Source organism: Equus przewalskii, chromosome 26, assembly GCF_037783145.1.
Source record: "Equus przewalskii isolate Varuska chromosome 26, EquPr2, whole genome shotgun sequence".
NCBI lineage: Eukaryota > Metazoa > Chordata > Mammalia > Perissodactyla > Equidae > Equus > Equus przewalskii.
In genome coordinates, this window is record NC_091856.1 from 19,529,261 (window position 1) to 19,673,439 (window position 144,179).

Consider the following 144,179-nt stretch of genomic DNA (forward strand, 5'->3'; position numbering starts at 1 on the left):
TAAATATCCTGGCCCAGGAGGCAGTGAGATTCACCATCAACAGGTCATGGTTAGGGCAGCAGATTCCTTTCTCTGTAAGGAGCTTGCTTCGGAGAAACAAATTAAACCTAGGTTTTTTAGGTTTAGGGTTTTGCCAGCTTCTAAGTATGACTCCTCAACGTGTTGCCTGGACGAAGGGCTCTGCCTGTGCAGTGGAACCGTCAAAATTCTGTTTTTATCCCCTCTCCTGTTTCCTCAAGGGGCCACCTTCTTCTCCCCACTGGGCCACGTGTTTTGTGTTGTCTTAACTCTTTCATGATTGCCCTCTTGTTGCATTTGAGATTCAGGCTGGAGACTGAAAATTTGGAGCAGAAGCATTTTAGACACCTTGTATGAAACAACTAGCTGAATCAGAGGTGCAGAGTAAGTCCATTTTAGGGCTGAAAGACATTACAAACCACTTTATTCAATGTCTGAAGCACCACCAAGACCTACGATGCTTCCACATCAGGTGCTCGCTGCTTCTGTGACAGCCTGTTTGCCCTTCGGATGACTTTGGTCATTAGAAGTTCTTTTCTTGTTGGAGTGCAATTTGTCCTCAAGTAGATTTCATCATCAATTCCTACTTCTTCTCTCTGTCACCCAGCAGAATAAGTCAGCTCTCTCCTTTCCCTGACAGACCTTCAGAGATTGTCAGACAAATTATGTCCCTTTTGGACAGAGATTATTCCAATTTTCTCTCACTAAAGAGGTGAGGTTTTAATCTTCTCAATGATTGTCTGAATATGCTCCATTCTAAGGATCACAAGTATATTAAGACATCTATTAACTGAGTGTAAACCTCTTTTCAAATGGACCTGGTGGTGACCTCAGAACCTTCCCAATAACTTCCAGGTAGTTATCATAAATTAATTTCTTTTCTTTTTTTTTTTTTAAAGAGTTTCCTCCTTTTTTTTTTTTTAAGATTTTATTTTTTCCTTTTTCTCCCCAAAGCCCCCCAGTACATAGTTGTATATTTCTCGTTGTGGGTTCTTCTAGTTGTGGTATGTGGGACGCTGCCTCAGCGTGGTTTGATGAGCAGTGCCATGTCCGCGCCCAGGATTCGAACCAACGAAACACTGGGACGCCTGCAGCGGAGCGCGCGAACTTAACCACTCAGCCACGGGGCCAGCCCCTCATAAATTAATTTCTTAATAAAGAAACCTTTTTTCTTTTTTTGAGGAAAATTAACCCTGAGCTAACTGCTGCCAATCTTCCTCTTTTTGCTGAGGAAGACTGGCCCTGAGCTAACATCCATGCCCATCTTCCTCTACTTATATGTGGGATGTCTACCACAGCATGGTTTTTGCCACGCGGTGCCGTGTCTGCACCCAGGATCTGAACCGGCAAACCCCGGGCCACCGAGAAGTGGAGTGTGCGAACTTAACTGCTGCGCCACCCGGCCAGGCCCTTAATAAGGAAATCTTAATTGTGTAGCTACTGTGTTCAAGTGCTGTGCATCATGGATGCAGCCCTGGGGACACAATGTGAACATAGCAGAACAATCCACGCCGTCATGGAATTTGTAGACTGCTCTGGAACTAACCCTGTGTTGCACTGAGTTGAAAGCTCTTTGCTACCTTGGAACCGGGCTTTTGGGTGGAAATAGATGCTTTTTCAAACCTGACTCTGATGTTCACCTGAAGGGTGTCCAGGTGGAGCATGGTCCTCAGCCTCGCTGAGTTCGGTCTGCAGTGCCTCTTTCACACATCTGGGGCCTGCTCCACTCTCTGCTCTGCTAACTGCTTAGGAAGCCTTGATTGTCGGGAAATAGATGCTCAGAGAAGCTAAATCCTTCTGGGGACGATCCAGGACTCATTTTGCACTGGAAAATGAAGGCGCTTTTTGGAAAAGCTTTTGAAACCACAACCAGTTGACTCCAGTTCAGTGATGTTCCTGCCATACCTGGAAAATTCTCTCTCTCTCTCTCTCCCTATCATTTTAGTAATTTCTTTTAGTTAATTCATGTAAATAAAAGGCTTGAGAGGTTATTAATTTTGTTCACTTCCCATCAGTCCTTGAGAAATAACGGTTCTCAGTCTGCTGGGGCGATAGGGCACTGATCCAAAATCGGGAGATGCTCTCTGAGAGTCGACGTGCATGGAAAGTCCCTGGAGAAGTGATTTTGCTTGGACATGTACCATGCCCTGTCTTTGAAATGACTGATATTTGTGGTGGGTTTTTTTTTCCTATAAATGTCCTGCTGGATTTCTCCCTCCTTGGCTGTGAGACAATCTCAGCTCGTAGCCTGTCTCTCCCTGGGTGAGGCTGCTGCCCCGGGCTCTCGATAGAGCACTTCTTTTGCTGTTTCTTTAAATCACACTTTTAGGCTCTGTCCTGTTGTGGTCACGATGCGTGTGAGCAGGAACTGGGTTTGAATCATATTGGTTGCATGGCAGCTTTGGGAAAATCACTCCTTCTCTGAGTTTGTTTGTTTCCGCTTAAAATGATGATCTGAGAACAGAGCCGACACTCAACGAATTAAATAGAAAGTCCGGAGGCTAAGAAGGACTGCTTGCCTTTCTCCTGGGTCTGATCGTGTATTCAGTTAACAAGCAATGACTGAGAAACAACAGAACAGCTCTGTTTGTGGTACCGGAGATACAGCAGATGGGACACACAGGGGGTCCCTGTTGTCATGGAGCTTGATTTCTAGGAAACATAGACATAAATAAGTAAACCCAGTAGTATGTTCAATGGAAATATATGCCATGGAGAAAAATAAAGAAGGGGCGTGGGAAGGCTTGTGTGAGTATGTGCGTGTGTTTTTACACGTGTGTATTTACGGAAGATGGTGAGGAAAGTCTCATTGAGAAGGTGACATTGGGGGGACACCTGAGGGAAGCAAGAAAGTGAGCCGTGCATGTGTCGCATGGGAAAGAGCATCTCAGGCGAAGGGTGTCCAGTGGGAGGGTATTAGCTTGGGGTCAAGAACAGCAGGGAGGCCGACGTGCCCAGAGCGTCATGAGAGAGGGGCCGAGGTCAGTGGAGTATCCAGGGACAGAGCATTCAGGATTTTGAAGGCCACTGTAACATGTTGGGCTTTGCTCTAAGCCAGAAGGCAAGCTGTGGAGGGTTTGGGGGCAGCAGAATGAGATGACATGACTCAGCATCTCAAAAGGAGCATTCTGCAACTCCTTGGAGTATAGACTGGCTCTAGGAGGCAAGCGCTGAGGACCCAGGGTCCTTGCCTTCATTTTCAATGCTGCCCAGGATAATTAGAAAGATAGCTATCTAAACCAGGCTCTCGAGGCGGAGAGAAAGTAAAACAATAGGAACTGGTCCCCATTTCTAGATGCGCCTCACTCTGTGCTGGAAAGTTCAACAGCAGGGAAGGGGAACAGAAACCTTGTTGCTGAGGGGCCAGTGACAAGCCATAGGAACAAGCATAGGGCGGTAGAAAATGTGTGAGCTTGCCCTTTACAACCAACAATAAAGGATTAGTAAATGAAAGTAAATTAGCGATAGGACACCAATATGGTGGAGCCCTTAACCATGCCAGAGAAGAGTGGTGTTCCCGGCCAGGTGGTCCTTGAAGAATCTGAGTGGGCAGTGGACACGTGAGCCAGAAACCCTCCCTCCCTGTCCCCACATTCCTATCCTGCGACCCCAGTATATAGTTGCAAAAGGTGATAAGCAAGAAGGTTTGTGGTTGTTGACGGGAGGTTTTGCTCAGCAGAGGGGGAGAGGAGAACAGTAGAGGTGGCCTGCCATGACCTGCTGCCTCTGGGCAGCTTGAACCCCTTGTGGAGAGAGGGATTAGAGTGAAGGTGGAAAAGGTGTTTTCCTGTCTCTATGAGCCTGGGAGCCCAGCTGGCATCGCCGGTCCACATCAGCACATCCACCAGGGGCTCCGCCATTCAGTGCCCTCCTAAAGCCAGGAGAGGCTGCCATCTGCTGGTTGTCTTAAGTATTTTACCCAGGTGCTCGGCTTTGGACAAACATCTCTCAACTTTAGAGAGAAACGTGTGTTGGCATTTTCTCCAGGCTGGGTGCTGTCCATTTTCTCTTTTAGATTCTCATAGATTCTTATCAGGGTGGGTCCTCCTCATTCTCACTTATAGGGATACTCAGAAAAATTAAGAGACGAGGCCAAGATCATTCAGTAATTGGAAAAGTTGGGATTCAAGCTCAGCTCTGACTACAAAGGCAATTGCTTGAAAGAAGTTGTTATGATCACACTGGCTTTGCAAACTGTCGAGTGTTATGAGGGAACCTGCAAATGGCCAGTGTTCCATGTGTGCGGAATGGAAGAATGGATAAAGGAATAAGTATGCAGATGGATGCTCCTCCAGACCCTGTGGCCTAAGGGGTCAGAAGACCTGAGTTTTAGTCCCAGCTCTGGCACTTCAAGGCTGGGTGAACTTGGGGGAAGTCATTTCACTGCTCTGAAATGCATTTCTTTCTTTTTTTGGTGGGGGGTGAGGAAGATTGATGCTGGCTAACATCTGTGCCGATCTTCCTCTATTTTGTATGTGTGCCACCACAGTGTGGCGTGATGAGCAGTGTGTAGGTCCACACTCGTGATCCAAACCGCAAACACGGGGCTGCCAAAGGGGAGTGCGTGAATTTAACCACGATGCCATGGGGCCCACCCCTGAAATGCATTCCTTAACCTGTAACTGCAAATGTGCTGGGCTCATGTTGGAGCTACTTATTTTGACTGTGTGTGTGTGTGTTTTTCTGTAACACGTTGAAATCTATTTTCCAGTCTTGGTGGAATTGGAGTGATTTCTCAAGAGGAGAGCTTTTCCTGTTTCCTTTCCAAGCTCTAAATTCATTTGCGGGCTCTCTGGGGGAGGGAGGAGGACGTGGGGAGAGAGCCCTCTGCTGGCCACTAATATAACACACCAGCCCGAATCCTGGCCGGGAGCCTAGGGGAGAAAGCCCTGCACCCCGCTGAGGCTAGAGGACACAGGTGGATTGGGGGGTGAAGGTCTTTCTAGGGTTGGAGTATGCTTTCTAAACTGCAACCCCGATTATGTCACTCCTGCCCTAAATACCTTCAGCAGCTCTCGGCTGTGCTCAGAGGACACACAGCCTTCGAGATGAGGCCCTGCACCACCTTCGCCCTTCGCATCCAGCCACAGCCTCCCCTTGGCATCGCACAGTCCTCAGTCTAACCTCAGTAACCTCGAGGGAGCCCTCTCTGACTCCCCCATCCAACCGACCCAACGCCCTGGTGCTCCAGGACTGGGCAGCCCTCCCCATCTCTGGGGGCCTGAATGACACATCCCTAATTAGGCTGGCCTAGTTGAAGTGACACTCATGTCTAGGGAAGATCTCCTGCAGGAATTCAGGGCAGCTCAGGAACAGAGATGCGAACGTGGAGAAGTCCCCTGGGACCCCAAGTCCCGCAGGTTTTACCTTCTAAACATCTCTCCAAACCATATGCTCCATCTCAGCGACATCACCCTTACACAAACCCCATCGCCTTTCTCCTGGACTCCCGCAGTGGCCTCCTCAAGGACTCTCCCAGATTGCACCTCCAGGTCTCAATTCAAACTGTGACAAAAAGATGGTTTAAAGAAACAGATGTAATCATAATACTTCGCTGCTTAAAATTCCTTAGCAGCTTCTCATTGCATTTAGGAAAAAAGATCAAAATCCTTATTCTGGTCCAGAAGAACCTGCAGGACTGGGCTCCTGCTGCCACTGCAGCCTCCCTTGCCCTGTGCCTCTGGCTTTCTTTCTGCACAGCCTGGCAGCCTCTGGGTCTGCCCTCACCCTCTGCCTCTGCCTCTTTCACTGGTTAACCCCTCCTTAATTGTTTAGATGACTGTTCAAATGCCCTTCCCAGTCAGGTCTGTTCAATGTTCTCATAGTGTCTTGTATTTGTTGCCAAGGCATGCTCTAAGTTTGCAATTATACGTTGGCTTTTCTGTTGCCAGCTTCTCCCTGGCATGGAGGCTGCCTGAATGCACGGCTTGTGGTTATTTTGTTCATTTAGTGCTGGGCGTATGGGGAGGGAGGTGCTGACTTTTAAATGAAAAGTCCTGACTTTTAAATGAAAAGGGAAACAAGCATCTTGGGAGAAGAGAACCAATCAGCACAGCCCACAAGGAGCCCCTCAGATACTTTGGAGCTGGCAAGGCATGGTGGGAAAGAGAATGGCTTGGGAGGGGCAACCGAGAAGGGGTGAAGGTTGGCTCGATTGTAGTCTCAAAGGACGAGGCTGTGTCGTAGCTACCACGATGGTGGTGGCGGGAAAGCCAGCCTCATGGGCTCTTTGGTTTGCATTCCTTGCTCAAGTTTAAAAGTCCCTCCGCGGGTATCCAGTGGACAAAGCCTAAGGTATGCACCCATGTCCTGGCGACCCCGAGGAGGAGGAAAGAGTGTTTTCTACTGTGGCTTCCACCGAGGGAAGCAGTGTCCTCACATAATGGGAAATTCTCCAAACTAGAAAGGAGTTTGGATGTCGAGAAGCCATTAAATGACCAATGTCTACTACATGGTGGGAGGCATGAGCAGAAAAATGGAGTAAGGCAAGCAGGCAGCTATAATGGTGGTACAGAGTGCCGAGGCACCCCCGAGAGTGGGCACGGCTGTCAGGGCCCCGAGAAGAGATAAAGTCGAGGGACTATTTTCAAATGTGTGGGCAGGTGGAGGAGAACCACAAGGGCTAGCACGGATCCCCAGGTCTAGAAGCAGCTAAGGTGCAAAGACCTGAGACCTGAAGTGGCAAGTGGGGGGAGCAGGTATCTGAAAGCCAAAAAGAGAGTTAGGTGGAGACAGCCAATTGCCAGGTGCTGTGACTCTCTTGGGATAGGAGCTGTCAGCCCACCATGATGCTAGAAAGATGGAGTTGGAAAATAAGTACCCTGACTCACCATGCCCCATCCCCACCACCCCACCAGTGTCCTCTCGTCAATGTCCATGGGCTGCCCATTTTGATACCCAACCAGAAGCCTGAGGGCACGGGAGTCCATTGATAGAATTCACACAGGGTGGTCTTGAAGGATGCAGAGCAGGGAGAAGGGAGGAGAGCAGAAGAGGGAGGGGCAAAGAGAAGACCAAGCACCCAGGAAGTTAATTCTCAATGGAGAGCTACTGAGCGCTTCGTGGGGGGTGGAAGTGGGCTTGGACTTTGAGGGTGGAGTAGAATTTCAGAAAAACTTTCAAGATGGAGGAGATTGCATGGACAAAGCCACAGAGTCAGCCACTGATGGATGTGGTTGAGAAATGGCAAGCTCACACTTCTGACCAGAGCTCATGGTGGGTAGGCATCTGAAACCCACTGTGAGGCATTGAATGTCATGGCCCTGGGCCTTTCTCCCTACCTGTCCCTATTTGGGGGCCTCTATTGCTTTCTCAAGGCCAAGATTAAGGACTCCTGTTTGATATGTCTTGTTCCCCAATCAGAATTTGATTCTTGTGTTGCTTCTGGGGAATACCTTACCAGCTTAGTTATATCTGTATTTCTGGGGAGGAAACATGACTGGGGCTCAGAGTCTCCAAAGTCAGCAGCCGGCAGAGGGTTAAGCCTCCCACTTCAGGCTTGGTTGTTACAAGGAGCCCGTTTGTTTGGGTTTACACAGCAAGGCGAGCGTTGCTATGGCTGAATTGCAGGCAACAAGTCTTATGATCTGGAACAGCAAACTGTGTATATAACATGACAGCATTTATTAAAGCAAGATAAACCCAGCAGCAAAAGATCTGGCCAGAGCCATAAATTCCTCTGATCTTCGCTTCTGAGCCATGACATTCCATTTAAATGAGGCTTATCAGCTCCAACATTTTCATGAAATAAGTCAATTTGCTGAAAACACCTCTGAGAATGAACTGGGAATTGCTTCTCCTGCCCACCACCCTTGTTTTAAAAGAGATATGCATAGTGTGTGGTTCTGATTCCCACTTGCTGAGTACAAAGAGATCTGCCTTGCTGGGCAATGAGCTCTTCCCATCACTAGGTGTATTCAGGCCGAGGCTGGGGGACACTGGGCTCTCTTCATTTTTGGGGGCTTAGAGTGGAGGAGAAGAAGATATTCCTGACAGGCATTCTTTATAGTTCTAAGAACTTGGGATTGTAAGAACCTGATGAAGGATCCAGTTGAACTTCCCCCATACCCCTCATTCTGCAACCTGTACTCTGTCACCATGGCACACATTTCCTCAGAGAAGGAAAGATTTTCATCAGGGGGCCTGAGGTTGAGAAGGAATGTTCGGGCCAGAAGGCCAGGGTTTAAATCCTAGTGTTATTATTAATTACCCAATTAAGCAAGTCACTGTATTTCTACGAGCCCCGGTTCATCATATATAAAGTGACAGTAGTGATAGCTAATGCTTATTAACACTTTATCTATGCCAGGCACGATGCTAAGGGCCTCATATGGATGATATTATTTATTTGTCACCGAAACGTTATGAAATTAAGAAGTGCAAATATCCCCACTTTACTGATGAGGAAACTGAGGCACAGAGAAGTTTGGGAACTTGGGAATGGTGGAGCCAAGATTTGAACTCACATGGTCTGCCTCTGGGGATTTTAACCTATGCATGAGAACAATTGTCACCTCATCTATGTCATAGAATTATTAGAAGATTGATACTGGCTCAACACAGAGTTGACATAAGGGAAGCCATACTATAGAAAAGAAACCATATTGTAACTTTGAATGACCTCTGATGAACTCACCCAGACATGCTCTGTAGATTTTATGGCCCCTCTCAGCTGCTGTAAGTTGATAACTTTGTTCTTTTGAGTTCCTTAGGAATGTGATGACCCCCAGGCAGAGAGTCTATGCTGATAGTCAGCATCGTGACAACTGAAAGATCAGGGTATAGGCCATTGTTCCAGTCTCTGACGCATATCCAGTAAAGCAAAAGACTGTCAGGAACTAAGCCCAGATGTCTGCCCCACCTGGAGACCAGATGGAGGCCCCACTGGGATTAGGACTATTTTTCAAGGACTGTTAAAATTTCGGTTTTCTATACTTCTTATCCTTCTGGTCCAATACTTGATTATAAGATGTGACTTTAGATGTCATTCCAAACCTGTTGAACAAGGTACAATATTCTAATAATGCAAAATGCTAACCTGAAGCCAGGAACAAGAGAATATTTCCAAATGAGTGCTAAACAGTTTCATTCCTCTAACCCAGATCTACACCCCAATTCAGCAGGAAGGAGCTGGATCGGTTGCAGCCCTGAATCCCTCAAGAATGAGGAGTGACCAAAGAATAGGAGGGATTGAAACCAGCAAACAGTTAGCTATTGATGGTTAAGCAGCTAGGAACTAAAGTTCTTTTTCCTTTTTGCAATTACGGATTATAGCTTTTAGCTATTTAACCCACCCATTGTTAACTGTGCTGCTTAGGCAATATGCTGTTGTCTGACTCCCACTAGGCTCTTGTAGATAACATCTCCCTGGAGCCTGGGTCACCATGGTAACAGATGTTTGAGCTGTTCTTCAGGGATTAGAACCTCTTGTCCACTTCAGGCTGGTTGAGACCACCAACCCATCAACTGGGACTGTGCAGATGTCTGATAAATGACCTTTTGAAGTCAAGAGGCTAAAACCTCCATCCTCAGATCATACTAATGTTGCCATTTTGTGAGCATGCATCCTATGAACAGGCATGGAGTCTGACTACGCTTGTACAGATTATCAATTACCTCACCTCTCCTCACCTCCAACCACCTCTCTCCACATTTCAGACCACCTTTCCCTCTTATCCCATAAATATCCCTGAGTCCCTCTTTTCTGGAAATCTGATTTGAGACTCATTCTCTTGCTTCCTCACGTGGCTGCCTTGTGAGTAAACCCTCTCTCTGCTGCAATCTCGGCGTCTCGGTGTTTGGCTTTCCGGGCAGTAGGCAAAAACAAACCCGGTGCGGTAACAAGATTACATTAGAAAATGGGTATAAAAACATCTTTTAAACCATAAACGATTAGTCTTGGAAATGTTGAGCAAGAAGCTGAAACTTAAGTTGTAAGCTTTTTCCAACCTTGTTCAACTTTGCTCAAAAAAGTGTTTCCGTCCTCCCAGCCTTTAGTCTGCCTTTCTTTCCCCTCCCACTTGACCACCATCCCTCCCTAACCTTTCATTTCCAACATCCCTCCCTCTGTTCAAATGCATAGGCTTTGGTGGAATTCAGGCTCAACAATGAAAGGCCTGAAACAGCCAAATTTAAAAGTACTTGTGCTTTTATTAAAAAAAAAATACAATCAGGTACTGTCCAGATGTGTTTGGGAAAGGAAGATCTCTTTAAAAACCCTTAGTTTTCATCATCATCATTATTATATTAATAATATTAATCATATCCTTAAAATTCAAACAGTATTGCTTTTCTGGTTTCTGTTGTATGAAATGTAAAAAAAGGGACGGCTTCCAATGACACACATTGACTCATTGCTAACAAAAATAATGATAATTAATTACATAGCTTTGGGTAAAATACAGTCCTAAAACTACCACTGTACAGCCTACCCCTCTCCCATTCCCAGAGCCACCCAAGAGAAGGAAAACCATGGCGATGCTGTCACTGGAAGATTTTTGCTGATTCAAACAACAAAACGGAAACAGGTTGGAGACTGTCGTCTTTGGTGTGAAGGAAGTCACCGCAGAGGGGGGCCAGGACAGTGCTGCTGCCTTTGGCCCTGATGATCCATGGTCAACTTTAACTCCTGCCAAATGTCCAGGTGTGGCTTGGTGGTTAGATTGATTGTATCGATGCTTTGGTAAAATTTTTTTCTTTCTCTGGGCCCTACTTCTCTCTCACCCAGTTGTCCCTGGAATTTATGCTCGTTTGCGCCTGCCTTCAAGATTTCGGAAGTTGCTGGGTCTCAGCTTCATCTCAGCAAACTGGATTGAATATTCGTGGCCCTTCCAGTGGAACCAGTTAACACCCTGTAAAAAAAAAAAGATCTCCAGATTGGTTTCCATTAGGCTAGGGGTTCACTGACCATTGCAGTTTAGTAGACGGAACAAAACGAGTTCTGTTTCAACTTGACCATTTGGTAGTTGACAACTGTCTTTTGCTTATCTGTCTATTGACCTGTGTAGTCAAAACTTTCAAACAGGCTGGCTGAATATGACTCCAATTTTTTACTTTGGTCAGAAGTCACCTGACTGCATTGAGCTTTGATCTTCCATCTTGAAACAAAATGGCGGTTGGTGAAACTTGGCAACATTAGGAATAGGTGCCGAAGGAATTCAGGTCATGATTGGAGGTTACAGAATTGAGTAGCTACACGCAGAGAAGTCTATAATTCACAGGATTTCTATGGAGTGTGTTAATAGAGGTTTGTATGGAACAGCAGAGAGAACACAGGTGGAACACAAGTTTGCAACTTAACATATAGGGTTAAATCTTAGTGCTCTTCCTTGAGAGATAAATGGTCTTGAACAAGTTATCAAAACTTTCTGGGCCTCAGTTTCACTATCTTTTTTGTTTTTCTTAAGGTCTGATAATGTCAACCTTGAAAGTATGTATGAAGATTAAATGAGTTTGTAAAGGAGCCATCACACTGCTCAGCACATAATAGGTGCTCAATAAATATTACTTTACTAATCCCAAACAGGGAGAAATATCCTTGGAATTTTGGCCGAAGATTTTCCTTTAAGAAAAGACTATTTTTTTGTGTGTCTGGATCTCCTGGTCCCACGTTGACTCTTTAGCAGAGTCTACAGATGGTAGAGTCTGCCCATCCAGTTCCACATGGCCCCTTGTCCCACTGGTGAGGGGTTCAGCTTCAGAGGGTGCTCCTAGGAGCCACCACTCCATGCACTCCCTCTTCTCTTTAACCTGCCTTGGGCTGTGAGGGGACAACTGTAATTAGGCAGCTACGGTAAGGTAGTGCAGCCTGACAGCCTGGTCCTGTGCCGCCTTCCTGTGTCCTCATTCTTTCCTCTGATAGAGCTGGGGGCAAGCTCTCCTTGCACTATGGTGCAGACTGAAACCAGAGAGGGGAAGTGACTTCACACAGGCCACACAGCACCGGAGCAGAGCCAGAGCTGGGACCAAACTCCCATAATTGCATTGTGGCCTTTTTTGTCATCTCCTTCTTCTTCCAAAATTGGATGGAAGATGAAACAAGAAGTTTCCTTTAGGCATGTGGCTTTTTTTTTTTTTTCAGAAGCACTTCATACTGCACTAGTGTTAGGAGACAAGGTAATAAAGGCAATCCAATGGTGCTCAGAGCGGAGGTGTAATTGAGGCAACACAATAAGACAGGAAAACACAGAACCGGGGTCAAAACGTGTCCTCCAGCTCTTGGCTCCTCTGTCCAACAGGCATGAATAGCCACGTCCTGGTCCCCTCACAGGGTAAAGGTGACAAGCACCTGGGCTGGAGGAGCTGAGAGTGCCCTGTAGAGCATCAGCAATGGTGCCGTGGGGAGAGCTCCCTATAAAGGCACAATGATGATTTGCTCGCAGCTACCTCAAGCATAAACACTCGTATGAAAATTACTAATAAGGAAGAGCAGCCGGTAAAAAACCAAATGCCAACAACAACAAAAAAACCTCGATAATAAAGTACAAATAAGCAAAACGACAAGATGCTACATCCTACCTGAGACCATGAATCCGAATCCCTGGGCTATAAGGTGGGGTTAGAGCCTGTGGCTTTTGACAAAGCCCCCAGGACCCCTTGGGAGCAGCCTGGGTAGGAATCCCTGAGTTCCAGGGATCAGTCTGGGTGGCCGTGTGTGAGCACCCTCTCTCCTCCCCAGGGTGGGGATGGCCTCTGAGAAGGGACCAGGCAGGGGCTCCACTGTGATTAAGTAGCTGGAAACCACCTGACTTTGTCCACTTCTCGGGCGCATGCTGGTGCACCAGAGTTCAGCCTAAGGGAGATGATTGCACTTGTTCTGCTCACCTATTTCTAAAGGGGACCTCAAAAATCTGTTTCTGTGATTGGGGAAATTAAGCTACAGCATCCTGTGTGGCACAGAGAAACGCCAAGGGCCGGATGTGGGGAGGTCCTGTTTTGCCTCCAATTTCACTCTGTGACCTCAAGGACGTCACCTTTCTCGGGGCCTCGGTCTCATGATTCATAAAAAGACAAGACTTGAAGTCTGCGGTCTTCGTTCCAAGGGGTTCTTGGGGTTCTGGAGGTGCCTCCAGACTGGGGTGAGGAGGCGGTGTCCCGGGCCTTCATCACCCTGGCTTCCCCTAAGTGGCTTCCACGTTTAGCTGCTTTCCTCTGGGGGTTCACACAAAGATTTTGTCTGAGAAAAGCTATCTATGTTTGGAATTCACCTGACCAGTGATCCCTGGGGAGCGTTCATGGGTGAACACGTGCTGTTTCTGTGAATTACCTGCCCTGCAGTGTCATTGAGATTTCTCCTTGCTGTGCTGGGAAAAAAATGTGTGTCGTCTACCTGTGGTTCCTGCCTCCCGGTCTCAGCCAGGGCGGAGGTGCTGACTGGCCTGCCCATCACCTCCAGCCAGCTTCCCTAGCCCTGTCCTGGGTCCTCACCGTCCACTCACCTGACTGTGGTTATTGTCCCCATATCTCCCCATCAGGTTGACACGGTGACAGTTCTTGTACCAGAAAGCCCCCTTGTAGGAGAGGGCACAGTTGGTGATGGCTGAGTCCGTGTCCTTGTCATAGGTGGAGAAGGATCTGCCATTGTGATAGGCCATAGAGTCACCTGGGAGAGAGAGAAAGTATGGACTGAGAAATCCCAGCCAGTGTTTCCTGTGGGCCGTGAAGAGCAGAGCCAGGGGTGACAAATGAAAAGGTCCTCGGGTGGGCTGGCTCTGGACATTGGACCCAGGATTAGAATCAAACACATGCCTGGATGGGACATGAGTGTCACCCCAAAGACTCATTTCTGATACAACCAGCACAACGGGTAGAAAGAGGGCTGCAGGTGGCTTCGGAGGGTCCAACTTCAAGTCCCATCTCCTTCGCCCCCGAGCTGCCACCTTGAACAAGTCAAGCCTCTTGCTGAGCCTGTTTCTCATCTGAAGAATGACCCTAGCACGTGGATTCAGTCTATCTCAGGATACTGCAGGGACCATGGATATGCTAAACAGGCAGAGTAGGATACAAATAGGAGTGTTGTTGTTTTTATGATCTTTTTGCATTCCCTTTCCATAAAGGAGCTCAGAGAGTGAGAAATCTGCATTTAATAATGGTGTGCTTTTTCCCCAAATTCAAGTATTCAGAGCCATACTTAGAAATAAACTCTTCATATATTAGTTGTCACCAAAGAGCCTGCGTATCGTACAGCTATTTTTCAAAGTGTTCATGGGACCAGTGTTCCCTGATTCTCAGACGAGAAGCTCATTTATATAGAGTGCTATTTGAGCATCTAGTTTGTAATTTAATATAGTGAATTTTAGGAGCATTTAAGTGCCGTTTCTTTCCGTGTCCCCTCACTACCAACCCCTGGCCAATGTTGTGCACCAAAGTTTCAAGACACTGAGGCATTCTACCCTGATACTTGGAACAAGTTGTCAGAGGGACCCAGGTGCCTTTTTAACTGAGAATAGCAGGTAGATATTGATGAAACAAGATGTTCTGCTGTGGAGGGCTGGCTGCCAGCAACATACACGGGAGAACACAGCCTTCAGGGCTTATCTTAGCAAAGGGACGTATTATGGCTCATTCACTCCTTAGACAGAGACGGGTGGAGGCCACATGCCTGCTGCCCCTGGCTTTGCTTTCCGTGTAACAATATCCTTCCTGCCTGAAGCCATCTCAACCAGGGAGGTATTTATTGCCAGGTAATAAAATGTCGCAATTCTTTGAAGGATGCAAGAACGAAAACAATTTTTGCCCCTGGGTGTCTCTTTTCCAGACCAGAATGATCTCGAAAGAGCTGGGTGCCTCCTCAGACTGAGCCTGGCTTTTGGCAAACTGGGGAATTTCACCTTTATGAATGGTTTCTTTCATGGCTCAGAGAGGTTGAAAATATCCCATAACATCTCTCTCTTTTGTTTTCAGAAACATAACTAGAAATCATCCCAAAGTGGGCATGGGTTGCATGGGGTGGTCACATTCTTTGGCCTCATCCTTTCTTGTTACCAAGTCCACCTGTCTCAGCCAGGCCTGTAGCCCAGGTCCACCTTCTACAAGCTGTTTCACCTTGGGCAAATTACCAAACTTGTCTGAGCCTCAGTTTCCTCATCTGAATAATAGCAATGTCTTCCTGGAATGCTTTTATGAGAGTTAAAATGGGGGTGATGCACTTGAAATATTTGCAAAAGAAGATGCCTCCTAGTAGGCCTGAATGCATAGTTCCCTTATTTATTTCTCCTCTAAGCTGAAGCCAGAAAACCACACAAAGGTCATTTCAAGCCAAAGGCAACTTTTAAGACCTGAACTACATTATGTACCAGACAAGGAATGACAGTACCAATTGAGAGAGAGTGAGCTTCTGGTCACAGGGTATGCAGGATGAGCTGGGATGACCACATGGTGGTGATGTCTAAGATGAGATTCAAACAGCTGGGTGATGGAGTGGATAGGCTGCTATTCAAAGTGCCACCCACAGACTAGTGACATCACCTACAGTGGCATCTCCAGGGAGCTCGTAGGAAAGGCAGAACCTTGACTCCACCCTAGTCATGCTGCGTCAGCCGCTGCGCGTTCACAGAATCCCAGGGCGGGTCACATGTACGTAATACATTGAGAAGCACTGGGTCAGATGAGTATTAAGACGCCTGAGAGTCTGTTTTTCTCTTAGTCTAAAACTGATATCTAAAAATGGATAAGAGAAAGACCTATTTTTTTGAGTGACAGTAGCTACAAATTGGTCCTGATTTCCAGCCTGCTCTATTTTCACGATGGAGATATCTACCCGATTCCATTCAATGGCAGACCCTCTGGATTAGCACCTAGTGGGGATTCAAGTATCTGTTGATCCAATAAGTGGATGGATTCATGGTGGAAGGAATGATGGCTGGAGGAACTAGCTGAAAGCACAAGAAGGTTTTTGTGGGTTCGGAGGCTAGAAGCGCGGCTGTCCCATACCTGCTGTCCCGCTGTACCCCTCCACCTTCAGCTTGTAGCGCGTCTTGGCATCACCCACGCTGAACCTGTCATAGACAGCATAGGCTGACTTCCCGTGGTCCCGCAGGTCTACTCGCAGCTCGTACTGCCCTTGGGATGTGATTTTGTTCAGGTTGTCCAGCCCTGTGGATGACAGGCAATATTGCCAAAGACGCACAAGTGACTGGGGCCATCATTTCTACTCCACCTGGTAAGAGCAGTGGCTGGGTGTACCCTAGAGAAGTCTGTGTTGCAGAGACCCCGGTTTGCAGCCTGGTCTGCTCTGTGCTGGTGCAACACCAGGCAAGACATGACGTTTCTGAGCGTCAGGTACAATCTGGTTGCCCTGCCCACTTCTTAGTGTATTGTGAAGATCAAAGGAGATAAGGGTGGAGAAAGCCCTTTTTAAGCAATAAACCACCTTACAAGTGAAAGGCAATGGATGATCAGGGGACAGACTCCCTGGCCCAGGCCCTGGGGCATAGGACAGTGCCCTTTGCAGGTAGGTGGTTGGAAAGAGTGAATTGCTTGGATGGATGGATGGATGATGGCATTGTAGAGTTGGCTTGGGAGATTTCAAATTGCAGCTCTATTGCTTATTGGCTAGATGCCAATGAACATGAAACATAGCCTCTCTGAGGCTCTGTTTCCCCGTGTCAAGAGGGGAATTTTGAACTTTGTGGGGATGCTATGAGTCTTAGAGGTTATGGCTCCTAGGGACCTATGTCAGCACAGGATGGAGGCAGTTAACGATATCACTAAGGACAATTCTAGAAATGGTCCAGTGAATGAATTAAAGCTTGGCTTATTCTTAAGGTCTGGCTGTTGGCTCTTCCCTGATTAGATTTTATTTTTAATGACTCAGAGAATTTAAAATCTTCTCTCTCGAGAAATTGAAATTCTGTGTCTACTACCAGTGCCGTTGTTTCTTCCTAATCCATTTCTCTCCCATAGGTTGCTGAAGGTTAGGACAAACAACAAGGAGGGTAGAAATGGGTATTTTCGACACAAACATGCAGGGCTACATTACCAAGCCAGAATTCTTCTCTGCGGTCCCCAAACCCAGTAGCATAGGCCTTCCAGTTTCGATAGAAATCCTCACGTCCATTTTTGCGTCTCAGGAACACCTGTAAACATAATCAATGAATCTGAGCGCACTTAAGCTATTGAAAGAAAGAGAAGGCATCTTTCTGGGAGGATGAAACATTGGACCGTGGGAAAAGCACCGGTCCATAGCTCTCTCTGTCACTATTTGCCATGTGACTCTGAGCAGGTCACCTCCTCTCTCTGAGCCTTGGTGTTCTCTTCTGAAAGATAGGGATTAAAAATACTGCCCAGCTTTGGATGAGAATGATTTTCAATGTAGGTTCATTGCTTGTAACAAATGTACCACTCTGGTGTGGGATGTTGATAGAGGGGGACGCCATGCGTGGGGGCGGGACACAGGGGTTCTATGCGAACTCTGTACTTTCTGCTCAATATTGTTGTGAACCTAAAACTGGCTCTAAAAAATTGTTTGTTGATTAAAAAAAATGCTACCCAGCTCATATGATAATGGGATTGAAATAATTCATGTAAAATTCTTCACATGGTGCCTGGTAGATAGTCAGTGCTAATTAATACACGTAATGAATTCGATGACCACTGTCAATGTTATACATCACAAACTTTTTGAGGACATAAATTACAAGAAAATTATTTTAGCCTGTTTTTTATCTCCAGTTTCTCTCCCATTCCTTTGTTTAAGAGATAATTCCTGAGTGGCTCTGTGTGACAGGCCTTATCTTGCAACACTTCATGCACATGGGGGTCACAGTGCACAAGGAGGACCTCCACCCCTCCCTGCTCCCCCTCGCGCCCTCTACCCCCATCCCCCATGCCTGAGAGCTCTGGAGTCTGTTTTGGTGACACTCACAATCCATCCACCCCCATCAGAGGTCATGTCACAGAAGACTTCCAGCGGCTGGGCCTTATCGCCATTCAGATAAATGGTGTAGAGGCCCGAGGTCGTGTCTCCATTCAGCATCGCTTGGGAGCAGTCCCTGGGGAATGGGTACAGGAGTCCAACTGCGGGATAAGGAGAAGGAATGACTCTCTTGGAGCTGGAAGACTAGGGTAGGAGCTTTCAAATCACAGCTCAACTGTTTATTGGCTAGATGCCTATGGGCAAGCCACTGCACCTCTCTGAAGCTCTGTTCCCTCATCTGCAAGATGCAGATAGTCCCATTTTTGTGGAGATGCAATGAGGCTTAGAGGTTATGGATAAATAGCCCATCTCAGTCTCTTCTATTGATGGAAGCTGCCTATGACATCGGTGGAGGAGAGCTGAGCCCCTGGAGGGGCATGTGTCAGGTCGACCTTGCTCTACCTGGAGCAGCCAGGCAGCACCTGATGAGCACCCAGGTGCTGGCCAGGATGGCTAGGTCTCTAGACCCCAGTGGTGGCTCGCTGTGGATCAGGATGTGCTATCAGCCCTATCAGGTGCATCTCGGTCTCTTTAAGGGATTCTGAAGCCAAAGACAAGGGTGTTCCTCCTGAACTTGCCCCCTCCTTGCCTTGGGACTTTGGAGAAGTCAGTTAACTGCTCTGAGCTTGGGAATCTTAGAGGGAGAAAACAAGAATTCCCAGGGAATTTCCAAGTTCAATAATGTGATGCAAGCAAAACCTTGACAGAAATGGACGTGGGACTGTGCTTAGCAGGTGGGTGGGAGAAGTCATGGTCATAGCAGTTCTTTTTTCTGATTCGACTTCCTCATTGCACTTTATCTTCATCTGAGGTTGCCTCATCAGCTGTTTCCTCGTTTATTTCACGGCCTTCGTCTGAGAGCATCTTTAGGGCACACTCATAGTTTTGTACTCCCAGCACCTGGCATAAGATCTGGCTAAGAGGTCCCTTTGCTTCTGCACCTCCCTCAGCAGGTGTGTGCAGAGTGGCTAAGGGAAGTGTGAAGGGCGGGAGGCAGTGCTGGGATACACTCTGTTACACTCTCAGCCCTCTGGGACACACAGCTGCTTCCTCTTATTCACCAATGGAACAGCGTGCACATTTGCCATCTGCAGAAGACACCTAGTGGCAGGATGCAGGGGGAGCTTCCCTGTTCCTGGGACGCCTGAGCCCGGCTGTGGCCCGGCTGCTCCCTGAGCCCCTTACCTGTGGTGAAGAAAGTCTGGACTAGCTTGCTCCTCAGGGGCCCATTCAATGCCTGGATCTTGACAGTGTAGTGGGTGGATGGGCTCAGCTCTGCCAAACTATAAGAGGTGGTGTCTGGACCCAAAATGACTTCCTAAGGGCAGAAGAAAGAATATCATAGCTTTTGGCCACATAAATCCTCAGGGTACAGATGATGCATACAGATCATTCATCCATTCAACAAGAATCCACTGAGCCCCACTCTGTGCACAGGCTCCATGCTCATTTCCGGGATGTCAGAGATGGGGAGCGTACAGCACAAGCAAAGGTCCTGGGGCCAGAAGGGGCAGAGTAAGTTAAAATAACGTGAGGAGACAATGACCTACCTCAACCATACTTCAGCTGGGGAAGCAGCGGAAGAGATGGACTAAGACCAGATTACAAAGGACCTTAAACGTCAAGCTATGGAATTTGAAGCTTATCATTACAAGGAACAGAGATTCCTGAAAGATTTTTGAAAAAGTGAATGGCATGAACCCAGCTTCATCTGGGGGCAAGATGAATCACACGAAAGACAAAGGTTTAGACTTTGAGACCAGTTGGGCTGGTGGGCCCTAAATATGGCTTTTTGTCATGGCCCTCTGGGAAGCTTTAAAATGATACAATGCCTGAGACCATCCCAGACTGACAGGACTGTGAGAGCCAGAAGGGAGCCTGGCCAGGTGCATATTTGGAAGCTCCCAGATGACTGAGATGCAGTCAGTTTGGGCATCTCTTGAGTCAGGATGCTATTATAATAGCTCAGTAGGCATGGCGTGATGAAGGCTTGAGCTGACCATCGTACCTCTTTTCTAGAACAGAGATCTCCAGGAGAGGTGGCTGTGTGCAGCTGCTGTGAGACCTAACTGCCTATGCTTGTCGTTTGTGACTGGTCACTGTGCTGCTGTCCAGAGGAGGGGATCGGCTTGAGTTTGCTAGAGATCCTCTTTCTTTTCAAACCCTCTTTCCAGCTTCCAATACCCAGGGGATCACTACTTAGCAGATGACCTTGGTTTCTGGGATTGGAATTCAGCCTACATTCCTAGCAAACCAAACATAAGAGTGCTCTCCACATCCTGCAAATGCAGCCGACTGGGTTTAGGCAGAAATGAGTCAGTGTGGAGGCCCCTGGAAGGTTCTCTCACATCCTCAGAATGGGGCAAGTGATGCTATCCTGGTTTTTCGAATGGGAGGCTGGGATTGAGTTTCAGAGAAGCTAAGACACTTGCATTCACTCCATAATTGGTTGGTGGCAGAGGATGGTCTTCCATTCTGCCTCCCAATACCCTGTCCAGGACTCTTTCTTCCTGTACCAAATTGACTTTCTTGAGTGAAACATAGAAAGCTGGGGCTGGGACATGCATGATGTAAGCCGAGGGAAGGTCCCATTTGATACCAGTGACCCAGTGACCTTTGTGAGGCCCCCAGCTCTGGTCTACGTAAGAAGGATCACTTATCAGTTACAAAGCTGTGCTTATTGAATTACTTCAGGATACAATTACCTATCAGCTCTCTAGGCTGCTGTACAAAGTTATTTTCTAGGCGATTAAGGTAACTCAAAATGAGATTTATGACTTCAGGTAAACACTGAATCCTAGAACGCCTGACCGGAAGGGAACTCAGAGATTGGTGAGTCCAGTGCATTTTACAGATGTGAACACTGACAGCCAGAGAAGGCAAAGGGCTTTCCTCCATCCACACGCTGAGTTAGTTCATTGTTCGACCAACTCCAAGAAGGGCCACGATAGTAACTAGCAATGTGTGTTGACTTCTGGTTAAGCATGATGGATTGGAAATGCAGTTTATTTCTGTTCACTTTTGATATCACCAAAATGAGAGTAATGGGCTAGAGAGTGTAAACCCACAAAGATGTGGGAAATGGCAGAGGAGACAGCAATGTGAATGCAATGTCAAGAGAATCTTGATAGATGGAAAGTGCATGGTGGAGTGACAGCTGAGGGGGCTAATTAACTAAGCGAACAGCACCTGTCAGAGGCTGGTTGACGAATGCCACAGAGCCCAGCAAGTTCAGGAATGGAATGTGTACAAAAGCAAACATGCCTTTGAAGGTCAGTGTGGGGTGGGGCCTGGATGAACTAAGGTTTGTTTAAAAGCTTTGTATAAGAAACAGATGCCCAGATCTCCCCATCCCCCAACAGTCTGTTGGACTGTCCTTCCCAGTCCAGAGGGAAGGCTGAGGTTTACTTTCTGGAGAGGCTGAGCCAGAGAGGAGACTCTGGATTCAAACCCACCAGGCCCAGCTATGCAGGAGGCCAAGGTGCTACACTGGAAATGGAAGAAGTGAAGATTTGTACCTTCTCCAGCTGAGCTCCTGGCAGCCTGGTTTGAAGGAGTTGGAGGATCCTCCAGGGAGATTGGTTAGCTTGAGAAAAGGCTTACAGTGCTGATACTTGGGAGTCCCCCCATAAAACTGCTGGGTACCCCCAAATCACTCTACCATGGCCCCCCTAGTCGAGAAGCCCTGTCTACGCAATTGGAACTCCTCACCAGCTATTTCCTTCTTGGCTCAGGTACAAAAGGCCCACTGGATATTGGAAAGAAGTCTTCAACAAGAAAGATAAAGACCCAAATCCAATGAAACCAAACCCAACAGCAGCAGTGAAACAGAAAAGAAAAACTTGAAAAAAAAACCCTATGTAGGTTGTAGAAAAAAAGTACCAATAACATATATTCTTAGAGATAAAGAAAAGATGATACACAAGACAAAAACAAGATGCTAGAAAAAGATGGATGTGCAGAGAATAAGTAAAAGATCTTGGAAATATGAAGTATGAGGCCTGAAATTAAAAATTCAATAACAAGTTTAGAAGATAGAGTTTAGAAAATCTCTTGCACTTGCGTGAAGGGTTAAAGTTATTTCGAATTTAAAAGTAAAAGAAAAAAGTTCATGGGTAACGAATATAAATAGCATTAACAATTCTTATAAACAGTATTAACAGTTGATGTCATAAGGACCTGGTGATATATATTTCAATATATAATGGAATGATGCCATCTGTGAGATAATATATATGGCAAAGATGCAGAAGAAGCTGTTGGCCTTTGTTCAATAAAACATTAAAGGACTGAGAGTTCAGCTCCTAAAATGTCCTCAAGTCTTGTGAGCTGTGTTCTCGACCTTGGCTGGTTATCAAAATTGGAGTCTGGTTAAAATGAGAGACGCTGGAGCATGTGATTCAGAAAGTCTGGCATGGCGTCCTTTCCCTTTTAATTTTTTTTCAGCTCCCCAGATGCACTGGGTAAAGAAACACACCCAGATAATTCTTCCCTACTTTGAGGATCGTGTAAATGTTTCAACCAGCAAGCTTGGCAGTTATTTATATGTTTCCAGATACCTTGACTGTACCATCCACGGATTCATACACCAATAGGTAACCAGTGACAGACGCCCGGGGGGGTCGCCAGGTGAGGAGGGCAGTTTCCGACTGAACCTCAGTAGCAGTCAAATCTCTTGGAGAATCGAGGTCTGGAGAAGATAAGACACTCAATGTCAAATAAGTCAGTGAGTGTAGACAAAAATCCCAGCTGGGTATCTGGAGGCCCGGGTTCAAGTCCTTTCTCTACCATTGACCTATATGACCTTGGGCAGAGAATTTCCCCATCTGTGAATGAGGAGGTTGAGCTATGTGATCCTAAAGACATAAATTCTCTGTGGTTCATCTCATCCTAAGGGCCACATTTTCCCAAGCCCAACATGGTCCTGCCGGGCCTTGGCTGGATTTGGGGAGAAAGACACAGCTGTGAACATAATTACAATCCCCCCTTGTTTCTAAACAAGAGGACAGATGGATACTGGTATTGGCGCTCACCACTGCTCAAAGGACATTTCCTCCATTTCCCTGGTTTGCTGCAGTTTGTAAAAAAGATCTCAATGTATAAAAACCCAGCGGACATCTAGGAAAACTTGACTGAAAAATCTTGCTATTAAAAATATTTCCCTGCCTAGAACATGGATCATTAAACACCGGCTTTAGGGCCAATGGGGACTGGTTTTCCACTTAAAAATCCCTCTCTTAAAATCATTTCCTAGTCCGTGGGGAGAACAAGGTCATTTCAGTTCAAAAGGAAACGGTGTATTTCTGAAGGTCTTGATTGAGTGGGCACTGGTGAGTTTAGCTGATGCTGATGTCATCACATTGCAAGGACCTGACTTGAGAAGGAAGAGTATAGAGGGTTCCTGTTTAAGACCGAGTCTGTGGGTGGGCGCCCTCCAGCTCTGGGTGTCTTGTACCTGTTGTGAACTTGGTAGTGATGGCTGAGCTCTTCTGGGGCCCTTGCTCCGCAAAGATCCTCAGCGTGTATTCCGTGGCAGGCTCGAGACTGGTCAGCGCATACTCCACCGTGTTCCCGGACACCGTGCGTGTAATTTCTGGCACTGAACATGAAACACACACCCCGAGGCCGTTACCTTTCCCTGTCTGAGCCATCAGCGGACTTGGCACACAGCGCACACACCTACTTCTAACACAGAAACTTTCAGTGACCCTGCAGAAAAGCAGATTTGATTTCTGAAGTGGCTCACACCCCTTCCTCTCTCGTGAGCACTCATCTCATATACAAAGGATTTATCCTACGGAGACTGGATTTTTCCAGGCACCAAATCAGAGGGAAGAGGACTTGGGGGTAGGCAGTTTTTCCACATGGTGCCGTCTGGGACGGCGTTGCAGCTGAGGCACAGGGACCAGCCAGAGAGTTGCAGGCAACATCTCCAAGCCTCAGGCCACCCAAATTTAATTAGTCCCATTGCTTGCTCTCTCCTCTTTTTCACTTACCCATCCTTTTATAAATTGCCGAATGTTGTCAAATTATTAGGCTGGGGGTCACAAAAATTGGGTAGCAACAGACACAACAGCATGATCATTGCCTCTCAGCCCTGCTGGGTCAGGTCCAATGGTGGACATCAAACCATGATGTCCAAGGATATGTGTTTATTTCCTAATCATAGGTGCCCTACCATCCTGGCTTGCCCGGGACTGAGGGATTTCCCAGGGCGTGGGACATAGATCGATAAAACTGGGAAAGTCCTGGGCAAACTGGGACTAGTTGGCCGCCTACTCATCATCCCTAACTCCCTCCTCTTGTGGACCAGGCTCTTTTCTAGGCCTGCATCCACGATGTCCACGATTCCCAGGAACTACACTCTAACTTATTTTGGGGGACACACTATCATCTTCCCCGCCTGGGAAGAGGCTGCTTACAGGGAATATGTAAGAATGGAAAGTAAAAAGAATAAACCCAAACATCTCTCCTCCCCACCACCCACCAACTTGCTCTGTCCTCCGAAGAGCTCTCGTAGGTGGTTGTTAGGGCTGAATGAAGATTTTCAGAGGCCCCAGGCACAGATTGCGGTGCCCTCTCATATTAGTACTCAAAGTAAAAAATACTGAAGCCTAAAATATGAAACTTACATATGCTTGGGGGTTAAAACAGTAAAATCTAGCTCATTACAAAAGTATGGATTCATTTGTTGAAAACGAATCTCTCTTTCTACTCTGCTGCATTTGTATTTGACTTTACGTTCTGGTGGCCGTGGTTTGCTGGTGCCCCAAACAAGCATTTGATCTGTGAACTAAGTAAATCAGCACAGACGGTTGCAAAGACAGGGAGAAATGATTTCTGATTTCTCAATCAAATTTGCTAAACTGGCCTCCTCTGTGGCATCTGAGAAGCCTGGGCTCCCCAGAGCCACCTGAAGTAGCCTGTTTAAGGTTTAGATTCTGGAATCCTTTGTAAGAGATAAGAGTGCTGTTTGGAAAGGGTGACTCACACCGACAGGCAGAGAGACTAGCAGGAGAGGAAGAATGAGGAAAAGGCGGGGGAAATGTGGAGGCTGGAGATGGACTCTCTGTTTTTTCTTTAAATGGCCTACAGGACTCCCTTGACAGAACCACACTGTCTGTGCCCTTTCACTTGACAAGAAGCAGAGGAGTATGGATAAGGCCTCCCTTGTCACCCCCTGACAAGGTCCCTCCACACCCATCCACCCAGCCCCAGCCCATGAGTCTATTCTGAGGTTGCAATTGAGAGCCACAGGACATTGCTGGCCTTACAACCTACTCACGCATTTTTGTCATCTTGTACCAAATGTAGCATGGAGAAAGGAAAGCGGGAAGAGTTCATAGCAGGACAGTCACTCCTCAGAGTAGGGAGGATCTTGGACATGACCTTACCTCTCTCCCCTGTGTAGGAGATGACGTAACTGTCCACGGGGGCGATGGCCGGCTGCCATATGGCCAAGGCTTCTGAGTCAGTGATGTTGGCTGTCACCAGGCCAGACGGGCCATCCAGCGCTGCAAAGAAAGATGGCGATGTGTTGGAGAGATAGGCAATCATGGGGTAGGACATCAGAGCGCAGCTGCTCTGCTGTGAACACTGCTCCTGGACTCTTGGTGTTGGGGCACAGTGTCAGCTGCATGCACGGTTCAGAGTCCTGAGCTTGGAGCCAGAATGGGCCTGGGTTTGAGTCATGACCCCTTTCCTTGCTGGCCAGGTTACTCTGGCTCTCTATTTCCCACCTGTAAAAGGGGGACAACAATTCTGTCTGGCTTTATCCTGAGTGTTATTTTGATTTTCACATCATATTATAGACAGAAAAGTGCTATATAAACTGGAAAGAGCTGAACACATAACAACGGTTATCACTGTAGTTCCTATCACTTTCCCCAGGGAAAGAACTTACAAAAACAGAGGAGACTTGCAGAGTGAAGGCTGCCCCAGGCTTTCCTGGGCTTTGAGTGACAGCTCTGGTCCGGTGGCCTGTAGATAACATGGAGCCAGGCTCTGGGGGCTGATGGTCCCAGGTTCTACCTTGGCTTCTCTAGTGTCTAGTGTCTGTGCCCTTGTGTCATTTCCCTTCTCCAAACCTTGCTTCTTCACTTGTCAAAGAGTAGCTGCTGTAAGGATGAACTAGATGATGTGCATGAAATGTGCTAAGGGTGGCGCTCAATAATTGCAGTTGTTATTCATATGACTATTAAAGTTATTTGGAGTCTTAGATCTAATTTCCAAATGATTCATACAGAGAAAGGATGGATATTCACAGGGTCCTGGTCCTTTTAATTGACCACTACTACTACCCAACATCCCTTTCTTAGAAACCAACCTAAATATGACCATTTCCCTCTTGTGTTCACATTTATGACTCAACTTCTCCAAGATGGAAGCCCTGGGAGGATGGAGGGCAGCCATCATCAGCTCATTTTGCACATGGGGCTCCTGAGCATCAAGAGATGAAATGATTGGCCAAGGAGTCAGGAGGTGGCAGAGTAATTTTGGGGGCCCACATCGTCCACTCTGAGTTCCTTCCTGCTTCATCACGCCTGTACAGAATCTCCTTTAATGGAGGAGGGCAACAGGACCTCAGGAGGAAACACATCCAGCTGTTGCAATCCGTTGCCGTGGAGAATCCATGAATGAAAGATCTCTTTGGGGGAAATAAGAGCCTGTGTGGCAGGGTACACAGGACTCTGCGTTCAGATGGGATGTCTTAATTGCATATTATTAACTCTTTTAGTTATTAGGGTATTTTTGAAATTTCCTATGAGGCCCATTCTTTGGATCCCTTAATGGGTTAGGCTAGATAATTGTTCATATATCAAAGGGTAAATTGTTTAGAGACAGGGCTGTCTGAAGAGAAATTTTCCACTTCATTCTCCTTCAATGCAATTCATTATTTCCCCCTCCTTCCAGTGTGCTGTACAAATCAGGTTGTAACAGGAAAATAATCCCTTATTTTAGAAGAACACAGAATTTGGAGTCAGACCAACTTAAGTTCAAACTGGCTTCCTGCATTTACTAGTTTGGCCTTGGCTGAGGTACTTAATTTCCCTGGTCTCACTTGTTTCCTCTGTGAAATGGGAATGATAATAGCTATGGGGATGACAGGGGAGAGTTTAGTAACAGCGCCTGGAAGACAGTAGCTGCCCAATGGAGAGTCGTGCTTTATAGCCGTCACCATTCCATGCCTGGGGCAGCACCAGCCTGGAAGGAGCCTCACCATGGTCCCAGCCCTAGGCAGGGAAGGGAAGGAGGAGGATTAACGTGTAGAGTAGTGTAGAGTCGTTTACACTTACAGATGCTTTATATACATTCTTCCATGTGATTCTTATAGCTCCCTGCACAGAAAGCAGAATTGCACCCATTTTACAGAGAAGGAAACTAGACTCTAGAGAAATTAACTGACAGCTCATGTATCTAGAGAGATAGACTTGGGATTCCAATCCCAGGTCAGCGTGACTCCTAGACTTGGCCTCTAACTTCTGTACCACCCCAGTAAACGGAGCCCCAGGGAGGTTAAGGATGCAGTCAAAGTTACCCAGCTCATAAGAGGCTGGGGATGAGGCTTCTGGTCCATCCAGTCCACTTTCCACTAGAATTTCCTAAATGGAAACTTTTTTCCACTTGCTGAGTCATGAGCAATAAGGCTGAAGATGAGATAAATACCTGTGGTGAATGATCCAGAGACAGGCTCGCTTTCCTCAAAGCCCTTCATGGCGATGATGCTGACAAGGTACTCCGCACCAGGTAAGAGCTTCACCAGCCTGGTCTGAGTCTTGGTTCCATCCACAGTTACCACCGAGGGAGTCCCTGGAACACAGGAAAAGCAAAATCAGGAATGGTGAACCCCACCAAAATTTACCGTTGCCCCAAGAATGGGTGTCTCCGATTTGGAAATGAAACGATATCTTTATCCAACCATTTTCTCGACTTGTTCTCATTTGCTCCTACCCTCTGGCATAAGAGAAAAGGTCTTACTTTTTGCATAATGCTTTTTCCATCCCTGCAGATGCCAAAAACCGGGCCAGAAGAGGAAAAAACACGAAGTCACAATGTGCTAAAAATGACAAGTTTCCGTTCAGTAGAGAGCTAGCATGTTGTGCAAATTTTATTTATTTTTTCCCACAAAGAATATGGGAAGCTCACCATGCAATGCATATCTGATATAGTTAACCCATTGTCTTAGCTTAGGAAAATACGGACTCCCTTTCCAGCAGAGATTCTACCACGTAAGAAAAGAAGATAGTCATAGTCAAGTTTGTGCTCTTATATGTACTAAAAAATCTAAAATTTATATTTCTTTGAATTTCTGGGCTGATGAAGAGCTTGTGCATGTGCTGGTCAAACTCCCCATAGAGATGGTACGCCTTTCCCTGAAGAGGTTATCAACCATCCTCTCTGTACCTTCTTCCTCGAATGGCGAATTTACCACCTGATGGAATGTCTTCACATTTTCCCCGTGGTCTCTGTTATAGCCCGTGTGCTCTGAACCAGAACTCCCAACTCTACTGAGACACAACTCCTCATCTTATACTGAGACAGACGGGTTTTGGGGACCCAAGGGCAAAACCTCACATATATCCAGGTCAAGATCAGCTTTCAGATGCGTGTACTCAAACAGAAAAAGGCCAACGTATTTAGCGTCTTCTGTCAGTATGTGAAAATAATATCGGGGGGTCTAGTTCTCATCGAAGTTTAGAATTTCAAGGCTGGAAAGGGTCTTCATAAAATCACCCTTTGCAAGGTCGTTTCTTCCAAGGATCTCATAGCACTTTACAAATGAAGTTTATCTGGATGGTCTCAAACGTGAGGAAGTAGTTTTCCTTAGTCGTGATGTTTGGGAGGATGGACCTATCAGGTTCTCTTTCCTATTCCCCCCAAACCCTCCAGGTTCCCCACCCTTACCCCCTCCAAGTCCCCTACCTCCTGCAATGGGCACGTAAGTAATCCGGAAGCTCTCCACCTGGGCAGTGGGCGCCATCCAGCTGACAGTGGCGGAGTTTTCAGTGATGTCTGAGAAAATGATTTCCTTTGGGGAGCCCATAGCTGTCAAGGAGAAAGCACAGGAAAAATCCAGAACTAGTTAACTAGATAGTTGACTATTTGCTCATCAACGATTCTTCCTGGATTCCTCATCCAGGAAAACTCAGCCCCTAGAGTTTGCACACAAGCTAAGCCTTTGGGATGGAGAGTGTAGCCATCTGTGGTCAAGTTGTGACATGATAGAAACAACCATTCTTTCGTTCAGGTAGGACAGCCATTTCGTTTCACTCAAGGAGGATGTTAACACCACAGCTGGTTTCTAAGGAAGTGAGGGTCAGTGGTTTCACACCTTGGAATCCATGCTCCTTTTGTTTGAATTTTAGCATTTTTTCAAATCTTTGCTTTCTAGTTCCTTTTATTAAATGACACCAAAACCTGACAACTTACAGTTCTTTGCAATTTATAAGGATTAATCCTCATTTAGAAAGCCCTGAGAAGATGGTGTGGTTGTAGCCATTCTACAGAGGAGTAAACTGAGGCTCAGTTCTCCAATGAGCATTCTCTTGCTGTGACCTTTCTGGGTCCCTGGACTGGGCTGCGGAGCTGACGCAGCTCCAGGATTTGGAAATATTGTGCCTACAGAAAATAACCTCGACAAACCCATTCCCAGAACTGGATAGAGGTCTCAAGCCAGGCGACCCACCTCAGGCCCATCACCAAAGCAAACACCGTGGGGACGTGGGGTCTACCTTCGGGGAAAGCCATGTCCCAGGGGCAGTTTATGTAAATACCTCCCCCGGAACCCACTTTCCTTTGGCTTTTCTCGGTGTATTTTTTGGCTTAGTTTCTGCCCTCTTCAGCTGACCACGCTTAACCAGAGAATGCAGGAAACAATTTTCAGGTCTCCAGGGAGCTCACTTCCTCATCTTTTCCCCTCTCCAACCCACGTTGATCATTAAGTTCTAAAACCCACAGCCCACTGCGGGAAGGATTTTTTTCTCTCCGTTTCTGTCTTTTTCTCTCCTTTATGGCCTTCTCCTGGGACCTGGTAGCCATCCCCAGCCCACCCCTTGGAAAGCTCTGGAAACCACAAGGGCTCTGGAGCCTGAAAGATCTTGTTTGTCCAAATACCACGGAGAGGCTGGGCAACCTTGGGCCGGTCCCTTCACTTTTGGGAGCCTCATCTGGTCAGTGGGAAAAGTGGTACCCACCTTCAGGGATGTTTAGAGGATTATCAGAGATCATGATGTAAAAACCCTAGCCCAGAATCTGGCACGCAGTAAGAACTCAGTAAACAGGATCGCCCTGCCTTTCTTTTCTTTTGCATATGACTCTTTTGTCCATGGGCCACCCTGGATTTTGAGGTGGTCCCCAGCAAAGATCTCGATGAGGCCAGTGGAGCAAAAAACCCCAGTGAGGTGTATAAACTCAGGTATTGAGTCTGTCCTGCTGCCAGCCTGGTCCACTCTGGCTTTCAGCCTGACTGCAGACGTCACTGGTGCAAGTCCCGACACAGGGTAGAAGCTGTATCTTATGGCCACAGCTTTCCCTTCCAGATCCCAGTGTCCTCATCTGCAAACAGAAATATTTTCTGCCATGTCTTAGAAACCATAAGAACTAGTAATGTCAGCCATCATGCACTCCTGAGGGTGTGCGTGATGAGGCGGCAGCATGAAGATAGCCATTCGTAACCCGAAGGAATGGCACAGTGGTGGTGGAATCCAGGCTCAATGAGCATGATATTTTTGGTCAACAGACCTTGCCAGATGTGGAAGACTATTTGCTATTTTAGCATGTCTTCTTCTGCTATAAATAGGGTCCCGAGTCTCCAGCACTATGGCAGAGGAGATGGCCAATGGGAACCTGGAGATAAAGCCTCACAGAGAAACTAAATCATCCTCATTGAAAAGTTGAGACCCAGGCATGGACATACCTCTGTCTCTCTTTCCAAGTGGTACTCTTGATTTTCAATAAAAACTCCATCAGGGAAACACCTGGAATTGATAGAAACTCTCAAGGTGTTCAAAGAGGGCTTCTATCTAACTACTCTCGGCATAAAAAAGTTGCCTCCTCAACTCTGGGGCAAATGTCTTTAGTTATGCGGCCATTGACAATCATTTTAAAAAACCATTTCCCCTTCAACGTATTTTTATTGAACACTTAATATGTGTCAGGTCCTATGCTAAACTAAGGAAACAGTTCTTGTAGCCTGTAGGGTTTAACAGCAAGGATATTAGAGTTAGACTGACCTAGGTTTGAATTCCATTCTGGCCTTACCAGCTAAAAACACCTTAGCCTCTTAGGTCTCAGTTTCCTCGTCTGTGAAATGGGGCTGAAAGTGGCAGTCACTTGGTCTGGCTGAGTCACAGTGATTCAGTAAGGTAGAGTGTGTCAAGCACCCTTCTGCACATGGCATAAGGATGTGCTCTATAACTGGGGATCACGGTCTTCATGCTTTATAGGAGTCAGAGCTGGAGGCAGCCAGCATAAAGAGCCTGCTTCGTACAGAAGGGGGGATTGCCGAGCACGGGTCTCTGCAGACCTGCTGAGCCAGGCCCCCAGACATAATGCCACCGCCACTCTGTGGTGTGTGGTTTCATGGGCATCTAAACTGGAACTGAGCAGAGGAGCCAAGAGGCTGCCTGGCTAGGAAAGGTGGGAAGAGATGGGAGGGGACACGTTCTGGGAGCTGGGAGAAGGAGCACTGACTACCCCCATTGGTCTCGGGGGTGGAAGGGAGTTCAAGAGGTGTATGTCTGGGGGCAGCAATGGGGGTAGGCTATGGAAGCATTTCAGGGGCCTCACTAGTCCCATGAGGTGGCCTATAAGAACCTCTAGAAGAGAATGACAAATTTGTCTTCCCCCATGGCTGGATTTTGAACTATGGGGACCCTCTAGATGGTGCACAGATAAATGTTGGCATTTAACTCCCCAGAGGGAAAGGAAGCGGCTGGCAACTCTGGGCCTCCCAAAAGGGGACCAAGGCTACTGTGAAGCAGTGGCTCAAACCACAGAGGGGAAGAGGAGCCATTGCCAATGCAGGGATTGACTGACAGAAGGAGGAGAAAAGTCATAACCTAAGTGTCCATCAGTAGGGGAACGGTTAAATCAATAACATATATAGAGGAATCTCTGAGATCTAGTAATAAGCAAGAAACACACATACACACACACATACTCCACAACAACAATGTGTAAGAGTGGGTACATTAACTATATGCCCCAAAAAGCATTCCAAAAAAGAACTTAGATTTATATCTAATTTTGTCTGTTTGTATAGAATATTTCCAGAACAATCCAGAAGAAAGTGGTAACATTGGCTGCCTCTAGACAGGGCACCTGGGTGGCAGGGACACAGTAGAATAGAGACTTCACTGTACATCCTTTTTGAACTTTGAATTTTGATCCAAGTAGTTCATTAAAAATAAAATTTACATTAAATAACCAAACACAACAATAGCTAATATCGTTACAGTGAGTAAGGAAACTCTGCTAAATAGTTGGCATTCATGATCTTATTTAAACATCACGGCTGGCCTTTGAGGTAAAACCTATTTGCCAGATGAGGGCTCTGAGGCTCAGAGAGGAAAGGAAACTTGCCCAAGGTCACACAGCTGGTAAGAGGTATGGCCAGGATTAGACCAAGTAACCTGCCCAGAGGCCCAGAGGCTGCAGGCTTAACCACTAGGCTATGCTGCCCCTCACCACCCTCTCTGCTGCCTGGGGCCCTCAGGGCTGGCAGCCTGTGCTCAAGGAGAGGCACTTTGTGAACGAGAGGAGGAGCCACAGCAGGTTTTATAAGGAAAAAGAGGAACGGACCATCACAGACAAGAGTTGACAATTGTGCAAAGGAGGAAAGAGAGAAGTGAGGATGAGAAAGCAGAAGAGATACTTCGTAAAGCTGATGACAGGAAGATGGAAATTAGACATCTGTCTGCTACGCTTGAGGGTCACCTCTCCTGTCCTCCCCAAGTACTGGAGCACAGGCGTGCAGGCACACGTGGGCACACAAACATGCATGCATGCGCGCATGCATAGACACACACACACACACACACACGCACGCATACTTCTTTGGCTGTGAAATACAAAGCCTCAGAGCAAGAAATCAAAGAAAAAGTTTTCTGCAAGAGAAGGATCTGCTTTGTCTTTTCTTTTGTTGTTAAAAAAAAAAGCTCATGATTATTCATTCTCCTTTTTTGCTTTAGAGCTGCAGGGCCTCTAGAAAAAAAGATCAGCAAAACAAAATCAGTGATCAGCAGTAAACTTTGAAAAGCAGTGTTTATACACCAAGGTCAAAATCGGGCTCTGCCTCTGATCTCCATTTGTTTTATGGGAAGCCACAGGGAGGAGGAGACAGGACCCACATCCCGGGGATGGGGTGTCTGAGTTAACTAGAAACAGGGTTTTTCCTCTGACTGAACTGCTGCCTGGACTCAGCAGCCCCTCCACATCTGCAAATACCGATTATGATGATTTCCGTAGGTGGCTTCTTGGAGCTCATTAGGTCCTGAAATTTGACATCATAAAATACCCGTCTCCAGACAAAGAGAAGAAGGTTTTGGCTAGTGTTATGCTATGCCTGTCAGAGAAGGCAGGTAGGTCTGGTGGTTGGTTATCTGTCACCCAGCCTGCTAACATTTAACAGTACTAAAATAAGTCAACATTCGGGTTCTACCCCAAGTCTGGCTGTGTGACCTTAGGCAAGTCGCTTCACCTTTCTGGTCCTCTGATTCTTCATGCACAAACAGAAGAGGCTGGGCTGCATCATTTCTCAGATCCCTTTTACCTCTCCCTGTGATTTTGTGATTCTTTCCTCTGGTTCCTTTTGAAGCAGCCATCTCTAGTGAATGCTGTTTCTCCAGCTCCCTCAGTTTCATGAGAGAATTCACCCCACCTCTTGTAAGTCTTTCCTTTTCCCTCTAAAGAGTCATGTTAGTATTATTATTCTAAAGAGTCATGTTATTCACCATCTTCCTCTTTTTCCTTGAAACAACTCAGTGTGGAAAACGGTTTTCATTTCTCCCTCTAGTGCCTTTTAGAGTTGCTATGAGTATCGGACAAAATTAGTGAGCTTCATGAAGAACAGCCTATTAACCTTGCCAGCTTCCTCTTTTTTCCCTTCCCCATCATGGTACTGATTATTCACACATAGCATTTTATAAATATTGATTTTTATAGGTGGAGGTACCACTTTTCCATTATCCCTGCCTAATATAATTTGAACGTTTGACCAAAGAACAAAGAAGTGTATCTGTGGATAAAAAATGACGAGATAATAGGTAGAAGGAAAGTCTTTGGAAATTACAAAATTCAATGTGTTAACGACAATACTGAAAACGTGGATAGCTCTCATTTGCTGAGTCCTTGCTATGTGCCAGACTCTCCACTACGAGCTTTCTACGAATTCTCTCTTTTAATCCTCACAATGCTATTCAGAAAATGGTATCATACTCTTTTTGCATAAAGACTTAGCCAAATCGTCTGTCGTCTGTCTACAATCAAAAGAGCCAAGATCTGAATGCAAGCCTGTCTGCGTCTGAAGCTCTTGTAATTTCCCAGCCCTGTGAGAAGAAGACCCCAAGCTTGTGACTATTCTCTGGTTTCTCCTGGTTATGTACGGTACCTGTTGTTGCTATAGCACTGACTGGCTGGGACCGCCTTCCATTGCTTATTCCATAGAGTTCAATTTCGTATTCAGTGGCCTCTCTGAGACCTGTTATGTCCCTGGTACGTTCGGGGGCAAGTAGGGTTATTTCCAGTGGCTCAGACTGCTTTTTGGTATCTCTGATTTTGAGAACAAAACTGTCGAAGACCCCTTCATCAGCTGTCCAGGACAGACGGAAACCGTCTGGGGTGGCATCTGAAACCAGAAGGTTGTCAACTTCCGGCTCGGCTTCTAGAGGGGGAGAAAATGGTGGAGGGAGGAAAGAGAACATCGTTTACCAGCCTGTGCAATCTTCTCTCCAGTGGGAGTATCAATACGTGGTGATGTCCTGGCTCTCAGAGACACAAGTGTCCTGAGATACAAAAATAAAATTATTCAACACGAACAAATCTAGTAGGTCAAGGAGAGGGGAAAGGTGGAGTTGACACATTCAACATAAGCCAAGTGGATGCTTGCATATGTGAGTTTTGTCTAAAAGCAATTCTATAAATCCACATCTGGACTCAGCGTTGGCCCCACCCATGCATTATTAAACAAGTTCAAAGCCAGTAACTTGTTTACATTTGCTCTCTGTCTTCCAGTGGCTGAGTGCCCATCCTCTGCGAGACCTTTTTCTTTTCTTTTTGAAAAGACAAATAAACCAGCATTAACGATCTGTAGAGCTGCCCATGATGATACTGCTGATTATATTTCCCTTGATCCTGAGAAAAATGGCTTTTAAACTGCTGTAAATGTTATAGTCTTTTTGCTTTTTTTGGGAGCTGTTTTACTAAAAAAGACTCCTATTCTTGACTTTCTTGTTTGCTTTTTTTAACCGTTAGATGAGTACTCGGATGGCAGAACTGAGGCTTGGAACCTCTTGTGCTACATACTTTGGACTCAAGGTATTATCTTGGATTGCCTTAACTAGACAAAACTCAAAGTCAAGGTAAATTTTGACCTGAGTTTCCCAAAGTGCACTCAGAGTATACTATTCCTGTTTGATCCTCTTCCTTAAAAGGTATCCATTGTCAAATAAGTTTGGGAAATACTGCCAGGGTAATTCACTCTTGAAGAGGCACATGCACATTAGGACGTTCTGCAAAGCCTTGTGGTCCAAGATCTTGTCAAACTATGTGTAACTCAGTATTTCCAAAACTTATTTGAACATGGAACTTCTTCACCAAGTGGGACCTTTGAATATTCTATGGAGCCAGTAATCTCTAGAAAGACTTTGGGAAACACAGATTTTTGACGGTTAAAGTTGTTAATGCTACCTTTCTCTAGGAATTATTAGCCTTTAGAATATTATGGATTTAGTCTGTGTTGGAGAAGCTCTATGATATTAGTGTTTACCAATATAATAAATTCACAGTTGGTTTTCCAAAGACAAGCCCACGCAGCAAGTTTATCAGGTCACAGTTGAGATTTTGAGAGGGCAAAGGTTGTAAATAAGTTTTTGAAATATACTCTTTGGTATATTTCCTTTGAGAAGGCTGAAATTAGCTGAGGACCAGCCAGGATGAACACAGGGGAGGGTGATGTGGAGTAAGCACACAAGAGCAATGGACAAGACATGGTCTAGAAGATTTGGGACACGAAGTGGAAACATTTCGACCTTCTCATTTCTGGAGCGGGAGAAGGGCGTGCTCATTAGAGACATAAGACAAGGGAAAGTGTTGAAGGGAACATAAAAGAATAAGCCACATCGATGGATTAAGTAGAGAACATGGACAGGGATATTAAAACCATGGTGATCTGGTAGATGAATTACATGGAAGGGAACCAGGAAGAGGAGAAAATGGCTCACTTGAATCAAAATACCTGTAACAATCTCAGCCCTCAAGGGCTTGGTTTGGTGCCCTTGGGTGAAGCCAGAGACCATAACCTCATAGCCAATGCCAGTTATGAGGCCTCTGAGCTCCAGCTTCCGCTGGGTTCCTGAAAGTGTGAATTCCTGGGGATCCAGCAGCTTCCCAGAATCCACCACCGTTACTAGGAAGCTGTCAAAGGCATTCTCCGATGCCATCCAGGAAACTGTGAACCCGTAGGGATTAATGTCGGAAATGGTTAGGTTTTCCAGAAGGGGCAGGGCCTCTGAAAGAAGGGAGGGATGAAAATAACTCAGGTTAGCAGCACTGACTCTTCTGGGATAGCACAAGTCTCCACGAACGCTGATAGATACCCAATCAATCATTAAATGTGTGATAGGCTCAGAAATGAATATTTAGTAAGAGCTTACTTGATGCCAAACAACATTATCTTGTGTAAATCTCTTAACAAGCCTATGAGATAGATATTATTCCCATTATACAGGTAAGAAAATTGAGCTTCACAGGATTGGTTGACTTGACCAAAGCCACAGAGCTAGCATGTCATAGAGCAAGGTTTTTAGCTGAGTCTCACTCCAAAGGCCATGAATTTTCCCCTATAAAATTGGATATCTTGTGTTGGGTTTGGACCACTTTCTCTACTTCCCACTGTCTTCTGGTCTTGAAGGGAAACAGCTTTTTTCTTTTTTTTGAAAACATGTTTCTTTTTGCTACACTTCTTATGTTTCTATTTCCTTCTAGTTCACATTTTGAATCCTGTTGATTAGACCAATTAGTGACATACATTCTCGTAAGCTGAGATAAAGGGAAGAGGTAAGACTTTTCATGCATCAAAGTTAACAAGTTAAGGTTATGGCCCAGGAAGAGCCATAAGAATTTACTGATTCTTTTGCTATTTATTTTCCTGGATAAAGTTAGGAGTTAAAGACAGGTCTGAATCTTTAGTAAATTCTGTCGTCATCATTTGTTCATTCATTAACCAAACATCTATATCTCAGGCACTCTTATTTCTTAGGTGCCAAGGGATCTTTCCATGCATCGGGATTCCCCAAAAATGTGAGCTTATATCAGCTAAGTTTCTGTCAATACTTCCCAATTGACAAGGCTTTATGTCCATTATCTTATGGAATCTTCACAACAACACCGTAAAGTACATATAGCTACCTGCTCTCTCACCCCCATGACATCTAAAGAAACAGAGAGATAAATGGCTTACCCAACATCACATAGCTACTAGGTACCTAGCTGGGATACAACCCAGAGCATCTGACTCCAAGTGCAATGTTCTTTCCACACCCTATGCCAACGTCTAATTATTCAACCCCATCAGTGCTGGCAATTTCTGAGACATGAGCAGGATTAGTGGGGAATGTCCAGCATCTCCCCTCAAGTAAGACAAAACACACTAATGGTGAATGTATTTCTTTTTTATCGGAGGGGTATGGGGTTGGGAATTCCACGGCCAAAACTGCTGGAGCTGCATAGACTTTAAAGCCTTCTTTTCCATTGCAGCTAAATGGAAACTTCCAAAGAGATAAACGACCTTACTCAATGCCCAGAGTTTAATCCACAGGATGTAAAGAAAAATATTTTAAAAAGAAGTGTTTGGTGACTGAATGAACAAGTGAACAAATGCCCTCATCCCCTAAGCAGAGATTTAAGTTTTCGTTGTAGCTTGGACTTCCTGTACTTATTTTGAAACACTTGGTGTTTATTTTGAGACTTTTTTTTTTTTTTTACCATGTAAAGACCTTCCCCAAACCATAACTCTATCAAAGGTAAAGAGGAAATCACATACACTGTGCAAACAGGCTTCCTTGTCTGCAAGACAAGAGTCTCAAATGCTGCTGCAGAGTTTTGTTTAGAGAAGTGGAGTTGCTCTTTGATAGCTGGCCTCTTTGCACCTCCATGCCATCAAAGCAAAGGAATTCCGATGAAAAAGAGTGCATTCAGGCTAATTAGTCAATTAAGGGCTTGTTATTTACAGTCTCTCATGTTCAGTTTTTTTTTCTCTTTTTTGAATATGCTTCTTTTAAAACGCAGAAGCTTTTCGCTTCAAGGATTAGCGGAGACAATGCTGTAACCGCATCCAGGATTCCCAAGATCAGCTCTCCCAGCATCCCTTTCTTCTCTTTGTTCTGTGGGGGATCAGGCAAGAGGCTACAAGTAAAGGCCTGATGGGATCTGCGGCTGGCCATTCCTCCCCTTCTGGGCAAAGAGATTCTCGAGTCCTGGCTCCCTCCTCCCTTCCCCCAATGCTCCACTAAGGAATTACCTTGTTCTGCATTTGAAGACTCTCTGAATGATTGAGTTCACATTACATAACTAGACAGGAAATCTAAACACTTTTGATCTCATATTAAAACACGTCCAATGTTCTCTTAAAAATAATCAAAAAGCCATGATTGCATAGGTCTATTGTTTCTATCTAGGCTTGTTCCTTATTTTTAAGAACACCACTTTCCTCATACTGTTGGAAGACCGCAGAAAGGCCCCAGCCTCTGTAAAATGCTTACTGGATGCCAGGCAGTTAAATTTCATCATATCCACTTAATGCCTGTGACAAGGCTGCCAGAGGTACCTGTGGGTATCCTTTCTTCATACATAAGAAAATTGGGGTTCAGAGCAGTTAAGAACCAGACAAGGTTATACAGCTAAAAAGACACGGGAGAGGGTTAGAAACCACTCAGGCTTGATCTCAAAATCTTGGCCTTCTAGGACTCCATGCTGTCTCCAATCAAATATTTAATTGAACTTATTAATATATCTTATTTACAGCAATTTAGACCCTGGGAGAGGCCTGGTTTAATGTGAGAATCAGACAGCAAAGTCAGTCTCCTGAAAATTATCGTTAGTGGGAGGCAAGGGACTTCTAAATATTTTCTGAGGTTTTTCAGGCTAGAGATTTGGTAAATCAACACCATTTGCAGCCTTTGCCACTGATTTAGGATAATCTCAGGAGAGAAAATAGAAAACCATTTCTTTATGTAATTCAAGGAGAAGTTAGAAGTCAAGTGTAATGGATGGGTAAGGTTTTAAACTTGGGACTTCTCTGCTATCCTAGGTTGAAGCTTCATCTGTCGTAGATGTTAATTTTCAGAAGAAGTATTTTTTACAAGAAAAAGATAAATTACTATATTTCTGGGACAGGTCGTTTATGGACTGCCTTACCTAGCATGATTTATGGACAAAATTCCTGCCCTAGGCCTTTGTTAACTTAGAACTCACTCTTTAGCCAGAATCTCCAAACTCTGGCTCAGACAGCCTATATAACTGGGTGTGAAAATCCTAGGAAGCTTTATACAACTGTTGAGTACACTGTCTCCATTTCCTAGGAGTGGCTGTGAAAGACCCCTCTTTTTAGTAGTCTCTGCTCTCTTTTCACTTGGAGGTTTATATAAGGAGTGAATAATGTATTTAGGATTGAATTTCCCTTTAGAATGCCTATCACCTTTTTCCCCTTACCCCGTCTCAGAATTCTAAACAGACAAGTGAGAACCTTTGAATGAGTACCTGTCACGACAAAGGCAGTGAGGGGTCTGCTGGGGTCCCCAGCCCAGGTGGTCCCTGTCACACTAACATCATAGCCAGTGTTCTCCACCAAGCCGGTGACGTGAGCATGCTGTGCATCTCCTGAGACTGTGAATTGCTGTGACTCATGGAGCGACTGAGAATCACTAACATTGATAACAATCTTTGCAAAAGGCCCAGCTCGAGTGGTCCATGACACGTTGAAGCTGTCAGGAGTAATATTGCTAAGGATTAGTATGCCCAACTGTGGCTCTGGCTCTGAAGGAGAAGGAACATGGGCAGAGAGAAAAAGAGAGATATTATTATAAGAAGCTGTGGACTTTTCCAGAATGTAGCCACAGAACATGAAAGTATCAATCCCTCCAAACATTTGCAGAAAGGTAGTATATTAGGCTGTGTCTACACCTGCATTGAGTATATTCCTAGAGATTATACTGCTTTATCTGCAGAGGTGAATTTGTTTTCTTTTTTAACTATAGTCATGACCATTTGCTAGCTAAGTATGAAGAAAAGTGGACAAGCCATTAGAGTGGTAGGTAGGATTAAAGTAAAGAGTATTTAGGCTGTATTTTCGAAGGTTTGTAGTGGAGTGCTGAGTCAGATGTTCCAAGAAAAGACAGCTTCATGGTGAAACACTGAATATTATATCTTACCCTAGAGATTCACAAAGCATGCTAGCAGGCTCTGAAATGCTAGTTCTGTAAAGAAACCTATTTAATTTAGTTTAGCCCAGCATTTCATTGACTTATGGATCAATGGGCACCTTTTCTAAGGAATATCCTTCGAACATCTCAAGGAGCTGGTGTTCCACTGAGCATGCCTTAGAAAATGCTACTTTGCAGTTTCCTTATTTAGTCTTCTTTTGATCTATTTGGATTGTAGACATTAAAGGCTGACATCCATACAAGAGAAATTCTCCATAGTATTTACCCACCATGGGAAAACCTACCTCTCAGCCTAAATACTGTCAAGGTGAAAATGGCTTTCATTAACAAATGCCTGGTGCATGCAAAAGGTAAAGGAAAGCCTGAAGTTAGGCATTGCATTTTCTGATTAGGAAAATTCTCTTATTGGATAATTTGGAAAGATGGATGGTTCCGATGAGGTTAAGTTTCTCTTGTCCCTTAAAGTCTAGACAATTAGTGATAAGAGCAATTCCTTTTTAATGTGGGGGGCCTGTACTATTAGTTTCAATGGGCATGTGCATGGTCTGGCCTCCTAAATGTGCATTTATCAAATAATACGAACATTAAAATAAGTTCAACTCAGACTGTATTTTAGAGAGAGGCAACAGTCCTGGAAGACTGAGGTACTAGGACCGGGATTTAGGGTTGTGAGGAAGCAAACTATTACTTCCAGGGACTTGGGAGTTGTCTTGCTGGAACTCCAGCATTTGGAGGAAAGAAGGATAAACTTTAACTGGACAACCACACAGCATACTCAATGCCATTAAACCTCTAAGGACAAAAAGGATCTGGCTCAGAAGCAGAACATAGCTGTAGGTAATGGCAAAGGAGTTCCTACTTAGCAATTAGTTTGAGAAGCTAATGATGCGATCATTTTCAGCCACAGCATTGGCAAATTACCTCACCAAAGTAATAATGGGACTCTGTTTGCCCTCTATTTTGTTGTGGAAGCAATCTCCTGAATTAAGAATGCATGTTAGGATTTTTCTCATGCTACCAGACAGAGACTGGCAGTGCCAACACCTTCACCAGGCAGAATAAGACCAAGGTCCTCAAGGTCAGCTTTACCTCCAGCTGTCTCCCAAAAGGTTCAACCAAGCTGAAAAGTGAGATGCAAGAAAGAACTCAGAAAGAGAATGGTACTTAGGGGCGGTCAGTGTTCCATGCAAGCTAGGGGCATTTTTCTCTCATCACTTCTAAGCTTTTGACACAATTCCTTGACACGCTGTTCTGCTCCCAGGAAAGATAGACATTTTCAAAAATTTAGTGCTCTGAATGTTCACCACACGCACCAAGATTTGGACAAGATGATGGAGGAAAGGAAGACCCCGACATGTTGTGACAGACATCAGTGGTTGACAAAACATGCTTGATAGAGTCAATGTCAAAAAGAGCAGTCTGTTTGTAGGGAATGCAAGCAAAAAAAAAAAAAAATCTCCAGAACAAGATGAGACCACTGGGTCCTCTCATGTGGTTCTTGGGGTGTGTTTTAGGATCATTTCTCTGCATGCTACTGGCATCACTTTTCAAATCTTGGTGGAGAGAAAGAGAATGTAGAACATCCTGACCAAGGAAGCAAAAATGGCATGCATAGACCTCTTTGAATATGACGCAGGCAAACTTTGATTAGAAAGACCACAGGCAGATGATAATGGGTGGAAATGGAAATGATTACTCAAGATCAAATGAAAGGATGGTTTAGAAATTCAACCAAAGTAAGTCAGGTTAACTCTATACAAACAAGCAGAGCAACTCCAGATGTGAATGGATATTTAGGAAAAGGAGGTTGACATTGAACTTCCTTAATTTGGGGTGAGAGTATTTAAAGTTTTAAAACTCTGATTTGAGTGGCCCTATCAAATTTGAGAAGGATGCAGAGGAACTAGGAGGATGAAAAATGGTAGCGGGTGACCTTTTGGAATGTTCCTCAGAGAAAGATCAATGAAGAGTGAAGAACTCATCATGGGAAATACCTGTGGTTGCTTGGACCATCAGGGTCTGAGCACGCTGCCCGCCAATCAGCCCATGAAGGTGGGCAGTGTAATTAGAAGATGCTTTGAGGTTGGTGATGACTGAGCTGCGAGATGCTGCAGGCACAGAATGTACCACCGTCTCCTGGGGGTGGTCATAATTCCTAACTTCTATAAGAAAGCTATCTAAGGCAGACTCCTGAGCTTCCCACGAGATGGACACACTGCCCCAGGTCACGTTTGTGACAGTGAGGTGGCTAAGGAGAGGTTCGGCTACTAAAGCAAGAAGAAAAAAATATGAAAGCGTGTCAATGTAAAATACTATTATAAGGTCAACATCAAAACACATAAGACTAAATCTGTAAAGTTTTAGACTTTACCCTCTGGTAAAGGAACTTGTCCTTTGTTGAAAACCAATTTGAGCCATGAGAAACAAATATATATGGTGGACTAATTTGGCACACTTTAATATGGCTGAGACGAGAAGGAGCTAATGCTGGCTCTCTGCCTTTTCTGTGGACCACCCTGACAACAATTTGTAGTCTCATGTAGAATGAGGACAGATTATCTCTCAATCATGCATGACTGAAATGATGGGTAATTTTGATACTACCATGTCAACTGTTTTCTTGAATTCTCCAGAATATGAGATGGTGCACTATAAGAAGAAATTCTCCTGTGTTTATTGCACAAGTAACTTTTTTTTCCGTTTGTGATGTCTTACTTTATCTGTCAAAAGAAGGCATTGTCCTAAATGTGCTAAGAATGCTGTTTGGAACAGCGAAGCCTCTCTTTTCTAAATTCACAGAGAGCTCTTTTTTGCTGCAGACCACAGAGCATCTCCCTTAGTATGTATGTCACAGAGACCATGAATTTAAAGTGCGAGTAATTTATGCTTTCACTAACCAAGCTCTTTGTTTAAACACAACTATTTTACTTTTACTTTTGCCATCTACCATTCACTGTTCTGGTCATGTTGTGGTCTTTTCTCCTAGAAGTGGCGTTGGAATTGGGGTGATCCGGATGGCAGGGCTTCCTCCTGTATTCCTCTGATGAGTAATGCCTGCTCTTTCTCATCACTGTCCCAGTTGAAAAAAAAAATAACATCACTAACACAATTTCACTAAATCATTGGGCTATTTGGGTATTAGGAAGCCAAAGGCACTAGGAAGACAAAGACACTAGGATAACACAAAATAAAGTTTTTAAGACCTCTTTGACATCTTTCTAAATCAAGGACAATGCTCAATATGGCTTTTCAGTTACTGAAGGGGAGAATTCTTTCCTGCAGATTCTATATGACAATCTAGACCAAACTATATTTTATGCTGCAAATATGTCCTGGTCAGTGATAAATCAGGCAAAGGGCTTAATGGAAGTCCACCAATTGGGCTGCTGCTGGAAGAGAGTTACGTTAAAGAGGCTCCAGCCTAGCATCACGGAAGAGTTAACGCACTGTGGCTTGCGCTTCAATGGGCGAGGAGTGGCTTCATCCTGTAAAGAAGACTCTGGAGAAAGGGTGTTAGAAGTGGGAGAATGCACATATACCTGTGGTGGCTGTGGCACTGATGGTTTTGGTCCGGATGCTGGGAGCAAGTCCCGAGAGGTAGATAATAAAATCGTTACTAGGGCGGAGCCCTGAGATGTGGGCAGTTCGTTCAGCACCAGAGACGTTATATTCCATCGTCTCCAGGAACCTATTGGAATCAATAATTTCAATGGTAAAGGTCTCGAAGGCCCCATCAGTAGCTGTCCAGGAGAGATTGAAGCTCTCAGGAGTTATGGCGGAAACATTTAAGTTTCCAATTTCAGGTTCTCCGGCTGAAAAAGGAGGGGTAGGAGAGAAGAAACAAAGAAATTTCAGTTAATCGGTTGGCTTGTGTTTTAAGATTGAGGTTATTAATAGGACCATAGCTGAGCAGAAAGATCTAATAGTTCAGGGTTATGGCGAAATGAAGCAGTGTTACCAGTCAGTGCCAATGGGAGAGAAAAAGGGGGTTTGTTAAAAGAAGAATAGAAAAAGGAAGGCAGGGTAGTTAGATTTCCCTGCTCTGGAGCTGCCACACATAGTCAGGCTGGTTGAGATCCTGCGTGTGAGAAGACGTGCTGAAGGATGGCAGCAGGAACTGTGCCTGAGTCCAGATGCTTCCAGGAGCCCCACTTCGGGGATGCTGGCCATCAGTCAAAAGATATGAGTGCTGGCAGCTTCCAGTCTCTTGAATTGTACTCAGGAGACCGACATTACTTGGCTTCCTCCTGCAGTCATCCTTTGCTTTGAGGGAACTCCCATCTATTCAAATGAAGACTAAATAATTCTGACGGAATTATCCTCCCAATGTGGTACCTTGAAGCTTCTGATTTTGTGACTTAAAGGGAAGTGGTGACTTGTCAGTGTCATTCTCGGTATTTTTGTCGTATTTCTGACAAGGGCCAGCCATTTTCATATTCTGCTAAAATAGCTTGTCCTCTCTTAATTGCTTCTATGTGGGCCAAGAAGGCTAGTATTGAGCTGAGCCAAGACAAGGCAGTCAGGGAACCCTATTCAGCCAAGAAATAACCTTTTATCTTGGAGACGGTCCTACAGTGTTTTTCTGAGCAACAGGATGGAAACATGCAGAGAGCAGGCAGAAGCAAGCTGTGAAAAACTAGTGCTGTCTCTCTAGCAAGGAAGAAGGCCTTCCCATCTCAACAGATTTGGTGAAACATAGATTAGATGGAATTAGGGCCCTTCCCCCCACAGACCAACTCATCAGAAGCAAGAATATTGCTATCATTAAAAAGGAAAAAAGCACATAAAAACACTAAAAACACCCAAGCCACAAGATCTACAGAAAAGATCACAAGTGGCAAATGATTTCTCTGCCTACTGGGAAGGGATGGTTTGTGGGTGTCAAGTGAAAAAGCCCTGGGTGCATCGAGCCTCAGCTGCAATTTTTAGGCATTCTGGGGTCACCACTCACGCAGCGGAGTGTATGCTGTACGTTTATCTCAGCAAGAGTTACTGAAATGATTGAGGCTAAAATAGGAAGCTATGCTTTTGCTAGAACCAACCAGGATAGACAGGTTTACATGAATGTTTAGTTGCAATAATTATCTAAAAATGGGGCCAATATATGCAAAAGCAAACAACACAGCCTCTACTGAGCTTCAAACCAATGGAGGCACATAGGAAGATGAGCAATGGAAAACAGCACTGGGGAAGGCTGCTCACTTTAGCTGGCTCAGGGGGAAACACTGGCTGCCTTGGCACTGGGGCAGAATCATGAGCAAACTATAATGTACCCTCCTGGGTCTGGGCTGGGAGTGTGCCATCCAAAGGCCAACACTCCAGGGAGCAACTCTGGATGAAGAGAGCGAAAAGGGCATCAGATCTTCGACATTCGTAGCCTAGGACATTCTTGCTTCAAATGCTGCTGTGTGTACTTCCACTAATGAATGGCTTTTTCTTTGCTCCTGTCTCCATCATAATTGTGTGATTTTTTTTTCATTTCTGGTCTAGCTAATTTGATGTTCTAACAATGACTCAGTATCTGAGAGAATTGCCCGGAGGAGGGTAATTCAATTCTCTTATTATACTCAGTGCCTTTTAAAGAAACATTTAAATTAAAACATTTCTTTTAAATGCAAGAACCACAGTGCCCATGAGGGATTTGGGATAGTGAAGCACCATTTTCCAACTAGCAAAAAAGACTCTCTAAAGTAAATAATCTGTGCTCCACCAGAATGCACACATGGGAAGGGTCAGCTTGTAGTTATATCCAAGCCCTGGAGAAGAGAATTAAAACCATCAGACTGTGTCTTCTGAAACAGAAAGCCATCATTCAAAAGGGATAAAGTTGTAGGATGGGGCCGGTAAAGTCTGGGAGAGGCTGGAGGCTGGAGGTCAGAAAAGGCAACATCTTCATCCTTCATTCTCGAGATGGCAAAGGCATCTGGACCAAGGCACAGCCCATAGGGAGGTGTTTGAGCATGCACAGCCAGCAGCTAAGGGGAGCAAGGAAGGGATTCTGATGTGGAGAGAAGCTGACTCCCCTTACAATCTCTTGGAGAGAAAGCAGGGAACCCTGGGGGAGAGAATTGACAGGGAGAAGAAGGTACCTGTGGAGGCCTCAGCAGACAGCACTGGTGTTTTATAGCCCCGGATCACCCCATAGATGGTAACTCTATAAGGGGTGGCAGCCTTGAGGCCCGGGACTTCCACTGCCCTCAGGCTGCCGGGCACCGTGAGGTTCTGAGCCGCCTCCACCCTGTTGACCTCCTGCACCTGTATGACAAAGAGCTCATAGGCCTGGTCAGCTGCGGTCCAGTTGAGTTTGAGGCCATCCCAGCCAGCCTCGGTCACGACTAAGTCTCCCAGCTCAGGGAGCTCCTCTGAAGAAGGACAGAGAGGTACTGGTCAGTTCTGCAAACCAAAAACGAGGAAACCAAAAGTCCCACAGCCCACCTCTAGGGAAGAAAGAAAGGGGCGAGAGAATTGTGCGTGCGTGTGTGTGTCATTCTTGGTCTCTGGAAATTTCCAGTTTGAACTGCGGTAACCTGGCCACAGCTTTCCCCAAGAATTGAAAATGATCGGAAAGGCAACATCTGCATTGTTCATCCTTGAAATGGCAGTGCCATCAGGATCACTGCACAACCCACCGGGAAGTCTCTGAGCATGCACGGCCAGAACGCAAAGGGCAACTGGAAAACGTGGGATCGTGGGTCAGAGTAAGGGAGTAGGACTGGTTCAAAATGCAGGCTTGGGAAGCAGCTGGGTCTTAGTTAGAATTCCAACCCTGATATTTGCTAGCTGTGTAATCTTGGGCATGTCACCCAGCTCATCTGTGAGCCTCACTCTCCTCCCTTTAAAAGCTGACAGCACCATTTCATTGGATTGCGTGATGATGGAACAATACTATTTATAAACCTCTGAGCATCATACCTGACACATAGTGAGTGCCTGATAAGTGGCAGCCTAACATATATATCCCTGTTGAGATGTTTGCCCTTGTAACTTCTCCATCATATTGGAGAGAATTACCTGCTCCATTTGGTTACTTGACATCGGAGAGGTCATCTCACTGCTGGCTGCATGCTCTCTGACTGCATTTATAAAGCATATGCTGTCTCAGATTGGCACAAGCCCGATGTTTTATCTCTGGACTTTTCTCGGCTTAAAGGTTTTATACCAGATCCTTGGCTTGATTCTTTCCCTCCCCCATCTTCTGCCAGTACTTTGTGTCTGAATGAAGGATGGCTGCATCACGGAGCAAGGCCATTTGCATGAGGCAAGTGCCCACTTTTAATTAAAAGTGATTATGTTTTGCTCAATAAATGGTGCAGAGCAGGGCCCACTATTTATTTTTCTACAACGCAGGAAGGAAATTTAAAGTAGTTATTATTGCTGATTTAGAAAGTTTGGCTTCTAGACATGGAAAAACCCACTGCTTAGAGGAATGCTGCGCAGGGTTAAATGCAGTCTTTCAGACTCTCTTTTTAAGGCTGAAGTGGCCATGGATTTGAAATTAGAGAAGAAAATATCTGCAGAGATTTTAGCCAGAAAAGGTGTGAGGGACTTGTTCTCAGGCATCCCAGGGTTCGGTGCCCTGTGAGAGTCTGGGCAAGCCAGCCTTTCAGAGGAGCTGGATGCAGACCATGTTTCACTTAGTGCTTTCGTGGAAGAACTGGGCTGGGGACGTGGGTGCAGGCAGCCCCCTCCTTCCTCAGCTCACCACGAAATGCTGTTCATTTCTGTCATTTAGTGGAGTTCCCTGTAAGATTTCATGTGCAAAAGGAGTTCTAAAAAGGAGCTGCTAAAAACAGAAGTTCAAAAACTACAGATGTAGACCATTAGCATCTTGCATCCAGATCACATATGTCTCAATGTCCCCATTTGCTCTTGAAGATATTCCAGGAAACACAGGACAACAATAATCTGGCCAATTTAGGTGAACTACAAAGAAACCTTTCCTATTTTTGGAACTATGTGTAGTTTCTAGCAAGGACCAAATTTATTTGGTGTATACAAGGAGCAAAACAATTTGTCTGAATTAGGTTTGTGGGAGGCATTATAAAAATAGAGGATATGTGGAGAAGGTATGGGCTTAGGGCCCAGCATAAAAACCCTATTACCAAAATTCTGGCCCATTTGCTCACAGCCTCCTTTAAAGCTCTTTCTAGAAACCTCATGAACAGCACAGTTTTCTATCACAGATGGAGCAGCATATTTTCAGAGGACAAATTGAGATGAATTGTTTTTCCTCCCCAAATGGAATGCAAAACATTGAAGTCAAATGTGGCTGTCCTTTCTTGGCAGCGTCCTTGCCTTGAGTGTCCGTTAAGGGGAGAGTGACTTGGATACTTTCAGCAGATGACTAATTCATTTCAAAGGTTATTCTGTGGAAATTTGACTACAAGTTGGATGGCGATTAGTGAGGCCACTCATGATAAGATTTCTGTAGAAAGTTCTAACCTGATGCTTGTGCCACAGCCCACCTGTTGATGCTATTTTTGTTACGACGTGTTGCTATCTGATCAATTTAGCTGTCAGCGGTTCAATATGTACTATAGGCTGGGCGATTTGCTAACCACTTGCATTCACCATCTCGTTTACTGCTCATGACAGTGTTCTGAGCTGGGGTATGATCTCTGATTGGAAGATGAGTAAAGAAGGCTCAGAGATGCCAAATGACACACCCAAGAATATTCAGCCAGTGAGGTGGAATTCCAACCCAGACATTCCTCACTTAGAGCCAGTGTTCAAGCTGCGTGCCTGCAACATTGAGATAGAGCGCTGCCATGTAGAGAACTTTCTCTACTCCAAAGACAGACTGGCTCAAGTACTTCCCTGGTGTGGGAGGAGGGTCATATACCTGTCATGACCTCGACAGCAAGGGGTCGAGTGCGGCGGCCCCTGACCTCGCCGTGCAGGGTGACTGTGTAAGGGGTCCCAGCCCTGAGGTCTGGGATTTCCACGGAGCGCAGGCTGCCAGGAACTGTGAGACTGTGAGCTTCTTTGGCCTGGTCAGCCTCTTGGACCTCAATGACAAACTGCTCATAGATCTCATCTGGGGTGGTCCAGTCCAGTCTGAGGGCATCCCAGCTAACCTCGGTCACTGTGAGGTTTCCCAGATCTGGAACCTCCTCTGCATAAGGACACAGAGTTGCTGAGTTACTAAAAAAGGCGATTGCATGCATGCTGGGATTCAGGTGAGGTGGCGTCTTGGCCAAGGATGGGATGAGTTGTCTGGTTAGTGTTGATTACAGATGCGTGATTTATGGCGGGTAGTGAGCACACTCTCATTGTTGGCACTAAAGCCAGGGTTTTTCTATTCAACCTTTGGGAATGAAAGCCTAGTTCTAGGAATTGTTCATAACCTCCATTCTTGACATACAAATGGGGCTTTGGGGAGTCCTTTGGTGTATTCTTAAAATGAGCTCAGACCAATTCTTTTTTCCATTTGCAAATTGTGCTTTCCAACTTCTTAGATATTATGTCTGAAACTTGCTTTGAAAGAAAAGTCACCTCTCACTTTTGTCAAGGAAGAATAGGTGGAATTTTCCATGGAATTGGCTACCATGCCATGTCTAGGACTTGGCCAAATAAGGGATGTGACATTTGGATGGACACAGGGGTGATCTACCGGTATTCTCCCAAGGTGCTAGGGGATGAACCCAGTTTAGAGAGGGAAGAGCTTTGATCCCCCCTGAGTAGTGACAATGGGGGGAAGCAGATTAGTGAACTAGTGCAATATACCTGTCAAGACTTCAACAGACAGAGGGGCTGTGCTGAAGTCTCGAGTGACCCCGCGGATGGTGATGCTATAACGAGTGGATGCTTTGAGCCCAGGCAAGTCCACGGACCTCAGTCCTCCTGGGACTGTGAGGTTCTGGGCTGCCTCTACTCTGTCAGTCTCCTGCACTTGAATGAGAAACTGTTCATAGGCTCCTTCCGGAGCAGTCCAGTTGAGCTTGAGGGCATCCCAGCCCAGCTTGGACACCGTGACCTCTCCCAAATTGGGACTTTCCCCTGGAGAAGGACAAAGAACGAGTTTAATGATCAATTCACGCACCCAGACCCAGGGCATCTTTAACACAAGAACAGGCTTTACATTACTTAAAAAAATGTGACTTTCTTTAGATAAACATGCAGCCTTCCTGAATTTGAGAAATAGAGCAAAGAGGGTGAGATATAGGAAAATATTTATCTTATTTCATTAAGGAATTGCCTTAACCTCCAGTAGAGAAGGAAATTAATTTGGGGGTTGATTTTTTTCCTTTTGAGTATAATGCCAGGGGTGAGCCTGTTGGTGAAGCTAAATGTTGCCGCCATTGGGGCTATGTATACAGTCCCCAGGCTGGGCTCTGCAGAACTCCAAAGGGCCTTGCTCACGTGGGGTGCAGCGTGAAAACTGCCTGTGGAGCTGCGTAGCCTGATGGCTTCCCATTATTACACACCATAGCGGCTATAACTTGGGGCCAAATGAGTCCATTCAAAAGTGAGCTGTGTCTGATTATCTTCGGGCAGTTTCCTGTTAGGAGAAAAAAACAGAAGCTAGAAAGAAAGGTAAGAGGTACCTGTGGAGGCCTCAGCAGACAGCACTGGTGTTCTATGGCCCCGGATCACCCCGTAGATGGTAACTCTATAAGGGGTGGCGGCCTTGAGGCCCGGGACTTCCACTGCCCTCAGGCTGCCGGGCACCGTGAGGTTCTGAGCCGCCTCCACCCTGTTGACCTCCTGCACCTGTATGACAAAGTGCTCATAGGCCTGGTCAGCTGTGGTCCAGTTGAGTTTGAGGCCATCCCAGCCAACCTTGGTCACCGTGAGGTTTTCCAGTTCAGGGGTGTGGTCTGAATAATGACAGAGACGGGGTCAGTTAAACCATTCCTCAAAACACTTTCCTTCTGGGAGCCCAGAAATGGCAAACTGGCTGCCAGTGCTAAAGGACCACGGGGGCCTGAGTGCCATGTTTCACTCACCGCATCCCCCAGTGGTGCTGTTGCCAAAACACACCGACTGAAAAATCAATAGAAGCCTGATTTCGCCATATTGCGTATTTGGATTTGTCTTTTGGAAAAGGTATTTTCCTATTGACCAGTGTCCTGTGGATTTAGAAAACCCCACATGTCTATGTTCGTAATGCTCTGGGCTTCAGTTTCCATTTTGGAAAGTGTCTGTCATCGTAAAGATGAGATCATGAGGAACAGCCTTGGGCTATTCTCCTCATTCTTGGTCTGAGCTGTCGAGCCTTCGGTATTTTGAGAAAATTGGCTTCTCTTAGATCCCCTTCTTTCTCATGCTTTCTCAGTGTCCTCTGGAAGGTCTGTGTTATGGTCTCTTTATGTTGGGATTTTTGTCAGTTTCCGGGGCTCAAATCAGTTTATATAAACCACTTCAGAAGGATCAGGCATAAATTACACAGTACAAGCAAGGCTGAACTAAGGAAGGCGATGGGTCTTTGCAAAACTGTCCCTTATTGGACAAAAAGAAACACTGGCGCTGGGAGAGACAGAGCTTATTGAGCTCAATTAAAATCGAGTGCGCCATCTTCATTCATCTCTTAAATGCGCAAAGTACCGTCAAAACACTTGTCTGAACATGCCTTCAAGGTGATCACTTGGCGAGGGCTGAGCTTAAGTGGACTTTGCATGACCTAGGAAGAAGGGATTTTCTCTGGAAACGGATCTTGTAAACAACAGAGGAAGAACCGTCTTGAGTTTATTTAAAATAACAAATTGTTTTTCTTTTCATGCCTCACATTGGCTGCTAATTTTAAATGAGCCCTATGTGTCCATTAAAGCAGGCTTCTCATTTGAAAATCTTAGCTTATAATTGGACTGAAGATATCTTTCAGAGGGGACAATGTTTCTTTCCAAGAATTTATTTAATTCAGACTTTTCTAAGTTCTGGGGAACGTTCCTTCCTAATTGCTTCATATCGGCAAAGCATACACTCCTTCAAATCCTATTTGTTCTAGAACAGGGTTCAGAAAAATATGATCTGAGGGTCAAATCTGGCCTGCTGCCTATTTTGGTAACGAGCTTAGCTGAGCTAACAACAGCTTTTATAATTTTAAATGCTTGGGGAAAAAATCTAAACAAGAATAATTCATGACATAGGAAAATATCTGAAATTCAAATTTTTGTGTCATAGATAAAGTTTTATAGGAACACAGCCATGCTTGTTCATTTACCTATTATTGATGGCAGCTTTTGGGCTGCTAAGGCACAGTGGAGTAGTTGTGACAGAAACCATATGGCCTGGAAAGTCTAAAATATCTACTGCCTGGCCCTTTACAGAAAACGTTTGTGATAGCTGATCTTGAATACTTTCTGTGTAGTTCATTTAACCCAAATTCACGTCCTAAATCTCACACCCAAAGCCCCATAGCAGTTTTTAACGATACAAACATGGTCTCAATGAGAAAGAGAGGACCCAAAACTCAAAGTGATGTATCTAGTTTTGGGGAAAGAAAGGGAGAATCAGGCATTCTTAAACCCCTGGCCTTTGTGAGGCCAGGAGCAGTGCTCCAGATATAACAATTGTCTCCTTGACTTTGGGATTTAAACACAACTAAACTCAAGAGCGTGTCCTTTTCAAACATTCCAGCAGTCCTCGTGCATCAAGAGATGCAGGACAAAAGCCAATTGAAGAAAATCTGTCAAGTAAAGGAAATTGATCCTAAGGCCCATAGACTCCCTGTCTTATCCCACTTTCCTGTTTTTTTCCTCCTACTGTCAAAACTGCTTGTCAGGAACTTAGCTGACATTGGTGACTTTCCCTTTTATACGAATTAAATTCACTGTCTTTCCTCTCCACGTAACCGCCTTTTAAGTTCTCTCTCTTATTCTGACATAAAACATATTTTTTTTCCATGAAAGAAATTTCAGGTGCCAGGTTGTAAAAGATGCAAGGAGAGTTAACTGGGGCAGAGAGGAGGTGATGACGGATTGTCTATTAAGCTGTTGCAGTAAAGATGGAGAGAGGAGGGGAGGGGATCCACATTGGAACGTCTCTTTCTGTTGAGAACCATCTTTGCTCTTTGAATCAGCTTTTTTTTTTTAATTTGAGGAAGATTAGCCCTGAGCTAACATTTGCCGCCAATCCTCCTCTTTTTGCTGAGGAAGACTGGCGCTGAGTTAACATCCGTGCCCATCTTCCTCTACTTTATATGTAGGACGCCTACCACAGCATGGCTTGACAAGTGATGCCATGTTCTCAGCTGGGATCTGAAACAGCGAACCCCGGGCCATGGAAGCAGAACGTGAGAACTTAACCACTGAGCACCAGGTTGGCCCCTGAATCAGCTTTTTTATATGCCCCTGATAGTATTATACAACATCCCTCACATCCTGTATCATCTGGTCATAGAGTTGACAGAGTAATTTTCATATAATGTTGTGTCGCTCAGTAAATAGTAATAATCATGGTGATGATCCTTCCATCCAAAATTTTGGCTATTTTTCCACTCTTGGGGGGAGGCAAATAAAGAAAAAGCATCAGTTTATACTTAGTGAGCAGTGCTGTGATGGTTTCTGTAGTGGGTGATTGCTGCCCCACCCAAACCGCTTCATTAAACAAATGCTAGTCAGATAAGTAAAAGGTATACCTCCAAGGAAAAAAAATCAGTAGATAAATTAAAGGGGGAAGGATAGGAATTATGAAAAGAGAAGGAATAATAGGAATACAATACAGCAGACGATAGTTGAGGTGAGGACCAAGAGGTTCCACATAAACGCAGACTTTACATCTCAACAGCCAAGGACACGCTTGTGGGCTTCCTGCCCCAGAAGCCCAGCGTTTCCGTTGTATAGTTCCACACTGAATTTCTTGGCATTTCTTTATGAAAAGGCTATTGTCTTTTTCTTACAGCTGTGCACTGGCAGCTACCCTCTGAACAATGTCAGTGGGCCTGGGAAATCAGAATTTCGAAATCCCGTTTCTGTGCTCATGGTGGGTTGACCAGCTGGCCTGGAGGAATTTCTGGCTGTGCCAACTTTAAATCTTTAGATTTCCACCACCTTGTAGACAGGAAGGACCAAGTGCCGGCTCATGAGGAATCCACTTTTAGTGCTCACTGATGAGAGAGAGTGATTTTCCCACAGCAGAGGGATAGTCAAATTCAAGCAAAGGACCCCAAAGCGTAGCTTAAACTGCTTTGATCTCATCTTGTAAAGTTAAGGTAATTGAAATTAAAAGCCTTGCCTGCCTTAAAACTTTTCAATGACTCTAACACTTCCAAGTATGAAGCCCAAGCCCATTAGCATGATAATCACTGCCCTCTGAGGATGGTCGCGATGACGTCTCTAACCTCACAACCTGTTTTTCTCCCGCTCCCTCATACAGCAGAACTGTACAACTTGTATTTCACTAATATAAAGTTTCTCCTGTCTTTGAGCTTCTCACATGCTGTTCCTCCTGCTAAAAATGTCATTACTCCCTCCTGTACTCACCCAGCCACTTTTCCTTTTTCAGGGCTCAGCCAAGCCTCTTCCCCAAGGGCCTCTCTGACACCCTTCATTCTCTTTGCTCAGGTCTGGAATGGCTATTTGCCCCTGTTCTCCTGTAGCTCCCCCCCCAAAACAGGCTAGTTGCATTCTTATAATTTTGGTTCTGGTTCTCTCTTTCTCATCGCAATGTGCATCATTGCTTGAGAGGCAGGATGTATCTTTCTGTTCTGTATACCAGCATAGCCAGACCCATTAGCAGGTATGAAATAAATATTTGTTGGATGGATAAATATTTGAATAAATTTCAGTTTGCTCCTTGAGAAAAAGAAAGGTAAATCAGAGAAGAAGGTTCTTATTACTTGTAGCTGTGGCTAAAAACAAACTTCCACCTTTCTGCTTCCCAAACCCATGAGAATTCCTGGCGGATCACTGTTGAGTCCCATGCTGGTTTGGAAGGATGCTTGGCCTTGTATTTCTACACATCCTCCCTGCTTTGTGTCCATTACTCCCACAGCAAATTCATGGCCTCCACTTTAAGGAAGGTTTCGTTGAGTTCATCAGAGTACAAACACAGGGGGTCGAGAAGGGGGAGATACTGGCACACACTAATTTTGTTCACTGCTAACAGAAATAGTTCCTACTCTCTTTCCTTCCTTTCTCTCTTTCCTTTCTTTATCCTTCCTACGCTTTCTCCCTCCCTCCCTTCCTTCTTTCCTTCTTTTTCTATCCAGAGTAAGCTTAATCGAAGACCCCAAGAGAGTGACTTCCCTTCCCTTAATCCTTAAGGGAGAGAATTTGGGTCATTAATGCAGAGGTGGAAGGAAAAGGCCAGAGGATACAATGGAAATACAGCCTTGGAGTGGCTGGGGTCCCCAAATGCTCATGAAGCACTTGTCATGTGCTTGGCTATGTTCAAAGCACTGGAGATGCACTGTGGATGAGGCCCTGGATAAAGGAGACAGAGTCCTTACATGTTGATGGGTAGTGAGAGGCAGGCCATAGATAAATAAGCCAGCTACTGAATAATATCAGGCCAGAGAAGTGGCAATGAGGAACTCTGGAGCAGCATGAAGGGGTAAATCAGGGTGGGGGCATCATTTTAGATTGGTGGCCAGAGAAGTCTTTTGAGACATCCCTTGGGCTGAGTGAAATGAGGGAGATGTCATGTGAAGTACTTGGAGAAGAGTGGTATCTAGGAAGCAGGAATAGCATGTGCAAAGGTCCCAAGGCAGGACCAGGCCTGGCATACTTGAGAAACAGTGAGGAGGCTAGAGGGATCATGGTGAAATGAGCAAGGGGACAAGTGGTGGGAGCTAGGTCAGAGAGCTGGGAAGGGCCAGATTCTGTAGGGCCGTGTAGTCTGTGTAGGGCCTTGGCTTTTATTTCAGATGTGATGGGCAGCTAGGTCATGCACACTTTTAATTTGATGCCACACCAAGGAAAAGACTTGTACTTTGGCTCAATTCCATGGCTAGATCCCTGGAATTCCATGGGAAAAACGCTTTGGGGCAGCCAATTCTGCATCTTCTCCATAAAACCCACAGACAACGAGTGGCACTTTGCAGACTTCTGCTATTAAGAATCTCGTGATGCAGAACTGGGAGTCCTGTTCTTCTGAGGTTTGAACCTAGAGTCCTTTGACATTTTAGGACTCATAGCCACATGGTGCATTCTCCCAAGAGCGCTCACATTTCCTGTTTCTCTTTTCTTCCCATGTGTTTACCCAGGCCAGGTGCCTGGACTGCCCCCTCTTCACATATTCCATAACACACTCCTGTTTGCCTCTTATGTGTCTGTCCAAAAGCTTTCTCCTGTTTTAAGACTTTCTTGATGCCCAGAGGCATCCTGTGCTCTCATTGCGCCCTCTGCACAGCCAATTATAGCGAGCGGAGACCTGTGTTGGGGTCTGTCAGTCTGTTTACCAGAAAGCGAATTCCTTGGAAGCACAGATCTGTCTTAATTGATCTAGTATCCCCAGAACTTAGCATGAAGCATGGCTGTATATACTATTGACTGAGGAAATGTAGGAGACGTGGAAAGAGAATTCAGGAGAAGGAAAGAAACGTCCACCCCACTTTTAATAAAGTAAAATAGTTCTATGGAGAAAGCCATAGAGAGAAATATTCTGGAGGCAATGGGGAAGAGTCACTGAAAGGGACTTTGCACATTTTTCCTGTAATGAAGAAAGTCTTTAAATATACAACGCGATGTCTTTGAAACAGCTTTAAGGAGGCCTGGCTGGGGCAACAAAACCACTGAGCCATTGAGATGCCAAAACTGGGCTCTCAGTCAGAGACTAAGTAATTCCAGTTTGTGGTTCGCTTTCATCTCCTTGAGCTGCTGAGGCCTGGGGCTTCCTTACTGGAGACAAGAGATAACCGGGCTATAGCCAGAGGGTAAAATGATTGTGTGGAGATGGGGGGCTCTCTGATACAGCATTTGTCAAATTGAAGGGAAAGTGAAAAGGGAGAGAGAGAGAAAAGAAGAAGAAGCTGGAGGAGGAGGAGGGGGAGGGGGAGAAGGGGGGGAGGGGGAGAATAGGGAGGGGCAGGAGGAGGGTGGGGGGAAAAGGGGGAGGAGGAGGGGGAGGGAGAAGGAGACGGGGAAGGGGGACAAATTCCCTCTCTTTTGTTTTTCTCATTCATTTGTTGTCCCTTGATACCTTACAACAAGCTCACGTTTATAAAGCTGAAACATTCAGATCTCTACCATAGATTTATTTCTTCCTGGTCCTCTTCTGCCCTCCCTCACCTATGACTAAGCTACCCCTCCAGAGCATCCTTGATGATCATCTCATAGCTGGGTGGGAAGCAGGCCATGCAGTCAATAGAATTGACCACCTGAGCTCACTTCTGACTCTGAAGAGGCTGCTCTTTGTCTATCAAATATCCTTTCTCTCTCTCTTCCTTTCAAAAAACCACAACTTTATGTGGGCAGCAATGTGCTCAGCCAGAAGACTACCTTTCCTAGACTTACTTATAGCTAGGAGTGGCCATTGAAATGTGAGCAGAAGTCATTAGTGAGGTTTCCAGAAAGACTCATCTAGGAGGTACTCCTTTTTGGTTTCAGTTTTTCCTCCTTCATGCTGCCTAGAACACAGATGTGAAGGCTGTACTGCAGCAGCCATATTGTGACATGGAGGTGACTTTGAGAGTGGAAGTCAAGGACTAAGAATGGTGGGACAAAAAGACAGAAGGAGCCTGAGTCCCTGATAATTTGGAAATGCTGTGCCATCCCTGAACCACCTAACCTCAGATGTATTCGATGAGAGAGGAAACCAACTTCCACCTTGCTTAAGTGACTGTTACTTGAGATTTCTGCTATATGCAGGTGAAGGTATTCATAAATGACAAAGACTCTTCGAGGCATTTCCAAATTTGCCCATCATTACAACTCCTTTTCTGCATATCCAGAGTCAGCTGGAGTAACATTGCTGCCATGACACGTTCTCTGGCTGCTCCTGATTTCCCCAATCATTCTGTTTCCTTGATTAACTTTCATCTAACATTCTGAACATTGAGTCTTTCCCAAGGATTGTGAGCAGGAGCACACGAGTCAAAATAACAGTGCTAAGTACGTGATCGACTTTCCCCTCAAAGGTCAGCACATTACAATGCATTCAGTGGGTTCTCAACAAATACTCATGAGTTAAATTGAAACTAAAGACTATTACTTGTCAAACTGTGAAGCATTAACATTTTCCACCTATATCTCTTGAATATTTGGGGGCCAAAATGAAAATGTGCATATTGTTCATGTAGGAAGAACTGATTTTTTTTCTGATTTTTTTTTTTGATTTAGCTATTGAGGAAACATGGCAGCAGGTATCTAGAACAGAATCATTGGGCTTGAAGGGAGACTCGAGGTCAGGATTAAGCTGTCATGGAAAAACGAAGTCCGCCTCTTAATGACTAAGAGAAAAGAGAAGATGAGAAGGGCTCTGTAGAAGTTCCAAGGACCATATGCAACTTTTCTGACAACCTTAGAGGAAAGCAAAAGACCTGGAATAAAATCATTTAATGGGAAATCACCAAAGCATTACTACCAACTTCTTGGTCATCTTGAAAAGAAATAAAATGCAAAGTAAATTAATTGTTAGGCTCAAGAGGGGGAAAAAGAACAAGAAACAATTTAAAAGGCTCTGTGAAAGGCAGAACATTTAAAAAAAGAAAACAAAGACAAACACAGTCTGATGCTTTGAGTTCTTCTAGGAAGAAATATTTCAAAATCACTATCGATTGCCCAGCAAGAGAAATTCACTGGATCAGTTGACAAGAGGAAAAGAAGAGTGAGTAGCTCTTTCAGAGGAGAATTGAGAGGATTCATGAGTAGAGAAAGTCATATGTCTTTCCAACTGGTTTTCTCAGATGAAGACAACCTGGCTGACGGGTCCGCAGGCCTCAGAGTCAACAAAGGGTCTGCAGGGAGCTCAGAGGCTGGCCTCACCTGTGGATGCCGTTACACGTGCAGGCTTGCTCTTGTGTCTGCCCTTCTCTGAGGTGAGGAGGATGGGGTATTCCTGTCCAGGTTCCAGACCTCTCAGGACGTAGGAGGTGGTGGCTTTGGGAAGCCGCACCTCCACTGGCTGGCCGGAGGGAAGGCTGTAGTTGAGGCGGTAATGGTCAAACTTGGCCGATGGAGTTCTCCACACCAGAGTCAGGCTGGTGTCCGCAGTTTCAGAAACCCGAAGGTCCTTGGGTGCGTCCAGGTCTGGGAGGAAAACAGAGAGATAAGCTTTCCTCTTTAGGCTGCAAGGCAGGGCTGCTTCCGGAGCTGGAAGCTGGCTCTGGGCTACCGTCCTAGCTCCGCTGCACAGGGGATGTGTGGCTCCACGTGATTCAACCACCCGAGTCTCCATTTTCACCTCTGTGAAATGCTGTTGTTGTACATGACCTCCTTGGATTTTTTGAAAGATTAAACATAATATAGTAGTATATCCATACCATGAAATGTTACTCATTCAGAGCATTTAAAAGGAAGTGACTATTGATACAAGAGACAATTTGGATGGACCTCAAGAGAACTATGCCAAGCAAAAAAGCCAATCTCTGATGGTTGCGTACTGTATGATTCCTTGCATATAGCATTCTCAAAATAACAAAATTATAGAGATGAGGAACAGATTAGTGATTGCCAAGAGTTAGAGAAAGGAGGAGGGAGGGAGGGAGGGAGGCGCCTATGGGTACAGAAAAGGGTAATGAGAAGGATCCTAGTGATGGAACTATTCTGTCTTGACTGTAGAGGTGGATTAAAAAATCTACACGTGATAAAATTGCACAGAACTAAATACACTCACACACAGACAAAAGTTAAGTGCAGGTGAAACTGGTAAAATGGGAATGAAGTTGATAGATTGTATCAATGTCCTGGTTGTGATAGTTCTGGTTCTATAGTTACACAGTTGTTACCACTGGGGGAAACTGGGCCAAGGGCTTACAGGATCTCTCTGTATTATTTCTCACAACAGCATGTGAATCTACAATTACTTCAAAATGAAAACATAAAAAAGATTATGTATGTAAGCACTCAGCATCAGATCCTGCATAATGGGGAAGGTTGATGAAGTGTAAGCTGTGTCCTCTTTGCACACCAGCCTCTTTTCTTTACAGTACCTGGGGGAGATATGGAGGAGGCTGGCAGAGAGGTAGAGGGAAGAGCTTTCTTTTATACAAATTTTCCAGAAAAAAACTTGAGGAAAGAATCAATGGCTTCTAATCATATAGCCCCTTATCGTCGTCATCTGGAGACTGGAGGGGCCAGATGCAATGGGATGAGCAACACCTACCTTAAACTGTGCTCCTGCCACTTATAATCTGTATGAGGAGGGTATACAATAAAAATTAGGTGTTTTCTAAGAGAACTCCCCATCAAGGTGTGTTTTGATTAGTCAATGGCTCATAAAAATTGGAATTGGTTACCAACTTTAGAAAGTGTGTAGATGTTTATAGTCTGTTTTTTTCCTAAAAAATCTCCTTTATGCATAGAGAGAGTGGTGTTGGCATCATTTAGATGCAGGATGCTGATGGTATTGTAAATGTAGACATTTGGGCTAGATGATCCTAGAGGCTCCTTTCTCCTCTGGGCGTCTACTGTTTCCTTTTAAGCAGGTTTTCTGCCTCCTGGACCCTGTTGTGTTGGCCAGTGCCAGCCCAGTGGTGGTGGGAATCCAGGTGCGCCTCACCTGTGGCCGCGTTGATGGTGGCCGGATCGCTCTCCTTGTCTCCCTTCACAGCAGACACTCCAATTCCATATTCAGTTCCCGGCCTCAGACCTAGAAGAGAATGTGCAGGTTGAAATTTAGCCAAAAACTGGAACAGAGGACCATAAACATGGCCCTGAGCTTGCTCCTGGACAATTTCTCAGCGTCTGGAACATTCTGTAGACTGACTCACTGAAGTCCAAGTGAAAAAGATTGCTGGGAACTGCACTGTTTTCTCTCTTTGGAGGATCGAGGATGTGGAGCTCACCTGTGAGTGTGGTTTTGGTTGTGGCTTGTGGGCTCCTCGGGACTTCGACCTCAGCGTGGTCCCCTCCAGAGATGGGTGCGTACTTAATTCTGTAGTTGTCGATGGCCGCCTTGCCATTCCTCCACTCCAGGGTGATGCTGTTGTCTGTCTGGGAGACACGACGGAGATTCCTGGGAGCATCCAGACCTGTTTGGGAGAGGAAGCGACATTTGTATTGAAAACACCAGGAACCAAGAGAGTGGGACTCTTCAATGATTCAAACTAAGATATGAAAGGAGCCTGTCACTGGAGAGAAATGACAAAATCGCCCCCACACGCATCGCTGTCAACAGCTGATGCACAAATGTAAACAAATACTACCTTTTTGGCACTTTTCCTATTATTAATGTGTGATACTTTAACCATTCATATTTTCTTCCAATTTTGTGCTTAAAAAAACTACACAGATACTTACAAATAAGCTCCATGAGTGTAAGAACTGGGTTCTTGTGTTCATTACTGTATTTCTACTAACTCATATGGTGCTTACTGAGCTCTGAAAAAATATCTATGGAATGAATGATTGACATTTTGGTACTTCTAAAAGAATGCCATAGGCTAAGAGGTTAGGAGGCATCCTTGTCATTCATGTTTTCCATATACTATATTTTATTATTAAAATATTCATTTGAATTTTATTGGAATCAGAACTTTTACCAAAAATGTCAGTCCAGCATCTTCTATGCACACACACTATATATATATTTTTTGCTTTGAAAGGTTATTTGGGGTTGTTTTTTTCTTTGAAAAATTAATCCATCAATTGCAACAATATTTTAAAATAGCATTTAAAGGAATGAAAATCCCCTTTCTATTTTCCCTACTGGAAAAGGAGCCTAGAAGACACACCAGCATGGCGTGGGATGGAAGTATCATGATCCTTCCTTTCCTGTTAAGTGAGCAGGGGAAGGCCTGTTACCTGTCGTGAAGGTCTCTTTGGACGGGTTGCTGGACATGTCACCCCTGCGTGAAATGAGGGACACTTCGTATTCCGTGTCTGGCTTCAGGTTCCCGATGGAGTACTGGTTCTCATCCTGTGTGAGATCGATGGTGGTGCGGTCACCTGGCACATCTTTGACACCATAGGTGAGCTCGATGCCGTCGATTTCAGCCAGGGGCTTGAACCAGGTGATCAGAGCAGTGGTGTCTGTGACATCTTTCACCTCGATCTGGCTGGGGGCGTCCAAGCCTGTGACGGGTGAAGACAGAGTGGTTTCAGAGACTGAGGCTGGCGCCAGGGGGTGAGCAGAGAGGGAGCTTGCAGCCATCCGGGTCAGTTCATGTACATTTATGTGCATACTGACCACTTGACCTTATTTATCTTTCTGAGCCTCAATTTCCTATTCAATAAGCTACAAGTTGGGATAATAACAGCTACCTTGTCAGATTTGTTGTTTTTTCAAATATTGAAGGAGATAATGCTTGCAAAGCATGTATCGTAGAGCCTAGAACATGGCAGTTACATGATAAATGGTCGTTACTCTGTTTCTATTACCATTACTGTTCTCATAAGTTGAAGAAACACGCTCAGGGACAAGTTCATTTAGAAAACATTGACTTAGTCTCTCTGGTTTTTCAATTAGGCAAGACTCCCTGGATGGCTGATAACTTCTCCATCAGAATTTGAAGCCGAAAAGTGAGGCAAGGACTGTCTTGCAGTGTATGGAAAGTTACTTTTGATAAAAAGAATTCAGGCAAGAAAGTCATGGCTGTCTCCAGCTGTGCACATCTCTGTAACCTCATCTTGGCCTTCCTCTGGCCCTGTCACTCACCTCCTGCCCATCCACTCTTGTGTCTCCTGCTCTGACAGCAGGCTGCTCAGAGCTCAGAGAGCACACCTTACTGTCTCTCACCTCCTGGCCTCTGCACTTGCTGTCCCTTTGTTTCTTCTTCCTCAGATTGCCCCGATCCCCTCTAAAAATCTCCTATCCATCCTTAAAAATCTGACTTAAATGTCACTTCCTAACAAGAAGCCTTTTTGACCCTACTGCAATCAGGTAAACACACACTCTCTCCCCAACCGGTATAAAGTTTCAGTTATGCAAGGTGATTGAATTCTAGAGATCTGCTGTACAACCCTGTGCCTAGAATTATCAACACTGCATTGTAAACTTAAAAATTTAAGAGGGCAACTCTCACACTAAGTGTTCTTACTACAATTAAAAATAGGAGTATCCCAATATTGTACTTTTCTCACTGTTCTTCAACAGATTTCTCTGCAGTTTATTCAAACTCTACTATTCAGTTTGCATGGGGTCATTCATTCATTCATTCAGAGTGGATCTCTCTGATCTTTCTTGATCCTCAGCATAGAGTCAGGCTTCCTCGTGTATGTCTTAACTCTATTTTTTAAAATTATGTAAACAATTTTAATGCAAACATTAAAACACACCAGGCATTCAGTAAATGCCTAAAATGAAGACTTGCCAGCACTCAGTCAATGTCTCATCTTCATTTTTAAAAATAGTTAAGTTTGTGTTCTCAGCATTGGTTGGGGAAATAATATCAAATGAAAGGAGCTTGGTTTTGTACAGAAAATGAGGAGGAGGAGGAATGATTCATAGCTGATTATGAGAAGCCTGCAGAGTTTATTTTTTGAATTCTAGGTGTCCATGAGTGAGTCTTGGCTCACAAATGATGAACCTATAAAATGCACAATGAAAAGGACGCTACAAATCAACAGAGAAGCACCTGTCCTGTGTTCTTGTAGGTACCAGCAAGCATCCAAACCATACCTACTCTCTTTATTAGCACCCTTTCATTAACGAATTTGGGATTCAGTCAAGGACACTGATCTCCCCCTGGATTCAGGACCCTTCAATAGAGGAGACTAACAATGCCTTGTGCCAAGGACGATGCTTTGTTATTTTCATCTTAACTCTCATGACAGCCCACAAGGAGGATACCATTAAACCCATTATTCAGAGGGTAGGTCTGAGGCTTAGAGAAGTGGACCTGCTCCAGGTGATGGTGAGGGGTGAAGCCGGAATTCAGATTCGGGACCGTCTGGGCCCAAAGCCCATGCTCTTCCTCCTTTAAATGAAGATGCTTCTCAAAAACAGTCAAGTGCCACAAATGTTTGGAATAAAACCTTTATATAGAGACTAGAGAGAAGGAGCCAAAATGTTCCGGTACTAGTCCTTTAAAGTCCTTTAAACTTGGAAAGAGTTCAGCTATCAGCAAAATGAACAGGTAAACATCTGCCTCTCAACGTTGGTATTTGTGTGGTTATGGAGCTCCAAATGTTGGGATGTTTGTCCTGCAATAAGAAGAAACTAAGGAGCCGATCCCCAAATTTAGATTAAAATGAAAAGGACAGATGAAAGAAGTACCTTTTGTTTTTTCAGGGTGCCTGCTCTGTAGCAAATAAGCACCTGCTTCATCTTTTCTATGCCTTTCTGGTGATCTAACAATTTTTTTCCTGTTGGTACCTGCCTTCTACCTACCACAGAGAGATGTTGTCAGGATGATGGAAAAACACTTGCTTATAAAGGACACAATCTCACGAATTGGCTCTGAGCTTGGCAAAATGTGCAAACATTTAAATGCAAGATGTTCTTTCTTGCTGTTAGTCAACAGATTTAACTTTTCCAACAACCCTCCACCAAGAAGAATCAATTTCTTAAACAGTTGGCACATATGCTATCTTGAAGAAGATAAAGAGGTTTTCCCAAATGGCAATGCAAAACAATTCTATTTATTTATTTTTGCTTTCTAAAAATTTGCTTTCTGGTAGATCAATGCCAAATTTGGATTTTTTTTCCCCACAAATTGATCTAGTTGTGCTGAATCCTATTCCACCCTCAAGACATTCTGACATGTTTAGTATTGAGTGACATTTTATTTAGGTTCCTGTTGAAGACATGGAATCAACATTCTACATAAACCAGAACCTAGTCAATGCTAGTGGTAATGGGGTTCAAGTAATAAAACCATTCCCTGGCTTCAAATTGTGTCCCAGATGGTATTAACCATGTGGTGTTCCTTAAATTGATTTAGCTTGTCTAAGCCCCACTTTCTACTTTTGAAAAATAGTGACTTTAACATTTGCCGTATCTTTTTCAGAGGACTGGGTGCCAATATTAACTTAGATGATGTGGTAGGTTGTTTGCAACAGTCTCAATTATTTATCTTGCTGTATCCGTGCCCCTTTGAAATGTCACTTTGAAGTGCCTCTCATCAAGAGACAGAGGTGTTTAAGGGGTGCTTCCCCACCCGCCAACCTGGACTGGCCTTGAGATTTGCTTTAACAGAAGTAACATAGTGCCAGTTTTGAGCCTGCTCAGCTGCCATGTGAGCAGGCCCGGGCCAGCATCCTGGAGCCTGAGAGACAGGGAGCAGAAAGTTACCATCCTGGTTGAGGCCATCCTAGGTCAACCAGCCCCCAGCCCACACAGATGCATAAGTGAGCTTAGTCAAGAACAGAAAAATTGCCTACCTGAGCCCTACCCCAGATCATCACTGTGCAGAACTATTGTTTTAAGCCACTATGTTTGGGGCTTGTTTTTTAGGTAGCAAAAGCTAATTGATACAGATGCTCTGTAAGAGGGCATGATTTCCACGAGAGGTGCTGTGAGGGACACTAGCTTTGTCATCGTATCAGTGGCGTTAATGGTGATACTCACGGGTGGTTGTCACCCTCTTCAGGCCTGGCCCCCTCGTATTGTTCTTCACAATGTGCAGAGAGATCTCGTACTCTTGCCCAGGAGCTAGGCCTGTTTGCCGGTACGTGGTCTCTGGCCTCCTTAGACTTTTGGTGATCTCTCCTTCGTCTTCTTTATTCTGAAAGATAGGAGCACCTTGTAAGACCTAAAGGAGGTGCCGACCTCTTCATTTGTGTGACTCATTCATTCCGCATTCATTCATTCCTCTTTTACTCCGTCGTCTATTCACTAGGCATCTACTAGGCATCTGATCAGTATAGGATACAGAGATGATAAAGATCTCTCTCAAGTTCGTATCTCCCTCTTGTAAACCTCTCTACTCACTCCTTGGACACTCAACTCCAGTGACAGGATGTGAGAGCTAAAGCAATTCTGGAGCCACAAGCTCAACGCCTCCTTTGAAAGACTCAGAGGCCAGCATCACAGAAGTCGGGTGAGCATCCCACGGTCACACAGCTAGTGGCAGGGCCTGGGCTGGAACTCGGGAACCCACGTCCTTGCCTCAGGTGTGCTTTTAGGCCCAGAGAGGAGGGATGCTCAATCTCTGATATGCTTGGAGGCATTTCGAGAGAGAGACCATTTCCTTTCTTCTTTGCCTCTGAGTAGAGGTTTGCAGGACTACGAGGGGCAATCTGAACCTAGACATGACTTAACATCTATTCATTTAGGTCTCAGCCTTAAGTGCTATGCTTATTGACTTATTAAAATCACTTATAATATATGTACAAACACACAGGGTGCTAATTAGAGCCTTTTCCCCCACCCAAAGCTAAGGAAATTGAGTTGATATAAGTCTGCAGAAGCTCTGAGCATCTTTTAGATCCTCATGGGCAAATATGCCTGCTCCTCTGTGCTCCTTACCATATTCCGGAAGATGATCTCCCACGTTTCGAAAGCGATGTCCAGAGGATCCCACTCCACTTCCACAGATGTCTCCTTGATGGACTTGAACTTTAGGCCTTCAGGTGCAGGTAAGTCTGTCAGGAAGAGCACAGAGAGGAGGTAAAGATGGCTACATGCGTGTTGGGGCAGCACGGCCAGAATTCCACTAAGCCCTGTGGGTCCACTGCCATAGTCAGGGCCTGATCAGCAGAGCATCTATTTAAAGGTTCTTCCGGGATGCTGGCAACTGTGAGGCAGCATGAAAATTAATATAAGGACCAACCCTATGATTAAATATTGGCAACTGCATATAACCCAATATCAGCACAGGCTTTGACATTGACAGACGTGGGCTACCGTCTAAGCTCCACCATTGCAACATTTCTGTGCTTGAGCAAGTTGTACAAAAAATGCCCTGAGCCTCAGTTTCTTCACACGGGAGAAGGAGGTAAGGATGTCTGACCCTTGGGAATGTTTTGAGGACTGAGTGATGTATTCCATGTAGACTGTTGGCCATGGTTCCTGGCACCAAGCACAAGTTTAAAACATGGCAGCCAATGATACTGTTACTAAGTGAAAAATGACCAATTTCTAGACAGAATTTCCTTCGCAGATATGGGAGTGATGGTACCGATGTTGGACTCTTAAAGGAATAACTCGAACCCTAATGTTTCTACTTAAAAAAATATGTATATATATTTTCATACAATTATGTTATATATAATATATATTAATATTAGCTATAATATGTTAAGTATATATAGACAGTGAGCACCACAGAAAGGTAGGTGTACAGTAGAGTGTTAAGAGCATCAATTTGCAACCAGACTTCCAGAGTTTAAATCCCATCTACACCCCTTATTAACCACGTGGTTTGGGATGAGACGCCCAGCCATTCAGAGTCTCAGTTTTCTCATCTGTAAAATGGGTTAACGATAGCTCCTGTCTCATAGGGTTCTCGCCAGTTACGTGACTTAATGATACACAGAGTGGTTCAAACCAAATCTGGCGCAGAGTAAACACTTGTTAAGTGTTACCTGTAATGATTCTCTGTGGCAGCAAAGAGACAGGAGAGCAAGGAGGGGTATTTTGTAGAAAATGAAGAGTTTCTTTTGAAAAGTACTCGATGGGCTTAACTGGATTCCAGGTTAATTGGTGTAACTATAGAAAGACAGCCGTAGAGGTATGGGGGCAAAGGGGAGGCAGTAACTCATGGGGCGGGTTGTACGCTGGGTGAGTGGAGGGCAGTTGGGGCTGCCCAGGGGCTTCTGTTCACTCACAAGTGGCCACCCTGGCACTGACGGGGATGCTCTTCTTGTTCTCCAGGATGGCAAACACACGGATGAAATACTCCACGCCAGGCTCTAACTCCTGGATGATGGTGGATGTCTGGTTTCCGGGCACACGGAACTGCATTTCCAGGCCGCCCTCGTGGGTGGGAGTGTACGTGACGAGGTACTCCGTGACCCGCATCTCATTGTCCCAGGCCAGGTTTACAGTCTCTTCCGTCACTTCTGTCACGATGAGGTCTTTGGGAGGGGACACTGGTAGGAATAAGAAAGGACAGATCAATTACGTTCCCCATACATTCTCTCCAGGTTTGTTTCCTGTGACCAGTCTCTTGCACTGCCAGTCTCTGAAGCCTGAAATCCAGCTTCATTTCCTAAAATGCAGAGCTCATCAGGAAGCCCCAGCTGTGATCCATCTTTAAAACCTTTGGTGGCCGTCCTCTGCCTTCATGCTCAAGTTCCGGGTCTGCAGTGTGCCCTTCAGGGTTCTTTGTGAGGGACCCCTCCAACTTATCCACTCCCTGGACCTCAGTTCAGATTCAGGCCATTTGCATGGAAAAGTGCAGCCTGAGCTTGGCTCCCTGCTCTCAACTTCAAGTCCTAGTTCCCTAGGGCTGGAAGGGCATTTGGGGCTCATCCGGTCCAACTCTTTCATTTTCTAGATGTGAGTGTGGCAGAGGGACTTGCCCAACTCTGCTTCTCTCATCAAATTTGGGACTCACATCTCCTCCCCACCAGCCTGGGCTTCCTTCCAACCAGGCTTCCCTGCCTTTGCCACGTAAAACATAAAGCCATTTATTTATTCTTATCTATCGATACTTTTAATCAAGGCAGAAATTCCCCATCACAACCAGTATAACATGGGTGGATGGAAGAAGAACAAAGAAGACCCTCATTAAACCTGAGCATCATGGGTCTTTGTCGTATTTTCACTCATCCCCTGTCTACTGAGCACTTAGTGTGTACCATGACCTGTGCTAACTGCGCGATAATGCCCCTCCAAGGGCATCGCAATGCTCAGGATCAAAGACAGTAAAGGAAAGATGATTTAAGAGATGGGTCTGCCTCACAGGGGATCAACAGTTAGTCTTTAGCTGATCTTTGTTTTATGTAATCTCACTGTCCGTTCAATTTAGCTGAACTTTTACTTCTATCCAAATAGAGGGATTTACTTTACGATTGGTTTGTTGTCGGTGGGGAGGAGGGAAGATGGTTGATGTCTAGCAAAAGGGAGGTTATCTTTCCATCTACCTCATCTTAGGCACTATATGTTCAAGTCAGTATAAACGAGTTTGGCAGACTCAAATCCCAGCTGCGGGATGTGTGAGCTGTGCATCCTCGGGACAATTCCATAACCTCTCTGAGCCCCCAAGCCCTCAAATAGGTAGCCCTGTAACAGGTGAATGACCAGGGCCCCTTCAAAAAGTCAGTGTGCGTGTGTGTGCATGTATTTTAGTTAATGTCTAATTCTCCAACACACACTGGGAGATCAGGGTAGTGTTTGCACTGGTACTAACCCTCTGAGCAGTCTTCCCCTGTGTAGCCCTCATTGCAGATGCAGCGGCCTGCCACGCACTGCCCCCAGTTACTGCAGTCATTGGGGCAGGACCTCTGCCCGCAGTCTGGAGCCGTGAAGCCCTCCTGGCAGATGCACTGGCCGTCCACGCAGCGGCCCCGGCCGTGACAGTCGCTGGGACACCTCCGCTCCTTGCAGTCTTTGCCTGTGAAGCCTTCGTGGCACACACACTGCCCGTTCACACAGCGGCCCTGGCCATGGCAGTCACTCGGGCAGGAGAGCTCTGCGCAGTCGGGGCCGGTGAAGCCGTCCTCGCACACGCACCGCCCGTCCACACAGCGGCCCCGGTGGCTGCAGTCCCTGGGGCACCGCAGCTCCCGGCAGTCCTCGCCTGTGTAGCCGTCGTCACAGATGCACATGCCATTCACGCAGCGGCCGTGCTGGTGGCAATCGTGGGGACAGCTCATTTCACTGCAGTCATAGCCCTGGAAGCCTTGTTCGCACACACACTTCCCCTGGACGCAGCGGCCCCGGCTGTTACAGTCGCTGGGACACCGCAGCTGGGCGCAGTCCTCCCCGGTGTAGCCCTCGTCACACACGCACTGCCCATTGACACAGCGGCCGTGGCCACTACAGCCGTTGGGACATTGCAGCTCTCCGCAGTCAGCTCCTGTGTAGCCGTCGTCACACTCACACTGCCCGTCTACGCAGCGGCCGTGGTTGTGACAATCGGCCGGACACCTCTTCTCGCCGCAGTCCACGCCGGCAAAGCCCTCATCGCACACGCACTGGCCCTCCTCGCACCGGCCCTGGCCACGGCAGGCGTTGGGGCAGGTGAGCTGACCACAGTCCTCGCCCGTGAAGCCTTCTTCGCAGTAGCAGGTGCCGTTGATGCAGCGGCCGCGGTCGAAGCAGTCCTTGGGGCAGATGAGTTCACTGCAGTCCTCGCCCGTGAAGCCCGCATCACACACACACTCGTTCTCCACGCACCGCCCGCGGTTGTTGCAGTTGTTGAGGCACAGGGGCTCATTGCAGTCTTCGCCGGCAAAGCCATCTTGGCACACGCACTGGCCGTCCACGCACCTGCCGTGCTCCGCGCTGCAGGGCACCGGGCAGACCTCCTGGCTGCAGTCAGCGCCGGCGTAGCCTTCGAAACAGATGCAGACCCCATTCACGCACTTGCCCTGGTCATTGCAGTCGCTGGGACAGGCCAGCTGGCTGCAGTCTTCCCCGGTGAAGCCCTCGTCGCAGAGGCACTGCCCATCCAGGCACTGGCCTCGCAGGTGACAGTTGCCTGGACATTCGGGCTCAGAGCAGTTGGGGCCTTTCCAGCCCGGTTCGCAAACACAGCCACATCCTTCAGCGCTGAAGTTCCCCCGGCCACTGCAGAAGGGTCTGGTGTCCAGGCGGCCTGCAACGAAGAAAATAGATGCTCTCAGCTCAATTCTCAATTTCTCGATTTCTACCCGCCAAACGCAGATTGAAATTCAGCCAGAGCATGGTTGCATCCTCAGGCCTCATCTGGCTTGAGAACTAATTGCTTCATGCGTTTAATCAGATGAGCTCCCATCCAGTTACACTAGGTAGGAATTCTTAAGCTGCACTCTCTGAAACTGTAGACTCATGTGCAAAGATGGTGTGGGATTATGTGTGTAGCTCTGTGTGTGTGTGTGTGTGTGTGTGTGCGTGTGTTCCACCTGTGGGGAGAGGATCCATAGTTTTTATCAAATTTTCAAGTAGTCCCAAGACCCCAGTGATTCTGAATCACTGCCTTGTAGAAAGCAGTGTGCTGGGCTGTGTTGCTGCTTCTCCAGGAGGAACATTCGAGAACAATTGTTTCCCACAAGAAATCGTTGTTGAACTGAACTCAATTCTGCCTCTTTGACTCAAAGCGGTGCTGCATTTGGAAAGGGATTTACATGCTTTGAAGCTCAGCTTCTTCATTGCTCATGCGGGACTAAGAGCCCACTTCCTTGGGTGCATCAGGGTTAAACGAGGACATCAAGAACCTACTGCTGTGTGTAGTGTTATTTTCCCTTCCAGAGTGTTTTGGGTTGACTCTAGTTGGTAGACGGCTTTACGTGACCCAACTTTCTAATTTTCCCTAACTGAAATGAGGCAGTGAAGGAGTGGCTTTCTAACTCGGTCAGGACCACTTTCGATTTGGCTACGTCCCCACAAAACTCCTGTGCCTCTCTCTCTCTTTTTCCCTCTCTTTCCCGGAAGCCACAGTGGGAGTGAACCTGAGGAATACATGGTCAGCACCGACATGACTCCACTCTTTGAGGTCTATCTCATGTCTTCACTTAACTCCTCGGACTAACTGGAGCGATCTCCATGGAGCCCGAGGAGAGGAAATGAAACTCATTTCCGTTTTTCTGCACCTAGATCTAGTTGTGTTAATATATTTTATTTCCTTCCTGACAGCAGGAAAGAAGGCAATTAAAAATAAAAGTGGGTTTGAAAACGGAGAATCCAAACTTGTGTTGTGTAGTATGGTGGCCGCTGGACACACGTGCCTATTAAGCGATTGAATGGTGGCTTGCCTGAACTGAGATGTGCTGTGAGTGTAAAATTCACACTGGATTTCAAAGACAGTGTGAAAGAAAAGAATGTAAAATAGCCATTAATTTTTATACATTTTTATACAGATTCCAGGCTGAAAAATGGATAATTTGGTCTATATTGAGTTAAATAAAATAAACGATTAAAATTATTTTTACCTGTTTCCTTTTCATTTCTTCAATGTGACTACTGGAGAATCTCAGATCATGTGTGTGGCTCGCATTATATTTCTATTGGATAGCAGATAGCATTCCTCTAAACAACTATTCCCGCTCACTCTTAAGTGTTAATTCCATTGTGTAACTTCCATCAGCATTTTGCCAGGTAGTTGACGGTGGGGGGGGGGGGGGAATTAAACTAATTTATGCATAAAGAAAACTTTTTTTTTCTGCCTTAGAAACCTGGAGTATGTCCTATAGTACTCTCCATTTATGGTGATTAGATCTACTCTTGAAATAATTTGTCCAAGTACTTCCTGGTAATTTTTTCTGAGTGGCAGAAATAGAGATTTTCACCTCCAGTTTGATGCTGTTGAAACGCCTGTGGTTCTATCAACTTGAGGGAACGGAGCTGAAGACATAATTCCAAAGTGGCAAAATTCCTCAAAACAGGGATGTGGCCAGGTACGACTGGGAGACCACGAGTTCTGGAGACACAGGCACATTCAAAGCTCCCATCTCGTATTAGTCTTTGTGTCATCTTGTGCCAGTTGGGTAACTTCTGTGAGTCTCAGTTCCCCCATCTGTAGAATGGGGGCATTTAACCTTATCTCAAGGTTCTTGGACGGATTAAATGAGTTAATGAATTACAGTGCCTGGTACATAAAGGGGGCTCAATTCATAGTTGTGATCATCATCATTGTTGTTGCCATTAAACGGAACTGTTTTTTCCAATTCCCGCAGAACGTGCACTGCACATTTGTGAGGACCATAGGCAGCACTGTGCATTTGTAAGAACACAGGGGTGTGGAATACTGTGGATTAAGTCCTATCTCGGCCAGTTATTGAAGGACATTGAGGGATCCCACCCTCCTTCTGGGCCTTAGTTTCCCTACTTGTACAACGAGGTGATGGGGCTATATTAGCACCCTTCGGAGAGTGATCTTTGAGTCAGGAATTTCATAATATGTTCATAAGTTTTGGGGTGAAGAATGGGTAGATTTCATGGTCAAATAAGTCTTAGAAACTAGTAATTAGAGTGGAACAGGGTTTCTTGAAGGAAGACTTCCCAGAAGCCTGAGAATTCCTCTAAGAAACACTTGTCACCAAGAGCAAAACAGCGAAGGTTATATTTCCCACATTTATTTGACCATAAAATCTCTTTTCACTGAACACGTGGTGAGGCTGGTTCCCCAGGGAACCCACTTTGGAAACCACTGATGGACCCTGCCATGCTCATCATTTCTCCTACTTGTACAGCGAGGGGCTGGACCAGCTCATACCTTCAGCAGGCTGGAGACAGCAGCCTGCTCCTGTGGTACACTGCTCCCGCAGGGAAGACACCAGGTTCTCCAGCTCCTCCAATCTGCTCAGAAGCTCTTTGACGTCAGGAGCAGCTGCGCAACCACAGGCCCGGCGGGGGATGTTGATGCGGTGTGTGAAGACGATCTGGTTGTTTCCATCCACTGTGTGCTCCTGGAAACTTTCACTGGGCTCCAATGGCGGGGCCAGGTCTTTCGCCCCACTGCCTGATTCCAGATCCACTGAGCACTGGGACCCGACCGGCAGCTTGATGTTGTAGACATGGTTAAACACCACTGGCTGGTTTTCCTCTGGCAGGGAGATATTCACCCCACTTTCTCGCTTGTGCCGGATGACTTTCTTGAGGACCCCACCTTCCGTAGAGAGGGCGAGCAAAGCTAGGAAGATGCCTGCCAACAGCCGAGTCATGGCCCCCATGGTGGAAGTGGGTTTGGCTGGACGTTTCTGGGGTTCTACAGTCCTAGAGTGTCTCACTATCAGGCAGAATTGGGGATTTGGAAGCACAGAGTCGAACCCAAATCAGTCGTTTCTGATCTTCTTGAAGGAATTCTCTTCTACAAGTAAACAAAGAAAATAACAACCTTGTGAGTATCTACTGCTAATTGAATCTATTGAATATCTGCAGTTCCAAGTGAATTTTGATTTTATATCTCCTGCGTTTGATGCTCTCCTCATATTCCTTCAATATTCACTGTAGGGTTGATATAAAATGGTCTCTCAAATAATTTTGCAAACTGGAAGGAATGATTTCACTCACTATTCAACTTCTAGAAATTTAGCGAGACAACAGGGTACAGAAGAAAGGGCCAAACTTTGGAATAAGACAGACCGGATGCGAGTTTGGATCTCAGCTCTAGCCTTTGGGTAAGATACGTAACTTTTATTGGTCTTATTTCACTGCCATATGGTGAAGATCATAATGGCTACCGTCAAAGTTAAAATAATCCTGTAAGTGAAAACATTAATTTGAAACCATGTATTCATGAGTTTCTTCAATATTCGCTAGATGTGCACACTGAGTGACCCTCATAGTGACGTAACGGCCATAGTCCCAGTAGATGTTCAATAACTCCTACCTCTTATTATTGACCCTCTAATCTGAGTTTAACACCATCTGCTGCTTCTCTGCTGCTATCAGAGGCAGAGATTAAAATGAAGGACTCTAGAAGGAAACTGAGTTTTAATTCCAGCTGAGTTTCTTACTAGTTTTGTGGCTATTGGAATAGTCTTCTACTTCGCTGAACCTCAGTTTCTCTTCTCCTTGATTTACTTCCAAAACCTTGAAACGTCAAGTTTTTAGAAGAGCCTGACAGAGTGTCCCTGAACCCCTTGTCCAAATTATGATTCAGGGGAAGAGATGGCTCAGAAAGGATGTGTATGAGCCTCTGATGTCTTCTCCAGTCAACAAGTACTTATACTATTCTTACTGAGTATTAGGACAGAACGATGTCCTCTTCTCCCCTCAAATTCATATGTTGATGCCCTAACCCCCAATGTGACTATGTTCGGAGACGGGGACTTTAGGAAGGTAATCATGGTTAAATGAGGTCATAAGGCTGGGGCCCTGATCTGATAGTGTTGTAAGAAGAGGAAGAGACATCAGAGGTCTCTCTCCTTCTCTCTCTCTCTCTGCTTGTACACAGAGGAAAGGCCATGCGAGGACACAGCGAGGAAGTGGCCATCTGAAAGCCAAGGGGAGAGGCCTTACCAGAACTGAATTTTCCAGTGCTTTGATCTGGGACTTCCAGCCTCTCAAATTGTGAGAAAGTAAATTTCTGTTGGTTAAGCCAGCCAGTCTGTGATATTTTGTTATGGCAGCCCAAGCAGACGAATACATTTTTTCCACAATAATCAGAGTTCTTTGGATGGTAGAAATAAATATAAGACCAAGGGCCTACCCTCAGAGGGCTTAACAATAGAATTAAGAAGAAAATGGAATCATCCACTTACTATTTAAGGAACAAAGCAAGAAGGAATGTAAATCATTTATTTTGTAGTATAGGATATAAGTGATTATGGAGTTTGAAAGATGTAAAAGGAATTGTCAAGAGTGGTAGGCCATGGCTGTTGGAAAGGATGGAATTTAAGCTGATCCTTAAAGAATGAAAATGATTAGATACAGAGTATAGAGGAGAATATGCTATTGTGAAGCCGTTCTTACATTGTTAAGCTGTCTTACGGCTATTCACCTGTATGGACAATCAAGGAGCATAGGAAAGGGGAGTGTTGTGTGCTGGTCTCAGCTTATCAATAACCAATGTTGTGGCTGGACCAGCCCTTGTGACTCTTATTATGATTGCAAGAGGCCCTTCCACAATAACCATCAGAAAATTTTTGGGAAAAAAAGGTTTATTACTTAAAGGACATGGAAATTACAAGGCATACCTGGGGCCAAAGAGCAAGGCCATGGGGGAGAGAGAGAGCACAGGCCTGGGCTTCTGCTTTTATTGGGGTCTAGGGTGGGGGCCCAGGGTTTCGCAGGCTCATTCTTTATTGGTGAATTTAAAACATAAGAGCAGGAATTTAAAAAGTGGGAAGAGAAACACCAAGCGGCCCAAATGGTCAGTTATTGAAATTAATGGAGATCTCTAAAACATAGAAGCCTCAGTGGGGGGAGGTGCCTGGCTCTTTATCTAGTCTGTGGCTGGCAATGTGTTTATTCCAGATAGCCATCTTTGCAGTGGATGCCTCTTTGAAGTGGCTGCCTCTGTAATCAAAGCTTAAGTCAGGCACTTGCATTAGAAGAAAAAAAAAAGACTGTCAAGAGTTTACACTACAGGGAGTTGACAGAGGCAGCTGAGAAATTATTGAGTAAAGATAGGAAGACATGGTTAAACTTTAGGTGGTTATAATACTGACTAAAATATTCCTTGAATCTTGTGAGAATGATCTATACATAGTATGAAGTCATTTATAGTCTTCTTTAATTAGGAAATACACCTGACCGTTGTTCAAGAATGTAATTGAGAGCTACTTATTTTTTAATCAGTCATTTCACAAATTGGTATTTTCCCATGCCCATGCTGCTTACACTCACATGTTCTAAGTTAGCTATTTATGTCAATTAGATGTGGTATTTACATTGCTTATCCTATAAGAGGCTTTCCAATTTTTTTTCCAAGGAAGGTCTTATCCCAATGATAGAATGCGTCAATATGATCGCAAATGATCACCTCCTTCATGATGACGGGAAAGTCTTTGCAAAACCTGGAGAAGGATTGTAGCAGGGAAAATCGAACTGAGAAGCATTTCTGTAGGGCTGGCCAGGGGTCTGGGGACCTAGGAAGCACAACTGTGGATTTAATCAAGAACTTTCTATCCATACCACATCTTAATTATAGTCATATTTGATATTTTACCAACTATCCATGTGATAGCTACTTACGGCATCTACTCCCTGGTTAGGCAAAAAGGAAAGAAAGAAAGAAACAAAAAACTTCTGAGTATGCTGTCTCATTCAAATTAGTTTCCTAAGTAAGAATTTGTGGATCTGGGATGTAGGCAGGCCCACTGAATGCAAATTATTATGAAGAGGAGAACTTGGCAAGTTCTCAAACCAGCATAGCTCATCTTATTTGTTTACTGGACAAATATTTATTGATGGCATACTCTACTGCAATTGCTTTAACTCTCTTTGCCTTCCACAATCCTTCCTTCCCACCCTCTTCCCCTCAATTCTTAGCTCTCTCTCTCTCTCTCTTTTTTTTTCACGAGAAAGGGCCATGGGCCAAGTTTGAAATGCTTTTGGACTTTTACCCAACACTTTTGTGTGTGTTGCTAAATGACTTAAATTTCCATCTAAAAGGCCAGGAGAGTTGCTGGTTGAGACTCCAAGGCAGTGAGTCTAGGGTAATAATGACCAGAGTATGGGTTGAGTGAGGATTTTTCACTGTGAGTGTAAGAGATGTGCACTGGCACAGCCAAATGCTGCGTTGTTTGGAGGAAGGAAATGGAATTCTTGAGGGCTATGTATTTCCCATTGGCTCATGGTGGTCTGAGGACAGGTGGATGTTTTTGTCCTTTGGGAAAGATCCATTATATCTTTGTGATAAAAAATGCCTAAGCTTTGGAATTAGAGGCACCTGGGTTCAAATGACACTCACTAGCTTGGTCACTTTGGCAAGCCATTTATCCTCTCTCAACCTCGTTTGACCTCAAATGACCTCATTTGTAAAATATGGGTCAAAACCCTTCTGGGGGAAATTATGGATTGAAAATCTGTATGTAAAGCATCCAGCACAGAGTCCGCCTGTAGGAGGCATACATTAAAAAGTAGCTTCTATTTTGTTGCATTCCTAGGAACAAAGCCTAGCATGACCAGGCCAAGAGCCTCCCTCTGCCTAAGCTTGAGTTTGACCTCTTCATGGAATCCAGTCCTAAACTTAGCAGCAACTTGGATCCAGATCCAAGAGGACTTGCAGAAATCACTGATGGGTGAGGAGGTAAACCTTATAAAGATACATTTACCAGAACTGGAACTATGTACACCGGAGAGAAAAAAAGATAGGGAGCAAACAATAACCTTTAAGAACGTAAAATATTCTCAAGCAGACAACTGGCTGCTTAACGTGCCCTTTGAGGATAGATCTAGGGAAAATTACTTTAGATCGCAGTTTGAGATATTTAAGTTAGACATGAAGAATCACGTTCTGACAGCAGGTCTTTTAAAGTTTCAGACTGAATGACTTATTCTATAGTGACTCTTAAAAATGCACAAGTAGATTCTTATCTTTATAGGAAGTGACCAGGCAATGGGAGGTCTGGAAAATATCTTGTAGGAGGAAGGAATGCAGACTTGTGCCTATTTATCCTGTAGTTGAAAAAGCCAAGGTTGAGAGGGACATGACTATCATGTACAAATCCTGGGGAGGCAGGAGCCGGCTTGCTCCTTGTGGCCCCAAAGGACAGAACAAGCACTGATGTGTGTGTCTGTTGGGAGTAAGGGTAGGGTTGGTTACGAGAAGACAAATTTCAGCACAACTGGAGAAATATTTTTCTAGTTGGAATTCTCCAATAGAAAGAGCTTCTTTTAGACTATAGCAGGTTCCAAGGTTCTGGAATGTAAACAGAATAGTGCTGAAGAGTATAGGTTTTAAAGACAAACTGTCTTGGGTTGATTCACAGTTCAACTACTTCCTGTCCTTGAGAAAGGTGTTATCTACTACTGTAAGGCAGAGTCATGTTATTGATAAAATGTGATACGAGTTTCCTCGTAGGATGGTTGTGAAAAGTGCATGGGGTGACGTGCGTCATGGAATGGTATGGTCTTTGGCAGCAGCAAGAGCTCAATAAAGGGAAGCTTTTGTACTGAAAAATAGAGACTTCAATTCATAGTTTTTAGGATTTTCTTTCTCCCAACTCTTAAACCTCTTACTTTGGCATATGCTCGTCTGTTTTTTTAAGCAAGGATAAGAGTTCTGAGTAAGTGGAGACTGTCTCTCTCAAAGATCTCAGGCAAATACGGCCTGGAGATTATCTCTATCCCCATCTCCATCTCCATCTCTATCTCCATATCTATGTCTATAACTATCTATAGCCAGCCCTGGTGGTCTAGTAGTTAAGATTCGGTGCTCTTACTGCTCCGGCCTGGGTTTGTTTCCCAGTCAGAGAACCACGCCACCTGTCCACGGATTGTCATACTGTGACAGCTGCCTGTTGCTGTGATCTTAAAAGCTATGCCACCAGCATTTCAAATACCAGCAGGGTCACCCATGGTGGACAGGTTTCAGTGGATCTTCTAGACTAAGACAGACTAGGAAGAAGGATCTGGCCACCAACTCCTGAAAATTGGCCATGAAAAGCCTATGCATAGCAGTGGAGCATTGTCTCATATAGTGCTGGAAGGTGAGAGGCTGGAGCAAAAAGACCAGGGAGGGCTCTGCTCCACTGTGCACAGGGCCGCTAGGAGTCGGAATTGATTCAACGGCACTAACAACAAACCTATATTTATACTCATATCAATTTATCTATCTATCTATCTATCCATCTATCTATATTTTATGGTAAGATTAAAGGATCTGGTGAATCAATGTTTGCAAAGGAGGAGAGTAGGAAGAGGCACAGCCTTTGTACGGGCTCAATACACAGATTGTTGGGGCCACATATCCAGGACAAAGTGGCTATTTCTAAGCAATGCAGATTGCCCTGCTCTGTACCCAGTCTCAGCACATATGCTGAATGCAGAAAAATACACAGGTGGATCAGACTTTGCTTTCTATCTTTATCAGGAGCCAAAGAAACTGCTATGAATTGTTTTTGTGAGTTTCTTTAGGTACCTCCTTTCCTGTTAACTTCTCAAAACACAATTAATCTGGAGTAAAAAATCTATCATAAAGATTTTCCCATGAGAGAAAAGGTAGAAAACTTAAACTCAAGAAAAAGTATAAAATTTTGAATTCGTTAGTCTAGAGCTGTGCTGTCCAGTATGGCAGCCACTAGCCACCAGTGGTTATTACAATTAAAATGAATTAAAATTAAGTACAATAAAAAATTCCATCCTCGGTTGTACTACCCACATTTCGAGTGCTTAATATTGTCTGTAATATCAGATAGTGTGGATAAAGGACATTTCCATCGTTGCAGAAAGTTCTACTGAGCAGGACTGGTTTAGAGGGCTGCTTGGTGATATTAAGCCCATGGTGCAAATGAGGAAACTGAGGCTCAGAGAGGTCAAAGAGAGTCTCTAAGAAAGTTAGCTATTGTTCAGTCTCCTGTCTAATGAAAATGGGTGAGTACCTCCAATGCAGTTGCCAGGAGACGAGAGAGAGAAGATGATACTTTTCATTAACTCAGCTGAACATAAGCAAATAGGTATGTGCACTGTAATTTCCATACCTTACATGTTCAAACACATCCAGGTACCAATGGAGAATGGTGTTCATGGTTACTATCCTCCTCAAATATGAAGGGATGTCTACCTTGTCCCAGGTCAGCATCCTTTCCCCCCATTCTACCTTTGAGATAGGAAATTTTTTCTTCTTCCTCTCTCTGAATACCTTTGAGTCCCAAGATCTCCATGAGTTTCTTCTCCTCAAATCAAACAAAAGATAGATTTCTCCAGGATCTACTCTGTCCACACCTAACATCTTGACTTACTCTGCCTCACCCTTCTCTTGGGAGCTGGTAGACCTTGTCAAAGTTAACTCATGACTGTCCATTTTTTGTTGACCCTGCACTCTTCTGCTCCGCAGTTTTTGAGGGACTCAGTCCATTTCATTCAGCAGTCTTAAACAATTATGTTGATGAAGCAGCTGAGTGCGGGAGAAAGAGCCTGTTCTTTGGAGAGAAACAGACCTGTGCTAGAATCCAGCTCTTCCACTTAGTAGCTGTTGCCTGTAGCCATTCACTTTTGCCCTCTGAGACTCACTTACCTCATTTCCTACATGGCTATACATGTCTCTATTTCACAGTGTTGTGGGAGGATGGCATGAAGTGAGAAAATATATTAAGCTACTAGCATGGTGCCAGGTACATACTAGGAGCTTAATGTATGGTAGGGGATGGGAGCATCAGGGAAGTATATTATGACTATAATAATGATGTAATAGAAAACAAGAGAAATTGGTCACGTAGGTGGAGGGAAGCTACATTCTTCTGAGGTGCTCGAGAAAGAATCCTCAAAAGAGATGGCATCTGAAATGGACCTGAAGGATAGGTAGGATTCTAAAACGCAGACGGATACAACTGAGGAGGTGGGTAGAATTTGAAGCCTACAGAAGTCTAGAAAGAGGGAAGAGCATGAGAAAAGTCAAGGGAGTTGGAAGACATGGGTGATGAGGAGAATAAAAAAATAAAGCAGCTTCCCTTTGTAGCTGCCTGACTTAGAGAAAGGTGGGTAACATGTATGGAATACTGGAGGTCTAGTTCTACTGAGGTGTAAAGACACGTATGTAGGGGAGTGGAAAGGAGAGAGCACGTGGAGTTGGTCAAATCACAGTGAGGAGAGCCTTGAAGGTCAATGTGCAGAGTAGCTGCTGCCTAGGAAGCAATGTCACGTCTCCCTAAGTCTAGGTGCCTGACTGCTCACAGTATCATGAGTTGAGATAACTAGGCAGAATGCAGGCTTCTGTATTTAGCACTTTGGTCTCCAAATATCTGGCACATTTATGGCACCTGACCCCCCCAAAAAATAAAAAAACAATGATCCTGAAGGCTTATTTTTTTTTTTGGCAGGGGAGGGTGTTAAGATGTTAGGATTTCGTTACTGATGAAAGATAAAAATTAGTTCTCGTTTCAATTTCTTCGGTATTAGACGTTGCCAGAGTAGGATGATTCTCCAGATTTGGGCATTATAGGTTTTTATTCAGAACATTATTCTGAGGTTACACTTCATTTAAGAGGCAGGGAAACCATCACGGTCAGTAGAGGAGTATCATGGCAGCGGCGTCCCAAGGGCTTTTGGTTAATAATTTTATACTTTAAGGTGCCCCTTGTTATCAAATCTTCTTTTTTTCCCCCCCAGTAGAACTGTTTGGTAGCTAACCTTTTGGAAGCGGCATGGAATAAACTAACGTTTATTTTTAGGCACTCGCCACACGACAAAGACCATTGCTAGTTAAAGGAATCAACAATCTTTGGATTTTTTCCTAGGTCACAGCTGGAGAATAAACAACATCACTTTTAGATAAAGATAAAACTTCCAACTGCTTAGAATCATATTTCAGAATTAGTTATTATGACTTCATTTTTAGTCGCTCACAGAATATATTTATCTTGTTTATTAGGCATGTACATGAAATATCCTAGGTTTGGGGGAACGAGGAGGATTCCTACTGTTTAGAAATGCAGATGAATTTCTTTCCACATCATTTTGGCAACACATGAGGCAGCTCACACTAAATTTTTCTTCTTGCTCACAGGCAAGAGAATTTTATTGTGCACAGTCAGTTATGCATGGAGTTGCTTACATGGGCGTTCTTAAAGGTTCTAGAAATTCCTCACCCCTTGTTCTTCCCAACATCCATAAATTCCTTTTCGGAATGTGTCAGGAGGAGAGAGGAGCCAGGAAACAGCCTTAAGTGTGGATTTTTTCCGAGGACATCTGATCCTTACCCTTGAGTGAGTCCAGCACAACCTGTGTCTTAAAAGAATTGAGAAAACTCTGCTGCTAAACCAAAGCTCCTACAGGACCTAGATGTTTAAATTCCAGCACTGAAAAGTGCTTATCCATTTAGGTAGCACGGTGGCTTAATGGGTTCCCAGTTAGGATGCTAGTGGATCCAGCAATCATCTTAGTGTCCTGAGGATTAACTCATTTTTAAAACCATTCATTCTTGCATTCAAGAGAGGCGAGTTGAATGAGCATTAAGACCAGGCCATGGGAGAACCCAAGAGGGAGTGAGGTGTTTCAGAGTCCAGTGATGGATAGTTCTTGCTCTCCATGAGTTCACAGTCTAGTAAAGGAAACAGACACGTAAAGAGATACTGAAAGGGAAGAATGATAAATGCTAAAACCGACAAATCTCCAAGGAGAGGCTGTGTAATGTTTGAGATATCTGCTCTAGAATTAGTCAAATACTATAGATTCTGGTTCTGCCACTTGCTATTAGTTTGAATCATATGGGATTTCCATTTCCATAGGCCAAAGATGGTTGGATAGGGGCAACTTCATATGGTTCCATCGAGTGGCTATGACCTTAGATATGTAACACTGTCTTTCTGCACCTCCACTTTCTTGTTTGTAAAATGACAACAGTGACAACACTATTATATAGTTTTTTCAATTGCAAGTGAGAAAAAATGAGATTAAATGAGATAATGCAGGCGCAACACTTAGGACAGTGCTGAACAGGAGGTAACAGGTAGCAGGTGTGTACTGTTATTATGTGATTTGTGTCTTTTGTTTGAAAGAGACAGTGGAAGGCTAGTCTCTGAAGGATGAGGGATTCATAAGGGAATTTTGGGGAGCTCCCTCTTGCCCTCTGTCACTTTTCCCTTGGAAGTGGGTAATTCTCAGTGTTTCAGTTTGTCAGGAGTCAGGAATTCTCTGAGATCCTTAGGGGGTGAGGAGGCTGTGGCCACACTCCTGGTTTTCCTCCTAGCCTATCTATTCTAATTCAGTAGCAGGAAAAGCAAGTTCACGAGCCTAGGGTGGAGCTCCTTTCTGGGAGACCAGTCCCCTGGCCAAGAGGCAGCGTTGCCACTGGGATGGTTGTCCATGCTGCTCAGCCAGGTCTTTCTCCAGAACAGGCTGCCTGCGGTTTAGTTTTCAAGACACTGCTCCTGACGGGAAATGTTGGCTCAGTATTTCAGCACTTTCCATCGATGCAGACAGACATGGGATTGTAAAATCAAAATCAGACTTGAGCAGGGCTTAGAAGCAACTGTAGGAGATCATGGAGTCCAGGGGTGGCAAATCTGTGGCACCCCCACAGATTTGGTGTACATGGCAGATGTTGCTAATCAATGCCTACACACCTTTGTGGAGCCCCACTTCAGAACTGTTGTGAGTACATCACTCCAGGCAGCCACGTCCAATTAAGTAGAGATATAACATGACATGAAAAAGAATAACTGAACTGATACACACAGAGAAGGTCACCAGCTAATATTAAAACCCAGAGATCCTATTTTTTGGTCAATGAATTTGATTGAGGTTTATCTCTTCCTGAAGGCCACTGGGAGGTCTTCAAAAATAAATGCATATGAAAGGATTCTCGTAATTCTTAGTCTGAGGTCATCATAATAGTCCCCAGAGACAAATATCAGCAATGGGATCTTGGAGAGCATTTGTGTTAAGAGATATCCAGATTTCTTGGTCCTGTGCAGTTTCTTCAGTTTTCCATCCATCCATCCATCCATCCATCCACCCATCCATCAACCCATCCATCTATCCAACTATCCATCTTTTCAGTACATATTTATTAGATACCTACTATGTGCCAAGCCCTGAGTTAAGCATGATGGATACAACAATGAAGAAGCTAAGCATGTTCTCTATAATCATAAAGCTTATAACTTCCTCCTGAATGGTCACAAGACGCAATTGATTTTAAATCCATGTATTGTGGATTCAATATTGGTGATATTCTTAAGTGTCGCTGCGTATTGAGAACATGGTGCACACTCCTAAGTCAATAGCAAGAGTAGAAATGTTAAGATTCTTGCGAGAGCTACTTGCTGTCTACTTACTATGTGCTGCATGTATGCTGGGTGCTGGGGAGACTACCCAGAGTAAGGGTCTAGCCTCTCTTTCCAGAAGTCTCACAAACTAGAAGTGCATACACAGCGAAGTTCAGTAGCAGTGCTGGTCTGAATGAAGGAATAGAGGAAAGAAGTGTTCCTTTGAGCTTGGAAGTTCACAGGGGGCTTCCTGGAGGAGGAAGGCTTAGAATCACTGAACATTAATTGAAAAGGCCTTGAAAGATCAAGAAGAGGTTGAAATGATAAAATAATAATAAAAGTAATAAAGATATCATTGAGTATCATTCACTGAGTGCTTATCTTGTCAAAGCCTGTGCTAAGCATTTTAAAATCTCCAACCGCAAATTCCCACAAATTGATATGAGGTAGTGTCTTTATTCTGGTTTTGCAGATGTGGAAACTGAAGCACAGAATAATTAGAATAGAATAACTATTAAGTAGTGGAGTCAGGATTTGAACACAGGTCCATCTGAGTCCAAAGTGCTCTGAACCACCATTTTATACAGCCCTTTGTGCTGGAGGGCCAGGGAAAGGACCTATGGTTCAAGACCAGACCCAAGTTCTGTCTATATAACGTTCAAACACTTGGCTCAAAAGAGAATACTATCAACACCCTGGAACGAGGGCCCTACAGTGGCAGACATCCTGTGGGTGCTATGGTGATGAAACACACTGACAGACACCTTGCAGATGTCCTATCTTGGTCACTGGGAGAGGATCCAGATGCCTCGAAGGCTCCTCGAAAGCCCTTTTGCCATCTCCCAGTGGACAAATCAATCTGTGCTTCAAGACAAAGCTCAAAAAAAGAAATCTATTATTAGAAATTTTCTCAGGTAACTTTTCCCTCTCCTGAATTCTCTCAGTACTTGATCTGATATTATTTGTATCATATGGCATTCTAAAAATGGTTTTGAGTGGCTTTATGATGTATGTATATCTTCCTCTTTTAGAGCAATCAGCAAATTCTGTCCTGTATTTATCTTAGACTGTAAGCAGTTAGTGTACATATGGTTACTCCTTATGTAGTTAGAACGCATACAGTTAGACTATACATAGACAGTTATGTTCCATGAGGGCAGGGACTATATCTGAGTCATTAATCTCTTTTTCTTTCTTTTTTTGTTGTGAGGAAGATTGGCTCTGAGTTAACATCTGTTGCCAATCTTCCTCTTTTTCCTTTAGGAAGATTGTTGCTGAGCCAACATCTGTGCCAGTCTTCCTCTATATTGTATGTGGGACGCCTCCACAGCAAGGCTTGATTAGTGGTGCTAGGTCCATGCCTGGGATCCAAACCCACAAACCCCAGGCTGCTGAGGTACAGCATGCAAACTTAACCACTACACCATCAGGCCAGCACCTGAGTCATTCATCTCTTAAAACCCAGCACCAAGCACTGTGTCTGGAACACAGTAAATGCACAATATATTTATATTTGAATAAAATAAAATTGAATATATTTCTTGATTTTGAACTTACATACAGCAGGTGCTCATATTTGTGAAATTAATGAATGAACAAGTACTCTTATTTTCCTGATAGACCTAATGTAATTAGTTCTCCTGTGATCTCTCCTAAGGCAAGATGTATGAAGGAATTCATCATCGCTGCACTCCTGGATTTAGTTCACTTTTATTCACTTAGATATTCAGTGAGTACATACTATGTGCCAGACACCACACTGAGCATGGGGTTATAACAGTGGCCAAGATAGACCTTACTTCTTCCCATGAGATTCTAGTTAACACCCCAAAAGTTCTTGAGAGCCCAGCATGTCTGCTTTGACACAAGCTTTCTATATGAGCAAGGTAAACTCGACTGGACCTTTGGCACAGCATGGACTTGATCAGGCCTGGGATATACTCAGTGTCGAACTCTGGTGTTGGGGTGAAAGAAGCATCTTGGGGGCTGGCCCCGTGGCCGAGTGCTTAAGTTCGCGTGCTCTGCTGCAGGTGGCCCGGTGTTTCGTTGGTTCGGATCCTGGGCGCGGACATGGCACTGCTCATGAAGCCACGCTAAGGCGGCGTCCCGCATGCCACAACTAGAAGGACACACAACGAAGAATATACAACTATGTACTGGGGGGCTTTGGGGAGAAAAAGGAAAAAATAAAATCTTTAAAAAAAAAAAACGAAGCATCTTGGGTTATTAGTCAGTGACACTTGCAATTTCATTGCCATATTTATTGTTTGTTAAATTTAGGTCACTCTCTCTTTTTGTATTTTGATTTTTATCACTTATTTTTAAGCTTCTGAAGATTTGAGGCTCTCATGGGGCCACGTAGTAAAACATGCAATAGATTGAAGAGCTAGAAGATGAGCTCTGAGTCACACAACCACTTCTTGTGTGACCTTAGGCAACTCACATCCACTCTCTTGTAAAATAAACAAGTGCGTGTGGCTCCAATTCTAGAGTGTCTTTGGTTCTGGTGATACATGGCCCATTGCTAATTTGGCAATATTTCTACCAAACTTAATTTTGGATTTCATTTTAGACCCAAGTCAAATGGTCAATATTAAGTACAAACTCCCTAAATACTCAGTGTTTCTTTCTTTAGTTGTTTGGCTTAAGCATTCGTGATGCTTCATGGCTTCCTCTCCCCCATCCCCCGAACAGACATTTCATTACCAACCAAATTAAGCCCACAAATCTTAATCCATAAAATATTTCCATCCAGACACAATAATGAGATTCATATTTGTGGTTTAGTATACCTAAGAAAAGCTCAGATGAAGTATGACTAGATCCATTGATACACTCAGACCACAAACTTCCCTGGCGTGGTCTGGTTTCAATTTTTGAAATAAAAACTCTGCATAACGCTTGCTTTCTCTCTTCTATGTCTTGCCCAGACTGCAAGGAAAATAAAAAGTGGGTCTGACCAAGTGGCAACAGTATAGATTTCTATAAGGTTCTGGAAAATTGTTTCAAAAATAGATTTGAATTCATTTCCCAACGGAACCATGACCTTCTCTGTTTTGGCCTTTGTCCAGAATTTTAAGCAATCTCGTTGACTCTTTCACAAATATTGGAAAGTGGGTTCTTGAGCCCAGGTTAAAAGAATGAAAGAGATTTATCTAAGAAGGACAGGTTATAGATGGACTTATAACTCAACCCTAAATAAGAGATTTTCTGAAAAGGGCTCTGTGACATGGTGGCCTTTGTGAAACTGTCGGCCACCCAATGCCAGAGATGTAGCCTTGAAAACTCTTAAGGAGCCACTCTGATGGGAGAGAAGAGAACACAGCCTTTAGAATCAGGTAGACCTGACATCAAATTCCGCTTACCCGCTGGGGAGCCTTGGACAAAGTCCTATAACTATTTTGAACCGTGGCTTCTTTAGCTGTTGAACGGAGATCTTTCCAGGGTTGTTGGAGACAGTGAATGGGGCAATGGAGTTATAAATGCCTGTGATATTAATCATAAACGCTACCAACAAATGTCAGTATCTATTCTCCTTTTCTTTCCTCTTTCTTCTCATCCTCCCCTGTTAGGGAGCTCCATGACATTGAACACGTTTCAAAAAAAAAGACAATAATTTTGTAGAGGTCTTTCAAGGTTTGGTTAAGAGGTTGAATTGGTTTGGGAAGGCAGTTAAGTTTCAGTTTATGTGTCAACTTCAATTAGCTGATGGGGCTGCCTGGAGCCGCTTTGAGAAAGATTCTGTGGCCATGTTTGGACTCAAGGGGAAAGGTGCTGTGATGGATTAGCAATGTCTACCATGGGTACAGAAGTAGGGGAGTGTTGCTATGTGTGCCAAATATTTGGCATAGCAAGACTGGATAGCTTTGGCAATTTTTCCAGCCTAATCTGCTGATATTCAAATGAATGGAATGCTGCTTGACTGAGGCTTGTGTCAGAAGGAACCAGATGGAATCACTGACGATCATAAAAGCCTGTTAGAATCAAGTTCAATAAAGTTTGATCCATTTTGATAGAAGTTGACTCCCGAAATGAAAATATGCCTCTAAGACTGGAAGAAGGAAACTGGTCTTCCAGGGAACACTAAGACTACTCCAGTAAGTAGTTTGTGTGATCCCAGGCAAGGCAAACATACTTTCATTGTCTACTTTCTCTTTCTCAATATGGGGCCATTTAAATGCTACGATAATAACTAACACTGATTGAATACATGTGTGCCAGGAACTGCTTTGTGTGTCTTATATGGATTATCTTATTATATCCTCTCCAAGATCCCTGAAATAGTTGCCTTTAGTTTTGTCAGTTTACAGATGAGAAAACAGATGAGATGCTCACACAGCTCGAGGCCTTGCAACTAGAAAGGGGGAGAGGAATTTAATTGAAGTAATCTGACTCATGTGTCAGAGATCTCATTCCTTACCATCAGCATTGCTGCTATCCTTTAATGATGTCAAAGGGTGGCTTTTGCATGACTAAGTTAAAAGAACTGACTTCAAAAGGAAGCAGTGGTCGGAGTCCAGAATAACTATCGCCAATGAAGGACCTTTACGACTTACAGAGAGAAAAGGAGAAGCTGCACATGAGTCTGAAGCATAGAGATGTTTCTAAACTTGACTTGGGTTTAATTTGGCTGTGTAACTTTCAGTGGCATTTTCTAATGTGTAATCCACAACATGTTGACAGGTATTAATGCATGGGAGAAAGAATTCCTAATTAAACATGTTCAGAAAATGCTATTTTAAACCAAGCAAATGACACAACTTTCTTTACTTCAGGATTTCCCAGGGTCTTTAATGTGCTCATGTTCATTAGAAATCTCCAAGAAGGCGAGAGTTTATAGAGTGTTTCCCAAGCTTACTTGATTATTTTGTGTGTGAATTATGTCACAGGGTTGGGTTTGATGGCACACAATGGCAGAAGTGCAGATTTGGAACAAATCCTGACCCTTTCTCTTTTCATCTCCCTCATATGAGGTGGGAGTAATGATATACCTATGACCTGTCTATGACAAGCATGATGCTCCAGGATGAAGGCTCTCTAGCAATTTAAACTAAAAGTGATGCAACTAGTTTGACATTTATCCTGTACCTGGCACTTTACAGATGCCATTTAATTGTGACACCAACCTTATAAGTTTGAAAGCATTGTTCGTATTTTACTGTTAAGAGAACTGAAGGCTTGAGAATTTAAATAAATTGCCCAGAGGGTAATTATTGGACTCAGAATTAAAAACACAATCTTGTAATTCCAAACTCTATGCTTTTTCTGCTGTACCAAATTATCTTTTGAGGCAAGGTTTATTGCTTAGTTTAAACAATATTTATTCAATAAATATCAGAGGGGAATCCAACATCATTGATGTAAGTAGAGTTGTTGGATTCCTAAAATGGGACCTCTTGGAAGGATGGTGTTGGGGAATTGGGGGTGTATACGATGATTGAATTTACAGTTTTGAACTTGAGGGAAGGCACAAAGCCAAATGCACTACAATATTCATGTCTCGGGCAAGTCTTTAAAGCCCCTAGAAATAGCTTACTCTCCTTGAGTCTGGCCTGGAGAGAAAGTGAGTAAGTGAGAGGGAGATAAAGTGAGAAGTAGCAGACAGGGGAGCTTAAGAATCTCTCCTTTCTGGAAAATTGGGCCTCATGATATGTACTGACTTAAAAAAAAATACGCCTTCCAAGAAATTAATCAAGTCATGATAGCATTTCAGAAGGTCTTGAAATGACAACTTTTATTTTTGAAAGAATGGAGTTAAATGAACAAAAGAACAAAGAAAGAAAAGGGGGAAAATCCCTTCTAGACAGGATCATTAAATTCAGCATGTGGCAGGAAAGTCAAGAAATTAGCCCAAGAGAGATGAAAGTCAGAGGTAGCCAGGGACAAATCAAGATGGGTCATACAAATGAATAGCTCTTCTACCATTCTTCTAAGCTTCCTACAGCTAGACAGTTTGGCATTATGTTTTTAGAGAGACTTACTGGATGAACTTTTATTTCTGATTCAATCTCTTTATATGTATAAGTATAATAATATTCACCTTGCTAGGCTGTGGTGATGAGAAATTATGTATATAACTTTAGCACACTGACTGGCAGGAGTCAGTACATTTTTTCTTAAGTGACCAGATAGTATATATTTTATGCTTTGCAGCCAGACCGTCTCTGTCACAACTCCTCGATTCCACTATTGTAGAGAAAGTAGCCACAGATATGACATAAATGAATGAGCGTGGCTATGTTGCAATAAAACTTTATTTACAAAAATAGGCAGCCACGTGGGACTTTGCTGACCCTGCTGGAATATAGCAGTTAGTCAATAAATGACAACTACTATTATAAAATCACATACAGATTGAACTGGACAGGAAGGAAACCAACGTCCTGTTGAGAACCTACCACATTCCTGATTTATGCCAAGCTTTATGCTAGATGCTTTTTTTATACATGCTATCATTTATCTTATCATTTGTCATGACACCCTGGTGAGCCTATTTGGAAATTAAATTCAGACTCAGGGAGTTTCAGCGGCTGCATTAAAAGGGAAAGCCAGCTTTTAGACCTAACATGTGACTCTAAAATATGTGTTCTCAGCTACTACTCTGGGGTGACTCATGAGGCAACTTCCTGCAGTTCATATTAGGTGAAAACTTCAATTAGCACTGCTTGATAAAGAGGGAGATCAGAGCTTAAGCAGAAAGCTTCACCTTCCACTTCCTAGATCTTCCACAGCAATCTGGTGGCTAGCCACGTGTAAGCACTGAAATATTTGACCTCTGTCTTTCTCTCAGAGTCTCTGGCTGGCCCTCAAGTTTTGCACACTTCCCCTCTGGAGCGTGCTTAAGCCAAGGTGCATTGTTTGCAAACGCTTATTAGCTTCTGGGCAGATGCTGGCGAGTTTCCTTTGGCCTGCGATGGGGTTCCAGAGTCTGTTGAAGCTTGGCTGTGCTCGTGGATCATTTTAGCCAAAAAGAGTGGCTAATTAGGGTGATGCTCCACTCGTCTCTACCTCTAGAGCTAGGTTTTCCTACTCTGGGCATGCCTTTTTTAGCCCAAGTGGCTCGTTTACCTTTTTACCCCAGGTCTAGATGAGTGAGAACAAATTTACAGTGCTTTTAACATCCACAAAGCTTTGTGCTCCAGTGAAGAATTTACCAGACGATAATCTAAGATGTTTTTAGGTAGATGCCCTGTGGAAAAGGGTATTTTGTAGTCAAACAAGTTTGGGGATACAGGGTTAAACAAATCTGAATAGATTAACTGCTGCAGGATTTTTCCAATCACGTACTCTTCTACCCAAAATCTCCCATTGGCTCCTTGTCACACTCAGCATAAAATCCTAAGTCCTAGCCACTGTCTACAGGCTCATTTCCTCATTTCTTTCAGATCTCTGCTCAAATATCATCTCCACATCCCACCCTATCTAAAGCAGCACCACCAGTCATTGTCTGTTGCCTCATCGTGTTTAGTATTTCCTCTTAGCAAGTATCTACCTAAAATTGTACTATAAGCTTTGATTCCTTTTTATTGCCTACTTTCTTCCACCATAATGTACGCTCCATGAATAAAAGGACCTTGCATGTCTTGCTTTCTCCTGTATCTCCAGCCCTTAGAACCTCGTATTGAATGAACATGTGGGCCATGAATTTCTAAGAATGGGACATATTCTCAAGTGTTCCCCAAACTCATTTGGCCACAGAACACATTTTTAGATGCATCTTATGAGAATGCTATTCCACAGGACACACTTTTGGCAGCTACTTCTCTGGTGGAGTCTTATTACTAAGAACTATTTCAACAATAGGTAACAACAACAACGACAATAGAACATTGATATTGAGTGCCAATTTCTGTGCTAATCAATGCACTTTAACTATGTCATTTAACCATCAAAATAACCTTATGAAGTAGAGACAACTTTGCCATTAATACAGATGAGGAAAATGAGGCTTAGAGAAGTTAAATAACTTGGCCAAAATCACATAGCAAGCACTTGAACCCAGAACTTTCTGATACTGAAGCCACACTCTTAACCACTTTCCAATTCTTCCCCTGGGCTGTGAATTTCTCCATGTTTTAAGACAGAGAGCTCTTTGTCTCCATCCTTTCCTTGAGTCCTTTCTATCCTCCCACTAGTTATAGACTGATCCTAGTTATAACTTCCAGATTTTCTGCTATCTCTTGTGACTCAGCCTTAAATCCCCAGACAGGCCTCCTCTGTCCTTGGTACTGGTTTTTCAAAATCTGAGGCAGTGCATGCTTTGACCCTGGGGGCCACCTCCGAAAGCAAGGACATTCCTTGAGGTCTGTGTCCTGAGACCGTTTCCTGTCCCAGGGCTGGACTGGCTTCTTCCTGTCATGTGTTATGATATCACTCTGAAAAGTTGAGAGCCTAGAGGGCAAAGCATGAAAACAACTTCAAATTCTGGGCTTTCTGAATAATCTCTGGTGAGAAAGTAAAAGTCCAAATCTGGGACACAGCATGGATTACTGTCTGTTGTTGAAGGTTAATTTTATTCCAGTTGTGTTCGATTACATGTAAGCCAGATACAAATACTCCTTTCAAGAACTTCATGGGCAGGAGGAGTTGACCTCTGAGCAGACAGGCAATTCCAGGATGATAGAGGAATGACAGAAAAAAACCATGAGGCGAAATGGAATGACAGTAAAGGGACATCTCATCTACCTGGAGGAGATGGTTCCTGAACTGAATTTTGAAAGGAGAATGAGTAAGTGAAAAACATAGGGAAGGACATTCGAGGAAAGAGGGAATGGCATTTGCCAGGGCATTAAAAACATGAAATGGTTGATGTGAAGAGCATGAATTAGAACTGAAGTACAAGGTCTGTTTGGAGACCAGGAGCCAGATCATGGAAAAAATTGAATGCCAGGCTGGGGATTTGAATTGCTTCTGTGGCCAGAAGAGCACCATTTGGAAATCTTTAGGGCTTGAAATGTTGTGCAAGCCAGGGTTGGGGAATAGATTGAAAGGGAAGGTTGGTGGGATGGGAGCCAATGGGGAAAGAAACTGTTGTAGTGGTCCATCTGTGAGATGCCATGGCCTGAACTAGGATGATGATGGTGAAGCTGGGAAGGCAGTGAACTGATTTACTTGTCAAGACAGTAGAGTCCACAAAATTTGGTATATGGTTAGGTAGTAAGGAGAGAGGTAGAAAAAGTGAAGGAATTAATCCTAGATTTTAGTCTTCATTATATCTGCTGATAGAGAAATAAGTTGGGGATGGGGACAATGGATGAGTTTCAGTTTTGGTCACTCTGAATTTCTTGCCTTTGAATGAAATACATTTGAAGTCATTGCCTTGAAATATTTTGCCCTGGGAAGATATTTGAGAGGAATCATGGCACCCCAATGAACTATGAAATGTAATTCAAAACACTTGGCTCCACCTTGTAAATTAATAGGAAGCTTAAATAAGACTCAGTCCACCCTAGTGACTACTATAATTATTGTTTGTTCATCAATAGAAATGCAGATGGGTTGGGTGAACTTGTTGTTGATAAGTGGTCAGAAATCAGTGACACTGGAGTGTTGGAGGCAGTGGCAGGCAAAGTCTAAGACAGGCCTCAATGATGCTGCTTCATGCTATTCACGTCCTTGTGTAGTTCTCTCTCCTTGAGTGTGAGATGGCCTGGTGGCTTGCTTCTAATCAATAGAATATGGCTAAGGTGATAGGGCGTCACTTCCACAATTAGGCTACACGAGATTGTGATGTCTGTCTTGCTTGCCAGCTCTTTCTCTCATTGGCTTTGACGAAGCAAATGGCTATGTTGGAGAGACTCAAGTCACAAGGAATAGATGGTGTCCTTGAGCCAACAGCAAGCAAGGAACTGAATCCAGCCAACAACCACATAAGTGAGCTTGGAAGCTAATCATTCCCCAGTTGAGTCTTCAGATGAGACCCCAATCCTGGCCAATCCTCATGAGAGACCGTAGGTAGAACATCCAGCTAAACCGTGTTTGGGTTCCTGACTTACAGAAACTGTAGGATAATAAATGTGGGTTGTTTTAAGCCACCAAGTTTTGTGGTAATTTGTTAGGCAGCAATAGATAACTAATACAGAAGACTCCTTGGCTCAGTCTATGTGAGTGAAGGCTGCCCAGAGAATAAGACTGTTAATTTTTTCTTTTTAAAAAATGCATTGACTCTGACGCCAGGAACCCTGGCTTCCAAGAGCAAGAGTCAGAAGACCTAGGATTCAGTCCTGACCCTGTTGCCAACTGGCATGAGATCTTAGGAAGACTTTTCCCGTCTCTGTGTCTCAGTTTCACCATTTTTCAAATGAGGAGAGTTAAACCAGACCAGCAATGTAGAAAAATTTTTGCCACAGAACTCTTTCATCAAATGGCATTTTATGAGGAGGCTCAATGTAGAAAACAGATAAAAGTGGAGGGGTTTGGTTGACATAAGGTTGAGAGGAGCCCGTGCTTGGCTTCCCCATCTCTCCATGGCAAAGCCCAGATCACCTCAGAGGAACCTTTTAAATCCGGTCTCCAAACCCCTGGCTTAGTGCTTACCCAGGAGCCCCTTTAGTTTCAACAACCTATGGGTAGGGAGATTTTATTTTTAACAATCTATCTATAAGTTAGAGCACTTTTCTGTGACATCTCTGCCTTGAATTACCTGTGTGGCCATCCCAGGACCCAGGACATAAGTACCTCAGAGAGCGGGCTGCTTCCCTTGGGGCAACTCCTACGTGAGCACATGAGCTGGTTTCACTTCCTGAGCTTCCCAGCAGGTGGGTGCCCTCTGCTGCATCAAAGCTTCTGAAGTATTTTCCTCTCCCAGGCTGTCTCTTCCCTAGCTGGAAAGTCATGGCTTCCTTGTCTGGATGTACTCACACGCTTTGTTATTATTATTATCATCATCAATATTGTTGTTTTTATTTTGTTACTTGGTGCCTCCCTGGCTGTAATGTTCCTAAGGGTCTCTGGCTGGCAGAGAGACTGGTGTTGCTGTGGGCTCTCTTGTTCTGGCTGTGACGTGTTGCTTTTGCAGTGAGGTGACATGTGTTCATGTCGCACTGCATGCCTAGAAAAGTTTCCCAGTGCAATGCTATTAGCCAGAGCTACCTTATGATGCAGCTGTAGGCTAGAGTCGTGAATAAAAATACACTGACTTGCACTCAATATTCAGTCTCTGCCATCTTATTTGTCTACCTACCAAGAATGGTTTTACCCCTTAAGACATCCTTGGGTCATTAAATTTGAGCCCTCCTATTTCCACCAAATTATTCCCTTGTCTAAAGTCCACCATTGACAATTCTCTGTATTAAGCATTGCCCTCTCTACCCTTTAAAAATGTAAATATTCCTCTAGCAAGTAGCCTGCTGTCTCTAACTTCTTCTGTTATCTGAAAAATGGGAATAATACTTGGCATGAAATTTTTTTCTTCATTTCCACTTGCGAATAGACTAAAAATACACAAGGAAGGAATTTTCCATTCACAATCTGCTTTCAGCGTAGGCATTTTGCTTTTACTCCATGATGGAGAGTCCAAGGGAGCAATGATAGTATTGAACTAGATTGTTGCTAAACTTAAATAGAGGCCAGGAATATGAGACAAGGAGGAAGGAAAGAGAAAAAGGATTTCTAAGCATAAGGACATAACTGAAAAAACAGTCTGGTCACTGGGGTTAGAATCAGGTAGGCATGTAGAGTTTTCTCCTCTGCCAAGACTGCACAGGTGTGTATGGCCCCTTTCTGGTACGTAAGGCCACCACTGTCTTTGGTCTTGGGTGGAATTATTGCCTGGAGTTTGTAGGAGGTTAAGAGGGTTTCCCTCCTTGAAAGGAAGCCTTCATCTAATGTTTCCCACATGTTGAAGGTGTTCAAACTGGCCTGGGATTAGATTCAAGGGGATTCCCTGTGATCTTTTCAAAGTGAGAGGTGATTGAGTTATAAACTCTCATCTCTAAGGCTTCCGGGGAATTTGTGACTCAGAGCCTACAAGCATTTCCTCATTGTCATGGGATTCACTGCTCTGAGGCTGGGCACACCAATTTGGCTTTGTCTCCCCATCAGACCTTTTAAAATCAGGTGCTCAGTTCACCTGGTTCTCAGAGAGGGTGCAGGTCCAGGTCCAGCCCTGCCTTCCCAATCAGAGCTCCCACCTGGAGAGCACAGTGAAGTGTGTGCCTACTTTTCTGGGATGGAAATCAGCAGTAATGACCCGACTGTTACCTCTAGTGTCATTCGTCTCTCTCTGGGGCTGAAATTTGAACTTTTCTGTTTCCAGGCAGAGAATTGCACCACCATGAGCTGACCTTTTCTGAGCATCATGAGAAACGATATACACAGGGCTTTTCTGTAAAATTGATAGACACGAATGCCAGTCGGGGACTTCTCTACCACCTCAGCTAATCACTGAAAGTCACCGTTCAAAGTTCTCTATGAGGTCAGCCCAGCCTGACTTCAGGAGGCAATGAAGCAGAGTGGAAAGAATAATAGGGTTTAGTCAGAAAGTTTGGGTTCAAATCCAACTCTGCTCCTCGCTTGTGGAAAGCCCTCAGATGAGTCACCCAACTTCTTTGGGCTTTGATTTCGCTGTCCATAAAATGAAGCTAGTCATTCATAACTTGCAGTGGTAGAGTCAGAATTAGATGAGAAACCACAGGCAAACCCTCCTATCATATATGTGATATGTAGTTAGCCTCAACATTAACGACTTTGAGTGTTTTCTCATCACAAAGGGACTATATATCTAGAGTCAAGTAAATGTTTGTTACCTGCTTTCTACTCTTCCAGCTACTCTCATAGGAAAACACATCTAGCTTCAGTATGGAGGGACTTGTGCTTAGGTCAGCTGGATGTGTTTTCCTATGAGAAAATATGGCTGGATGTCTATAGAAATCCAGGGGGAGGAGAAAATAGGTGTTCTTAGTTCATTGTGAGCATTAGAAAGGGTAGGATTAAGGGGGATATGTTTTTCATTCTGTCAGCTTGAATTCCCTTTCCAAATTCCATTCTGGTTATATGATCAGGCTACCGCTGTATTTATGGGTGGCCACAGTCTGGCTGGAAGGGCAGATTTAGCCCAGAAAGAAGTGTTTTCTTTCTAAAGGCAGTGCAAGAAGCAGCAGCATTCAGAAGAAACGTGGCAGAATGTGCCTCTTACTTGGGGATCATGGGGACCCGTGTCTGACAACAGGTTTCATCCGAATTCTCGAACTCTGGAACAGTTACTCATTCTCTCCGCTCTTTGAGCCATCTCTTTGTCCAATAGGTACCACTCTTAGAGACATGTTGTGGCTATTTAGTTTGATGATGTACACAAAGGGCCTATAGATTAGAGAGTAGGCTCTCCGTATGTTTTGGTTATTGTTATCATTAAAATTAATTAATCATCCTTTGTTGAGCATTTTAAGCTTCCCACATATATTCCTGTCTACTGCACTACTTGAGGAGCTGCTCTAACTCCTACTACAGATGGAGACTCAGAGGGTCAAAAATCCTTGTTGAAGTGCAAAATTGCAGCCTGGAAAACACAACACCCGGCTTCGTGATTCTTCACTGTGTTTGGTGTCATTCAGGATTCTGTGGAAATGTCCCAGAGGCTGAGAGCAATGGGGTGAGTTTTGGACCCTCCATCCCCTCTTCACTCAACACAGCTCCAAATTTACCTGTTGTTTATTGGGGTTTTGCCTTCAATTTCAGTTAATGAATATTTCCACTGCTAAAAATAAGTTTGAGAACCATGGTCTTAGAACATTCATCTTGGCCAAGTCCTTGTAAATTGATAAACAGGAATACCAAGAAAAGCCTCTATTTAGTGAGTCGTTACTATGTGCTAGGTACTATGCCAAGAGTTTGCCATATATGATCTCATTCGAATATCACAAGAGCCCTGTGAGACAAAGATGGTCATCCTCTTTCTATGGACCACAAAGCCGAGGGCTGGAAGGTAAGCAACCTTTGGGCTGGGGACGGAGCAGTTAGTGGAAGATAAGATAGGGAAGATAGATTTTTCAAACAAAGCATAGAAAAAAAAACTTTAGGCAGTACAACCTGGTAACACCCCTTTCAATCCTTATCCAATTCACACTGTTCCAGCAAACCAGAGAATATTCTTCTTGTGCACCGCCACCCCCCCAAATGTTGTCACCTCCCTGAAACGCACAGAGTCAAAGTGCACTCATTCACTTCTACCACAAAGGGCTTGATGCACAGGATGCCAGCAAACTTTCCACATGTTTCTTTAGCACTGAACAAACCTTTCCCCAGTCCTGAGTTGGCCTTGCCATATCACAGGACTGGGCAGGAAGCTGGCTGGGGTGGGCAGCAGGTTTTTATTTCTAAAGCGCATATGGGAAAGCTCCATAAAAAAGGGAAAAAAGGTCCACCAAAACATGAAAAAGAGGCATTCATTCTTCAAGGGGTGGGGGGGGGGGTGTCCCCGTCCCACTCTCCCTCTAGACGGAAAGCATTTGCAGAGTCCCCGGCAGCATGGTGCTTTATGGCCGTCTGCAAATACCCAAACTCAAAACCTTGTGCATTCTGGAATCAGAGCCCGACATTTATATCCAGCCCCAGGCTGCTCGCTTTTCTCCAAACTTGTGCCAACACAACCTCCTGATTGTAAAATACAGCTAAGTCTCTGACCTGCCAGCCTAGTGAGACACCCTCAGACAAGGTGAGATAAAAAGAAGAGGAGGGGGGCAGAGGGGTGGGGAACCCACAAGAAACAATCCAAGATTGGCTAAATGCCTCTTTTAACTTCCAAAGTGATGGCAGTTTTTGGCAATGACATTGATTATCCAAAATTTCAATTACTAAGCACTCACTCTACTCAACTCTTTAGACCTCATTTTCTCCTCATCATGACAATATAAGTCATTGTCCCCAATTTAGAGAAGTGGAAACTGAGGCTCGAAGATGTTACATCTTTGGTGGTGGTGGAGGGGATACCAAAGAGACCCCCGGCTTCAAAACCTGAGCTCTTAATCTCCTTACAATACTAATGGGACGGGGAACCCCTGTGCCCTTTCCACAGACTGCCAAGTAGAGCTTCCCGTCCCTGGGGGAAACTGTTTCTCAGGGTTTTCTGCGATGAGAGGTGAGGAGGGAGAGGCGATTCTAGAAAGATATGGGATACTGCTGCCTCTCAGCACTCCAAACATGCACATGTCCCCAGACCAAGGGTCAGTGAATCAAGAGGCATTCACGGGGAGTCCCCTTGCCCTTCAGAACGGAAGCTGGTGCCCACCACCTCCATCTTGTAGTCTCTAGTTTGTTCATCTGGCCTTAGGAGTCACCTTCTCGCTTCTGTGCCCCAGCCCGTGGCCGTTTCCACATCTGACCACAGAGGGAATGCTGTGGAAGGAGGGGGTGGATACAAAACTCTTTGTAAACTGTAAGGTAAGGGCTGTTTAGACATAAAATTTTATTGTTCTCTCTACAATCCACTATCAGTCTCCCCCTAACCCATCCCAGAGTCCGGCCACGAATAAACTCCACTCTGAAACTCTCCTTCCCTAATCCTCCAAGGAAAATATTCACAGGTGAATCAGCCAGGCAAGGAGTTAAGAGAAAATCCTTGCTATTCCTCTGAAGAGCGGCAGAGATAAAAACTTTACAAAAAGTTCTTTCCGTGTATGCCTACTCATTGAACTAAAACAAACAGACAAAAATGTACAAGACTGGAAGAGGGGAGAGTAGGAAACAGCAAGGTGCATCTGATCATAACAAATACCCCACTTTGCCAGCGGCGAAGATAAAGCAAAGGTTTTATCATTATGAAACCACAACCCATTTGGTAACAGGAATGCAAACGGTATATTATAACGATCTTTGGTGATGGCGGTGAAACGGACTTACCTTTCCGGAACTGGGAAACACCTAGATCCTTGAGCGAACCAGCTCCATGGAATAAGCACCTGGATGTGAGCAGCCGCGGGGCTCCCACGTGCGCTGCCCCCCAGTGTCACCCCGCGCCCGCGCCGTCTTTGTGCGGAGGAGAGGCGGGTGTGTGTCTGCGCGCGGGAGAGCGTGTGACAGTAGGCAGGCTGTGGCCAGTGCAGCCAGCTTTGGCTGGCTTATATAGCGAGCTCCTTCCTCTGTAATGGGACGCCTCGCCTCCAGACATCCTTTCCCACTTTTTCAGTTGGTGAGTTAAAGGAACAGCCCTCCCAGTGGAACAGGCTTAGCTCATGAAAGACGCACTCACTCCCTGCTCCCTGCCAAGAAAGGAGCCCATTTGCATACAATTTATGGCGAAAGGAGGAATCCCCGCTTCCCTCCTCTCCTGCTCCCGACACAGAGCAGCTGTTAGTGAAGTGTGATTTTTGCTTCGCTCCCCAAACGGATTTTCTAATTGTGAGACAGAAGCCCAGGGAGCAAGAGGGAGCAGGATGAACGATTCTGATTCTGGCTCTGCTACGCCGGCAGGCAGGCTGGAAATGCCACCAGGGCTCGCCTGTGCTCTGGGCAGCTGCTGCTCAGTGGCACCTTGGAGAAAGCAAAGAGGCTGAGCTGAGTTCCTGGAAAGAGGAGATAAAGCCCTTCAAAAGCCTGGGGCGTTTTGAGTTTCCCAGGGCCAGCAGAGAGATAACCCGGGATTAGTTCTCAGCAGGTGGGCACTGTGCCTGGAGCACAGATCAGTCCGGCCTCTCTTCTGTGGGAGCCAGCCATGCCCAGCTGCCCGGAGGCGGCATTATCCCAGCTCCAGTGCCCTGTAGGGGAGCAGCTTTTTGACATTGTTCATGCCCAGCGCATGGTCCCGTCTTTGAAGCTGCATCTCCTGGGAAAAGGTCTCTGAGGTCTCTTCTCAGTGCTGGACGGTGTCCATCACAAGAGAAAAAAAGGTAACAACTTAATCTTTGAGACATAAGCTGTGTCTTAGCTCTCCAGCCTGCTGTGGATACTTGCCAAGCTCTGAGTCATCCATTTGTTTGGTGGTTAGCATGCAATGAGTACCCACAGGCACACACAGGCATTTGAGGGAGTGGGGAGGAGCCCGGGGCACGCACCCACGCTTGAGCTTGTCACAGCGTACAGTTTCGTGATAGTGGACAGAAATGAGTCTCATGCAATCTGTAGCTACGGTTGGACCTTCCTTTGTCAAGTCTATATGAGGAGCTGTACACGGTACTTTATGGACACTATTTCATTACATCCTTGCAACCACCGTGTGCGATGGCATGAGTGTTGCCCTCTTTTTACAGATGAAGAGACTGAGGGTCAGAGAAGCATTGTAGCTTCACTAAGGGAATACACCTGGGAAGCTTTTAGGTTACTACACTGGGCTCCATAATTCTTCTTATTACACATTACTGCCCACGACCATTGTAAGATGATATTTAAACCATGTTTTATGCCCTATTAGATTATAACGCCACTTATATAAAAACCATTGCCATATTTGAATATGGAAGATATATTCCTTTTTCCATAGAGCTAATTCTGAGATCCTTGATTTTTTTAAATAAACTACCAATAATGGAGGTTTCCGTTATCCACCTATTTTCAATATTGAATAATATCATCCTCACACTCGTTATTATTATTGCTCTGGGCCTCAGTTTCCCCATCTGAAAAAAGTGGGACAAGATTAGGTCATCTCTAGGGTGTTCTGGCTCTGATATTCTAGGATTCTCTGCTTAAGTGACCCTCCCAGACAGCAAGAAAGCCCATACATAGTCATGTCATAAAACAGCTCATTTGAACTTTTGAACTGTTTTGGCTGATTCAAATGTTGGTTGTTTTGGAAGTTTTTAAATCTGTGTTTTAGCCAAAGCATATTTCAGTAGCACTAGTTGTGTCTTTCAATCAGTAATAAATGCTTCCATGCCTCTTGGCTTTGTGAAGACTACTGAGTTTATCTCCTGGGTTACAGAATAGAATATTGGAAGAGTATATAATACATGTCATATAGACTTACACTTGCATATAATATATAATCAATATATATTTGCAGGACCAGCCCCGTGGCCGAGTGGTTATGTTCGCGCACTCTGCTGGGGTGGCCCAGGGTATTCCCAGTTCGAATCCTGGGCGTGGACGTGGCACTGCTCGTCAAGCCATGCTGAAGCAGTGTCCCACATGCCACAACTAGAAGGACCCATAACTAAAATATACAACTATATACTGGGGGGATTTTGGGAGAAAAAAGCAGAAAAAAAAGAAGAAAGATTGGCAACAGTTGTTAGCTCAGGTGACAATCTTAAAATATATTTATATATATATTTGCAATTGTGTGTGTATTTAAATGAGACAAGAGAGCATGTTGGAAAACTGAGTGATAAATATAGTTTCTTCTGAGAATGTCCCAAACCCAACCTCCCACCTCGTAGTATTCCACGATCATTGATTAGGGCCTACTACAAGTGGCTTAGCCAATCACAGGGAAACAAAACCAAATAGGACCAGACTGGTCCTTGACGCAGGAAACAGGCCAGTGGAGCAATCAAACAAGAATATTACTAAGCGTTCAGTGAGCCATCATAGAAGTACATTCCAACAGCATAGAGAAGTGAGTTTTACTCATGAATCTTTAGAAGCAGCTTCTTATAAAATGAATTTTCTCCAAAACCTATGTGATGTGGCATCTTAAGCCACACCTTGGCTTTTGACTGAGGGGAGCCCAGACAAGGGCTTGTTTCTATCTGTCCCTGGACCTTCTTCAGCCTCCGTTCCAGACAAATGGATCTGCACACACCGTGTGCTTTCCAATTTGCTGATGCTGTGCTCTATCTAGGGTCTTCACCTCCACCTCCTCGGATCCAGTGAGATCAATTCTGGTCTAATTTCCCCATGAAGCTCCCTAGATTTCTTCTATAAGAAATGCTTCCACGCACCACAGCATTTTGTAACTCTGTTAGGAAATTCATTGCCTCTACACAGTACAATGATGTATATATATGTCTAGGTTTTTCTCCTACACTCTCGGTTCCAGAGGACAGTGATTAACCCTACTTTTTCTGTGCCTAGCATAGAGCCTTGGGTATTGTAGAAGTTTTGTAAATGTTTATTGAATGAATGAAGTAACGGAGGAACAAGTGAATGTTTGACATGCTGTACGTTATAATCAAATTCTTCCTTTTTCACCCACGGAATATAAAAGGGCAACTAGATTATTGTCTAACACATCCATTGTACAGATAAGGAAAGCGGGCCCAGAGAGGGGCAATGACTTAACCAAGGCCTCCATGGCTTCCCTCCATGCAGATGGTCATCACAGTCAGAACTGAGCAAGTAAACCACGCTAGACATTACAGCAGAGGATGTTTGTGGAATTCACAGCTGTTCATCCTCCTGTTTGGCAGAGGCCGTACCTCTTGGCATCTGATCTCTTACGATCGTGCCCTTCGCAGTACTATAAGCACTTTTTTCTGCATGAGAAGGCAGAGCCGATGCTTGTAAACACCACCTCTGCACGGAGTTCTCAGCCAAAGGCTGATTTTGTTGTTGGTTGTTTGCGATCCTCATTCACAGGTTGCTGGTGGAGACTGTGGTTTGGAAGCCAGAGGGAGCATGGGGGATCACCTTGGGTGAGATCATTCTTATGTCCTTGAAGGTCTGTTAAATGTAATATGTTTTTTTCCCCTATAGATCAGCCAGTGAGTGGAATATTGGCCAGGACTGGCATTGTCTGAGGCAGCTGAGTGTCCATTTCTTTGAGAAGTCTGGCATCTACTTCTCATGGGATCCCTTGATTCCCACCCATGCTGACCCACTCCTTCGCTGCACCCAACCTCCTCCCTCCTTCTTCGAATTCATCTGGTGTGCTAACTCCCATCCAGAAGTCCCATGTGACTCTATATTTGCCAAAAATCTCTCCCAAAACAATGAAGGAGCTCTAGTCCAACACAATAAGCTAGTCCTTTAATTAGATGTATTTGTTTAGAGTCAAGATTCCCCAACTTGCTGTCTGCAAGCCTTTGTTCAGTGTTCTTCTCACTTTTCCTTAGATATCGAAGGACAAAACAGCTCAAAGACATCATTGGTCCTCGAATGAGTGGCAAGACAGAGGAGAGCTTCATTGGCTGATGGAATAGGGCAAATGAGCTGCACAATCGACCAAAACGTCGATTTCTGGTCAGCATGGCAGAGTGGAAAGAGTTTTGGTTCAGAGTGGGTTCAAATACTGATGTTGCATCAACTTCCTGTGTGACTTTGGGCAAATGCCTTCCCTTCTCTGGCTTTTAATGTCCTCGTTACCAAATAAGCAATCCTTAAGGATTTTGGCAACTTAAAAATTTTGAGTAAAAAATTCGAAGAAATAATTTAAAGGCTGCTGAGCCTTTGCACATTCAATTCTCTGTCCCTGGAATAACCCTCCTCCCGCTTTATCCATGTGGCAAATTCTTATATTATTTTACTTCATAATACCCCTAAGAAATGCTCCTTACATTCAGAGAGAGGGGCCCCCCCCATGCTCATCTAGACTTCCATTTTTCATTTTTAGCACATTTCATACTTGCCCCATTAGACCATGAACACTTTAAGAGTAGGCATTGTACCTTTTTATCTGCTTATTAACATATGTGTTTATAGCCAGCATCTATTTATGGTTGGTGCCTATGTCAATGAACATGCCACTTGTTTATTACTTTGAATATCCTTCCTGCATATCCTGATTGTTAGAATGGCAGATAATCTATGGCCAATTTTGGAGGTAAACAATAAGACTTTCTTGAAATGATTTATTAGATAATTAAAGACTTTATTGTTATCGTTGATTTACTCATCCATTTCCCCAATGAGACTGTGAGAGCTCCCTGAGGACCCGAACTGTGTTTTCCATCCCAAAGCACTAGAAAGTCAAATAACATTTCCATGGAATGGCATATTGACCAACTGATTGGCTGAATGATGGAAGATGTGGAAAGGGCATAAGATTGGCACAAGCAGTTTTGGGTTTAATCCCCTTGACCATTGACAAGGTGAATTAGCTTGGGAAAATCATACTCCTTCTCTGAAACTCAGATTCTTCATTAGTGAGGTGGATAAAAATCCCTACCTCATGTACTACCCAGAGTTGGTGGGACGTCTAAGTAAGAGAGGGGAGAGGAAAGTGCTCAGTAAATTTGATAGCCTATGCAGATTTTTTGATGATGAATGATAAATTTTTCCCAAAAATTCCAGTAGAAAGGTCACACTTTGCATAGCTGTATTGTGCTTATGAATTCATGAGTCCCAGCTTCTGTCTAAAGTATTTCTGGGCTCTGGGGGACTTAGCAGGGGAGAGAAGGGAGTTTAAGCCCCCTGGTGCTGTCTTGTCTGCTAAGACTTGCTAAAGACTGCTTCTTAGCTGGAGGCCAAAGGGCGAAGAGGGAGAGTTCAAAGACCAGCATTAGCCGGCTCTAAGTTAGAAGGTCTGTTCTGTATTCCCTAGAGAGGGCTGGGAGGGGGTTTTGGTCACGTTTTCTGGTCTGAGCCCAGGCTGCAGTGATGAATACAAGTGAGTCAAGCCATCTTGGGCTTATACAGGTCACAGAGGGAATGCATAGCTTTGAAGCCAATGCAGATTGAATTTCTTTGACTGATTTGCCACAGCTGAGTTAGACACGCGTGAGGAAGTGTGATTTGTCCCTTTTCCTGATGTCTCTCCTTGGTTTTTCTTGGATTTCTTTTGTGGACAGTGACTGATAACAGCAGCTCGCATTCATTGAGCAGTTCCTGTGATGTAGACACTATTTAAGTAGTTTGCATGTATTTAGTTCTGTGATCATTACAACGAGCCTGTTGGATAGATACTATCATTATTCCCATTTTTCAGTTGGGGGTTGTGAGGTACGGAGAGACTAAGTAAATTGTCCAAGACATGTGATTCATAAATGGCAGCAAGAGGATCCAAACCCAAGTTGTAGACTCCAGCCCAACTTCCTATAATTGGGGGTGGTACCGTATATATTTAACTTAACAAATACCCAAAGGCAAAGATGGTGTTCTTGGACTCAGAGGGACTGCCCTGAGTGATTATGGAGTTTGTAAATGAAGATCTAATGAGGCAAGAAGGGCTTTGGTTATGTTTCTTTGGGTACTATGGCAGCAGGGAGCAGTGAAAAGTCCACGTCTGTCTGTGCTGATGCTGGAATTTTGGAAGTATCTGGTGTGGATTTCTTCCCATACTAATTCAACCCCTCAGTAGCTATAACAAGGAGTGGGACCTTGGGCAGATTACTTAACTTCTCTGTTATAGGTCCCTCATTTGTAAAATGGGTACAAGAATAACCGATACTTCCTGGAGTTATTCTCAGGATTAAAGGAAATATACTTAGTCAAATGTTTATGCTTGCCACATTCTAAGTAATCACAAAAGGGTGGCCATTGGTTATTATAGGTAGGTCATTTATTCTACTCTAGACCTTTATGTTTTTATTTTTAAATGATAGAAAAGATAACCTCAGAGCTAAATTCCAGAAATGTGCTCACTAAAATAAAAAGGGTTAATTTAAAAATGTATAGGCATAGAAAAAATATATAGCTCCTTGTGTTATGGACCTTGAGACTCCCAGATTCACCAAACTGAGAGTACTGCTTCCTGTGTTTATTCAAACATGATATATTTCCTCTCCATCCTGCTATGCACATGTGAAACACACACACGCATGCACACAAACACACACATGCACACACATGAACTGTTTGAAATGAGTATGTTCCTGAAAGGGAAGTTGAGTGTTTGTCTGAGAGATTATTTATGTCGGAGAAATAATATTAACTTCCTTTGAAAAGTGGAACTATTTTTGCCTATCCATTCAATAGTGGGCTTCTCCCCTATTTGGAGTCAGCTGTGTGGTATGACTTGCCTTAGAGCTAGAAGCTCCCTCAGCAGGCCCTAGAGGTTGATGGGCTGGTATCACAGAGGTATGAGAATCGCTTTCCTCCTGTGGTGGCACCTCAGGGTTGGCCATTGTCCTGACTGGGAAGTCTTACCTCTCCCCCTTCCCTACCCTGCAGCCTTCCAAGAGCAGGAGTGGCAGCAAATAGACCCACTTATATTTGCTTATAATGTTACGAAGCAGTGACATTATTTCAGTTCTCACACCTGGACTATCCCCATATTACAGTTGAGGAAACCGAGGTGAAGAAAGCTCAAGAGACTTGCTTAAAGTCAGGTAGCCGATGCATGGTTTGATGGAAGGTCAAAATACTGGGCTCTTTGCTTCCACTGCAGAAACCATCTATGAAGAGTATTATTTTATCAGTCTTATGGGGCACAATGGTGTAACAGAAGAAGCTCACGTTTTAAAAGGAGACACACTTGAGTTTAATCCCAGCTCTGCCATTTCTTAAAGCATGAAATGTCTCGAATTCCTTCCCTCCTGTGAGTCCCATCTGTATCTTTGTAAAATAAGAATGAGAATCTTCACTTCACAGAGTTAACAGGGCTGCAGTAGGCTGAATAATGGCCCCCCAAGACAGCCATGTCCTAATTCCCCAGAACCTGTGTATATTACCTTACATAGCATAAGGGACATAGCAGAAATGATTAAGGATTGTGACATAAGGAGATGCAATCACAAGTGACCAAATAAAAGGGAGGCAGAGGGAGATGTGACTACAGGAGAGGAGAAGGCAATGTGACCAGAGAACAGAGACTGAAGTGATGTGGCCACAAGCCAAGGAATGCTGGCAGCTACCAGAAAGTGAAAGACTCAAGGAACAGACCCTCCCCTGGAGCCTTGGGAAGGAACTAGCCCTGTGGACAACTTGATTTTACCCCAATAAAACTCATTCTGGGCTCAGCCCTCTAGAACTGTAAGAAAATTAATTTCTGTTGTTTTAAGCCACTAAATGTGTGATAATTTGTTGTATCAACCACAAGAAACTAATGCAAGGACTAAATGGGATGATTTCTCTACCTCGTGCATAACAGGGTCTTAAAAACGGGAATTCCATCTCATTAGATTTTTGACTATCTTCTTGTTGCAGCTCCTTGAATATGACTTTTTAGGCATTGGCTGGAACACAGGGAAGGAAAGGGGAGTTGGCGGGAGCTCCAACCTCCACCATTAGCCTGACAGTTTTGAAGTGGCCTCTTGATGTGGGAGCTTTGCGGTGTTGAATGATTTTGCCCAGAGAGAGGAGTAAAACTGGACTTAAACCTTACATCCTTATCATTCCAGAGTCAGCCTGACCCTCATAAGTGTCAGCCTTATCTGTGTAGCTGCTCATCAATAATGCAGAAGATTCATCTGCAGCACACTTTGTCAAATTGAAAGAGCTAAGAGATCCTGGTGCTCAAGTGAGAGATAAGAAAAGGAGGCTCAGAGCAGTTGCCCGCTTTGCCCACACACTGTGAATTATGGTCCCCTGAGGCTAAAATCCAGATCTGCTTATTCTTGGAGCAATGTTTCACATGGAGGAAGCATTGTACCAAGATTTCTCTAAGACCCACAAAACCCAAAGGAGTTTATTGCTTAAAAAATCCTTCACGAAAATCAAGCTTCTTCTGCTTAGATAGAAAAGACATAAAAAGGTGGCCGAGACGAGCAAGCAGACACACGGACACATGCCAGACTCCCCACTCCCTCCATGCCTCTGTGCACAATTCGTGAGCCCTGTCCCTTTCTTCCGCTTTGCTCTGGTTTCCATTTCACTCAGTGATCTCATCAGAGGGAGCTGTGGTATCTGGAGACCGAAGGAGCCCCTGCGTGAGATGCCAAGCAAATCTTTCAGGCGCTGTCTCAGAAAGTGGCCTCTTTAGAGACGTTCAAAGGCTTTCTAAATTCTTGGGCCAGGATTGGACTCGACTTGCAGATGAATGGTATGTGGGGCGTGCTCTTCAGTGAGTATAGATGCATGACTCATCATTTGAGGCAGATGATAGAAGATTTCCCCTGTGGAAACACTTTATAAGGAAATGACGGTGAAGCCTTGATCATCCCCATGGACAGGAGGGGGTGGGGGCTAGGATGAATCAGTGAAACAGCTGCTTTGTGGAAGACCAGCTGAGGGGCGCTCACTTTGAAGTCTATTCTGCCAGTAGCTCGTCTAAGCTAGTATAGTCTTGCCAATGAGAGATCTTCTGGGAGCCTGGCTTAATGAGCAGAAATTAGTAATCAATGGATGCTTTTAAAGGAAGTGGAAGTACTTTGGTTCTTTAGAAAGTTGTAATCTTGTTTGCACAGTTAATCTAGTAGGTAGTTTATAGGAAATTGCTGGTATTCAACTGCATTTGACCTGCAAAAAAGACACTTACATATTAGATTAACTAATGAAATCAGCCTTCCTAAGATCTCAGCCCCTTAACTGGGTATGTAAAGAGTATGGCCACTCACTTCTAGGAGTGCAGGCTTGAACAATGATGATATTTGCCATGGCTGGAGAGAAACGAGGCCTGTAACTGCATCCCAGATGTTCTGGGCCATGTAAGACCCCTGGACTGCTGAAGAAACCAGTATGCCAGAGGGACAACTCCCCAGCACAGCTGAGATTGAATTTTACCAGTTACTTGGTTATTTTTATTTATCTATTTAATTTTATGGGTTACTAGTTTCTTGGATGAGGGCTTAGAGCAGAATGGCATGGTTAAGAGAAATGAAGAGAAACGAAGAAATGAGATGTTTCTTATCCTCCAATATTGTAAGTATTGTACCTACTACTGGGCTACACACATAAAGCTACCAGCTGTGGCCAGCCACAGACAATGCTAATTTCCTTCTTTCTTTCACGGAGAACAATCCCAAATGAAGTGATAGCTTTTCCTGTTTTCAGGGAAGTTGAGTGATGGTTGGAGAGATGAGACCTACAGGTATGCGAAACTTTCTGGTGCCTTGTATTCTGCTTTGATGGCTACCCTCTGGCTAGGATGCATCTGTGGCTTAGTTAACTATTTCCTTTGAGTATCAGATATTCTCTTCTCCAAAGGCGCTGAGACCAGAGGATGAAGAGGTCTCCAAAACTTCTGACCTCCTTTTTGCTGTCTAACCTAACAATCCAATAGGAACATCTGGTTTCCTTGGGGTAATTAAGAAGAGCGCCCAATGTCAAAATCATTCTCTAGGTGTTAAATGAGCCAACAGGATTTAATCAGCACCTTGAACAGTGGCTGGCACATGGTAAGACGCTATGGATATTTGTTTGATGAATGAATCGAATCATTTTTGAAGTGGAAGCTTGGATAAGAAAAATCTGCTTCACAACTTTTCCTTGTAAAAATGCCAATTTAGTTCAATACAGGATTATTGATTGTTTACGTTTGTCTGGAACAATGAAATAACAGCCCCCATCTTTTGTTCCTGATCGTTGCATGTTGTGTAAGGAGAGTTGGCAGTATTTAGAGTTGCTGAAGTCTAGAATTAATGAGTTGGCTGATATCCAAGTGGAATTTTGTCTGAGTTCTAATTTGGTCAATGGATGTCCTTTAAGGCATCAGTCTTCATTTTACACATTTTATTTATTGGACATGGACATGTGTCACCCCTTGGGCACAGGTAATGGGACCATGTCACAGGGATTAAAAGGTGATCCATCCAGCTTTGAAGGAGTTTATAGCCCCTGTGGGAGGCAGGTGCAGAAACAGGTAATTACGAAATGATGTGATATGTGTTGTCCTGGGAGCCACCATAAAAGGCCCTGATAAGGACACGGAGGGATAAAAAATCTAATTTTTCTACTGCTTGAATACTTCCACTGTCAGGAAACTCATTATCTTAGAAGAAAATGCAAGGAGAAAGGATGAATTAATATTTTCTATTCACTCAGCATATTTTAAATGAGTATCTACTATGTGCTAAGTACTACGTCAGGTGCTGGAGAGGCAAAGATTAAAAAAGGCATAGTTCCCGCTCTCATAGACCTTTCACACTCATGGGTGAGACAATCCTTAAACACACAAATCCACAAATAAGCATATAATTACCAACAGCAATGAATGTGATAAAAGAAAAGCCGAGTGACTGTGAGATGCTCTGCATTGATTCCCACTATCTGGTCTTAGTTCAGTCCTGAGAGGTGAGTAGTTTAGTCTCCATTTTGATGAAGAGTTAGCTGAGGCTCCCAGTTGTAAAGTGCTTTGCCCAAAGCCACACAGCTGGCAGGTGTCAGAGCTAGAACTCAAACCCAGAACCATCCAATGCCAAGTACATGCTTTCAACTCCAACTCATCACTGAGGAGCCTCCTAGTATATGGACCACCCGACTCAGAGACAGATTAGAAACACAGTCGTTAAAATATATTCTTTCTCTTCAGCACACTATTTACTTTATATGCCTCTGACACGTACCACCAATTTAGGGGTTAATTATGTACTATCTGATGTTGATTTATAAATATGGGTTAGTCTCATTTAAGTAAGGGCACGGAAAGTCTGACTCTTTCGCTCAAATCCACCCACCTTCTGGCTAGCCTTATGCTGAATGTAGAAGTTTTTATTAAATACTCAGTGGTTTAAATCATAGACTTTGAAATTTTTATGATGCTGCATGACATCTCCGTAATAATGGACTAAGATAACCCCATGGCTCTGAGTTGGGACTTTTAATCATGCAGACCTAAATTCAAATCTCAGCTCAGCTGTGTATGAGCTGCATGCTCCTGGGCAAGACGGTTTGCCCCCCGCCCCCCGAACCTCAGTGTCTCCATCTGTGAAATGGAGATAACACCTACATCCTGCACTGTTGTAAGGAGTCAGTGAGATAAAGTGCTTAGAACCGTGTTTAGGGCATAGGAAGTGCTAAATAGTTGATAATTATTATTGCTACTAGATTTTTCTCTTTCTGAATAAGTATCATGTGAACTATCAAACAAAGCCACCTCCTCAGTTTTTATTTCTAAAAGTAGATAAGGAGTTGGAGATTTACTATATTTTATTTTTCCCCCAACTGCTTTTCCCTGCCTTTAATAAGAAGAGGTTTATGCCAGTGGTTCTCAACAGGGGGGATGTTGCCCCCCAGGTGGCGTTTGGAAATGACTGGAGACATTTTTGGCTGTTAGAGCTCGAGAGGGAGTGCTACTGACAACTAGTGGATAGAGGCCAGGGATGCTGCTGGACATCCTACAATGCACAGGACAGCCCCCCATAACAAAGAGTTATCTAGCACAAATATGTTAACAGGGGTAAGATTGAGAAATCCTGGTTTATACCCTCCAGTACCACACACGTGTGTGCACATGCAACATGCACACCCCACACGTACATGCTCACACACACCAGCACACTCCAAGTCCCCTTCCCGCATGGAGGGAGCAGTATGTGTGAGCCCGGGTGAGCTCCAGGATGATGTCATGCTGGGGGAGACCCACGCCAGCCTGCCTGTGGTGAGACACATTACAAGTGGGGGATCTCACCATTTCCGCGCAGACCCCCTCACCTCGCCATCACAGCCGCCTCATATCCTGCTCTGGGCCCTCCTGGGAATTCAGGGAAACCTCACAGCAGATGGGGTTTCGATTAGTCACATTCTCTGTGGCCAGATCAGATTACATCGACAGCAGCTCTGGCTCTGAGAGAACCACAGTTGCCTGGTGCTCTCTGGGCTGGCCTTTCACCTTCCAAAACCCAAACTCATCCAAGACAGGCGAGGAGAGGAGTTCCTCTGCAGCTCTGCCTATCAAAAGAAAGAAAGCTGAGAAACGGAAAAAAGCCAAAAGGATATTGGTATCCACTTTTGAGGGCAGGGACTGGATATTTCTGTCTGTGTATTTCTTGTGCTTATGATGACAGGTGGTAAGTATTCAGTAACTTTCTTAAAAGAAAGTATAAATGATAGAAATCTTGAAGGCATTCATATTTCATACAAGAGTAACCATGGGTACTAATTATTGAGAAGTTACAATATTCAAAGTAGTATGTTCTATGTTTAAGAAGTATTATCTCATGTAATTCTGCAACAGTGATATGTAGATTAGCATCTCCACTTGAGAGCAGACATACAGTCACGTGATGTGTAACCACATTTTGGGCAACGATGGACCACATAGATGATTGTGGTCCCATAAGATTAGTCCCATGTAGCCTAGGTGTGTAGTATGCTATATCATCTAGGTTTGTGTAAGTACACTCTATGATGTTCGTACAATGACGAAATTGCCTAACAACGCATTTTTCAGAACGTATGCCCATCGTTAAGCAACGCAGGACTGTAAGAGAGGGTGAGTGAAGCTGGCTCCCCCAAGAGCAAGAGCTACTAAGTGGCAAAGGCAGGCTTTCACCCCACGTCTCACTTCCTTCAATTCCTGGGTCTTAACCACTAAGTTAGATGCCTCTTACTAGTGAAGCGAGAGCTAATCTTTTCAGAAAGCATAGCTAATCCAAGACCTCCCAGTCACTGAGGAGTGATGGAAGGATCTAGAACTCCTCTTGGCATTGCTGTTTAGCGACCAGGTGAAACAGGTGAAGTTAGTTCCTAGTGCCTCCCATCTCTCATCTGCGCATGCATTTCACACCTGGCCGTGCTGCTGCTGCCTCTGTCTCAAGCTTCGGGTGTCACCTGCTCCCCTTGTGGCCCATCCTCTTAGAATCCTTGCTCTTATGTTTTTCTGATGAACAGTGCTACAGCTCAGGGGTGACATGTGCAGATAGAGAATATATTTATTGGAGTAACAATGGTTGATGTAACAGAAAAAAACCCTTCACAATTTCAGTGGCTTAACACAATGGAGGTTTACATCCTGCTCGTGTAAAGCCCTGCTAGGGGATTGGCTCTCCTTCAGCAGTGATACCGGAATCTTTCCATCTATGGTTCTCCATCTTGGCTTCCACGGAGACTTCCGTGGAGGCTGCTGGCGGTAAACCAGCAGATGTGGAAAGGGCAAGGAGGATTGCATGAGTGGGATTACGGATCAGAGGCAGTAGAGACATTCTGTTGGCTAGAACTCAATCACATGACTACATTTAACTGCAAGGAAAGCTAGGAAATATAGTTTATCTGGGTGTCTTAAGAAGGTGAGGAAAGGAGTTTTATGAATAGCTAGACAGTCCCAAGGGATTTCTGAACATGTTCTTGAATTTGGCAGAGATGGCAGGGATGTTGGGGAAATTTTGGTGGGTAACAGACCTGGCTGTGCCTCTCAGATCTCACCTTTCAGTTGATGACTAATTCTTTCTACATATAGACCTCCCTCCTGGTAACAATGATGGGCTAGGGTCAGAGTGGTGAGCAATACTTCCCTGGAGGCTAGACCAGGTCAATCAATTTGTAGGATGAAAATAGAACTCTTCAGGAAGAAAGATCACTGGGGCCCTCTTATCTCCATCCATGTGAATCTACCCATATTGTAATCAAATCATTCGTACATTTATTCCAAAAGCGTTCATTTGAGCATACTTCATACAATGCTAGACAACAAGGACCTAAACATGCAGTGTCTGCTCTTGAGGAGCTCACAGTCAGAAGTGAAAGAAACAAGGAACAGGACTGTTACAATCCAGGGTTGTGAGTTCTGTGACTGAGGTAGGGACATGCTAGATGAGGATCATCTAACCCAGGTCGGAGGGAAGATTAGCTGATTTATCTCTACACTGAGTTTTGAAACATCCTCAAAGAAAATCAGTTGGGGAAGGATGCTCTCGTAGAAGACACAGCATGTGCAAAATCAAGGAGTTGTTGAAGAGCATTCAGGAGTGGTGAGCAGTTCAAGAGAGGTGGGCATGGGATCCATGAGATGGAAATATGGCTGGACCAGAGCATGATGAGTACTGTGTCTTCACCTAAGGAGTGTGCATATATTCAGCTTTTCTGACCTTCGAAGGATGGCAACGTCTACTTGGGAATAGGAAGCTTCATGGCACACAATGGAACTGGCCATGGCTGGCCCTGATGAAAACTTGCTGCTCATCCATAGTGATTTGGGCACCACCAGCACACCTGTGTGCATATCACTAGGCTAGGGACTTCCTCAAGTCATATGCCCTTGTGACTGTAGTCGACATACAATCTCTGCTACTCATTCTAGTCTCTCATAGCCGTGGTGAGTGTCGGAGATGCCACTGATTCTCTACCCACTTGGATACCACTTTCTGTTTCCTTTAGGATTCTCCAATAAAATGATGTCCTTTCTCCCTCCATTCTTGGGAAAGTGATGGCTATTTCCATTCTCCAGAGAAGAAGATTGAGTCACTGTATAGTCACTAGACAGAGACTTAACACCCTCTACCCATCAGCATTCATGGATGAAACAAACTATGGAGATGTTCTGGGAACTAGGATCTCAGTTTCTTGTTAATAATCTATTTTTGGATAGAAAGAAGAGCCACATGGAAAAGATTTGATAATGTTAACAAATGACACAATAGTAACTAGCTGAGCCATGAAGTTTTTCTTTACATACTCAAATGATGTGCTTCAGTTACACAGACTTCTGGGAAAACGGCCTTCTCATCTTATCTAAAATGCCATTTCATCTTCTGATGCTCATCCCAAATGCCACCTGCTCTGTAAATCATTCCTCAATATTTATCTCAGAATGTCTCTCTATATTTTACTTATATCTCTATTTCTTGATTACCCACTTTGCCTGGATTCTAAATAATTGCTTCAGTATGTGCCTCTCTCATGAGATTATAAAATGAGGTTAGTAACATTTATTACGAGGCTACATGTGCCAGGCACTGTGATAATTGTTTTATAAATTCAATTTCATGGAATCTTCTCAAATTGACTGTTGGCAGATGTTACTAGTTCCATATTAAAAATGAACAAATGGGGGTTTCTAGATGTGAAGCTCTTGGAGGGCTGAACAATTTATGTCTTTATCTAGCTCGCTTACTCTATCAGCATGGCATAATGATTCCTGAAAATGGTAGGAAAAAAATGTTTTATTGAAATCTTTCAAAGTTTTCTTTTCCCTACCCAAGAATTCCGTCTCCATCCAAGGCTCATTTTATGTTGTAAAAAAATACTAGGAAAGCTCAACAGTGGTGTAACCAACGAGTCAGAGCGTTAAATATCTTGGGCTTCTGCCATAGGCATTTACCATAGGACGTGTATTGTTCTGTGCTTCATCATGATACAAAGAATGTTCAATGACATCATGATATATTTTAGGATGAGATTTGCAAAACTTCTCCCAAATGCTGTGTGTCACCATGTGGGAAGGGATTGGGCATCTAGACCACCATGTGTTTTGTCTCTTTTCATCTTCTTTCTTGACCTTTAGCAAGCCCAGTGTCTCTTTCTCTTGATGAAACAGCTTACGAAACACAACCCTTCCTTGGGTCAATCCCTGATTTCAGAAAGTCTTCAAACATCTGCTTCTAAGTGTGTGTGTGTGTGTGTGTGTGTGTAAGGGAGAAGGAGAAAGGAGTGAGGAAGTGGTTTCCAGTCAGCACTCTGGGGCCCACCGTATTGGAAAATTTTCCGCCAAAAGGAAATGTTAGAAGAGCTTGAAGTGGAGTCCTTTCTGTTTTTGGAAAAGCAGATGTGAAAAATCCATCATGTTCTCATCCACAGTTGGAAGGTCTGTTCAGACCTTTAAAATTGCAGAGGGAGTGTTTGTTAGCCCCTGTTTCTAATTAGCTGGATGAGTTGCTCCCCCTGCTAAAGGGAATGTGGTCCCATGGAGATGAGGAAGCCATGATGATGAAGGAGAGAGAGGCTGAGTGGCCCTAATGAGTTAATGACAATGTTCAAGCTCATTTAACTTCTACAATCATCCAGTTTGCAAATACACAGCATCTATTGTGAGAACATATAGCATCCATTACAAGTGAAGACAATAATGAGGTTATTTATTCATTTATTTAATACATATTTACTGATTACTTGCTATGTGTCTCACATTGTTCCTGGCAGTGAGGAATTTAAATGAACCAGGGAGCTTTCCCCTAAGAGGCTTATAGCCCAGAAGAGGAGACAAACAAGGAGAGTGATAATTGTAATCCAGTGTGAAAAGTGCCATCATAGAGTGAAGAGAGGATCGAGGTGGGTGGGGGTTGGGGAAAGGCTTGTTCAGGTTACACCTGAACAGAAGCTTGAATATGATTTAGAGTTATGGAGGAAAGAGTAAGAAGTGAAGGAGTAGGAGAGAGACAGAGGGATCTGCCCCTACCAGCTTGTGGAGATGAGAAACAGCATATCGCATTCTTGAACATTAGCAGAGTGAAGGTGAGTGGTCAGAGAGAGCGCCGGGGGTAGGGCTGGTGAGAGACATGAAAGATTTCAAACTCTTCTCCTATAGGTAGGTGATGGGAGGCCATTCCAAGGTGTCAACGAGGCAGGGGCAAGGATAGAGTCATACTTTATAAATATCATCCTGGCTGCCGTGTGAAGCAGAATTAAGAAGAAGGCAAATTAGAGTTAGGGAAACCAGTGAGGGGCTGTCATAGTCATTTCAGCAAGAGATGATGGCGGTTTGGATCAGGGTGGGAGCTGCAGAGTTGGAGGGAAGTGGGAAGATTTTAGTGATGTTAAAGACAAGCTTGCCAGGGTCTGGTGACTGATGAGATGTGAGAACTGAAGTAGAGAGAAGCAGCATACTGGATGGGGAGCCCAGTGGATGCTAATGGCATGCACTAAAATGAGATTAGGGGAAGAGTGAGGATGACCACTGTTTGACCTTGGTAGTTCCAGCTCAGGAATAGAGGCAATGGTGGCAAAATGACTCCTTTGTGAGCTTGGCCTCAGCAGGACACAGTGTCCAGGCTCCATTCATCTCCAGACTTGGCCTGTGAATACATCTATGTAGAAACCCTTCACCCCTACCAAGAGTAGGCCAAATTCATCTCTAGAGATGCTCTTCCCAGTGTTTGAGTATGTTGTTATTCTCACAGTCCATAACAGTAAAATAGTAATCATAATACTTACAGAGCGATGGTACAATGGTCAAGTGCATACAAGCCAGACTGCCTGGGTTTGTAAATAGTCTAATTCTTACTGCAATGTGACCTTGGACTAGTTACTTAACCCATCTGTGACTTAATGTCCACATTAGAAGGAGGGACCCTTTCCTACTTGAAAATTTTATTGCAGAGAAAAAAAAAGTGTAGAACCACATGCAAGGGAGTAAACATCTTATAAATATTGATAAAACAAATGAAGAGTTCTTACCCTATTTTTGGTTCATTTCCTCTTCTTCTGAGTATAAAACATTTCCTGGACGCACAGATTCAGATCCCTGCTGGGAAGTCCCAGATTCAAGGGAAAAAGGGGAGTTGAGAGGTCAACCAAGGTTTTTTGGAGAATCTCTTTGTATCCAGGGCTGGGCTAGGCATTTTTAACATCTTCTAACCCATGGCCGTCCAGAATTATCACCCTAAAATCCTGATCTAGTCATGCTGCTTCCCATTGCTTGAAGGATCAAGTTCAAACTCCACATGCCTCAGCAAGGCTTTCAAGGCCTCTCGTGACCTATCCTCAACTTGCTTCTTGAGCTTTATCTCCTGTCCTCACCTCCTAAATGCTGGCTCTAACCTCTGCTTTCACCACAATGTACTTTCCATTCTTCAAATGTCATGATCGTATATGTTTCCATATTGAAATGTGTGCTGTGCCTTCTGCTGGGACTTCTTAATTAAGACCCCACTCAAATATCACCACCTCTTGCAAAATTGATCACCCCATCTTCTCTGATCACTAGTACCCTGATAGTTCCTCTAATATAACACTTACTACAGAGTGTCTTAATTATTTGTCCATGAGTTTGTCATTGTGCGAGCTCTTCAAGGGCAGAACCTGTGTCTTCTTGGCCTTGGAAGTCCCATATCCTAACCCAGAACTTGGCACAGAGTGAGTGTTTAGGTAAGGTTTACTGAATGAGTAATGAATAAGTAAACCCCACTTAAAGTTGAAGGGACTGTAGGCAGATGACATGCTTTTTCCCTCCTACCACCTCCTGACCCTGCCTTCACCCCAGCTCAGCAATCTGCCCAGAAAGGAGAGCACCTGCAATCAACCAAAGAAGGAAAGGACATTCTAAGACATTATACAAATATTTATTACTTTGCTCATGTTCACTAGATAAGGCATTGACTCCAAGGCACCAACATTATATACTGTAATTAGAGAGAACTCTCAACAGAGACTCAGAATTTAAAAATCTTTTGATTTCCTAATGCAAGTTAAGACATCTGGTTACAAAGGGCAGCATGGGTCCAGGGGTAGGAACACTGGACTGGGATTGACAAGAAGGCCCAGATCTAGTCCAGTCTTAGCCCAACTTGATTGAGAACAATTGCACTTAGAAAATGTGTCTTCCTCACCTCCTGCACACAGAGTAGTTCATCAGCAAATGGGATCCCCTTGAACATCTACCATTTGATCTGCCCTGTTATAATCACCCAAGAGAATTCACTGTATTAAGTATGGTAGTCTTCAAGGGTTTGCTTTTGTATCTTCTAAAATCATCCCGGAAAACTATGTACCTTTTTAAGTTGACATGTTTTTATTGCATGTTTAAATAGTTGCCAAGGATATAGCTGCAAGAGTATTGAAATTACAGTCATTTAAAAATAAAACTGTCTCATCACTCTTTTAAATAGATTTAATGAAATCTAAATTCCATAGTGATTTGATACTACCATCTACCCATTAAGAAATACATGAATAAGATCTTCCTTAATAGTTGAAAATTTACATAGTTCCTTTTTCTCCTTAAATGTGTATTTCCATTCCACTTCCTCCACAGTTTATTCTAAGTAGTGTACTTTTATACTTGAAAGTCTTGCACTGATCATGTTATCATATTCCTCTGAAACAAAACATTATACAAATTGATATTAAAATTTTTCTAATGTTATGTATGTGTAATGTTCTAGCACAAACATTTGTTCTGTATCAAATTATCGTAACAATTGTTAAAAGTACTCAACTGACCGATCCATTATACCTTTATCAAAATTTTGATAAATATTTATGACATGAAACGTAAAGTTTTATTAGAAATACTTCTCTGAATGGGATGAAGTTTTTGATTAGATCATATGTCTGTTGAGGAATATTCAATATTGCTAGCATGAGATGGTATTATATAAATTCTATTCCTAGTTTTCATTTTTTGGTTGTAAGCACTGAGAAACCTATTCACACAAATAAATAGATGAAAAAAGAAGGACTTTTGTTATAACAGTGTTATAACCTCGTACCAGGTGATATGCCAAAAATCACATAGGGATATTCTCAAAAAGCATCTTTAATGATTTCTCAACTGATGTTTTAATTAAGTTCTCCTTCAGTTTTGTTTTAACCAAAGCACTGGAAGTCATCTGACTTGCAAAATGATCTGTTCCTAGATCATTCGTCATTCACTTTCTCAATAGTTACGACAGAATTTTGAATTGTGCCTTTGTTTGGTCCCCCAGAGATTTTTATACCCAAAGGCAACTCAAGATAAGTAAGAGGGATGGTTTCCTTCTGTAAAGCGGGAGAAAGGTATTTATGAAAAGGAGGCTTCCCGTTGCTCAAGTTCTTGCTTCTTGAGAATTCAGACTCTTGAGAAAGAGTGAAAATGAAAGTTGAGAATCTGAAAATTCCCTTAAAACTATCTGCCACCAAGAGCCCTTGGAAAATCCTGGGGTTCCTCTGGGAGTACAGTGTAGTGCAGTTTGAAAATTGCTATATGAGATCTCTTTTCTATAATTAAATTGTCTCCCCAGAGAGGCAGCATGGTTGTATAGGCAATAATCATGAGATAACGATGCACAGTGGTTACAAGTCAAGTTCATATTGATGTATATGGACCAGATTCTCCAACTCAGAAGTGGAAAAAACTAACTAGTGTTTTATCAGTCTAGGTTGATTTTATGAATGACCTGACATTCAAATGAATCCTTGAATTATGGAAACAGAATGTTAAATCTGGAATAAACTTCAGATATCATCTAGTCTGGAGAAGGGAATTAAGCATTCTCTTTGTATCAACTTGGATTAATTGTTAGTGACTGCTTAGAGTTCTTTATCAAGAAGGATTCAGAGGACTCATCTGAGATCCAGGGGAAAAGAATGCTGTGATTGACTGGTCATGCCTACTGGGGGAAGCAGGGAGAGAAATGGCATTAGTGCTCTGTATTTGCCATCCCTGACCTGGTCCAAGTACATAGGCCATATCACATTGACCACAGGGAGAGCTGAAGCCCAGTGAGAGAAGGAAGCTCTATCAAAATTCCACAGCTAATTAGGGGGACGATACACAGAATTACTTATTTTTTCTTCAACATTTGGTGCTCATTCTGAATTTGGTAACATTTGGAACTGGAAAAGTTTGGGATATTTTAGAGCTGGAAGGGAGCAAAGTCTTATTGTGCAAATATGAACTGTTCTTTCTCTTCGGGAACTTTTAAATTCTTTCACATTTGTTCTCTGTGCTGTTTGCTGAAAGAAGGAAATGGGTCATCCATTATAAAGAGACTGAAACTACTAAGAGTATGGTCTTAGTTGCCCATTCAAAGGGAGCTCAGGAAAACTCATAAACCATATAAGCAACTCACAACTCATTTGGCTATCGCTTCTATCTCTCCCTCGCCTGGGAAAATAGCTCTACAGAGTAGAATGAATAGAGGCTTGCAAGGTCTGTTACTCTTACATCTAGCGATGGTATCCATTCATTCCTAGCATCTTGCACACCCATAGGGCCCTACACGAGTCCTTTTGCCATGTGAATATTATCGAAGTTTGGGATTGGGGAGGGGCTAGACAGAAGTACAAGCAGAGGTAAAAGAGGACATAGACATTGTTAGAAGGATTGACTTTACGTACAACAAGTGGATTTTACCATACAAAGCGGCCTATTCCTTTCCTCCTTTATCTTTTGGATCTCTTTCCACATAAATCTACATGTGCTACATTCTTTTTAGCTACAGCGTAATATTCAATTGATTCCAGACATTTGCTAGTGCAAACAATGCTGCACTAAACATCCTTGCGCATTCATCTTGGGGCTCTTCTGAGAATTCATTTGAAGGGTAAATTCCTAGAAGTGGACTGACTGCAACAAAGCTTTCAATTTCCATAGCTACTGCCAAATGAGTCTCTGATGAGGTCACACCAATTTACATTCCCAACTATGGTATATGGGAATGCCGGCTCTCCCACGGCAAGCTAACACTGGGTATTTTCAGATGTGAATAAGAGGAGGACTTGAATAGTTATGGCTTTGAATTAGGCTTGAGGTATCCCTCTCGGCTACCCCAACCTGTGTCTTCTTGAAGCAGTACAGCTGGGTGATGGCTAATGCTGCAGACGCTGCTCAGAAGCCTGAATGCTCCTGCTTCAGTGGGAACAGGGGGTGTTTCTTCAGTCTGTGCCCTACTTGGCTTCTGTCCCCGACAGACCCAGCCAATGTGGGGAGCCAGCCTCTCTGACGGTAAGAAAGAGTGGATGGGAAACAAATTGATCTTTTCACAGCTGGCCATTCTCTTCTTTTCCCTCAACTTGGACCCAGCTCAGAACAAGGTCACTGATGTTCTGCTGCAACAAAGATGGCATTATTAAGGATTGCCTCCTTTGGGGGGAAGCCTCGTCCCCCAAGAATTGCTTCTGTAGTGTCAACTATGACGAGCCCAGAGACAGCATAGCTGTGAGTCTCCAAGGGTTTCCAAGGGACACCCCAACTCTCCATCCTGTTGATGGCCATGTACTCTTCTATTGGTGTCCACAACTTCATTTAAGGGATGTCAGATGACTCAATTCAATAGACTATAACCTCTTATTCATCCTTCCTGGGGGCCCCTGGTCAGAGGGTGAGAGAGTTTGGGATACAAAAAAAGCACTATGTGAGCAAAAGAGAAAAGAATCTAGTGTACATTTCTAGCACCACCACTCTTATCACTGTCCATCCTATTACGCTGCTTCCTTTTCTTCATAGCACTTGTTCCAGCTGAGAGAAATCTATTTGTCTATCTTTTTATTGCCTTCCTCCTCTATCCAAGTAAAGGAGAGGAGCATTGTTTAGTTCATGACTCCATCAGTCCCTAAAGGACCTCCTGGCACATGGGAGATGCTTGACACATGTTTGTTGAATGAATAAGCAAATGAGTGAATGAAGTCAATAAGCACATCCTGTGTTGGACAATTTCATATATGTGATGCCATTTAATATTTAAACTTTATAGAGAGAGATTATTCTCACCTATGGCTAAGGAAATTGAGTCTCAGAGATTAAATAACACTTCCAATACCAAACAACTGGTAATTGGTAGAACTGAGATTTTTGTTTAGGCCTGACTGACCCCAAGCCTGTCCTCTAGATACTAGGATTCTGATTTTTCAAAGTTTAAACTCAAAAATATTAAAGGCTTTTGCAAGCAGTGGGGGATGCGGTCATCAGAGACATTTTCAGGTGAGCGTGATGCATTCAACAGGAGCAGATATTCCTCCTTGCCCTCACCAGGTGAGCAATTCCCAAATGTCAGGTATTTATAAAATACTACTCAACTAGTGACAAGCAGTAGGGCTAGTTTATATGCATTTGCACAAATTTTGGGTCCTCTGAACTGCGTAACAAGGAGATTCTAAAAGACACTTATGTAAACAGTGAGTGAATGTAAGGAAGACCATTAATATTTAACAGTCATGTCGTGCGGAAGGAATCATGCTTTAAATAAATGGTTTCATTTAGTTCTTACAACAACGTTTTCCTGGTATTTTTCTTTTCTAAATTTGCAGGTAAGAATTTGGAGGTTTAGCTTGGAAAGTCATGCATAGTGATAGGACCAGCATTTAAATCTGCATCTACGTATCTCTAGAGTCTCTTCTCTTTCTACCCACCAAGCTAACCAGTGTCGAGCAGGGACTGTGGTCTCAGTTGACTAAGTACAGTCATAGGCACAGAGGGTCCTGCATAAATGACTGACTGACGGACCTCTGACAGCCTGGTCCCAAGCCAGTGACCCTCAGGGCTACTTGAGATCTGGCGCCATTACCTGGTATGACTTTATCCTTTAACTATTTCTTTTGTCTGCCAACCCCCTGAGGGAGCCCTGTTTCCTCCTTGAAACCCTGTGCTGGAATGAGAGGTCTCCACAAGTGTCCGGAAGCCCACACTCCGTGCTGTGGTTTTCCCTGAGAACTGGCTGTAAGGTAATGCTCTGAGATCAGTCCTTCCAGCTCCCAACTCGAAGATCCACAAACTCCAGGCTCCCAGGGGTTTTGAACTGCCAGTTATGATGAAATATTAGCACAGAAGAAAATAAGTTTTTTTCTATTTTGGTTTTCTAATCAGGACAGCATGATTACAGGATGATTTATGTACTGGTGAGTATTTTCAAAAATTTCTTTTAATATTGTTCCTTCTCTAGTTATTTCTCTTATCACTTGGGCTCAGCTTGATGCTTCTCTGGAATCTGCTTTTTTTCCTCCCATCTAGAAAATGCCAAACACATGGCCCCAGTCTGGCTCCATGAAACTGAAAATATTTGGGGAACTCTTTAGAAAAAAAAAGTCCTACAATTTGTGTGCCTCAAATAGGTTGTACTTGCTGTATTTGGGGATGAAATGAAATTGTCCCTCTGAAATAACAGAAATCCTTAAAAAAAAAAAGAAGAAGAAGAAAAAGAAAAGGCATTTCTCCAAATCTTTCTGCTCTTTATTCGTTGTTCACTCATGCAAATATTTGACAAGTACTTATCAAGTACTGTATTTACTCTGTGTTAGACATTGGTTGGTTATGAAGAACGTGGCAGTAAATTTGATAGAATCCCTTTCTTAAGGAGTTCATGGTCTATGCTACTAGCCAACCAAGTAATATGACCTGCAGAGCATTGCATTGCTGACTGCCCCTACCTCTCAAGTCCATCTTTGACAGCTCTTCTCTCCTGACCCTAATCTTCTCTGAGTCCCACTTCCTCAACTTTTCCTACCTGTGTTCTTCTCCTTCTCTCTTTTGATCATGCACTTCTCTCCACCCTAGAACATTTTCTGCTTTCTCTCCATCCAACTAACTTATTCTTCAAGTCCAAGCCCAGATGTCACATCCCCCAGGAAGCTGTCTCTGACACCCCCTCCCAAGTTGGGTTTGTGCCTCTTCCATGTGCTCTCAGGGTCCCCTCCTATTACAAGACTTCATATATTCTATTATAATCAGCTGCTTCCTTACCTGTCTCTCCCACTAGACTATAAGCCTCTTGAGGACAGGGGCAAAGTTATCTTGTTCAGAATTATGTGCCTAATACATGGCCATAGTGGGTGCTCAATAATTATTTTTGGAACAAACAAATGGCCTGGAAAGCAGATGAGACAAATCAATTTTAAGAGCCTCGCAGGGGTTCTTATGAGGATTAAATGAAGTGATACTTGTAAAGTACTTAGAATAATGCCTCCAACTAAAAAATATTTTCCAACTCTGTGTAATAAATGCTAGGGTAAACCTTATAAGGAATTACAAAAGAAAAGAAGAGGGCTGCCCTAACACAGCTGGGGACCAGGACAGAGGATGAACTTAGGAAAAATTTTGAAGAGGAGTCTCAAAGGATGAATAGGAGTTACCAAGATGGGCAAAGACGAAAAGTGTCCCTAAGGTAGAAGGAATGGCGTCTGACAAAGCACAAAGATAGCAGAGAACATGACGTGTTTGGGGGATTTAGCTTCTCGTATGATTGGAGAGGATTTAGCTTCTCGTGTGGTCGGTATCTGAGTGAGTAGGTGGCAGGAGGAGATGTGTAAATGAGTTACAAACGGCTCCATGGGCCAGTGGAAAGAGCATTGGAGGGAGAGTAAGGGGACTAGAATTTGAACGCAGACTGACATTAACTCTTCAGATGATCTTGTGTGGGACAGTTCACTTTTCTTGACCTTAGTTTTCTCACCTATATGATGTGCACCATGCAGTAGATGACCTGTGAAGCCCCCTTTCATCCTGGACATTCAGGGAATCTGGAGGAGGATAAGAGCTCCTTAAGGGCAAGGGCCTCGTGATGGATGCCTGGCAAATTCTACTACTATTACTAGCATATTTAATACTATTACTTCTTCTTCTTCTAGTACTACTATAGTACTATTTTTAGTGTTATGTTAGCATGATATTACTACCACCATTACTACTATATAACTATATCATTCTTACTATTATTACCACTATACAGTTACATTATTGCTACTAATATACTACTATTACTACTACATGACTACTAGTATTATCACTCTCACACTACTATTATACTATAGCATTAGTGCTATTATACTACTCTATCACTATACTGTTATACTACTAGTATTATCACTACTGCTATACAACCACTATTTCTATATTATTACTATTACCACTGCTAAAAATCATAGCTAACACCAATTGAAATTCTACTCCTCAGGCTCTATTTTACATGTCTTGATTCTCAATCCTCTCAACAAGCCTGGAAGATAGGTTCTGTTATTATTGCCATTTTACGTAGAAAATCGAGGCTCGGAGAGGTTAGGCAATTTGCTCAAGAGGCAGGGGTTGAAATTCAGGTAATATGACTTCAGAGTTTATGCTTCTCCCAGGGGCTCTGTAAAGGTCTGTGGAGGATTGGTTGATTGAATGCAATTGAGTTCTTCTGTTGCTGCTTCTGAAATATTATTTTAATAAGAAGTCATAGGGAAATTATTATCTACTGGAGATAAAAATAGGGAACGTTTCCTAAGTCAGGGTGGCTAAGAGTCTTTAGTTGCATCTGTTAAACCCTTATCTCTGCTTCCATCATGCAGCAAGCATTAGCTATGTGAGATGAAAGATAAGTGACTTATCAAATTTATTCATAGTTCAGCAATAAAAGAACATAAGACAAGGGTGTGCCTGTGCACACATCGTGAGGTTCCCTGAGACATTCATGGTCTTCTCGAAGACAGTAGTGGGATTCATTTATCTGAGAGCTCCTGGCTCGCTCTCCCACATGCCTCGGGAAAGGGAACTGCTGCCACCCTGTTGAGTGAGGAGTTATATGGACTCCACGGAGTGCTTAGCTCAACTCTTCTAAGGATTGCCAACATTTTGGAAGCATAGTGAGAAGAAACGTCATTCCATGTATCACGGGGCCACTGATGAATGAAGGATGTCTATAGGAGGACAAGCACCTTATCCATTCCCCAATCCTCTACAAGCATTCCTAAGAACTTCCCATTGACTCTACTCCATGGTTTTTGCATCTACCAACTTGGAATTTCCCCCCATGGCCCTCTGCTTGGATTTGGAGTCTGTGCTTCATCTCCCTGGATCCTCCGGGCTCTGTCTTAGACTGCTGGAACATTTTGCTCCCACAGCTGTTAGAAGTGACCCGTTGATGTAGCCAGAGGCAGTTGCTCAGCATCTTCACAACAAGACCAAAAGGGGTGAAAAAAAATGGAAGTCGCGGTTAGTAAGAGACTGACTTCATTCTGCAGGAATTCTTTCTGGAAAGGGAGCTGCAGAGCGTTGTGACAGGCGGTAAGTCATCTGTAAGAATGTTTACCATGGAATTCTAGCAAAAGAAACAGCCCGAGAAACTTCCCGGGTAACACAAATAGAGTCTGCTCAGAGGCCTCAAGGGGAGTCCTGGAAAACTTTAGCCTTGCGAAAGAGGCTGTCTATGCCCGTGTTGGGCTCAGCTGAAGCTGCAGCAGCACTTGAGATATCTAAATTGCTAGGGTGGTATTTATAAAAGAATCTTCTGGTTCTTAACTCAGCTGGACTTAAAAGGCTAGCCATGGGGTATATGAAGCAGAAGTGCAAAGTAAGCTATCATTAACTGAGCATGGAGCTAGGAATTATCATTTCCATTTTATAGAGGCTTAGACTGATGAATGAATTTTCCTAAATTCACAAAGTTTGTAAGTTCCAGAGTCTGAGTGTAAACCCAAATGTGCTTGACTACAAATCCTGCACAGTTGCCTTTCTGCAGAGCCGGGTTAGGCATGCTTCATATTTTTCTTGCTCCGTTGCACTATTCACTGTTGTAGGTAAGTAGAATCCTGAAACATCAAGGTTAGAAGGACCTTCCACATCCCAGGATCTAATATTCTCACTGTGCAGTTGGAAATGGTCCCAGAAAGGGGAAGACTCACACCAAAGCAATGGCTAGAATAGAGATTGGCTGGCACCCGATTCAAAATACTCTCTCCTGACCAGCACATCGCTCTAAATGGATACTTTATATATTTTGCTGGTTGATTTAAAAAAAATGCAATTTATGGCATTGCCATTTCTCCTTCTTCTGAACAAGTCATTGCTAAATCACAAGAGTTCACCATTTGTCCCGCTACTCTTTTTCTGGCTGGTGTTTATCAGAATTTGGTGTGTCAAACTTTTCCCCTTAGTCCAGTAAACAATGATGCCATGCAGGACATTGGAAACACAAAGACAAATTAGTCATGGTTCATGAGCTTTAGGAAGTTACCAACAAGTGGGAGAGCCAGCCATGAGAGCAGCTCATTTTAATACACTCTACAATCATATGAAATAATACCTGGGGTGGTAGAAGCAGAGATGAGTGCCTAGACTGGGAAAATGGAGAGGCCTCCCTGGAGGATTAATTAATTAAATCAATTAGTTCACCCATTCAGTAAATATTTATTGGCTACCTCTTCTGTGCCAGGTACTTTTCTAGGTATTAGGGAATACAGCACTAAGAAAGTCAAATATTCCTTTGGCTAGTGGGAGAGATTGAACGTATAAATAAATAACATATTCAAAGTAGCAGTAATGATGGAGAATGTAACAAGGCAAAGGTCTAGAGAGTTATATGGAATTGGGCTTTATTTTATAAAGAGTCGCCAGGGAAGTCTTCTTCAAGGGGATGTCTTTTGATCAGGGAACTAATGGAGAAGAATCTTGAAAATATCTTTGATAAATACTTCCTAGGCAGAGGAAAACACAAGGCCAATGTTTTGAGTCAGAACTGGTTTGGTGTATTTGAGGAAGAGCGAAAGCCAGTATGGGTAGGATAGAGTTAGCGAGGGTTACCACGGGAAGAGGTGGGGATAGAGATGTAGGCAAGACCCAGATCACAGGCCATGTAGGTCACAGAAAGTGGATGGCAGTTAAGTGGATGGGGAAAGGCTTTCCAATCTTTTCCTTTCTGGTAGGTATCACTGACGATACTGTGACATCAACACATAGACAAAGACAGAGCTCATGGCGAATGAATCATTTGATTGTCCAACTTGAGATGCTGCTTTGGGTTAAGATCAACACATTCCTGCCCATAAGGTCGGATTCCATGAAAATATCTCTCTGGAAAATATAGTGCTCAGAATCTGTGGCCCCAGCACTCCCACCCACCCCGCCATGCATCCTACATCCATCATTTCTGTCTCTGGTTCTTCGTCATGTTGCTTACATCCCTTGAAGGAGATGGTACAACTCCAAATAAAGCTGTCTCCATAAATATTTAGACTGAATAGATAATGTGCCAAAGATGCAAAGAATCTGTCCAGAGGGAGAAGAGACCTTTCTCTTTGTTGGCTCTTCTGGCTTGTAATTTAATTCATGGATATGTGTCTTTGAATAATACATGACTATCAATTTAGCTAAAAGAGTTCCATAGAAACCTTAGCCTCTTCATCCTTCTGCTGTGCCCTGCATGGCGTTTTCTTCTCATCCTGGGATATCCTTTCCCCTGTTTTTCCTTTATTCCTTTCTTTCTCCTCTATTCCCATGCTTCTGATCACATACTGTGTATCAAGGTCTGTTAAACTTATTCCTGCAGAGTCTATATTCACTACCTCTCCTCATCTCACAGCCACCTGTTGGTTCATTTTAATCAGCCTCCTCCCTCCACCCCCTTCTCTGAGCCTGTTCCCTCTGAGGTCAATCCAGTCTTCATATTACTAAGCCCAGTGGCCATCTTTCTGGTTCTTATTTAACTAGACCTCTTCACTGAAATGGATAACGCTAATTTGTCCTTGCTGAGACTTTTGTGGCATCTGTTTGTACCATCCTTTGGTTTGGGCAGCACTGACCACTCCTTCTCTGTCTCTTAAATTTTTGGCTCCCCTGGGTTGTGTCTTTGGCATTCTTCTTTCTCTAGCACCACCCACCTTTGCTACCATGCTTCTATCCATGCCTGGGCCTCCACTCAAATAGCTTCCAAACCTCCGTGCTCTGCCTAATCTTAATACCTGGCTCCTATCTGTGGGCGTGGAACGCAAAGTCTCAGTCAACCCACACTCTCATCTGATTAATGGGTTTTAAAGTGACCCTTGATGTACCTCCTTATTTCTATTCCAGGGCTGTGAGCCTTCCACCTCCAGCTAACTTCCTAAGTGACCTTGAGTAAATGCCTTCTCCTCTCTGGGCTTCACTTAGCCCCTGTGTAAAGTGAATGAGTGAGACCACTCCAAATTTCCTTCCAGCTTTAGATGGACATGATGTGTGGCCATAAAGAAACGTAAACAAATGTGTCTATTCCTGTGGTTTTAAGGGGCCCAGTAAATGACAATTCTTCCTTCTCTAAATTCAGAACCAACTGCGTAATTAAGATTGGAGTCATATAAAGAAGAGAATTCAAATGTCAGCTTCATTAGATAAAAGGAGACCCATCTACTGGTTCCTCTTTACCTGTTTCCAAATCCTGCTAGTAGATATTAAGCAGGCAGAGAAATCATGCTCTCCTAGTAATTACATGATGGAAATTATTCCTCTCGAATGTTTGATGATGACACATTTTGATTTGGTTTGGCTTTTTCAACTTCGTGAGAAATTCTAAAGCTGGAGAAGTGTTTAAACTCCTTCCAGCTGCCTGTTTAGCATAAAGAGCTCTAGACCTGAGGGTGAGAAGGACTCTTATCTTCCCCTTTAATCAAATCAATTTAGGCTGAAAAGAAGGCCAAGTTGACAGGCAGCATTTTGTTAGCATTGTCTCTAAGCATCCCTGATTTTTTTCTGCTTTACTTGAGATGAATTCCTTGATTTTAAGGGATTCCAATTGACAAGCACTAAAATATATCATCCAAAAATAGAAAGTACCTTCCAGTTGTCTACAGGTCTTATCACCTGTGATCTTTACAGATGACGAAAGAGGCTCAGACAGGTGATGCGACACCTGAAATTTACAAAATGTTAGAAGCCAACATCACCTCAATAAAATAATTTTAAAAAACAATAATAATTAAAAAAAAGAGAGGGGATGTGACATGCCCAATGTCACTCAACTAAAAAAAAAAATAGCCAAGGTGTACTATAATCCTGATCTTGCAACTCCTAGTACAAAGACTTTTGCCAGCACACGGAGTACCAGAAGATAGTAAACCCCTTGATGTTTCTTTAATGAAGATTGCCAAGCGTTGAAATCAGTAGCAGAGTGTAAGGTCCAGGGCAATGTCTAATTCAACATTGCTGTAATTTCAAGGACAAGAATTGTAAGCATTCTCCTCCTGCCCTGTTTATTATGCTGTTTCATTGTAGGCTAACATATTGAAAATTATTTAACTTTAATTTTAACTGGAAGAGTAATATAACTATTCTTAGGAATTATACTAGTATTCTAATGCGTTATCAATTCTTGTAGTTAATACAATAAGCATAGCATTATTTTTTCTTTATTTTTGTCGGTAAATCAATAAGTACTCCATGAATAAGTTTTGCTAAAAACTTAATGGCTGATGTTGGGAGACTCATCCCTCACTCTGTGTGCAGAGATATCTACTGGAGTCCCTAAAGACTCTGGAGGTGCTCCTTCCTCCCGTCTTACTTGCAGTGAGGGAGAAGTGACTTGAGCAGATTGATGAGTTTGAGAGAAGCTGCTGAGCATACTTACCTGAGCTTCGTGGTTCTCAATGTGGTCCTGGGACCAGCAGCATCAATATCAATAGGGAATATGTTATAAATGCAGATTCTCACGCCGATTGAATCAGAAGCTCTGAGGGTGGGCCCAGCCATCTGTGTGTTAACAAGCCCACCAGCTGGTTGCGATGCCCACTCAAGTTTGAGATCCACTGGTTCGCTGATTTCCCCTTCCTCTCTTGGAAGTCTCAGCCTGCAGAGGGGGCTATGTTCTGGTCTGCTTTCTGCCGTATGGCTAAAGAATGGGTCGGCCAGGTGGGAGCAGGAGTTGGGGAGGACAAGTGGTTATCCAGGGCTGCCCTCCACTAGGTGCTCCCATATGCTAATTTCAGGTACCGTGTTAAGAAGCCCACAATTTTCCTACCTAAAACATGTTCTCCAACCAAACTTTCACCTAATGAAGCTGAAATTTGGATTGTCTAGTTTAAATATGACTGTAATTTCAATTTCTCAGTTGGCTCTGAATTTGGGGAGAGGGAAAGGGTGTCATTTATTGGGCCCCTTAAAACCACAACAATTGTCAGTTACTCATTTTTCTTTATGGCCACATATCACGCCCATATAAAGCTGGAAGGCCATTTGGAGTGGTCTAACTCACTCACCTTACATTTGGGGCAATTGAAACCCAGAGAAGGGAAGGCATTTACTCAAGGTCACTTAGCAAGTTAGCTGGAGGTAGCAGGCTCCCAGCCCTGGGCTCAGACCCATGCATCCAGCCAACACAACACCACCATGATGCGCTGTAACCGGTTCCAAGGGGAAACAGTTAATCTCAACACACTGAAGATTTCCTAATTACATTTCAGCCTGGAAATCATGGATGCTCAGATTTACCTTATTTGCATGGTCCCCTGGTGAATATGGCCTCTATCAAACATCACATCCTTGCATTCCCGCCCCAGCTTCTTGTATCCAACCTCCTTGACAAGAACTGCAAATGAATTGCAGCTGTTCAGCATCTCTGTGGAGGGGACCAAATTCTTCATCCTAAACTGAGCTCATCCCAGGGAAAACACGTTGTGCAATGAGGAAGCGCTCTCTACGACGACGCTGAGCTAACCTTCTTTTCCTTTTAGTCATTTTTGTTTCCAGTCTGCAGTCTAATTATTTTGCCAAATTGGGGTACTTGATCCCCTGCCAGAGACATTTCCTATGACTTAACAGATCTAGCTTTCACAATTCTATTTTGACCAATCTGATTTTTATAGACGTTATTTTTTCCTCTTCCCTGATTCCTGTTCTTCATTGTCTACTTGCATGCATTTTTCGTGTTCAAAATGGTCACGGCAGTTCCCAGCTTTGATGCTAGAGACCAATCAGTTTACCTCTATCTTTGTAGTTTGATAATGGTAGCTAAAATTTATTGAGCAATTATTATGTGCCAGACAAAATGCTAAGCATTTTTACTTTTTTTGTCTTAATTGATCCTCACTGCAACCTATGAGGTAGGTACTGTTATAATCTCCACTTTTTAGATGCAAAACTGATGCACAGTGAGATTGTTTAACTTTTCCAAGGTCCCACAGCTAGCGTGTGCTGGAGCCAACATTGCAGTGCTGGTTATCTGAGTCTATAGGTTGCCTTTTAACCATGGTTTTACCTTGATCTCCAGATACAAGGATCTGGAAGATGTCTTTATACTCCTACCCTCTTCTTGATGTGAACTGTTTTCTTTGTTCTATATCTTCTGTGGTGGGGATTAGAGCCTAGGTCCTGAGTTTCCAAGACCATTTCACACACTGAGACATGTTATGGCTCCTGGTATGACCCAACTGGGGAAGGGTTTGCTTGATTGGAGGGCAGTGTAATTGACAGCTCTTGCAAGAGCCAAACAAGGGGCACATTTACTTCAAGTCTGATGCCAAGGGGAAGAACTGGAGAGAGATGATTCTTGGGAAAATATTCAAGAATTTTCCCCTGGGTACAACAACTAAGACTCATTCTCATAAATGTCTCTTGGGTCTGAACATATCCAACAACCTGGAGTATGTGGTAGATCCTGGAGATCCTGCTGCTGGCCTGGTGTTTCAGGTTGACCCCAGGTCACAGCCAGGCCCCTGGCAGTCTATAGATGGGATATTCAAGTTCTGATATGGGAAGAGCTTAAAATGTGCAATCTAGAGAGAATGGATTAGTTGGGGACACCTAGCAGACATCAAGATCTGAGCAGAATTTGTTACTAGGAAGAAGTGTACAGAATACAACTAGACCTTCCTAAAAAATCCATGTGGTAAGTGTATCCACTTAGAAATGGGTTCATTTCACTGATCCAGGAAGAATAGATCCAGGGTTCAAGCTTTGACACACAAAGTGTAAACTTTCAGAGGGATACAGTGACCAAGCTGAGTCTTGAAGGATCAGGAGGAAGTAGACAATGAAGGCAGATGCCAAAGGTTGATGTTCCCAAAACAAACAACTTATTTCCTGTATCAGTTAGGATGTGTTTGGTTTCCAGGGACAGAAGACCTAACAATGGGAAAAACAACTCTGAGTTTATTTTTCTTTTACCTATCAGGAAGTCTGGTGTTAACAGTGTCAAGGCTGGTGTCTGCATTTTCTTTTTTCCCATAACCATCTCCCGTTGGCAGTCACCGTTCCAGGCATCACATTCACTTTCAGGTCAGGAAGAAGAGGGAGGGGTGACATTATCTACATTCAGAAAAGCAAAAGTTTTCCTAGAATATCCAGCAAATTTCCACTTGTATTTCATTGTCTAGAATCAAATTACAGGACCACTCTTGATTGCCTGTCCAGCTTCTATGGAGGAGATAAGGAAGGGAGAATGCCACCAGGAATACGTGCTAGGTTAGCCAACCAACAGCGTCTTCTGCATACTCATCCCTGACCTCTCGGGATTTTTATGAAGCCACCGTTGGTATTTACTTTATGTCTTTATTTCTCCCAAGTGTAGGGCACAGTGTTATACCCAAAGAAGGGACAACACAGAACATAAATTGCAGGGATAAATAAATTCAGTTCATTTCAATAGGCATTTATTAAGTGAGGTCTATTATGTTAGGAACTGCATTGGGTTAGATCAAGCAGCCTAGAACCTGGGGACTGGTGGACAGATACTCAACATATACAAGTTCCAATACGCTCTGGGAGATGTTAGCATTTGGGAACACACAGGAGGCTGTTTCAGGGAACCTACAGAGGGAGGACATGACCCACCTTAGGGGGTTGAAGAAGGAGAGCACAAAGGTAGTCAGAGGTAGTCAGGATAGTTTAGGTTACGCTTAGGTAACAAGTGACCCCTAAATCTCAATGTGAAACTGCAGGGTTTATTCTTTCATCATGCTCTGTGGCCGATTTCGCTTATCTTGGCTTTGCTCCACCTCAGCCACAGTCTGGAACCCAAGCTAAGTGAGCAGCCTGTATCTGGAGCATTGACAGAGGCAACAGAGAATGCAGCAAGTGCACATTGGCTCTTAGAAGCTTCTTCCTAGAAGTAATATGTGTCTCTTCAGTTCACGCTTCTTTGTGCAAAAACAAGTCGCATGACTCTTCCAAAATTAACGGGATGAGGGTATATAATCCTCCATGCAAGGGGCATGGGATGGGCGAACAGCACCACAAACAGCCAGAGTAGGGTCAAACTCTGCTCTTTGTTCCTTCTAGTATACCTCCCCATCCTGACTTGTCCTCTTCTTAGTGGCCAGTCACCAACTTCGCTTGGTGTGGGAGAGCTGTGGGCTGATCTGAGTGGCCAGAGATGAGCTGGAAGAGCCAGGAGGCTGACTTCATCTCCACGTGGTCCAGGAAGGGAGACTGAGGGAAGAGGCCCATATCCAGAGCCAAGAAGCTCCTGGCAGGATGTAGCTTTTCAGGAGGTAGAAAGATGGATTTCATCAGCTGTGTGTTTCCTAATGCTGTGTCCCAGGACATAGAGCTTGTTAGCCCAGACTCCTGAGAAATTCTTGCTGGTGGCCAGCAGTGCCTCAGCACGTGCTAGTTGTGAGGATAGACTCATGGCATGTGTGGAGTTTGGCGTCTTCAGAGACCAGGGCGAGTGAGCCAGCGACAGGGACAATGACCAGACCCTCACTTGTTGTCAGTGGGAATAAATACACACAAGTACAGATTTGGCACACAAAGAGCAAGATTAAGACTCAGCTTGACTTGAATATTTGGAGCTTTGGGTGATAGACCATCTTAGATGTTTTGACTCCTTAAAGTGTTTCGAGCTCCTTTGCTTTCTTCTTGCCTCCCAGCTGTGTTTGTGTGGCTTGCCTACAAATCCACATTTAAAACCCTATCTGGAAAATACATTTTAAGTTCAACTGTTGTTAGGATACTCACAAACTCTGATTCCCCTCTGTAGGTACAAAGAATTATGCCCTCAGACTCCAGTATGGAGGTAGATAGAATACCTGGCTATGACTGCCTAGAATTTAGTTTCATTCCCGGCTCTGGAATTTTCTGGGACACTTAGCCACTCAACTCCAAGCCTCAGTTTCCCCATCTATAAAATGGAGATGCTGATCATAGCTCTCCTGCCTACCTCAAAGGTCTATTTGGAAAAACAAGTGAGAATCTTCATTTATTGAATACCTACGGGATAGTAGACTTATCTAGGTATAAGATAAGTAGGAATAATTGTCATTTATAGTATTTATGTAAGTGTAAGGAATTTTCATTGTTGTCCTTATTGAATTTGAGAGAATTAAAGTTGAGTCCACAAAGGTACATAATTATAAAAGGTACACCATAATTCTGGCATCAGAATCTCTGCTTAAGTCTTCAGAATATTTGGAAGAATCTCCAATTATCCTGTTTGGACCATGAAACTTCTGACACTGAAATTGCCTTAACTGAGGCCAACATTTCTCTCTTGGATTCTGACAGTAGCCTCGTCTTGTTTCTCTGTTCCCAGCCTCAACTGCTCCAATCCATTCTACGTGTGGCAGACAAATCTAAAGACATTTCACTTCTGCTAAGAATCTTTTCATGGCTTTCTGTTCTTCTAAGAAGTCACCGTTTTTAGATTCTCTTTCCATATGCTTTAAAACCTGGCCGAGAATCTTTTCATGGCTCTCTGCTATTCTAAGTCCATGTTTTTAGATTCTGTTTCCATATGCTTTAAAACCTGGCCTATGTCCATCTCTCCAGGCTCATCTCTCGACACATCTCTTCCTGCCTCAACAATGCTGTCCTGTGCATTCCCACCTACAGACCCACAATCTCTAGTGCAGTCTCTCTGAGTTACCTGAGCCCTTGAAGAGATCCTAGCACCTTGGACTTTGACATACTTCTGTCTAGAACACCTTTGTTCCTGCAACTTCTGAATTAGGTTCAACCTAAATGTTTCTTCCAGATCTCAGCTTGAAAGTTGCTTCACTTCCTCTGGGGCATCTTGCATGACATTTCTCTTTCCTTCTTCCTTCATCTTCTGCATCACAACTGACATCTAATAATTATCTTTGCTATTATGCATTGTTGGTTTCCTTTTCAGGTTGACACTAGACTTTGAGCTCTTTGAAGACGGGGAGAGTCTCATTTATTTTCCCTTTCCCTCACCTTTTTCCCTCCTTAAGCAGTACATGAGTTCCTACTTTGGGCTAGGCACTGCATTCTGAAGATTCTCACATCTTTAGACCTAATACTGTGTCTGACACAAAACAAGCAAACAATAAATATGAGTGAAGGAATCAAGCAATGAATCAGAGGTTCAGTTCAAATAGGTCCAGTCTGGGCCAGCCCCGTGGCTGAGTCATTAAGTTTGCATGCTTGGCTTCGGTGGCCTGGGGATCGCAGGTTCGGATCCTGGGCACAGACCTACACACCGCTCATCAAACCATGCTGTGGTAGCATCCCACATAGAATAACTAGAATGATTTATGACTAGGATATACAACTATGTACTGGGGCTTTGGGGAGGGAAAAAAAAAAGAGGAAGATTGGGAACAGATGTTAGCTCAGGGCCAATCAACAAGAAAAAAAAAACACACACACACAAACAAACAAACATGCAAAGCCCTCTCCCCTATCTTCAGCTATTTGGAGGTTCAGGAAGATCAACACCAGTTTTCTAAACTTTGCTTTTTGTTATACTGTTATTTTTTTAAATTATTTTATTGAGATCTCATTGGTCTACAATATTGTGTAAATTTCAGGTGTACATTATTATATTTCAGCCTCTTTATAGACAGCATCATGTTTACCACCAAAAGTGTAGTTTTCATCCATCACTATACACATGTGTGCATTTACCCTTCTTGCCTTCCCCCATCCCCTTCCCATGTGGTAACCACCAATCTATTCTCTTTATCTATGTGTTTGCTTGTTTCTCTTCCACATGTGAGTGAGATCATACAGTATTGGTCTTTCTCTGTCTGACTTATTTCACTTAGCATAATACACTCAAGGTCCATCCATGTTGTTGCAAACGGCACAATTTTGTCTTCTTTATAGCCTAGAGGTGTTCCGTTGTGTATATATGCACCACATCTTCTTTATCCATTCATCCATTGATGGTCACTTGGCTTGCTTCCAAGTCTTGGCTATTGCGAATAATGCTGCAATGAACACAGGGGTGCATATATCTTTTCAAATGAGTGTTTTCATGTTTTTTGATAAAATACTACATTAAACTGAAAAGTTTCTGCATGGCAAAGGAAACCTCCAACAAAACAAAAAGATAGCCCACCAATGAGGAGAAAATATTTGCCATATTGCCATTTGTTTTCTGGTCACACCCTTTGACAGAGAGACATCTTAGTGGAAACAGACTGCCGCATTTTCCTAGGATATATAATCTAATTGGTGAATCACCTAGGCCCCTGGTCTGGCTTATGATTAGGCTTTTTTGTCTTTTTCTTAGCTTGCTCTTGGTAGTGGAAAAAGCATGGGCATGGAGTCAGAGGCGTCCAGATGCTCCCATTTACACCATGTGTCCTTTGGGCAAGTCATTTACCCTTATTGAGCATCATTATCCTTATCTATAAAAAGGAAATGATAACATGTAGTCTTGTGAGGAATAATTTGGAAGATGTATAATAAGTACCAGACGCAGTCCTTGGAAGAATGGATAGTCCAAAAATGTGTCTGCCTATATCTTTCATCCAACATTCACCCTGCCAGGGTAAGATGATAAAGAGAGAGGAGGAGGATCGTAAACAATAGCAAATGGATATTATCTGCTGAGAAGGTAGGGAGTCAGAACGACTGGCTAAAGAAAAGTTTCATATTACTTGGGCAAATTATTAAGGCTCATTGTTTTCATGCACAAAATTGAGATATTTTGTTTTCTATGAGGATGTTGTGGTGTCTAAACGAGAGAATGAATGCAAAGTTCTTTGCCAAGATGCTGTCACTTAGGAAGTCTCTGTGAATATTAGTGACGATGGTATTGTGTTATCCATCTTCATTCCATCAATTTGGACAGCTAAGCTGCACTTTAATTCTGAGATTCTTTAACTCTGACAGCTCGCCCAGACTGGCATAGATCCTGGGGGCAGTGACAGAGTCCAGATGCCCTCATGGGCATGACCTACAAATTATATACTTTGACAGGATGTGGTGAGACAAAAACCAGACCATGCATCACTTTATTCTCAAGCCAACTGCTGAGCCCAAATGTGTTTTCTGACACCTCTGAACCTTCCTGGGGATGGGTTTTCTGTGCTGGGTGCTGGGATATGTTGGAATTTGTTGCTGTCCCTCCCTCATGGGTCTTAATGGAAAAGCTAAGTCACTGGTAAGAGAAAACTTGTGGTGTCATGCATTGTTGAGACTTTCCATGAATTGCAGTTACACACCATTTCCAGTTATAAAAAGGACTGGAGATGTTGGGCCTGTTCCCTAACTGTGATGGAAAGGCCTTTTTACCAGAATGCATTTCTCAACATGGCACAGTGGCCAGGGATCCGTGGTGGGACCTTGTGTAAGAGGTATAACTTTGCGTGATCTTGATGTTCCCCACTATGGGGAGCGATGGAGACCATATGTGAGGCAGCTCAAGGTCATGATTAGACCTCGGGCTCTGAAGCGAGAGAGAATCAGGCTTAGAGTGCAGCTCCACACAGAGCAGGGTGTGACATTGAGCACATTACTTGACCTCTCTGAACCCCAGTTTTCCCTCTTGTTGTTCCCATGAGAGTCGGTCCAGTCTTATAGAGTCAATGTGGGGATGAAATGAGATAATGTATCTAAAATGCTTTAGCCAACTGCCTGGTACATACTGAAGGATCAACCTACTTTTGCTACCATTATTATTAGGAACAAATACTTATTGAGAACCTACCATGTTCTGTACTGTACCATGAGAGCACTGTCACGTCCAATCCTCCTGACAGCACTGCAAATGGGATATTATTCAAAGGTTGAACATGACAAAAATGAGACAGAGAGAGTTCCAGTAATTCACCCAAAGTCACATGGGGATAAGTGGCAGTGCTGGAATTTACACTGAGGCCTCTTTGATGCCAAAGCGTATTGATGATGTTCCTGCAAGATGCTGACCAGACGACACCTTGCTTTCCCTGACCAACAGTGAAGATCAATGACTAACCAATTGGAACCAACTCATTTCAGATCAACAAATATTTATAAAGCACCTAGAATCTTCCTAGAGCCAGAAGAGATCATAAGAGATGAGGAAAAGTAGACGGCCTGAACCTTGGCCACAGTTTCTTGTTTATTTGAGGATGTAAGACAAGAAGACTGATGGGAGTGTTAAGTACCGCCTGAGTGCTCTGGACCTCGGCTGCTTCGAAGATCACAGTCAGTGTCTTAGCTGGTTCAAGCTCTATAACAAAAATACCATAGACTGAGTAGTTTAAGATTTTATTTTTTTCCTTTTTATTCCCAAAGCCCCACGGTACATAGTTGTATATTCTTAGTTGTGGGTCCCTCCAGTTGTGGCATGTGGGATGCCGCCTCAGTGTGGCTCCACGAGCAGTGCCATGTCCTCACCCAGGATTCAAACCGACGAAACACTGGGCCACCTGCAGCAGAGTGCGCGAACTTAACCACTCGGCCACGGGGCCGGCCCCAGTAGACTGAGTGGCTTTAACAACAAACATTTATTTCTCACAGCTCTGGAACCTGGGAAGTCCAAGATGGAAGATTCTGTGTCTGGTGAAAGCCTGCTTCCTGGTTCGCAGATGACCATTTTCTCTCTGTGTCCTCACAAAGTAGAAGGGGCAAGACAATTCTCTGAGGTCTCTTTCATGAGGGCGCTACTCTCGTTTATGAGGGCTCCACCCTCATGCCCTAATCACCTCCCAAAGGCCCCACCTCCCAAGACCATCACGTTGGAGGTTAGGATTTCAACATATTGAACTTGGGGGAAGACACAAACATTCAGCTCATAACAGCGGTGATTCCTGGCTCATGTGGTCAAATTATCTTCCAAGAAGAGCTGAGGATCTTGTTGGAGATTCTGGGAGGGTCAGGATTGTTGCTGTGGGTGGAAGAATGGTCCCCCATCCTTGGTGGTGTGGAGTCGCTGTAAACCCCCAGGAGCCAGCGCAGGTGCCCCTTCTCTGGGACATCTTCCCTGATGCCTGGCTCCATGCTTCCTGCGTCCTTCCTTTCCATATTCACTGCTTTGTCACTGCCACTTTACTTGACTGTTGCTTCATTAGCTGTGAGCTGCTTGAGAGCAGGCGCTGCATTTTTTTTTTTTTCTTAGTTACTCCATGCGTAGCACACTGCCTGGTACATAGCAAATGCCAGAATCTTATTCCCACAGACTTGAAGAGAGGAATGAACATCTGCCTTGCTGGCTGGATTGCCCTGATCCAGGCTGGTAATCTTTCGGGAGATGTTTCCCAGTTGGCCTTTGGGCAGAGGGATAACAGGTGCTAGACCCCAGAGGAAACAGGCATTGAACACATTCTGAGTTTGCCCTACAGCTCTTTGTACTAGTGAATTCCTCCTACTCCTGCAGCCCCTGGTCTTGAGATGTACCTTGAGCATGGCTCCCACATTGCCATGCTTCCTATATGATAAATTTTTCTCTGCAGCCAGACAGCCCCCTGCCTCAGGAAGCTCCCTGCCATACTCTCATCGTGCAATTTCTCTGGGGCTATCAGAGATACAGGCTTCAGTGTGCTCCAGAACTAGCAGGTAGAAATATAAGCCAAAGTTAACACCCATCCTTCAGTTTTCTGGACATTTCTTTTGCTCACAGGCTCTTTCTCCTTCTCCTCCTCCACTTCGATAACTCCTATGGCCCTTTGAGCTTGGCATAAATCTCCTTCCTTCCTTTGAGAAGCCTGTGTACCTTTATAGACCTCCTCTTTGGGCCTCCCTCACCATAGACCCCATCATGCTATAGACTAAGTGTTCAAATATCTTTCTTTCTACATTGTCAGTCCTCTTTAGCTTTAATTAATTTACCAGATGAATTTATCGTCTATAGGACTTGGGAGAATTAAGAGAAACCTTTTACAGGACTGACAGTTTCTGGTGGAGCTCAATAGGAAGTAGAAGGAAAACGTGCCCCAGTGGGGGCCTCTGAGCCTGATAGCATCGAGCAGCTTTACGAGTAAGACCCAGGAGGAGAGGCTGGAGAGAAGAAATGCAACGATGGGAAACTTGACTCACTTGAAAATTTGTCCATGAGCTAGCCCTGAAATCACATGCGGTCTCACCAAATCTCCCCCACCCCATCATAGCCATCTGTTCTTCTGTGCATGTGTGTGTTTGCTTTGCAGACTGCAAAGTGCTGTCATACCATGTTTCAACTGCCTTGTGTATTAAGCACAACAGTTCTTCTCATTCATAAGTGAGGAGTCTAGCATTTGAAGACTCACGTGCCTAAGTCCTGCAGTGTAGACTTATGCCCCAGGCCTCTAACTCCCAGGGCAGTTGGTCTATTCCCTTCGCACACCTTGAATCTGAAAGATCTTCAGACACCTAAGACATACGTATTTGCCTCCACGTCTTTCCTTAATGAATTGAGTGCGTGCTTACCATCTTGAATTTTACCATGAAGGCTTGCAATGTAGTATCATATGGTATTTTTCACTATGAACTAAGATGGCAAAAACCCACCCTGAGAAAGTGTAATTAAGAGTGGGAAATCGAGATCAAGGGAAGAGAAAACACAAACATGCAAACCCCGTGTATGTATGCATAGGGTTGGTGTATTTGAACCTCACGGGGGGCTGTGATTTTTCCAGCATCCAAACTGAAAAAGGGAGACAGATTTAGTCACTTATTCTTAGAAAAATAATAGTTCCTGAGACAAAGGCATCTTTTGCCAGCATTTAGATCTCGGAGAAGTCTTTTCAAGGGGTTTTAGCATTTATTCAACAGATATTTATGTATTAGTTGCTATGTACCAGGCATCACACACTAAGAATGGGTATAGAGGGGAAGCATACATTGTTCTTGTCCCGTGAAGCTTAGTCTAGTGGGAGAGAGACTTTCCAAATCATACTTTTTAATATACCTTTATAAGGGCAGTGACAGAAAAGGGTAAGATGATGGGAGAGAATATGGAGTGTCTTGGTTTATTTTGGGAGTTCTGGAAGGTCCCTTGAGGAAGTGTTGTTTCAGTTGAGAATGGAAGGGTGACTAGGTTTAACAATATGGAAGAATGGACATTCTATTCAGCAAGAATAGCAGATGCAAAGGCCCAGGGGTGGGTAAGAACCTGCTGGGTTCTAGAAACTTAAGAAAGG

At 44.0% G+C, this 144,179-nt stretch overlaps 1 protein-coding gene across 6 annotated transcripts; it reads right to left on the minus strand.

Annotated features, from left to right (window-relative positions):
- Positions 1-10,147: 10,147 nt before the first annotated feature.
- Positions 10,148-101,172, minus strand: TNC (tenascin C). 6 transcript variants are annotated; one of them, XM_070596209.1, is made up of 29 exons: positions 100,809-101,172; positions 73,874-74,467; positions 69,869-71,278; positions 68,343-68,606; positions 67,042-67,157; positions 66,142-66,298; positions 62,436-62,705; positions 61,478-61,663; positions 61,192-61,281; positions 59,457-59,720; positions 51,138-51,410; positions 50,317-50,589; positions 49,433-49,705; positions 46,680-46,952; positions 44,130-44,402; positions 39,908-40,183; positions 36,387-36,659; positions 34,542-34,814; positions 28,856-28,978; positions 27,599-27,742; positions 25,327-25,446; positions 23,388-23,531; positions 22,492-22,622; positions 19,118-19,250; positions 17,882-18,033; positions 16,997-17,093; positions 15,949-16,110; positions 13,455-13,618; positions 10,148-10,868 (listed from the first exon to the last, which is right to left on the minus strand). In XM_070596209.1, exons 2-29 carry the CDS (start codon positions 74,328-74,330, stop codon positions 10,758-10,760), a joined length of 6,882 nt encoding a protein of 2,293 aa, XP_070452310.1. In that variant the 5' UTR covers positions 74,331-74,467; positions 100,809-101,172; the 3' UTR covers positions 10,148-10,757. The 6 variants fall into 6 exon arrangements, with proteins under 6 accessions (XP_070452310.1, XP_070452311.1, XP_008534844.2 ...); XM_070596210.1 differs by lacking the exon at positions 49,433-49,705; XM_008536622.2 differs by lacking the exon at positions 39,908-40,183.
- Positions 101,173-144,179: the final 43,007 nt, after the last annotated feature.

Bases quoted from the DNA above. Each gene is read 5' to 3' on its own strand.
- TNC (XM_070596209.1), bottom strand. From the start codon at position 74,330: ATGGGGGCCATGACTCGGCTGTTGGCAGGCATCTTCCTAGCTTTGCTC. The intron at 22,623-23,387 runs GTACAAGACACC...TATCTTCTCCAG, and splicing joins CACTACCAAGTTCACAACAG to ACCTCGATTCTCCAAGAGAT. The intron at 13,619-15,948 runs GTATGGGACAGC...TCTCTCTCCCAG, and splicing joins GGGGTACAGCGGGACAGCAG to GTGACTCTATGGCCTATCAC.